Source organism: Pogona vitticeps, chromosome 4, assembly GCF_051106095.1.
Source record: "Pogona vitticeps strain Pit_001003342236 chromosome 4, PviZW2.1, whole genome shotgun sequence".
Classification (NCBI taxonomy): Eukaryota; Metazoa; Chordata; class Lepidosauria; order Squamata; family Agamidae; genus Pogona; species Pogona vitticeps.
The window spans coordinates 161,841,552-161,985,730 of NC_135786.1; the positions used below are offsets into that span (position 1 = coordinate 161,841,552).

The 144,179-nt window shown below is 41.4% G+C and overlaps 2 protein-coding genes across 2 annotated transcripts; one reads left to right on the forward strand and one right to left on the reverse strand.

The window, feature by feature from the left end:
• The first annotated feature begins 15,898 nt into the window (after positions 1-15,898).
• On the forward strand, positions 15,899-27,184 carry SMIM13 (small integral membrane protein 13). Its single transcript, XM_020797120.3, has 2 exons — positions 15,899-18,788; positions 25,712-27,184. Exons 1-2 carry the CDS (start codon positions 18,713-18,715, stop codon positions 25,903-25,905), a joined length of 270 nt encoding a protein of 89 aa, XP_020652779.1. The 5' UTR covers positions 15,899-18,712; the 3' UTR covers positions 25,906-27,184.
• A 22,066-nt stretch (positions 27,185-49,250) lies between these two features.
• NEDD9 (neural precursor cell expressed, developmentally down-regulated 9) lies at positions 49,251-115,252 on the reverse strand. The gene is made up of 7 exons (XM_020797125.3): positions 115,037-115,252; positions 85,717-86,163; positions 58,747-58,848; positions 55,258-55,359; positions 52,645-53,874; positions 51,244-51,333; positions 49,251-50,314 (listed from the first exon to the last, which is right to left on the reverse strand). The coding sequence occupies exons 1-7, from the start codon at positions 115,046-115,048 to the stop codon at positions 49,805-49,807; spliced, it is 2,493 nt and encodes an 830-aa protein (XP_020652784.3). The 5' UTR covers positions 115,049-115,252; the 3' UTR covers positions 49,251-49,804.
• Between the last annotated feature and the right edge of the window lie 28,927 nt (positions 115,253-144,179).

A 144,179-nucleotide genomic window follows, 5' to 3' on the forward strand; every position in this document is an offset into this window, starting at 1 on the left:
CAACTAATTATTCACTACTGGTGGTCTTTAAGCTCATTATTAATTGCAATTATAGCTCTGGGATAAAAACTATTGAGAAAACGTGTGGTCCGAGTCTTAATTGTTCTGTATCTTCTGCCAGATGGTAACAGTTCAAAAAAGTTATAAGCAGGATGGGAAGAGTCTCTCAGGATGCTATGTGATTTCCTTAGACAGCGGGATGTGAAGATGTCATCCAGGGTTGGTAGCTGGAGCCCGATGATATTCTGGGCAATTTTAATGGTTCTCTGTAGAGCTTTTTTGTCCGCTACAGAGCTACTCCCAAACCATGCCAGAATGCCATAGGTTAGGACACTCTCAATGGTGCTACGATAGTATGACAGAAGCAAATGCTGAGATAAATTTAACTTGCCGAGCATTCTCAGGAAATACAGCCTCTTTTGTGCCTTCTTCATTAGCATGTTGGCATTTATAGTCCATGAGAGGTCCTCTGAGATGTAAGTACCCAGAAATTTAAAACTACCAACTCTCTCCACTTCCTCACCGTTTATGTACAGTGGTAAATGTACATATCTCTTCCTCCTAAAATCAATTATGAGTTCTTTAGTTTTTTTGATGTTAAGTGTGAGATGATTTTCTTTACACCAAAGTATCAACCTTTGTACTTCCTTTCTATAAGCAGACTCATTGTTCTTATTTATGAGCCCCACCACTGTCGTATCATCCGCAAATTTAATAATTGCATTGGTGTTATACAGTGGGGTGCAATCATATGTGTACAGGGAATAGAGGAAGGGACTTAGCACGCAGCCCTGGGGAGCTCCTGTACTTAGTACCAGGGTAGAAGAATGGTGAGATCCCATCCTTACTGACTGTGGCCTATCTGTCAGAAAATCCTTTATCCACATGCAGATCTCCTGAGGTAATCCCAGGTTGATCATTTTAAAAAACAACCTATTTGGTAGAATGGTATTAAAAGCAGAGCTATAATCCACAAACAACAGCCTCGCATAAGTTCCCTGATGTTCTAAGTGGCTCAATACAGTATGGAGTACAATGGACACAGCATCATCAGTAGATCTATTTTTCCTGTATGCAAATTGCCATGGGTCCAAAGAAGGTGGAAGACTAGCCTTAATGTAATTGTTGACATTAATCTTAACACTCTCATCCTCCACATTTTTGTCCAATCCTCTATTTTAATATCTGTTTTTAAATCGTTTTCCCAAATTAATTTTAAACCTTCTATTCCCCATTCTTTTTCCTCTTGTTCCAAAATTATATTATATATTTTACTTACTATTCCTTTCAAAGTTGTATCTTGCATATCTTCATGTGATGACAGAAATTGTTCGTACTTAGTAAGTTCTCTACATTTACCATTAGTTTTCAACCAATCCTTTGTCCAGGTGTCTAACTGAATAAGATTATACCATGATAGTTTATTAGATTGCAGTTTAGACATAATCAACTCCTTCGATCTCATGTTACCCATCCAGTCCTTCAATCTTGCAACCCTTTTATTCTTAAATAATTCTACTAAATCCTTTAAATTTGTAGGAAAGTTTTCTGTCTCAGTCACTAGTTTTAATGGTGAAGTTAAGGGACAAAACTTCTCTTTATATTTATTCCAAATATTTAACAGGTTTCTTAAAAAGGGGTTTTTAATCTGATTTATTGAACTTCTCTTTAGTATATTAAACAAGTATCCTTCAGCATTTCCATTTATTTCTGAAGATTCCATCTCCCACCAAATTAATTTTTCTTTATTAAATATAATATCTCCAATAACTCTTAATTGATTTGCTATATAATAATTTTTAACATTGGGCATACCTAAACCTCCTTTTTTTTGAGCCTTATACCAATATCTTTTATTTATTCTAGATTTTTTGCCTTGATTACAAAATCCATTAATTAATCCCTGCCAATATTTAAAATCCTCTTCTTCTAATCGTATTGGGAGCATCCTAAATAAAAAAGTGATCTTCGGTAATATTTTCATCTTAATTAAAGCGATTCTCCCAAACCATGATAGTTTCAATTTGGCGTACTCTTGCAATTTATCTTTAATTTCATTTTTTAATTTATTAAAATTTTTCTCTTTTAATTTTTGAGTTGTTCTAATTATGTTTATACCTAAATATTTGATAAGATTACACATTTTAATGCTATATTTATTCACAAACATGTCTTGCTCCTGTATATTATAGTTAAACATCATCATTTGTGATTTTTGCCAATTAATCCTTAAACCTGTTATTTCCCCAAATTTTTCTAAATGGTTTTTAATGTTTTCCATACTCTCTAATGGATTTTTAATAGTCAGTAAGGAATCATCAGCAAACAAATTAATTTTAATCATTTCATTTTTACCTGTTCCTTTAATTAATTTATCATTTCTTATTGCGTTAGCTAATAATTCTATAATCATGCAAAACAATATTGGTGAAAGTGGGCAGCCTTGTCTAGTACCTCGGCCTAGAAAGATCTTTTCCGTTATACCATCATTAACTATTATTTCTGAAGTATTATCTAAGTATAATTGATCTATAACACCTCTAAACTTTTTACCAAATCCCCAACCTCTTATAAGAAGTTTTAGTGTTGACCATTCAACACAATCAAAGGCTTTAAATATATCCAATGATAAAATCATTGCTTTTATTTTTTCTTTTTCTATTTCATGTATAATATTTAAAACTCGTCTAGTTAAATTGTCCATTTGTCTACCCTTAATGAAACCACATTGGTCTTCTTTAATATAATTTGCTATAAATCTATTTAATCTATTTGCCAATATAGCGGTAAAAATCTTAGCATCTTGGTTTATTAAAGATATAGGTCTATAGGATCCCGGATCTGTTTGATCCTTATTGGGTTTTAGAATGAGAATCGTTAATGAATGCTTCCATGAAGCTGGTATTGTCTCTCCTTCCATTATCTTATTATAAATCATTTTTAACTTAGGTATTAAAATGGTGCTAAAGTGTTTATAATATTCTGAACCCAATCCGTCAGGACCTGGTGTTTTACCATTTTTTAATTTATTTATGACTTCAGCAATCTCTTGCTCCTTGATCTCTTCTTCTAATATTCTTTTATCATTTTCTGATAATTTAGTTTTTAAATTATCGTTTATATATTTTTCTATACATTCTTTCTTTATGTTATTTCCTTTGTATAGTTTCTGAAAAAATTCATGAAAAATCTTCAATTTTTCTTTCATTATATTACAATTTTTACCTGTTTGATCTTTAATTATCCCTATTGAATTTTTTGCTCTTTTATTTTTACACATTTTAGCTAACAATTTTGAGTTTTTGTTATTAAATTCAAAAAAATGTCTCTTTAAATACATCAAATCTCTTTGAACTTTCTCTATTTCTATATTATCTAATTCCTTTCTCTTAGCCTGAATTTCTATTAATATTCTTCTATCTCTTTCTGTAAAAAATCTATTTTCTAAGTTTTTCAAATCTTCTTCTATTTTTTTCACATGTCCCTCCTTAATTTTTTTTAATTTACACGATTCTCTTATCGTTATTCCTCTTGTGATTGCTTTCATTGTGTCCCACAACAGGCCTGGCTTAGCACCTCCTGTTTCATTTATTGTCCATAATTCTAGCCATTCCTTCTTTATCTTTTCTATTATTTCTGGATGCTGCAGAATATTGTTATCAATTCTCCATCTTTTGGAGTCTTTATAATCTTTCTTTATTTCAATCTCTATTAACATCAATGCATGATCTGTTATTTTAATAGGGTTTATTTCAGTATCAACAATCTTAGAAATTAAATCCTGAGATGTAAATATATAATCTATTCTAGAGTAAGTATTGTGCACAACTGAAAAATAAGTATATCTTTTTTCATCACCTTTCATTTCTCTCCAAATATCCTTCAAATGGTTATTTTTTATCTTTTTACTTAATATTGTGTTTCTATGATAAATATCATTCCGACTGTATGCAGTTTTGTCTTTTATCTTATCCATAACCATATTGAAATCTCCTGCCATAATAACATAACCTTTCTTTACCTTTTCCATTTCTTTAAAAACCAAATCATAAAATTCACCTTGTTTATTATTAGGTGTGTACATATTTACCAAAGTATATTCTTCCAACCCCATTTTACCTTGCATTATTATAAATCTACCATTACAATCTTTTACTACCTTTTCTACTTTAAATTCGCAGTTTTTGAAAATTATAATTGCTACACCCCTAGATTTAGAAGTTCCAAAATTTTTTTCATAAATGTCGATATTGTTCATCTTTAACTCATTGACTCCTTTTTCTGATTGATGAGTCTCTTGTAGAAAGACGATATCCAGCTTGTTTTTCCTCAACAATGCTTCTATTCTTCTTCTTTTCACTGTTGATCCGAGGCCTTTAACGTTTAAAGTTGCAAGTCTTATTTTTCTACCCATATGTGTTCAAAAGTTTTCTTTCCAATAGGTCCCGTGTGTAACCTTACCTCCCACCAACAACATAAAACAGACAAAACAACACCCCATAATTGATTTTCACCAATTTTGTGAACATATACATTCGTATCCTCTCCACCATGGTCCCATGCCATGACCACTGGCATGAGCAAAAGGTGGGGGGGAGACGCCACCATCGTCCGGCGGAACCATGACCGGAGCCTTGCCTCTGATCTTTTCATTTAACTTTTGCATTTCTACTTAATGTTTAATACTACAATAGTAACAAGATAAAAATAAGAATAAGAATACCCTTCTCCTTCCCCCCTTCCCCTTACTGGAATCCTTTAAAGAGTTTATATTTAGTTTTTAGTAATTTTAATTTTGTTACCCCTTTTACTATCTAAATTTAGTGTGTTTAGAATAATTAGAACAAGAGTAAAATAAATAAATGGTATTATTCTATAAAGCTATTTTAAAAACAACAAAAAAGAACCTCAAAAATTAGAAGAGGGGAAAGAGGGGAGGAGAGAAACATATATGTGTATATATATATGCATACACATACATATATATAAGAAAGATTTTATTAGGAGAAAGATAAAGGAAAAAAAATAAAAGATATAAAAAATAAGATAGAATAATAAAAAAATATAAGAAAAAACTGGTCCATCTTCTTCCTTCTGGTTCAGCCTTCTAGTTCTTTGCTTGTGGTTGGAATTAACTCCTGACTTTCTCCTTCATAAATGTTCCAATCTTTCAGCAGTTGTAAACCTTGCTCGCAGGAGTGGATTTTAAACAAAATCTTGTCTTTCCAGATTTTCAAAAAAATTGGGTAGCCCCAATGATATCTGATGTTATTTTTCCTCAGAATTGCTGTAACCGGCTGCATAGATCCTCGCCATTTCGTAGTCTCTTTACAAAAATCCTGGAAAATCTGAATTTTTCTGTCCCTATAAACCAGCTGGTCTTGTTTTTGTCTGATTGCTTTTAAAAATTGTTCTTTCTTTGTATGATTCACAAACTTCACAACCAGTTTTCTTTTCATTTCGGTACCCACTAAATACAGTTTGCTGGATTTTTGAACTAACAGCACAGATCTATCTATGTTAAAAGGAATCTTGGCTTCCAAAACTTTTGCATAATGGTCTACAGGGTGAACTTTACATTATCTTTACTATGAAACTTTACAAAGGAACTTCCTTGGGTGGACTGCAGTCTTGAAAGAAAATGTATTACATTAAATAATGTTGCGTTTTTTAAAAAGTGAAAGTTAACAAGGTTACTTAATTTGTTTTCATCATAAAAAAGCATTGCCTTTGCATGTCTGTTAGGGGGAATGTTTCTTACCTTGATCTCTCACTAAAATTGTGCACACTAGCAAACACACACACACACACACACACACACACACACACACACAAAATAGGCAGGGTTTCTCTTTTTGAAGATTGTTGTCATGGTGAAAGAGGTGCCTGCCAGTCATCAGTTCTTTAAGGTTGAAGTGGCATAGGAACTCTGAATGATATAGTTGCATAAATCATTGTCTGCACTGCACATGTTGTAATGTTAAGGTTGTGGGTCCTCTGGAATGGAGGTCCCACCAATTCTTCCAGACAAGTTTCCATCTGCTTCTTCCACTAAAGATTACATATATGGTTCAGAAAGGCAGCTCTTCTCTTGTAGAGCATGATCTGCATCCATGTCATTCTGTAGAGGAGCAACACCAACAGATCACCTTTACTTACTGCAAAGCAAAGTTTTCATCAGCCCTTGCCATCTTTTCTTTCCCTCTCCCACCTATCTAGGCACAGCTTGGAATGGCCACCAGTCACTCTTCATATCAGCTGTGCAGGCATGGATACTGTAGGTGGCCCTACAATGACCCTCACTTTGTTGCCATCTGTGCCACTAGTTTCCTCCCCCAGAATCCCCATTGGCCATACTGGCTGGGGGATTTGTGGTCCAAACCAGGGTGAAGAGGAGCTTGAATTCATGATAGCTCAGTGGAACTTTCCAGGATGGGGACATATCCCACCTATATGTCGCCATCCTCCCACCAACTTATTATCCTCCTTCTCCTCACAGTGCACTTTGCCCACTTCCTTCATTTCATCTCCTTTTTCTTCTGCTTCTTGTCCCACTTACATGACATGGTGGCTACACCAATTTGTAGCACCAAAAAAGATATATGTTTTTTTTCCAAAGTAGGAGGATGATTTGTAGTCCAAAGCTGTAGTTTGAAAGCGAAATGTTTCCCAAGCTTTGTTTTCATCTGGGAGGACTCAAACTTATATTTTATTGCTGAGGTAATCAAAGGGATTTCTGCAGAACTTGAAAAGGTTGTCAAGAAAGCTCCAACCAGCACAAGCAGAGTTGCTGGGCGCTCTGAGAAGGTGGATGTTCCTAGCTCTCTCCCTCCCTGTGTACAAGCTATTATTAGCCTCACACATTCTTTGTTGAATGTTGCTAAACCTCTGCTGCCATTTAGTGGCCTCCCCTGTTATTGCACTGTCTTATTCATAACCACAAGGAGATGAACCAAAATGGCCTACGAGTACATAATATTGGATTTAACAAGGTTAGTTGAATGTGACTGAGATTCTTCCACCATGTTTCATGCATGCTTCAAAGAATGTACTTAGCTCTCCCATTGCCACGTGAGATATTGTCTCTAATTCTTGACAGGAACACATTACCTTGATCAAGGTTGGACTAAGACATTTTTCGTGCCTGACGCAATGAACAAAATGGCACCCATTTCCATTCCACATGTAAAAGCTGACTGTATTGATTGCTTCAACAATGATGAGGAAACAATGTTCAGTCCACTTGGATGAAGCAGACTAACTTGGGGAGTGTGGCACAGGGCTCATGGCACACAGCTTCTTCCTCTGGCAACATGTTGCTGTCTCCCAGCATCTAACACATGAGGTCACTGCATCACTCTTCCTAAGAGTAAATTTGGTCCTGACCTTGACAGACAAGCTCAATCACAACTCTCAGAGTCTGAGTAGATAGTTGTCATCTTTTCCATCGACTCAATAAGGAGTATACTTACTTCTGCTGTATATCACTGCTGTTTTCCTCTTAATGTTGTTCATGGGATTTAGTAATACAAGAAACACTTGTGTTGTACTGACTTACCAAAAATTGACATCTATTGTAAGATTTGACAGGTTTTATTTCAAAGCCTGTAGAGGCACTAAGAGGACCAGGAACTTGAGAGGCTGGCTGGTACATACAGACGTCTCATGCTTAACATTAAAAATAAAAAAATAAATACAGTAACCCTTTTTTAAAACATCGCAGGGACACTATCTTTGTGGCATTTACTGCATTCTTTAAAATGTTAAGTACATTTATTCATTCTGTTTAGTGGCCAGAGTTATTCCAGTCTGTGACTTCTTTTTTGTAATATTTTGGATGTCATTCATGCAGTTTGGTGCAGTCAGGTTTCCTTCTTGATTTTCAGTATTCCAGCCTGGTACAGCCAAGAGTAAACTTCATCTAACAGGCACCAACAGCTGGAATACCTATTTGGGAATTCTCCAGCCTTCCTGGAAATAGGATATTCATGTTTGTATGCCGAGGGATACAAATACAAATATTGGCACCACAGGTGCCAGTGGAAACTGAACCCTACCCCCCCAGCCCCTCCTGGTCCACTTACCGCTCTCTGTGGGGTGCACACGGCTGTGGTCAGTCACATAGTGCCAATTGTGGAAGTAGCCCGGCTGGCATTTCCCCACCTCTCCACACAGCTGACCATTCTGGCAAGGAGGTGGGATGAAGAGTCTCTCCACTCTGCTACTGAGTGGTTGGCTGTGTGGAGAGGTGGGAAAGCACCAGCCAGGCTACTTCTGTGATTGGCACTATGCGACTGACCACAGCCTTGCATGCCACACAGAGAGTGATAAGTGGACTTATGGGTTCTGAGGGAAGAGATCACTTTCCGCTGGTACCTGTGCTGCCAATATTTGTATTTGTATCCCTTGGGATATGAATATGAAAACGAATATCCCATATCTATTTGCCATGTTAACTGGCAAAGTCTGGAAAATGCAGTCCAGAAAGTACCCAAAGCTTGCAACATTAGGTCAGGTGGTGTCAAGTATGTGTGGCGGCAACTAGGTGAGGAGTACAAAGACAAGTGTGTCGTGCCTACAGCCAAGCATGGTGGTGGAAATGTCATGGTCTGGGGATGCAGGAATGCTGCCAGCACTGGGGAGCTACAGTTCATTGAGGGAACCATGAATCCCAGCATGTACTGCGATATACTGAAGACTGGGCCGCAGGGCAGTATTCCAACATAACGACCTCAAACACACCTCCAAAACGACAACTGCCTTGCTAAAGAAGCTGAGGGTGAAGGTGATGGACTGGCCAAGCATGTGTCCAGACCTAAACCCTATCAAGCATCTGTGGGGCATCCTGAAATGGAAGGTGGAGGTGTGCAAGGTCTCTAACATCCACTAGCTCTGTGATGTCATCACAGAGGAGTGGAAGAGGACTCCAGTGGCAACCTGTGAAGCTATGGTGAACTCTATGCCCAAGAGGGTTAAGGCAGTGCTGGAAAATAATGGTGGCCACACAAAATATTGACACTTTGTGCCCAATTTGGACACCAGGGAGGGAAAATGGCTACTTGGGCCCAATTTGGACATTGTCACTTAGGGTTGTACTCACTTTTGTTGCCAGAGGTTTAGACATTAATGGCTGTGTGTTGCATTATTTTGAGGGGACAGCACATTTACACTGTTATACAAGCTACATACTCACTGCTTTACATTGTAGCAAAGTGTATTTCTTCAGTGTTGTCACATGAACAGTTATACTAAAATATTTATGAAATGTGAGGGGGTTTACTTACTTCTGTGATATACTGTACATCTGTAACATCTTCCCTGATGACACTAATCTTGAAGGTTCATGTACAGTGGTGCCCCGCATGACGACGATAATCCGTTCCAGGAAGATCGCTGTACAGCGAAATCGTTGTCATGCGGAAAAAAATCCCCATTGGAATGCATTGAAAACCGTTTAATGCGTTTCAATGGGGAAATACCTAGTCGTCCAGCGAAGATCTATTTATTTTATTTATTTATTTATTTTATTTGTACCCCACCTATCTGGACCAATCAGCTGTTTAAAATCCCTGTCTTGCGAAGTTTCTGTCCGGAAAACACCCATTTTGCGAAGGGAAGCCAGTCATTTTGCGGAGTCAGATAAATCCAAACGGTCCACAAAGCAAGGACCTAATCATCGTAAAGTGGATTTCCCCCATAGGAACCATCATTTTGCAATCGCTATAGCGATCGCAAAGAAGTCATCATACTGTGGTTTTGTCGTACTGTGGGGTCGACGTATTGCGAGGCACCACTGTACTATTTGTTGGGATTTGAATTTTGTGTCCATGAGTGCTGTCAGGACTGGGCCTGCTTTTACTCTTTGACATGGTCTTATAACATGCCTATTAGCTCCACTGTGGTATTATAGAGTATCATTTAAAAAAAAGGATTCTGAAGGAAGTTCTGTAACAAGTGTGGGCCTGCAGTATCTTTGATTTTATTCCCATGCCTCCACCAAAAATGCAGCCATGCTACTTCACTATCATGTCAAAAATGGACAGGTGCCAGCTTACAAATACCAATTGACATGAATTTTTATTCCCTCAAGCCACAGAAATGGAAGCCTGGGGTCAGAGATCAAATTAGGTCAAAACCTGAAGCTCTGTTATATACTAAACAAACACAGGGCACTGAGGCTAAGGATGTAGACAATTATTAATCGGAGACAAAGTCAATGTTGTCCTTAGCTAACCCTGCTATGAATTCACAGCCAAAACAATGAGGTATGTGTAATCACCCACTAATCAGCATAAAGCTGTTAATGGAACATGAACCTGCCTACCCTGTCTGGATTAAGAGCTGCTTTCCTGTTGACTTCTCTACAGATTGCTCTTTCATAATTAACACTACAGTATATTCATCTGTGCCTGCTGTGACCAAATTGAGCAACCTGCAGCCCTTCTGAACTGACCCAACAGCAACTCCCATCAGCCCTTGTGCACATAGCCAGTAGTGAAAGATATTGGGAGCTATGGTGCAACAAAATGTAGAGGGTCACAAATTGCCCATCCTGGCACTACTAGGTGCCTCACAGCTGTTATGTGTCATCGGGTTACCTCCAACTTCTGGCAACTCTATGAATGCGACCTCTAAAATGTCATCTCATTAACAGCCCTGCTCAACTCTTGCAAACTCAAGGCTGTGGTTTCCTTTATAGAGTCAATTTATCTCTTGTTCATTCTTCTTCTTTTCCTGCTGCCTTCAACTTTTCCAAGCATTACTGACTTTTCCAGTGAGTCTTGTGTATCTCAGCTACCTGTTGGACTTCACTGTCTTATTCACAGCAATACAGTTCCTGAGAGAAAAAGTTCCTTGGAATTCAGTCAGATACTCCCAAGGAAACCGATACAGGATTGTAGATCTGTCCTTCTATCTTTTAAAATGTGTTTTTTAAATTTTTTTAACAGGGCTTTGTTTTATGGCTTTTAATAATTAATATGTTTAATTGTTTCTGATTGTGCATTTAAAAAAATATTTGTGATTTGGAGGAGTGCTTTGACTGTATTTGATCAAATAGGATTGTCACATTCCCGTCTATCCCTTGATTGTTCCACCAATCAAAGGGCACAAACTACGTGTCATGTCGCTGCTGCCAGCTGATTACATCAACATTGTTTATTATAAATCACAGAGGTCCATTTTAAAAAGAACCAAATAGAAGTTGTTTATTATTACAGGTGATGAAGGTACAATTGTTGTCGTTAACTCTTAACAAAACATCCTTCTTCATCCACTAACTCCCTCTCTCCACTCCAAACTCCAAATTCACCAATCCTCTAATCTCCCAATCTCCAATTTAATTCTCTCCTCCCCATGCAGACTCCTATATCTCGTGACTCCGCCTCTCCAGCACTCTCATTGGTCTATGCTGATAGCACATTAATATTCATGACCTAGACGGACACCACAAGGATCAACTCATCAAATATTTATTTCTAAGATGCAACAAGATTCTTTTTTTATGTCTGTTACCATAGGCAAATGACGAGCAACAAAGCCTGTTTCTTCCCTAAACCCTGCACCGTTCACTTCTCCAAAACCATTAAGGTGATGAGGGCGCTTCCGTTTTTTTTTCAGTCCATTGGCCCATTTTTGCCTAATGTGGCAAGAACCCAACAGGCCACAGGCCACCCATTTCAGGAAGCTCTCTTAATTTGTCAGGGGTGAGGTAGTGGATAACATAGCAATCTAGGACTCAGAAGACCTGGGTTCTCATCTCTGCTCAGCCATGGAAACTCAGTGAAGTGGATGGCAAAAATAAATCATTCCTTGGACACCTCACAGACCTTAAAAAAATCTCTAGTGGAGCTGCCATTAATAGGAAGTGATTTGACAGCACAATATACCCTATTCTAAGTTAGACTATTTCTCTGTGTTCTAGGGCTTGGAAAAGTTCCTTTCCTTAATTTTTTTTTAAAGTCTTTTTTAGTTGGCTAAGTTGGCTTGGAGTTTCTGAAAGCTGTGCCCCAAAAGAGCAACTTCTCTAAGCTCTGCATGTAGCTTAGTAATATCTACTCTGACTGGCAGCCACTCTCAGGGTCTCTGCCAAAGGGTGTTTCTGGCCATCTGCTACCTGATGCTTTTAACCAGGGCATGAATCTGAGAACTGCTGCATGTGAAGCATCTAGTCCAGTGGCGGCAAACATTTTGGGCTCGAGTGCCCAAATGGGGGGGGGGGAATTAAACAAACCAGTGGGTGGTGTGCCGCAGTGGCTGTGGCGTCTCGGAGGTCCCTTGAGACCCCTCTCTGGATCCGCCACCAGTGCCAGCTGCTCCAGATCCTGGCTCACCGCCTGTTGAAGTGCCTGCACCGTGGCTGCAGCCGCCCCTGCAGATTTGGCTGCGCGTGGGGAGTAGCAATCCGGCAACTTACGGCTCGTGTGCCCGCAGGCAGGGCTCTGTGCGCCAGCTGTGGCACACGTGCCATAGGTTCACCATTGCTGCTCTAGTCCATCATCAAAGAATTCAAATCCTGGGAGAAAAGGAAGAGATTTCTACAACTAAAAAGGATAGATTTATGTGATTCCCAATGGACAGTTCCAACAGAGTGCAACCCATTGGTCATTTTTACAGTATAGTGGTGTAGGGCCTTTTAAGATCTGGTATAGTTCTGTAGTTTGGAGTGGCTAGATGCAGAACAAGAAGTTCGGAGTTCAGATCTCCACTGTGCCTCCTGAAAGAAAGGCCAGCCAAGATCACCCCAGAGCACATTTGTCCTACCAGCTGTTTAGCCAAGTAAGCTGCACAGTCACACAGTGTTACCAGAAAGAGAGGCTGATAAACCACTTCTGAGTAGTTTATACCTAGAAAACCCTGCGAAGGTTGACATAAGTTGGAATCAACTTGATGGCACATGATGAATTAGGACCTATAGGCTATAGGAAGAAAACTGAAGTTTAGCAGCTGAAGTTTATCAAAGCACAAATCTGAAGTATTGAGAAAATTATTATTTTTTATTTGTTTGGAAGCTGCCTAGAGTGATCACAATGACCAGATAGCCGGGGTATGTATGTATGTATGTATGTATGTATGTATGTATGTATGTATGTATGTATGTATGTATGTATGTATGTATGTATGTATGTATGTATGTATAAATAAATAAATAAATAAATAAATAAATAAATAAATAAATAAATAAATAAATAAATAAATAAATAAGGCATCTATCAGGATTTTTTTTCCTTTTCACATTACTAGCCTTACCTATGTAGGATTGTAAGCTCTGTAATGAACTGAGTGCTTTTTGCCCTTTTAAAACAAAACAAATGGTAGCAGTTCACACATTGCTATTTCTAGAGGCAGAGGAATATCAAATTGATAATGAATAGTATGTATAGAAGCACTTCCTTTTGTCTGTCCTGAACCTACTGCAAGCTAATTTAACTGGGTGCTCTTGAGTGATAGCGTTATTTCCATGCCAAAAAATAGGAAGACCAAATATGGGATGAATTGACTCCCTAAAGCAGTGGTCCCCAACCTTTTTGGCACCACGGACCTGTTTAGGATGCATGTGGGAGGGGGTGCATCCGTATGTGTGTGCATGAGCGGTTGTGTCACATGGGGTGAGTGCATGGGGGGCGGGGGAGCATCTGTGTATGCAGGGGGCAGGGGATCTGTCTCTGTGGCCCAGTCCTGCCAAGGCCATGGCCCAGAACCGGGCCATAGACCAGAGGTTAGGGACCCCTGCCCTAAAGGAAGCCACAAGCTTGAGTTTGCAAGAGCTAAGTGGAGTGGTTGAAGACAGGACATTTTGGAGATTGCTCTTTCATGGGGTCATCACAAGTCAGGGGTAACCTGATGGCCCATAACAAAAACAGGCTGCACACCAAGATTTTGTGGATAGTTCAAACAATTCTGTCCCAGAGTCACATGGCAGTTGTTCATGTCAAGCAAGTTTCCTGAGGTGAGTTCAGAGGTATTTTAAGAAACACATCAATACAATGCTGTCAAGTCACTTTCAGCTTGTGGCAACCCACTGAATTAATGACCGTTAGATAATCCTATCATTATCAGCCCATCCCAGATCCCACTAATGAAAGGTCAAGGTTTCCTAAATTGAGTCAATTGATTTCATGCTACATCTATGTCTTTTTCTACTGTTTCCCCCTTTTTGTGTCCAAAGTACAATAACCTGAGTTTAGTCATTTTAGCTTCTAGTGAAGAATCAGGTTTGAATTGTTCTAAACTCACTTATTTGACCTTTTTGACAGTCCAAGGTCGAAAGTCTTCCTCCAAAACCACATTTTAAACAAACTGATGTTTTCTTATCAACTTTCTTTACCGTCCAACTTTCACATTAAAACATAGAACTAAGAAAAATCATAGTTGGGACGGGCGGATGTTTTAAAAGTAAAACATTGCCACCAGATCAGCAGTGGTACTCCCAATCCCACCAGTGGCAATCCAGAGGACATGTTTCACTCTTAAAGCCTCCTCCCTCCACTACAAGGCTGTCAAGGTTTCCCCAAGGCAAAAGGGAACATCAGAATCTAAAAAGGGTGGTAGGAAGCTTTTTATTAGTATAAATTGAACATTTCTGGCACTTACTCCTTTGTACCCGGTGCAAAGAATTTTGCCCAGTGTATTTGATTTCTGTATGAGCCATCTGGTGTCATCCACATGTATAACCCATCTGTTATGTTGGCTGAAGCACATTTTTGCAATAAACAAACTGCTGGCATAGCGGAATTCATTTGAGTCACTCTTCCGCTTCATTTCTGGCTCCTTGGCCATATTCTTCAGCCAGTTTAGTTCTGCTTCATTTCCTACTTCTGCATTCCATCACCCATTTATTATCCACACATCCCAGTTAACACATCCCTAAAAGGAAAGATAAGTGATGAACTAATTAAAGTTATGTTAATAGGCTTTCCATGACATCTGGTTGGCCTGGCCAGATCGATTTTGTGAGGCTTTGCATTATTATAGTCCCTAATGCTACATTCTTATGCTACATTTTGCCTCACTAGTATAGTGACCATTTCTTCTACAGTAATACAGTGGTGCCTCAACTTACAAACTTAATTGGTTCCAGAACTCTGGTCATAAAATGGTTGTAAGTCAAAGCTCTGTTTCCCATAGGAATGCATTGAAATACAATTAATCCGTTCTGGCTGAAGAAAAAAAATCACCAGAATGAATGAATGAATGAATGAATGAATGAATGAATGAATGAATGAATGAATGAATGAATGAATGACCCATCAGAAATGCGATTAATCCCTTCTGGCCGAAGAGGGGAAAAAAAAAGAAAAGCAAACCCCCCAAGACCCATCGGAAATGGGGGGAAAACCAAAAAGCAACCAAACCCCCCAAGACTCATCAGAAATGGGGGGAAAACCCAAAAAGCAAGCAAACACTCCAAGACTCATCAGAAATTGGGGGGAACAAAAAGCAACCAAACCCCCAAGACCCATCACAGCACAGAAACATAACCCCCCCAGCCCAAAACCACACTGCAAAAACCCAACCAGAACAGTTTTTAAAAATCAGAAAGCAGCACCTTACCTTACCAGGCAGTCCGAAGCCTCCTCCGATTGCACTCACTCTAACCATTGGGGCAAAAGAGCTACAAAGAAGCAGCCTCTTCGCCTATGAACAGTTAGCAATTTGAATTCCCCACCTTTTCCCCCTGCCTTTTTCTGTTCGTAACTGGAGGCTCCGGCTGCAAGTCGAAGCAAATTTTTTGCTGCTGGAGCTGGTCGTAACTTGAAATGGTCATAATTCAGAGGTTTGTAAGTCGAGGCACCACTGTACCTTGGTTTACGAACACCTTGGTTAATGTAATTTTCGGTCTACAAACAGAAATCCATTGAAAATAATGCCTCAGTTTACGATTTTTTTCCCGCAGTACAAGGCAAGTCTCCCCAGGATGCATTGTGCCTGGAGGTTTATAGCGCTGCCCCCATTCCTATGGCAAACCATGTTTTGCTACAATTTTTTGCATTATGTAATGTCCTGGAGAATGCATTAAATTCATAAACCAAGGTACGCCTGTAAACGTGTTGTTTCTGGAGCAAAACATTTTGCAACTGTCTGACTAACATTAACATATTTCAGTTCATTTTACTCTCTCCCACGAAACACTACAATGTTTAAACATTCTGTTTCTTGTTTTATAGTTTCAAGCTACTCTTGATCCTTATGTTTTACATTTCAAGTTCTCATTATATGTGATGTGCAGCACTGGCCCTTTCTTCTGACTCTTTTGTATTTCAGCAACTAGACATCCTTTTGGCTTTAGTCCAGTTGCTTCATTAGTGAAAGTGCTATTCACACTTATTCTTTGTTCTTCCCAAGCAACTGAGTGCCTTTTGACTTGGAAGTCTAATCTTCCAGCACTATCTCTCATTTCACGTCATGTTGTCTAATCATAGTACTTTGAGAGACAAAATATCCAGAAGTGTTTTATTATTCCTCTTTTGCACAGTACTAACAAGAATCAGTTTAAGTGTCAATGCTGCTATCTATGAAAGATCACCCACCAGTGTCATCACCCACTGCCACTGCTGCCCGGAAGCTGCCCTTCAAGCATTTCTCCACTCCTTTCATCACTGGAACTATCAATTCCTTTTTGCTGACATGACTAATTCCTGAGGACAGATGCATCTGATTAGTCTAGTGCTTCAGTTTTGACCATTCTACTCCAAGTGTCCCTGCTATTCCACACAGTATTGTTTTCAGCTTCCTGAAACATTCAACCAGCCCCCTCTGAGCACATTAATATGTGTGTCAAAGGGGTTAAAATATGTAATACTTTTTTAAAAAAAAACCACAACTTTTATCCATATCCAGGATATAAAAGCTAATTTATTTTCAGGTGCTTTGGATTTCTGTAAAATTCTTTTGTCCAAGAATGGGCCACCTTGAGGTCGCAGACCCCGTGTTTCCCCACTTTTTTCAAGTCTCTGACAAAATAATCAATAGATACAACTGGCAATATCCAAAAACCTGTATTAAAAAACATTCCTCTCTCCCTGGTCTGTTGCTTCACCTGAAGGTGTATGTATGTATGTATGTATGTATGTATGTATGTATGTATGTATGTATGTATGTATGTATGTATGTATGTATGTATGTATGTATGTATATTCAACAAAAGGGTTTGAAAGAGAGATCCTAAGGTGAAACAGCTGAAAAAGAGTCATCAAAACTTTCATCTCTTATCTCCTGGGATATGAACTCCCTTATCGCGGTAGATATGTTAAGCCAGCTCATCAGGGGAAGGCTCTGTTTGTTGATGGCCGTTAAATGTTTGTACTTGAATTTCAATTCCTCTGATCTCGCTGATTGCAACACCTTTTCTCCCCTCCTCACCCTTTCCAAACGGGTATAATCTGCCAATTGAGGCAACACGACGTGCGTCTAATAGAGGTGGGAGGAGGGAGAAGCAGAAAAATCTCCTTTTCCAATCCCTTCCCGTAAACTCGCCGAGGGCAAGAGGGAGGCAACAACCCCGAGGAAAGTATTACCGAAGCGTGTCCCTTTACATTTTACTCCTGGACCACATGAATGTATTCATTTTCTATTTAAGTTTTTTTTTTCCCCTCCTTAAAATTTAAGGCGGCCAAAGAATTCGCTCTTTGTCTTTCAGACGTAATTGATTCTGCCCGAAAAGTTTTTTTTACATTATTAAATCCTTTTTCATTAAAAATTGAGTTTTCCAGTACACAACCTATGAGAAAGGGAGAGAAATGTTTTGAAAAAGGAAACATCCGCACACTACAAATGTAAAAAAAAAAAAAAATACACCCCAAGAGTCATTTATTTAAACGTCTCCGGAAGCTGTTGCACTGATTTAGACCTGGCAACTTTCCACCTTCTGCTTCATCTTGCACCTAGCGTGGGCCGGGCCGAGGGCGGGCCCTCATTCGCTGAGCTTGATGGGAATTGAAGTTTTAATGGAGCCCATTCCAAGTGGTTGCCGGGCGAATCGCCTCAAATCAAACTACATTTCCCATGGGTTCGTTCGCTGTTGCTAGGGTGGAAAGGAAGATCACCCATGTCCGGGTGATGGAAGACGAAGCGCTTTCCTTCCCGGGCTGCTCTTCCCTCCTTGCCAGGCGCCCAGCTCTTTCTGCGGCGGCCGTCTTGTGAGGGAAGGGAAACAAAATGTCTGTGCCTCGAGGGGAACGGGTGTCTGGTCCTTCTCCCCGCCCCTCACAAGGAGTGATGGAGGTGGTTAGGCTCGGAACCGGCAGCAAATAATGCGGAGCTTCTTTCTTGGCTAGCCTCAGCCGCAGGCTTCTCGTCTTCCAGATTTCCGCATCCATCCGCTTCGCCTTTGCTTTTTCACGCTGGAAAAACCCTTTCCGGTTATTTTAGCTTCGGCTGCAGCCCCTCTCCTATCCGCTTGCGTTCAATTTTAGCTCTTGCTGTTTCTGGCTTCGCCCTGTTCCCTTGGAACTCCCTGCCTCTTGATTGGCGGTGGGAAGACCTTGGACGGGAAGAATCGCCATCCAGACCGTAAGCGCGCGCCTTTGCTTTCCCAGCCGAGCAGCTTGCCTGCTGCTGCTACTCTTGAGTTTTTCGCTCGCCCTTTCACTGGCCACTCGCCCCCTCGGAGCAAAGTCGAGATGTGGCTCTTGCCTTCCTCCTCCTCCTCCTCCTCGCGGTTGATGAGCCGGAACTGTGGAGACCAGAGCAGCCCCAGGTCATAACTGCGAAAATGTGGCAAAGCATTGGCCTGACATTGTTGGTCATTGTGGCCACCTTGGCTTGTGTCCTGCTGTTCATGCTATGTGGTAAGTATACCCTTCTTCGAGGGCTGGAGATGGGTCATTTACCTTTCATTTTTGTCACTGTTTAGATTTTTGTATTATTTTCTTTAATAATAAGTTAAGTTTTTTTCTGTATTTTATTATGGAAAATTTAAAAGCAGCCACACTCACACAATTTTAGTTTTATCAATCATAATTATTTTATTATTTGTTACAGTAATATTGTGCCTTTCCAGTTTTATGCATGTTCCTTTTCCCAGTTTTTATCCTCGCCACAACCCTGTGGTTAGGTGGAAAGAGTGATTGACTTAAGATCTGCCTATGAGCTCATGGACAAATGGAGATTTGAACCCAGGCGTTTTCTGACCTAACTCAGAACCTTACCCATGACACCACCATGAGTGTTTTTGTATGTAGGCAGTTGAGTTCGATATCTGGCTATGAAGCCAGAGGTAGGGAGTTTGGTTCCCCCTTGTCCATCCCCAAAGAGCCAGCCTGTGTGGCTTTGGCCAAGCTGCACAGTCCCCGGATGCCCTCGAAAGAAGGGAATGGTAAACCACTTCTGAGTATTCTCTACCTAGAAAACCCTGAAAAGGATCACCATAAGTTACAATTGACTTGGTGGACATCACCACTAGTACCACCACTACCACTTCTTTTGACTGCAGAGCTTTGATTTCAAATAGCAAAAAAAATATATGATGGCTAGCATTATTAGACAATTATCTATTATTTTATATGCATCACTATTCCTATTATGCTATTGCATTATGAAATGTTCTTACGAGAGATTCATAGATGGACAAATGTTACACCTTGCATTTTAATGAGGGCTGGAATCAGGAGGGGAGGATGCCCAGGGATGGGTTTTGTGTGACAAGGGAGATACAAGCTCAGCCTCCTCCTTTTTGCTCCTTTAAAGATGGGAAGTTGACTGAAATGCAGCTGCCTCTCAAGTGACCAGGAGGGGGCAGCAGTGCAAGATTAAGATGGTTAGTCTAACTCTGGTGTGCTCTTTTGCAAGCCTTTCCTAGTCTGGCCCCCTTGGATTAGTAAGGTTTACACAGTTTTCTTAATGGCTTTTGCTTCCTGGAGAGGTTCAAAATTACATTTGATAAGCACACCTAAGGTATTCTAAGGGAATGGCAGTTTTGACTGTACTGACACTAGGATGTAAAGAAAGAAAAACATGGGTAGGAGGAGAGAATATAAGATATGGCCAGAGTTGTTTATCTGGTTTTCTTTTTCGATGACCGAAGCTGATCAGAAGGTTTTGTTACAGTGTGGGAGGTATGTCAACTGTAGTCTCCTCCAGCATCCAAGCAGCAGGCTGGAGATCTCAAAGAACAGTTGGAAGGAATTTCTTTTCTAAGTTTCCATCTGTATATATTCTTGACTATTCTGGGGCTGCACAGTCAAATTCTGTTGAATACCATCTCTCAATACCAGGGTGAGTATTTAAGACTGAGAGGCCTGAATACTGTCTGGGCATGACAACATTGTGTTAGTGCCTGAATGTGACAGAATCATCTTCCCTTTTCTTCCTGCAGCTTTCCCTGCCCACCCACTGCTCAGGCAGCTTTTTCTTGCCCTCCAAAGAGCATCATTGCCAAACAATGGAGTCACTCTATATATTTTGTCCTGCTGTTTCTCAGCAAACGGGTTTTGCAAATGTCTGAAGAGCTGGAGAAACCTATTTAGCTTGGATGCTGTAGTGGGAGGTGTTGGGTGCATCTCTGGGCTGCAACTCTGTGCCTGAGGGCATGCTTTGGTGCCAGGAGGTTCCTTGGCATTTCCAGCTAAATGGAGCATGTTGTGAGTAGTGAGAGACCAGTGATCATGCCAGACCAGAAGAGAAATAATAGATACTAGTGGGCTAGATTAACAACCAGGTTGACCTGGAGGAGAATGGTTTCCTATGTTCCTTTCACAAGTGATGATAACTTCTATCAGAGAATCTTCGCCACTGAGAAAAGGTGCAGAGTTTGGAACAATAACCTTTTTGGAGAGGAAGAAAAACCTTTGGAGCTGTAAAGATGTTTCTTAAAAATAATTGTATGAGTAAGTAGCATCTCTGCTTGGGATAAGGATCCTTTGTACTTCCATATATCTTGGACTTCCATCAGCTCCCATCCAACATGGTCAGCGGCAAGGAATTGTCAACTGTTACTCAACCTATAAATTAACTGAAAATGTATGTGTTGTGCTTATTGTTAACATAACATGTTACCCTTTTGTTCTTAAATTATATTTGAATAAAGTGTTTTATTGATTTACTATAGTTTTATTAGTTTGAGCAGTTTGTTTTGTTTTGTTTGTTAACTGTATTTTCTGTAAAATGCTCTTAAATTAATAATATATCAATAGTTATGGTGATTATTGTCCAAAATACCTGCTCCCTCAATAGGTCATCAAACAAGATGACCAATGCCGTTTCCATACCATGGCGCAGCCTGAAGCCCAACTGGAATGGATCCAGGGCACTGGTTTCATCCCGAAGAGCCTGCAACTGATCGGCCACCATCCTCTCAACTACCTGGCTAAGGAAAGAAACATTGGCGACAGGCCTATAATTACCAATACCGAGCCAAGCTCGGTTTCTTCCTAATGGGCCTAATGAGTGTCTCCTGGAGAGACTCCTTAATTATTGCCGTAGCCCATTCAGATGTTATAGGCCTGGCTGCTTTGATTACCCAGGCCGGGCAAGCGTTAGGGGAGGAGGTGGTGGCGCGACAGCAATCAAGCACTCTGTCCACCATGTCTGACGTCACAGGCTGAAAGTGATTAAATCCCACCGGGCAAGACGGAGTGCTGGATGTTTCTGGTTCATCCACTGTTTTTCAAATAGGGAGTAAGATCCTGGCGGATGGCCTCCACTTTTGATTTTTAAAAAGCTGCAAATTGGTCAGGTGAAATGTTAGTGGGAGGCCAGTCGCTATGACCAACTCCAGATAGATCGTGAACTATACGGAAGCGTTCTGCTTTGGAAGCTTTGCTTATCCAGGTAGTGAAGTAAGATTGATTAGCAACTTTCACCTTAGATTGGTAAAGGTTAGTTGCAGTCATGACAGCGATCTGGTTATTTTCCATTGGGTTCCACCTCCATATGCGCTCTAGCCTTCTCGTATTTCGCTTCATTGATTGGTTGAACCAGGGCGAAGGGCGATCTCTGCGCTGGAGAGGGTGTTTAGGTGTGATTGTCTCAACAGCCCTGGTGGCAGCAGCAAGCCAGCTAGCCACCAGAGCTTCAGCAGTTCAGCTCTAGGCTACTAAAAGAAGGAAAGCAGCCCCAAGGATATTCCTTTTTAAAACACACTGTGGAGGAAACGTAATCTTCTGCGTCTTTCCAACTCTTTCAAATACAAAAACAGGGCCTTGGGGGTGAAAGGAGTGTAGTTCTTCTAGCACAAAGCCTAGGGGGTGATTTATGAGGCCATCTCATCATTCAGTAATTCTGTTGGAGTAAGACTTCAGTAACCAGCTAAGTGGAGCAGCTCTCATCAGAGCACCTTAGAACAGGCTGACATCAGAAGAGTGCTTTTGTCATAAGGAACCGAGGAAGCTGCCTAGTTCTGAAATGAGCCCTTAGTTCCTCTTGCCCAGGACTGTCAATGGTGCTCCAGACTTTCAGACCAGATTCTTAACTAGCCCTACCTGGAGATCCCTGGTGGCCTAGCAGTTGAAATGTACTCGACGTGCACTTCTAGTAGGATCATTTCTCCCACTACACACTTGAGGCAGCAGATTTGGGGATGGGGGAGCTCCACAATGTTGTGTGGTATGTATGATTTTATCTTCCAGCAGAGGGTATTAACCTGGGAGGTCAAGAGAGACCCGTGGGAGGCTGATGTTGCTGCTGCTACCCAGCCTCTGCTGCCTGAGACTGTTGTCTCCTTCTGCTTAATGTTAGGATTGGCCCTGCAATCTGTTAGAAAGTTGTCTGTCCAGCCTGGAGAGGATAGAAGTCTGTATTTTCATCTGGACAATGGGAAAAAATGATTACTGATTGATTGTACTTATATTTCACTCATCTAGTGGCAAGCCATTACTTTGGGGAAAAGAAAGGGCTTCCCTCTTTTGCAAATGCAGACCCTGGTGGTCTCTTTAAGAATAAGCTAAACTTTTCCAAATTATTTGCTTTTGGGAACTTAATACAAGGTTGAAGTTCAAAAGAATAACTACTGTTGTACTCATTTTCCTTGCATCGCAGCTAGAACCAAGATGGATGATCCAAGCTGCTCATCCTTAAATGCTGGGAAGAGGTGTTTGGAAGTCTTCCTTTGCCAAAAGCTTCTTTTACAGGAAAGCACTGCTTGAGCCCCTGAAGGCATTTGGCAGCTGCAGTGCAACACACCTGTTCCTTTTAAAGAAGCACATTTTTATGTGTGCATATGTGTTTTAACACTGTTGCTTTTGCTACTGAAAATGTACTAGGGCTTAACTTGTACAGCGGTTTTGTATTCAGGTAAGAGATGTCTGTCACCCAATTGCAATATTCCATGTTTTGGTGCCTCATTAAAACTAAAGGATTATAAAAATACAAAAATTAATGCATGTATTTGGCTATGGAAGCACCTGAGCTCCATTAATAATTAGCCTTCGGGGTGCACTTATTCTTATCCTGTTTGTTTTCTAGCAAGGCTGTCCTTTTTGGTGAATGGCATTTAACTGGCTTTTAATTCATATTTTAATTGACTTTTGCTTATACAGTATGCTTTGCACAGTTGGTTGTGGTGCAGTTTCCCTCTAAATAAACCCCACAAATTAGCATCTTCACTAACAATTATTTAGGGATGGAAGCATGTCTCTGTTTCTTTTATAAAATATCCAATCTTTTAGATCTCAAAGGTAGCTTCCAGGTTAAAGTCACAAATGTACAAGATCCATAATGTAAATAGATAAATACATCATTTGGCATTAAGACAGCAGCAGCAGCAGAGAGCATAAAGTCCACTGGACCTGTTCGTCTTCCATAGCTGAAATTTAAAAAAATGGAAAAGCAGGGTCAAATTGTTCACAAAATCTCAAGAGAGAAAGATAACTGAATGTTTCTTATGAGGGAATTCCACCATCTGAGTGCCACCACTGAGAAGACTTACCCTTATGTTCATGTTAGGCGTACTTCCAAATGTTGCAGAGTATGGATCAGGGCCTTGCATATAGAATGTAGGGGGACTGATTCATGTAATACAGGTAAACTAAATGGGAAAAACCACTTTTTAAAGGCCAGGATTGAGGAATACGTGGTACTCTGGATGTTGGACCACACTGACACTCCAAAAGCTTTGTCTTTTACAGGGAGTTGTTGAATAAGGTTATCAAAGGAGCATAATTTTCCTACTGTCTAATGCAATAGCAAGGAATGCATGGCCCTCCTGATGTTATTAGATTGAACCACCCATCAGCACTAGCCAGTAAAGCCAATGGTGAAGAATCAAGGGAACTGCAGTCTAAAAACAGCTGGAGTGCCACACATTCTTTGTCTTTGCTACAAGGTAAAACACCTGATTTAAAAGGCATAATACTGTTGTATCTATTGGGTTTACCCATTTAACTTGTAATGGTATAACAAGCAGAGGTTCTGGTATTCTAAGAAGACAAATGTATGTGGAAATGTATGGATTGCTATTAGCTTGACAAATGGAGGAGTATACGCCATTTTCCCCCCAACCATTTTTCTATTAAAGGTTTATCTTTACATTTTCATTAACAAACATAAGCCATCCTGGCAGCCACTAGTATTTCTTTCTAATGAGTGGATATGGTATAAAATAAAGAACACGAACAAGAGGGCCCATAGGAACGGTGAACGTGTTGTAGCCAGGGCTGATGCACATTGTAGCAGGTGGGCTACAATCTGCATCAGCCCTGGGCAGAATACAGTGGTGCTTCGCTTGACAATGTTAATTCGTTCCAACAAAATCGCTGAAGAGCGAAAACATTGTCAAGCGAAATTTTAAAAAACCCATTGAAACGCATTGAAAACCGGTTCAATGCATTCCAATGGGCTGAATACCTGCCCGTTCAGCAAAGATCCTCCATACGGCAGCCATTTTCGGTGCCTGTATAGCGAGGAATCCGTCCTAGAAAACAGCGGGGGGCCATTTTGAAAGCCGGCGGGCATTTTGAAACCCGATCGTTGTAAAGCGAAAAATCGGTTCCCGAAACAGGGAACTGATCAACGTGAAGCAAAAAACCCCAATCTAAACATCGTTTTGTGATCGCTTTTGCAATCTCAAAAACTTCAACGTTAAGCGGATTCATCGTTAAACGGGGTAATCGTCCAGCGGGGTACAACTGTAGTCAGTACTGTTGGACACTGGGTATTGCAGCCCAGCATGAACTGCTGGATAGCTCAGTGGCTTAGATCTCTGGCTGCAGAGTCAGAGGTTGGGAGTTCAATTCCCCACTGTACCTTTTTGACAGGGGCTGAATGATCCATAGGGTCCCTTCCAGCTCTTCAGTTCCATGATAGTGATGATTGTCTGGAGATCAGCAGTTGCCCAACTCTTTTATATATGTAAGGCCTGGACAGTTATTTCTCAGTACATATGGGCTCTGTAACCTGTGTGACAACTATGGAAAACAAACCATCCCTGTTGTGGGCACAGTATCAATTGTTTATGATTTATTCCTATACATATCGTATTTCATTTCAGATCCCTTTATGCTGTCATTTGTATACAATTCTCTCTCAGTTATAAACTATAACCTCCAGAACTGAAGAAGAAAGAGCAAACTTCTGCAAGATTTTTGTCATTTTTAGTGATAATATTTTACACCTGTAATATATATGCACATTTTGTACAATACGTTTTAGGAAATAGATCAATTCTTTAATATTCTGTGGACCAGCTGGAAATGTTGATTCATGGTCTGTGTATCTTTGTCACTGTAAGTTACCAGACTAATGCTCACAAAGTAATTCTTTCTGGCATCTTTTCTAGGTTGGTATGTGGTGTGGCAGCTCTTCTTATCCAAGTTCAAGTTCTTACGAGAGCTTATAGGAGATACAGGATCTCAACAGGGAGATAATGAAGTCACTGAGCCAGAGGCTGAACAGGATGCATCACCCACTCCTCAAAGGAGTAGACAGAAAGCAGCCCGGCAGCGAAGGGCACCTGTTGAAGATGCAACTTAAGGCAGGATGATGAGATCATTCTCAAGTGACTAACACAGCACAGCTGTGATTATAACAACTGGTTCTACTGATATGCTGAATGAGGAAAACCTTCAGAAGATGTTGAGACAATATTTGGAAAATGGCACCAGGAAAAGGAAGATGTGCAGAAAAAAATAGCTGCTACAATTTTCTGAGCAGAGTTAGCAGGAAATAAAGTTTCCCTTTCTGTTCCTCCACAGTTAGGTCTAGCTGTTGTACCATTGTGAATGGAGCCACATATATCATTGTCTATATCTTCCACTTGGTTCTTTAAGCCTTATCATGGGTGCAGTGATGTTCTATTTTGGGGAACAGTCCATAAGGTCCCACTTCTCCATGTGATAAAATCAACATTAGGTTATGTGAAAGTTGAATCATCAATTAGGTAATGAAACCTAGGATTTTGCTTTCAGTGCATAATCATTTCAGGTGCATGTATAGTTTTTTTAAAGAACCTAAACATTTTGCAAGACTTTTATGTGTGATTTATCAGATCCATTCAGTTTTCTTTAATAGAGAGGATATAAGCATCTGTTACAAACCATTATCCCATGTCATATTTGAAAGAACCAACTAACTGGATTTCAAATGAATATTTTTTTTCCTTTTCTTGTCTACGTTCTTTGCACCAAAAATAATTGAAAACTTGTTACAGAACTCTTGACACACCTCTTGGTGTACCTTTTAAAACGCAGTCTCATCAGATTGCTAAATGTCACACTTGGGACCTTGAATTTGGTGTTCCTAGTTTGTGCATTTAATAAGTTCTACTTTGCCTTCTGTTGAGCAGCAACCTCTGCTTGAATTATGAATAAAACACTACTGAAAGTAGCATAATAGTAGCAATGGGAACTGTTATGGGAGTTATTACTACTGATAATGAACTGCCGACATTTCCTTGAACTCTTGTCTGTATTTTGTTGAACTGTTGACTTCATTCTGGTTCTAATCCATACCATGCAGTAGTGTTCTTCAAGGACTACACAAAGTGTCATAATGTTTTATACCAGCTAAAAGCTGCTCACCGTCCTGCTAACTACACCTGTAGAATACCTAACGCAAACCAACTTTGAATGACCTTCAAAATCTGCTATTTGGATGAAGAGCCTTTTATTTGTTTTTTGTTCAGTTACCACTTTATGTGTATCTTGTGAGGATTTTAAGATGCAATATTCACAAACTTGTACAAGACTTATATCTTTTATCCATCCATTTCCCTGAAGCTTTAATATATGAATACATGTGACAATTTGCCATATTTTTTCTGAGTTTTTTGTTTGTTTTGTTTTAATTAACATGTGCTTGATCGTGCGGTAAATATGTAGTCTTGCTTTCTGTATTATGAAACAAGTGTGGGATTCTACATTTGGAAAATCATAATAATTTGCAAAGTGGACCTTGATTTTGCAATCTAAAGATGTCGCCAATGAAAACCCCTGTGCATTGAAAACATTTATGCTATAGGCTTTTTGCCAAGTGGATGTGATGGAAGGAAATCCTTGGAACCAGATGATTCCCACCATGTTCAATTCACTCTCTCCTCTCCCCATCAAGAAAGTTAGCTTTATAGAATTAATGTAATTACAGGTCAATATCAGTTATTTTTTCAAAGCACTTCAAATGGTTTTAAAGGTTCTATCTTTAAAGGTTTCTTCATTTCTGACTACCATGATTTGTCTTCTTTATAGATATGCTGGCAAAGCTTTACTTAGGGAAGAAATTATATATATTTTATTAACAATAAGGAGGGGCTTTGAAGAACTGTGTGCTGCAGCCATTCAAATGTCCAAACTAAGTATGAACATTTGGAAAGCCTATTTGTGAAAAGTTTCTATTGATTCTCTGTCTCTTCTGAACAAACTAATGGATAATCCACAAATCAGTTTCAGGAGCTGAGTCAGGGAAAAATATGAAATTGCAGCAGTGCAGAACTACATTAACCTAACATTAACTAACATTCAGAGAGGGAAAGCACCCTGACTTGAGAGTACTTTAAGGATGACAAGGGAAACTCAAGGTATGACCTCAGGACTATAGAAATTTTCTTCATCACAGTATTCAGTAATGTGGATAGAAGACTCTGGTTAAGTTTATTTTCTCACAGCCTTTCTTGAATAGATTGGTTTCTTTTTTTTATCCATATAATTGCTTCTTGAGCAGAAAACCAGGAACTTGTTTGTTCTTGCGATAGTGGCAGAAGGGAAGAGCTAACACTTAAGCACTAGCAATGCTGCTGTTGTAATTTCGGTTCTGATGACCAATAACAGGGCACTAAAGTAGCTGTGTTTGTACACTGTGCGATTTGCCCAGTACTAGATGATCTCTGTGTTATGTGGCACCCAACTGGCTACTGATCAAGATCTGCCTGGTCCAACTTGTGCCCCCTCCTCCTTCCTCAAAATTATTGGCCACTGTGAAAGGTTTGGTGAAACAACATGCAAGTCTCCATGCATCAAATACACGAACTTGTTCTTCCAAAATGGATGGGCATGGTGTGGTCTGTGGACTACATGCAGCTCTGGTGCAAAACTCCAGGAGCTGTGGTTTGAAGCCATATCTCTCCCAATCCCTGTGACCCAGCCCCCAACCCTAAAATGGATGGTTGTGCATTCCTTGTTTTGCCCCCGTCCCCTTTGTTTGACATTTTTGGGCTATGATGCAGCCCATAGTGAGTCCTGGGAGTGGAAAAGTGGCCCAGGGACATACACACCCAGTACCCCACCCCTGACCACCATGCTCAAATATCTCAATGGAGGGAGAGAAAGGGAGAGGGTAGAGCTTTAAAAGATGGAGTCTGGGCTGGAGGTATTGGTGATAGTGGCCATTTAGTTTTCCTGGTGCCAAACCTAACAAGGTGATATACTGACATAGATGCAGGCAGCTTCTCTCTTTAACACAGTGTAGCAGCTCACCAAAACATTCCTGTTTATGATGCCACAGTATAACTTGAAAAGTCAAACTAACAACATAATTTGCCCACTGAATGTGAGAGGTGAACCAGAGCTGTTTTTTAACTGCAAGACTACTTGGATCAGTTATCTGGGGTCGAAAAATGAGTAAGGCTTGTAGTAGCAACCTTAATTAGAATAGTTAGAATCTATATACGGTAGTTTAGTTAAAATCAAAGATAGGTAGTATTTCTGCTGATGTTCCACAGATGTTTGCATTTCTGAATCTTAAAATAAGTTACACCTTAAAATTGTACTTTATAGTACAGGAGATTCAATGTATTCCTGTATATGTTGACTCAGAAGCTCCACTATGAATTCATTGGTGCTTACTCTTGGGTATCTGCATAGGATTGCAGCTTTAGGCCAATACTATGACCGATTCTGACATGGAAAGTTGTATTCCATGTTGGAAATGATGGGCTGGTGTAGGGATTTGCTTGTCAGTTGCAGCACGGTCACCATGTCCTTCACCTTGAATATCATTTGAAAGATACTAAGCAGGCAATACAAATGCTGATCTGTCCGCTGGTTATGGATTTTTTTTCATAGAGGTTTTGCCATTTTTTGAAATGACTCTTGGCCCTTGGTTTTTACACCTGATGTACTTTTCCTTTGGACCTTTTTTTTAACTACCTAAAATATTTAAGCTATGCTTCTCCAAATTCTAAACTATGGATTTTTATATCTAGCTAGACAGTTGACGTTTTTATTTTTCTTGTGTTTGTGTGCTGTTGCAGCCATTTTCATGACTATAGGATTGCATCGTTTTACCTGATGGGTATAGCCAGTTGAAAAAACGTTGATGATTTTGCAGGCATCTGTTTTCTGTAAGATAAATGAGAGGAAAAACCGCAGAGAATCCAAAAACAACAGCATAATCTGTCTGAAAATCAGAAGGTCAATAATATTGAACACTGGGAGTAGAATCAGGACTCTTGATATTTTTGTAGATTTTTCTTTTTCTTTAAAGACTATATTTTTATATCCATCTTGCACAATGCTGCTCTCTTTCTGTTACAGTATAGCCAGTGGAAGTTATTTTGCAGAAATATTAAGTGGTTGCGCAGATAAATGGCACTTTGCATGGAATTTGTTCATGCACTATGTAATAATAGAAACTGCAATCTTGTAGATGCTGGTGGACTGCTGTTCCCATCCTCCTGCAGCTCTTTCCATCCTTGACCATGCTGGCTGAGGATGAGGGAAACTGTAGTTGTGGAAAAACAGGATGGCCAAAGTTTTCCCAGCACTGAGTTTTCCCTGTGCCAATTTATTTACTTATTAAGTTTAGAGCAGGCAACAAAAGCATCCCACAAAAATGGGGAAAGTTGTTGGTATAAAGATACTCAAAGTCTCTCTTCCTGCTCCCCTATACATACAAACATTTGACTTTTAAAAAGTCTGAGTTCAAAGCTGACTTATCTTGACCAGGTGTACAAGATGGAGTTAAGCTCATTTGTGTAAACTTACTGCAGAGATTATATCATTACAGTTATTTTGATGGGTTTTGAAATGCTGCAGAAGAAGGAGAAGGGGAGAGAAAATAAACACTAGCAAACAACTCTTGAATACTTGGAGAATTACATCCAATCAATAAAGCATTACACGTTATTTTGACTTCTGTCCTTCATAGTCTCTGTGAGTGCACATGAATGGGTTAAACTGCACCTGCGCAGGACTCTTCAGAATATTCTAGAGCTTAAGTAACTGAGGAATAGAACATTTCCCCGTGATGTGCATGCCCCGTCCGCCCGTGGTACCTCAGTTCCTTTTTGCCGCTGCTGCAGTCAGACTCCTTCACAAAGCTTGTTTCAATTCATTTAAATTTTCTGGTTTTGATCTCAGCCTGTTTTCTTGACTACGTATTTTCTTACCTGGAGTATTTTGACTTGAACTTACCTGATTCTCGAGTCTTGTATTTTGGATTGGCTGCTGTTATTGGGTCTGGTTTTTGGCTTTTGGACGTTTGTGATTTGGGTTATGGAATTGGACTTGATACTTGGATCTTTGTCTTCTCGGCTTGACTCCTCGGTTTTTGATCCTGGACTGCTATTGTTAACGTTTTCGGTGAGTCTTTTTCTTTTTTCACTTTCCCCCACCTTTCCCTGTTCCTGCCAAATTTTATGGCCTCTTCAGGCCTGTTCAAATGCTGTACATTGTGTGCTAACAAGATTCCTTTCACGGACAGCCACGGCTGTTGTTTATTCTGTTTGGGGGAAGACAGCAGCCCAACTCTTTTCAAGAGTGCAAAAATTTAACCAAGGCTGCCCTGAAGCTCCACTTACAGTGACTCCGCTCGTATCTTTGGGAGAAGTCGTTAACAATGTCGAGCTCGACAACCATGGAACCTACCATGACTCCTGCTCCTGCCACTCCTCGTCCCAATCCCACTGCCTTGCCAGCGCCTGCTACCCCTTCTTCGAGAGCTTCTTTGATGGTGTCCAAGTTGAAGAAGTCTTCAACATCGAGGACAGCATCAACATCGAATTTGCCGTCTTTTAAAGATCCCAAGGAAAAGAAGGGGGTAGTTAAACATAAAAAGGCTAAACAGCCTTCTAAGTCTGTTCAACTTAAGGAATTCCCTCCAGTTCGAGTGACTCTGCCTTCACCAATACTCGAGGAATCTTCGAGGAGCTTCATGATCCTGAATTGCTTTCTGAAGGGGATGGCTTTGTACCACAGCCACAGACACTTTGTACCGAAGCCACAGGCTTCGGTATCAATCCTGAGCCTGTCTCTGAGTCATGGCCATTCTGAGGCTGATGTAATCTCCAGCCCGGCCTCGGCCCGTTCGAGCCCTACATCAGTCGGGTGGGCAACAGTGATTGAGCTGTCGAACTCGGAGGTATCACCACAACAATCCTCTCCACATAAGCATCTGGCAAAATGTTGGCATGTTTCTCCAGGCCGACAACTCCCTTAGCATTGGGAGGTGGCCATCTTCTGTGGCCATCTCAGTGGCATGCTTTCACTGACTATGAAGAGCCACTTTATTTGGAAATTGATTGGCGTGGCCGTCGATGTTGGTACCATGGGAACTATCTTGATCCCTTTTACAACACCAATGATTATGTCAGGCCCAAAAGGGTACAATATGTCTATGCTTCCCCGTCTGGGTCATCTCCATCGCCTTCACCACCTCGAAATTGGCATTGAGCTTATCTCCAACTCAACCTTATGTCCTTGACGCCCGTTAATAAGCACCATTTACCACAGCAGGATCCGCAATCATCACGTCCTGTGAAGTGTTCTCAGGCTGCATCGATACCATCACCCTCGGTATCCCATCCAAAAGCATCTCATGTTCAGTGATCTCACCCGGCTGCATCTTCTAGAACTGCTTATCGACCTGGCACGAAGAACTCTGCACCAATTTTCCAAATCCCAGCCTCCATATCAAGATCTCATCCTTGTTCATCTTCACCACCTCTGTCTCTTAATAGAGGATCCAGAGCTGCTTCGGTCTCATCAGTCTCTGAGCAGGACCCACCTTTGGAGACTTCTAGGGAATCCCCCTCAAATTTACCTACACCGGATTTGGATGTTGCTGATATCCATCCCCCATCTCCCTCTGAAGACTTTACGTCATATTCTCAGTTAATTCTATGCATGGCCAAATCATTGGAATTTGATATAGAGCAACCTCCTCCTCCCAAGCAGAACCTTGTTTTTGATGATATAAACCAAGATACCCCCCCTTTGAATTTGGCTTTTATTCCAGCTATGTTGGACATCATTAAAGAATCATGGAATCAACCATCTACATCTCTTCAGATCTCTAGGCATGTTGAAAACCATTACAGGACACATGGCAACCACACGACCTTTCTCAATAAGCATCCTGCACCGAATTCCATTATAGTGCAGTCCAATCAATTGAGGGTGGGAAATCATTCTCAGGTCACCCCTACCAATAGGGAGGGCTACAAACTAGATGTACTGGTCTGTAACCTATACTTTCTGGCTTCATTTGTAATGAGAGTTTCTAACTACCAGGCAGCTATGAACGTCTATCAGAGGCAATTATGGAACAAGGTTCTGCGAGTTCTTCAAGCTGCTCCTGAAGAAACTAGGACCGCTGCTCTCAGCGCTCACCTGGAAACAGCGACACTGGCTAAACAACAGCGTTTGGCATCACGTCATACAGTAGATGCAGCATCCAAGGCCATGACATCTGCCATTGCTCTCAGGAGACATGCTTGGCTGTGTTCAGCAGGCATCAATGACGACGCTAGGTCCCGTATTGAAGAGTTTCCATTTGATGGTGTCAGACTATTAAACGAGAAAACGGATAAGGTGATGGACAATTTACATAAGATGCGGAAGACAGCTCGCTCTTATTATGTCCAGCAACCCAGATACCAACATTATCAGTGGCGCAGACCTTTCACCTCACAACAATCTTATCAACAACCTTATCTTCAAGCCTATCCCCTGTACAAACTTCTGCTCAAGAAAGATTGAATCCTCCTCCATCTTCCTCTGCTAGCACCTCTTTCCAAGCACAGGCTTCTGGTCAGCGTCAACAAACTTTTCGTCACCCTGCCAAGGATAAGTAATATCTTTGACAGTCTTCTGCTGAACCCATCTATTGATCTATCCCACCTTCCCAGCTAGCCCCTTTCTTCAACAAGTGGTCTGTTATCACCAAAGATTCTTGAGTGCTCACCATCATACATTTTGGTTACCTGTTAGAGTTTTCAGATCTTCCTCCTGTTGGTCGCCTCATGATCACGGCTTACTCACCTGCTCTAGAAAAAGAAGTCTCTGTTCTTCTCCAGAAGCATGCTATTCAACGTGTTTCTTCTCAAGAAGCACTGGACGGCTTCTATTCCCAATATTTTATGGTTACAGAAAAGGATGGTGGACTGTGACCAATCTTAAATCTCAGGCTTCTCAATACTTACCTTCGTCTAAGGCATTTCTGAATGGTCTTAGAGTCTATCATTCCGCTTATTTCTCCAGGCGATTGATTTGTGGTGATAGGACTTTCATATTTCCAACCACGAGCGTCATTGCGAATATCTCCGCTTCGTCTTCATGGAGTCAGTGTAGCAGTTCTGCACCCTTCCATTCGGGCTTGCCACTGCCCCAAGGATCTTCACAAAGTGTCTAGCTCCAGTAGCAGTCTACCTGCATCTGAACAATATCATGGTCTTTCCATATATAGACTGGTTGATCGTTGCTAGCTCTTACGCCAAGGCACAAGAGAACACAAGTTTTACTATACGAACTATGGCAGGCCTAGGCCTTCAGGTGAACTTTGTGAAGTCCCATCTTCAGCCATCTCAGATCATGGACTACATTGGTGTGGTTCTGGACTCCAACAGAGCCAGGGTCTTCCTCCCTTTTGAGAGGATTTACAAATTGAGTCAGGCTATTTGTCTGTTCCGCCCATACACTAGGGTTTCTGCTCATCACACACAACATATTTTAGGCCTTATGACTTATGCTCTTCCTCATGCTCGGTTGAAGATGCGCTCTCTGCAGGTGTGGTACCTGTCTCAATTCAGTCCTGCCAAACGTCTACGTGTGACTTCAGAGTAACTATGTCAATTAACTTCCGTGCCACATCTTCTAATTGGTCAACCCTTCAGGCCCCTTCAACTGACAGATCACGACAGATGCCAGCACAACAGGTTGGGGCACACATTGCGGCATTCACAAGATCCACGGCCTGTGGTCCAGCTCAGAGAAGCTGCTACATATCAATCTTCTAGAAATGTTGGCAGTAATCAAGGCTCTTCGTGCTTTCTATCCTCTAGTGGTCGGTCGCAGAGTGCAAGTGGCTACAGACAACATGACCACTCTGTATTATACAAACAAGCAGGGAGACACTAACACATCCATTCTGTACTTAGCGATCCACCTGTGGGAGAGGTACTGTGATCATTACATATTTACGATCGCTATCCATGTGTTGACAGAGGACAACGATGTGGCCAATCGCCTGAGCCACTTGACCACTCAAACTCACGAATGGGTTCTCGACAATTGTGTTTGCCCATATCTGCACCAGGTGGGGCATACCGGCCATTGACATCTTTGCGACTCAGATCAATGCAAAGTGCAAAATGTTTTGCTCTCTACCAGGGAGAGGTAACGGTTCTTTGGGCGATGCCTTCATGGTGACATGGGGTGCTGCCCTTCTCTATCTTGTTACAGAGGTAACAAATGCTATGCCAGGAGACCCTTTGAACACAGATAGGTCCCTCCCTCAGCATTACAGCTGTAAATCTGTAATCACCAGTCACCTCATTACCAAGGCAGAGAATACCTAGAGGGCTTCTGGGGATGACTGTAATGCTTGTACATATATATATGTGTGAAATTATTACATTTAATTGTTAGATTCATATGGCTTTCCTTCATTACCTTCAAGATAGCATACATGGCTCCCCTTCCTGCTTTATCCTTGCAACAACCCTGTGAAGTTAATTCAGACTTAGAGGGCATGATTGGCTCAGGGTTGTCTGGTAAGTTTTACGGCCAAATCGGGATTTGAACGCAGGTCTCCCAAGGCCCAGTGGAATATTCTAGCCACTATACTACACTGGTGTTTCTAGATCTCTGCTGCTGCAGTAGAGCCAGGAGCCACACTGCACTGGCTTACCTCAACCCCCTTGGTATAACACAATCCACCCCATTGAGATCTAGGTTTTGCATTCATAAGACTGTCTGAATTTGAGTTTTTGCATGTTTTATTTATATATTTATGGGAGGAGGGAGGGGAACTGGTGCATGATTTGGATATTTCCCTTATTCCAGGACTGGGGCAAAAGGCAGAAAACACAACTCTAAGAGGAAGGGCTTTAAGTGAAAAGGGGTGTGACGATGACAAACAGAGAAAGACTATCTTTGCCTAAGGAATAGCACTACCCAATACTGATAATGCATGTTGCTTCTGAAGAGCTGGAAACAGTCCATATGATTCTTCCTGAACCAAAGGAATATAGGTGGATTGACCCACATTGATTGACACCTAGAGAGCCATAAGGGGGAAAGAATCCCTATGCATTTGTCTATATATGAACATGCATGTCTGCAACATGACTCTTGAAACAAATGGATTAGACAGGAGAACAATGCTTAATACAGAAAGGGAGAATGAGCGAGCACAACGTTTTTTTCCCCAACACTACCTTAAAATACGGTTTCAGGGCCAAAGAGGAGGATGTACTAAATCAATGAAACTGTTATTTGACAGAATGCTTCTTTCAAAATTGGGACAAACACAAATTTTAAATGAACCCAAATATTTTCCCATTGTAGAAGGATTTCTCTATTTTAAAGACTTCAGTAATAAGGGGCTAAGGGGCAATTTTGTAAATAAAGCAAAGTTCATAGAGATGATTCTGCTCAGCTAAAATAAACATTCTGAGGGAAGAAATGTGATTAGATTTATTTTTTGGCCACTTCTGTTCATACAATCAAGCTAAGAAAATGTCTTCAATTAAGAAAAAAAATTATATGATTGAGGATTCACCACAAGATGGCATGTTTCATCCAGGTTTGTGACCAATACCAGTTCTGAAGTGCCAACCCCTTTTTTTCTATCCCCAAATACTTCTATTAGATTTCCTCAGTGCATTGAAAAACAAAATGAGTGAATTCTATGCTGGTAATAAGTATCACATCTTGATTGTGCTGATAGGATAACAATATACAGGGACCCAGAACATGAGGTAATTTGAAAGGCCTTCAGTTACTTAGGACATCAGTGAGGCAACAGTCTAGCTTCTGTGACTAATAAATGTGTTTCTCTGATGTAGCTCAAGCTGTTTCCCCCTCAGCTGTTTCTTCATTTATAAGGACCACAGTCAAGGATGAATCAAGATTTTCAAAACAGGACATTCTCAAGCTATTTTTATGTTTACTTCTCTTCCTAGACACCACATAGAAGCTTAGGCTGACATGAACCCACACTCTTGAAGTGGTGCAGTCTTTCTGTGAGCAAGATGGAGATTGAATATATTGTGCGGGTGCCAGCTTAACATTTTCGTTAGGGCCATGATGACAGGGTTTGTTTTTCTTTTGCTGCTGGATTGTCTGTATTGCTCTAATTTTCTGCCCCTGCCTTGTTTCCATGGCTGGTCTCCTATGCCATTAAAACAAGTCTAACCTAAGGCACTTTGCTACCTAACGCAATATTTATCCCAGAAGAGTGTCCTCTTATTTTGCAGACACCAACTAGACTTCAAATTCAGTCTGCCACACTGGTGAAGTGACTTTGATCACAGCAGTCATATTTTGGATGCTAGGGTAGATAATATTGTATATACAGCTCTGCTCTCCAACCCATAGCATCTGCTGCGTGAGGCAAGTAAGTCATACTAGCTACTTGTTGGGCTTTCTTGTGACAGAGACTCACTACATAAGAATTGGTGTTGAGGTGGAGACAACACCTCCATTCCATAATTCATGGGCAGGCAACACGTAGCCCTCCAGCAGATGTTGGACTAAACCCCTATCAGTCCTATCCTGCATAATCAATGGTCAGGAATGCTAGATGTAGTTCAGCAGTATCTCATGGGCCATACATTATCTACCGCCACCATTTGTAGAATTCTTTTCATGGGACTTCAACCCACTTTGGTTCTTCTTCACAAATATTAGATGAGGGTGTGTGGAAGCAAAATCAATTTACATTTTAATAATTTTGTTACAGTTTGCAAACTAGTTTAGTTATTTAATTGTTTACCATATTTCTTCCATAACTGGGACTCAAAGCACTTTACAAAATAGTTTTTTTTAAAAGAGTTTAAAATACAATTGAATTACAAATGTTAAAATAGGGTTAAATTCATTACATTATTAAGGTTAAAATTAACATACTTTCAAATATTTAATTAAACAGTGCAAGTTTACTTTTAAAAAGGGAACCAGCACATTATGTAAAACCTTACAGTTTGAGGCCCTTAATTTCTGAAAGCCTGCCTGAATAAAAAGGTTTTGCCCACCACTGAAAAGAGAGCAGGGGGGAGCAGACCTGGCCCTTGTTGGCAAGGAGATCCAGAACATGGGCACAGCTAATAGGACCTTAAGTCTTTACAGCAGGGCCCTAAATCAGGAGGGGAAAAATGGGTACTGTTTCTTTGGTTGCTGCATTTTAGAACTGCAAAACCACTAAAGGTGCTTGGCAGAAAGGAAATATATAAATGTGTTAAATATAAATATAAGCCAGAAACATATTCTGAGAAAAATATGCATAGTTGGGATGCACTGTTACAAAGGGTGGATCTTTACTTCCTGCTGTAAATGAGTGAGCTGCCTGCCTTTGCTTCCAAGCAGAATCCATCAGAGACAGAGCAATTGCCATAGCTATGCCCTATAGGTTTGGTCCATAGTGAAGTTTTGTGAGTTACTACTAGTTACCACTATGTATGTAGACAAGCTTCTTAGATCCTTGGTTATGACTTCCTGTTGGGGAACTGTAGTAGCAGCCATGCAGCCAATTAATACTAGGAATCCACAATACCATCCATTACTGCATGCAGTTCACCCACTTGGAAAAGAAGTATCAAAGAAAGTTTTACAGAGAAAAGAACCATTGTGCTGAAGTGGGAAAATGTGTTGCAAATGGTAACCTAAATAAATATTATTTTTAGCAGTGTCTCAGCTCTGGGGTATATGAAGTGGTTTACATTGTAATAAAACTGGTCTGTCTCTAATGATGACTTAGGTGGAGAAACGTCTAGAAGAGGATGTTTAAACTCCTCTAAAACGAGGGTAGGCCTCACTGTTTTTCTTGGGTTTGCCTGCAAGCGCTGTCCAGTAATGATCTCATTATCCTAGCCAAATGCTGCTAGCTAGCTATACCCAGATGTGACTGTAGGTAAACTGAGTATGTCTCTCATAAGATCCTTATGTAACTGAAGAGGGGGGAAATGAGGAAATCTAAGTGGAAAGGCCAGTACTTGGCTTTACAGTCGTATGCAGTGGAATCAAGTATCGGCTTCACTACTGCAACAGAGTCTTTGGAGGACAAAAGCTGCCGGCAGGTCTGAGACATGCTCTTGTCCTAGTGGCTGCAGTTGTTCTGGAAACAGCTGCATGTCCATTCACCTTCAGCTGGAAGGAAATACTTCCTAATTATTTCATGGAGAAGCTTCTCTCTTCCCCCTTCCTCTTATGCACCTTCATGAGGATGTAAAGCTTGTTAAATTTACTTCATTACACTACAACTCCCAGAATCCCCAGAATCAGCAAGGAGTTGTGTGCCTTTAATCCAGGAACCCTGAAAAACAAAGCAAAACTCTGCACTGGAATGCAGCCGGGTAGTCTAGATTTAATACGAGCGGAATGACCAGCTGCAGCCCTACAGAAATGTTTTGAAAACCTGACCAACTATTTTACATCACATATCTATTACAGGAAAAGTCAGAAAACAAACCACTTGAGCATGGAACTATTATTGACCTAGCATAAACTGTTGTTAGAAGGTGCCCCAGAGTTAATATCTCTGACCAGCCATTTGCACTGCTATAAAATCTAGTGCTTCAAGCTATCAGTCATGTCACATGCTGGGCAGTTGCAAAGTACAAGCACATACAGGAGTTGCTATTCTCCATCTCAGATGAGGCTTGTATGCCTCCCCGCCTCCCATCAGTTTTCCCATAAGCGGTGGGAAAAGCAGCACCTGTTTGAGAGTTCCTAATAGCATGGATGCCGTTGTCTACCTGTTGATGAAAAATGATCTGACTCCTAGCAGATACTGAAGTAACTTGTTTACTGCGTGTTTTTGCAGCATTGAGAGGGTAAGCAGAGTTGCCACAGCTGGCAGACCAGTCATCTCTTGCAGTCCACACCTGAATCAGGAGATGAGGTGGCGACAACACCCCCTGCCTACCTACTAAGGCCCCTTTGTATCTGATAGAATGCAAAGGTCCACCTTTGAAACTGTCCCCATTGAATCGAAATGAGTACTATAAGGACTCGTAATGAGACAAAGCGAAACACATGATGTTTCTTTTAAAACTAGAAAATAAATTTGTGGACAGTGCAGGAGGATAGAAGTCTGTTCTCAGGCCACAGCTACACACCTGAAAAAAAATAAAAGGTGCAACACAAAGTGACTTTTGTCACTTCAAACGATGTAAGAACTACGGCTCTTTAAAACTGCGTCAAATGTACATTATTTTAAAGTGCAGTAGATCTTCCTCTACAGTCAGTCAGCCAGAGTGAGAGACCTCTTCCTTCTCTGCAAGACTTGCTTGTCTGGTGGGCAGTTGGACAGCAGTGGCCAGGGCTCTGGGTGGCAGGGGTGGAGATGGCACCAGGGACACACACACACACACACACACACACACACACACAGAGAGAGAGAGAGAGTGAGTGAGAGAGAGAGAGAGAGAGACCACTGCTGCCAACATGCTCCTTAGTGGTGGCAGCTGTTGCTACTCTCCAGCCTCTGGCCAAACAAGCAAAGGAGGAAGGGCAGCAGTGTCTACCAGCTTGACAGGCATTAGATATTGAGTTGCTGTATCTGATCCCCCAGGCAAGACAAAGCTGCTGGTGGTCAATGCTGGGAAGCTTCCTGGTCACCGTCCAGCCAATGCTGTCCTTGCCATGCGGGGGGGGGGGGTAGCCATTGGCTCAATTTTTGTCATACTAGAACGGGACATGTGTTTGGAGCTCCTGCTTGCAGGTAATCCACAGTTAAAAGCTTACTTCTGGTTATCTGCAAACGTGTAGTTCCTGCTTCAGTAACAAGTTTGCTTTTCCATGTCTGCAGTCTTGCTTTTCTAAAATGGAGTAGCAGGAAGTGATCTCAAAGAACGAAGGAGGGAAGAAGTTTGAGAGTACCTATCTGCATATAGACCTTGAAAAGACAAGAGGGGAAAGCATTTGGATCAGCCGAGCACCTCGTGATCATTAGCACAAATCACTACATTCCAACTTTCTCTCTTCTTCAAAATGCTGTGGTGAGCATTTTAGGTGTGCCTCAGAACAGCCTGAGGAAAATTGCAGTGGATGAAAGGAATGGGGACTGTGTGCAGGAGGAGTTTTCAAATGCCTCAGCTCCTATTTCAGTAGTGCAGTCCTATGCACGTCCAGCCCCCATATCCAGAAAGTTAGGGTGGGGATGGCCTGAATATAAGAGTTCTGGTGGTGTAGCTGAATGAAGAACTGGTGAGGTGTGATACTTGCAAATACATTGTGCCCAGTGGACACAGTGGGCTGCATGCCCTCTAGCCGGAAATAAATATAAGAACAGAGAGTGCAAGACCAATCTGGTCAAGAAATAGAAAATGGCTCAAGAGAGAGAAAGGAGAAGAGTGTGTGAGAGTGCTAATCTACCTGTAGATCTAGAAAAGGCAAGAGGGAAAAACATACGGGCTACCTGTCTATTCCCCCAGTTCAGATCACTTGTGGCATACATTGGTTCTCTGTTCCAGGAAGAGGAATATTTAGTGTGTGACTTGGTCTCCACCCCTAACCTCCCTCACTGATCTGTGGTTGTAAGTTTGCTCTAAAAGTCTAGAGAGAATTTAGTTTCCCTATACTGTAAAAATATAGGCACGTGTAACCCAATGGGCATGAATGGTCTTCCAGAGGGTGGTCTCCAAAAAAAGCTTTCACGATCTAAGTTTCACGACTGAGCACTACTACTGCAGCCAAGTACAGTAGGAACCGGAGCCTGTGTGTAGCTCAGGCAGCCTGTTTGTTTTCTTAAAGGCTGTCCTTTTACCTTTAAAAAGCCAGTACAAAGTGAAGTGCGTAGGTTATTTTTAATTCCCATTTGAAGTCACATTAATTACAGCTATTGATGGCCAGCTCAAATCTGTCTAAAAGATAAAAGCCCTAGCATAGACTGCTCTTAGGAATGTTATCATCCTTTGACAAGAAACAAAGTTTCACGGGATGAAAAGACAGTGAAAATCCATCTCTCTCTTTCATGTCCCTATCTGCTCATCCTCTTGGGTTTTTCCATTTCCACATAGCTGGAGGCAGAGATTTCAGCTCTGACTCGGAAAAGAGCCCAGAATAGATTACCCAGAACCCACAAGCTGCAAGAAAATCATTCCTAGCCCATCTTTGCAGAGTACTGAATACGGGGGTGGGGATGGGAGGGTGCTGTTGAACTTTTCCATCGCTTGTTCTGTCAGCTATTAATGTTCCTCTTTTAATGCCACACAGTTACAAGATCAAAGAGAGAGGTTGAACTGAGTATTTATTGGATTTACCTTCTGGGCTTTATTTATTTGTTTGTTTTAACCATTTCTGACGAGTAATTACCTGGAATGCTAGTAAGTCAGGAACTGAGTCCAACAGAAATGATAGTGCACCCTGCCACACCCTGGAAAATACGCTACGTTCATGGTACTACAAATGCTTATGAATTAGACACCCGGGTCCATTAATCCCGGAAATTTTACACTAAGGTAGAGCAACCTGTGCCCCTTCAGATGGATTTCGACACTCATTGTTCCCAATCACTGTGGCCATTCTCCAGTTCTCCGTCTTTGGCCCTGAAATCTGCTGACTTTGGAAACCTGATCTGGTTGGGATTCTGACAGACACGGCTCAAAGACATGACTAAAGGAAGTTAAGAATAGGCAGAAGACTCTTTTGCAGTGCAAATGCCCTCTGCTGCTGAAGCCCCTCCTGCTGACTGGTCTCAGAGATCCACAGGAAGAACTGTTTAGCTGGCAAAAATCTGCCGGTGGAAGAGCCAAAAAAGGGGAACAGAGAAGGAACAGTGTGGGGAGAAAGCCAAGTTAAGCCAGATCCAAAACTTCTCCAGCCCATGGGCACAAGCCCTCATATTAGCACAAATTAAGCCAGTGTAAGGCTATTCTTAAGCAATTTCTGACATCCCATGGCTAAGAGAGGTTTGAATTCAGCACAGCTTCATCTCACAAGGTGACAGCTCCACTGAACCTTGATTATCTTGGTTAGTTAGAACTGTGCTCTAAGGCAGTGGTCCCCAACCTTGGGCCTCCAGATGTTCTTGGACTTCAACTCCCAGAAATCCTGGCCAGCAGAAGTGGTGATGAAGGCTTCTGGGAGTTGTAGTCCAAGAAGATCTGGAGGCCCAAGGTTGAGGACCACTGCTCTAAGGCATTAGGCACAAAGCAGCAACAGATCATGTGACAAAGAATCATGGGTTAGTCACAAATTCCTGATGCAAGGGTCATTAAAACAAGAGTGAAGAAATGAAGAAATTTAGTCTCATCAGATGTTTTGAACGAGAACACTCACTGACACTGGCCCTCATGATTGACATTGCTGGTTGATGTTTCTAAAAGGTGAAGCCCCAATTATTTGAAATGCCAAAGTTCCCCATTTGTGGTTTAAAGGATGTGTGAGAGCTGCACTGATCATAGAGACCGAAACAAGACTAAAAAGAAAGATGGAAATACTCTGTGTTTAGAGTGTGGTTAAATATGAAGCTGACTCATAATGTAGTTTTGCTATATAACAGGGCTGTGGAATCCCTTGGCCCTCCAGATTACAACTCATTCAGTCCTTTAGGAACCTTGTGGCGTAGTGGTTAAACTGCAGTATTGCAGTCAATACTCTGCTCATAACGCGAGTTCCATCCTGATGGGCTCAGGTAGCTGAATCAAGACTAAGTCAGCTTTCCATCCTTCTGAGGTCAGTAAAATGTGTATCCAACTCACCGGTTGGTGTGTGTGTGTGTGTGTGTTTACCTTGCATAATTACACTGCAAGCCTCCCAGAGAGAGTTTTAAGTGCTATGGTGCAGTATATATGCAGTATATCACCTGGTGACCTTTATCAGAATGCAAAAATGTTGGACAGCTTCTGGTCTTTCAGCAGCTTAGGAATAAGAGAAAAATTAAATGGAGTATTGGCCAACTGCTTCCTAGCAGTACTGGTTTGAAAAAAAAAAGAGCTATCTTGTATTTTAACTGAATCAAGGAAGTTCTCGTGTATTTCACGACTTATAGTGCATGATTGGATACAGAATAGGTTAAAGCATTAGATGGCTTGGACTGTCCTCAAGGAAATTCAATTCAGGTCACTCTTTCTTCAACTTCTTTAGCTTCACCAGGCATCCACCAAATTTCTATGCTGGTATTTTCAACCATAAGTCCCAGAGACATGTTTTTATTTAGAAGCAGGAGAAGAGGAAGGACAAAAGAATTCTCAAGTTGATGAATTCTGTAGCCAGTTCCAAATCTGATGCTTGCATCATGTGAGCCGAGAGTGGACTCAGAGCTAAATATAATCAAATACATGAACGTACACTGAAATGTCCGTGGCTTAGCTTAACCAGATGCATGTTCCAAGGATCTTTCCCTCTTATGTTTTCTGTATAACATCGAAAGCAGATACACACACCACCACCACCACCTACAATGATGAGATTAAATGGCCCAGTTGACTTTGGCAAAGGAAAGCACAATACAACTTACAATGTTTTGTAGGCAACTGATTTTCATGTACGGGAACACTTGCTTCTACGTTGACAAAAAGGGGGAACAGAATAACAGTAGTGAACACAATGATGTTTATTTTTAAATGTTCTTTGTGTTCTTTGCATTCCTCGTGATTTTTGAAATTGTACTCTACATGACAAGGGTTGGTTGGTTGGTTTTGGTGGCTCGATAATTCAGTGAGTTAGGCAGAGCCAGAGGTGGGGAGTTCAATTCCCCACTGTGCATCCAAGAATAGAGACAGCCTGTGTGGCCTTGGGAAAGCTGCACAATCCCAGAACACCCCCAGAAGAATGGAATGGTAAACCCCTTCTGACTACTCTCTACCTGGAAAACCCTGGAAAGGGTCACCACAAGTCAGAATTGACTTGGCAGCAGACAGTTGTTCTCATTATTAATTTATTTAGCTAGATATGAAAATGGAGAAATTAACAATGAATAGGGCTTCCCTATATGGGAAAAAATGGGAAAAAAAGTCTTTACGCATCAGTAGAGTTGAGTCTACTTTTTCTAGCTATGGGATATTTGTGCGTGCGATGCAGTAAACCATAATATAATAATCTTGAAACTGCTGTTCTGGAAGGGTCCCTATTAGAGATGGGGGTTACTGTATTTGTATATGAATAATATCCCCACACAGGTGGCAATAACAAGGTCCAGCCCCATGGGGCCGGACGGTCCACTCGCTGACCTGTCACTGCTGCTGATGCCGCGATCCTTCCAATAACTCCGGAGCTCACGATCGTCTCGCCACTCATGGGAGGAGGTGGGACGACAATCCTGCCTGCCAGGTCGAAGAGTGGCTTGCCGATCACGAGCTCCAGAGTCATTGGAAGGATTGTGGCACCCACCGCAGCAGCGGATCGGTGAGTGGACCATCCGGCCCCATGGGGCTGTACCCTTGTTATTGCGACCTGTGCGGGGATATTTGTATACGAATATGAATACCCTTATCTCTAGTCCTGATGGATCGTCAAGTCCAGCCACCGTCAGGAAAGCACAAGTGAGGAATTGAATTCCCAGTCTCTGGCTTCACCACTGAGCTACTGAGTTATCTAGCAGTTCATAAGAGTGTCTCTGAACTGTCACAGATTATCAGTAGAGCGTCCCACTAGAAACAAGGGCTGATGGTGGAAGCAAGTTCACATGCCAAGGGCATGTAGCCTTTCATGATGGTGGTGGTGGGGGAGAAGCTCCAGGGGCAGACTTGTGCATGAACAGATGCTTCTCACTCTGTCCTGTGAACTCAGAAGCGTTCACAGGTGCAGTGATATATTCCTGCACATGAAGAACTTTCCTCCCTTAGAAAAGGACTGAAGGACATTCAGTTATACGAGTTTGCAGAGGCCCTTCAACTGCAGCTGCATGCGGCAACCAGGACACCTTCACTCTGAAACTGAAAAGTAGTTTAATGCTTAAAATCCCCAATTTCAATGGGCCCCATTTTGTAAGTAGGAGCTACTTCATTAGATCACACGGTTACTGAAGATGTACATTACAAAGGTAAAACATGGCACAGAACATTCTTTAAATTAACCTTCATCTAAAAGCATAACAATGCCTCACACTGATTTTTTTGTTATTTTTGCAAATTTTTTTAGTAGCAATGGGAAGTGAGCCATCTCTCTTTTGCTGAGCAGTGTGAAATTTGTCTGCCAGATGCAAATTTAGGTCTTGGGAGCTATTCTTAGGAAACTTAAACTCACTCAGCATTCATGTGAGATCATGATAATGTGAAAGCAACATCAATAACCATGGAAAATAGGCCAGGTTATTCTTCTGTCCAAATGTGCTTTTCCTATCATTTTGAAAATGCTGTTCAGTTACTGTTTTATCTTTTCTGATCATGAAAACTGTAATGTGATAGACCACTAATCTCTTTGTTATGTCAGGTTGCATGTGCATACCTGGAAGAAAATTCTTTGAACTCAGTGGGCTTAATTCCAAATAGACCCGCACATGGCCCAAGCTATTTAACATAAGTTAGCATGTATGGACAAAGACTACAAAAATACAAGTCATGTAAGCAAGTGGAGAAAACCAGATAATATTTAAGTTGACGAAATATTACCGTATTGGAGGCAACATTCTGTTTGCAACAACCTGACGGTCAAGCTGGTAAAATGCAAGCATTGCAGATACACAGGAGAGCTTAGCCCAAATGATCACATAGCAGCTATTCAGTTAGCATTCAAAAGTGGTTTACCATTCCCTTCTTCTGGGGTGCCCTGAGACTGTGAAGTTTGCCCAAGACCACACAAGTTGGCTGTACTCACAGGAGGCACAGTGGGGAATCAAACTCCCAAATTCTTGCTCTGCAGCCAAATACCACCATGGCTATATTATATGGCAACAGTTACTGGAAGAGAAGAACTGTATTCCAAACAAGAGATGGATGCTTATAGCACCACTTTATTATTGTCAGAGAGGCTGTGGGCCATTTGACAAGGAGAAGGCTTGAAAAATAATTGCATGCTCAAATCAAATGCAAACATTTAGGAGGGACAGTGCTCTTCCAGATAGAGCATTACTCTCCAAAATATACCTGATCAATCACTGATATCAATATTTTCCCCACCTCCCTATGGCATAAAGCTTGTCTCTGTCATTTTGCTACTTTTTTGTTGTCCCCGCTTGACGTCAGGGCTGTTTGTTCATTTCAGTTTGTTCTGGGCTTGTTGGGTGCTAGAGAGAGACTGCTTTTTCACATCTTGTAAGGCCACCCACCCTTCCTTCCTTCCTTCCTTCCTTCCTTCCTTCCTTCCTTCCTTCCTTCCTTCCTTCCTTCCTTCCTTCCTTCCTTCCTTCCCCACCTCTGTCTTAAGCGCAAGCAGCCATGTCACCCCCTACCCCTTGGCACTTCTCACTGGTCACACATCTTGAGCAGAGTGCTGGCAGGAAGAATGTGCTGACCCACATGAAGCCTGGTGAAGAAAAAACCCACTCCTGCTGCTGCTCCCACCACTGCTTGGCGATGCCAGGGATCACACCTGTTCTTGGCTGCTCTACTCTACAGTGTGAGCTGGGAACAGCAGCAGCAGCTGCCTGGTCAGAAAGTCTCTGTGTGTGCCCTAGGTCATGGATGGAACCACATGGTCTCCAGATGATGTTGGATTGCAAATCCGATCACCCACCATTGGATATATTGATGTGCAATTCAACCACCTGTTGAGGGCCACACATGCCTTACCCCGTTCCTTGTATTTATAAGGGAGGGAGTAGGCAATAGTCAGGCTGGTGATGTGCTATTCAGTCCAAGCTACTTTGCTGGAAGTCATATTCCTGGATCTCAGAAAGGTGTTTATGCCAAGATAACCCTCTTTTACTATTCAAAAATCATAATATTACTACTCAAAGGTACCATTTCTCTTGCAAAGAGAACTGCAAAGCTGAAATTCATTGTGCAAGGATTTTTGTTTAGGGACAGCCTGGGAAATTTCGTAACAGTTTTTGATGAAATAGGCAGTCACATTTCTCAAACCCCCCCTTCACGTCTATAATGGAGCTCAAGGTTACACAGCTGAAATGCTTGTCACTATGCGTCACATATGCTAACACTCTGAGCAGGTATTCCAAAGCCACAGAAGCTTATTTATGATTTAGCACCTACGAGTTAAATCTGACCTTAGTTCTCCACAGAATGATCCTACTGAAATGAGCAAAAGCAAAGTATGCTGCTTATACACAGGTTGTAAGCAGAGGTTTGACTGCGGTAGTACAGTTTAACCACTGTGCCATGAGATGCAGGATTGTAAGTCACAAAAACATCTAGCTAGGACTAACACTGAATTTAACCGGTATCTGTTCACAAATGCGGATTAGACAACAATAAAATATGCTTTTGGGAATGTGTCCCATTTTGGGGAACTACAGAATTACTCTTCAGCGGAGCTGGAACAAGAGAGGAAGTCTTGTTTCTCAAGTCACTTTGTTTTCCATAGAACTTATTTAGTTGTATCCTATAGTGCAATTCTGAGCTGGCTATGTGAATTTAGGATTAGGCACAAGCCACTTCTACTGGGAGGACTCTCTTCTATCAATCTTTGACATCTGCCAATGGTGGGGTTTGTTGGCCAAACTTCTGTGCCAGCTAACATCTGCAGGCATAAGAACTTTAAAAAGAGGTGAAGAAGGAACAGATCCAGATACACCCACCCAACACAGCCAGAACAGCAGCACGAAGTTGGCTCAAGGCAACCATGTTGTTGTTTAGTCGTTAGTTGTGTCCGACTCTTCGTGACCCCATGGACCAGAGCATGCCAGGCCCTCCTATCTTCCACTGCCTCCCTGAGTTGGGTCAAATTCATGTTGGTAGCTTCGATGACACTGTCTAACCATCTCGTCCTCTGTCGTCCCCTTCTCCTCTTGCTTTCACACTTTCCCAACATCAGCGTCTTTTCCAGGGAGTCTTCTCTTCTCACGAGATGGCTAAAGTATTGGAGCCTCAGCTTCAGGATCTGTCCTTCCAGTGAGCACTCAGGGTTGATTTCCTTAAGAATGGATAGGTTTATTCTTTTTGCAGTCCAGGGGACTCTCAAGAGCCTCCTCCAGCACCACAATTCAAAGGCATCAATATTTCAGTGGTCAGCCTTCTTTATGGTCCAGCTCTCGCTTCTATACATCACTACAGGAAAAAACATAGCTTTGACTATGCAGACTTTTGTCGGCAAGGTGATGTCTCTGCTTTTTAAGATGCAACCATAGTCTTAAATATGGCTGGGAGAGGTTTGGATTCAGCATAGTTTCAGCTACACTAGTGTCAACTCAGCTGGGCTTTGTCTGTCTTGGCCTGTTAGGATTGCATTGCACCACTAGCTCGTAGTTTCTTGTGATAAATCCCAGCCATGTTACTCAGCATGTCTAGAATATATGATAAAAGGCTGCTGTTCTGTGCATCCCTGCTTCTGAAGTGATGTCTGTGGAAATAAATGTGTTCTGCTTCCAAATAAATGTGCAGGATTTCACCATTAAGGAGGGTACAATTTATTTAGTAGCAACCTATGGCAAGTAGGATTTGTTTTGGGAAGGCAATTGGGACTAAGACAATAATATTTTCTTTTGGAATTGCCGCAGCCTTTACAACGTTATCTGTATGACATAATTATGCTAAAATAAAATACAATATATATTACAGCCCTTGAAAGGTAAAAGTAGTATCTTGTTAATGAATATCCTGAAAAATCCAGGCCACATATACACTAAAAAAAAAAAAACCTGTTGGATGATTTTGTTAAGGTGCTTACTTAATGGACTTTATAAAATGCTGCAATATATACATATAGGCAGAGTATCATTTTATATTTATATATGTAATACTTAAATGGGTGAAGAAAGAGATCACTGAAACCCTTTAATCGTTTCTAATCCATAAAATGAATTTAAAATATTCAATATAAAACATCTAGGAGGGAAAAATAAATGACCAAGTTTAGGCTTTTTTTTTTCAAAGTAATATAGAAAACATTTCCAGTTCTTTTCTTTAAGCATTATTCTTGCTTGGCTTGGGTCCATTTTTTACATCTCAATAAGACGCCATTTGTACCAGAGAGTGTTTAAACAACTGTGCGTAATGGGAAAGTTCTGTCACCCGATCCACCATGTCCTGTAAGGAGGCTGTGCTGGGATAATTCAAAGCAGCCATCTTGGTTGACATGACAATGTTTTTCAGCAGTTCACAAAGGTGGTTGCTGGAGTTCATGATGCTGTTGCGTATTTCCTGAGTTGCCAACTGACGAGTCAGGGTGTCCCCAATAAATACCAGTTTATGTGCACTCAAGATGACAAATTTGCTATGAGCAACAAAGATCCTTGGGGGCTGAGCAGCACTAATGCAGTTGAAGAAAGCATCAATGGCATTCAAGAGGGAAATGAAGTTAGCCTCACACTGGTCTGAATAAAACAAAAGCAGTTGTCTTTCTTGAGATGACACCAGGCTGCTCACAGGATGAAGGTTCTGAGGCGGCTTCCATTTTGAGATATCATTTTCCACTGGCTTTGTGATTTCTTGTTCCAGCCACTGGAACTGATTCAGCTGAAAGGCAAGTAGCAGAATCAATGCCATGTTTGACTAACTGTGTGTGACTCAGAATCACCTCAATTAAAAGCAAACTTCAGTGGTTGAGTACAGACAGGATTGGGGCCCAAAATGGGATCACAGAGAAACATTGGAGGTTAACCGGTATATTTGTATGGATCCCTTTTTCATGTTTAAAATGTTGTGCATTGCGCATTTTAGGTTCTAAGCCTGCCTGTAAGAAATACGTTTGTTATCTGTATACGGGTATTCTAATTCGTTAAAAAACAACTACACTGTTTTTCAAAAGAATCTCAAAATGGACAGCCTCCTGTTTACAGAAACCAGATGAAAAGGAGGATGGGGTTCTTGTAACTAAAAGTCGCTTAGAAGAGGAAATTTTACTAGGTACAGCTTTTAATGCAAGCTACATCTGTTAAAAATTTCTCTTCCAGATGTTACAACTACAGTAACCCTGTCCCTCTTTTCATCTCATTACTTTAAATCAGTGCAATAGGCCAGGGATGAGTGGGCATGCTTGGTGGCTTCTATCAAGCACTGAATGCTGAGTGTCATTTGTAAAACAGAATAGAAAAACAAGAGTTTAACTGGTTCACATGAGTCTCTGCCACCTTATGATATTCTGGACCTGGTCACTGATGGCTGATCAAATTCCTGAACAGGAACATTTCCTGTTGTGGATAAGGATATATGGAACATTATGTCATAAGCCCTGGTCATTCTAACTGCAATTTGTAGGCCTCTTAACAATCCAATACTCCACCCCTAAAATTAGTCACGGTAATAGTGATGTGATATGCGAATGATAGCTAACTCCTAGTTCTTCAAAAAGATGGTCCCATTAATTCTCCTTGGAATGCCACTTTTGGATTTTTCACCTCCTGTGTTCTCCTGCCATCTTTGGTGTTGCTTTGAGAAACATTTACCTGATGGTGCTCCAGTTGCATCTTGTTCTGCTTGATTATATTTTCTTTCTCTAGTAGCTCCTTCTGTTGCTTTTCAAACTCCTCTTTTCCCTGTTTGGGCAGCATTGCAAGAAGCAAGAAAGTCACGTTACTCAAAAATGTCTCATGAGGTAACAGGCCACTAATCAACTTGGCTACTTATTACACAGCAGGTATTTCATTATGTTCCCACTCTTGGTTTTATTAGCAGTAAGGAGAAACTATGAGTACACTAGGGGCTCAAGACTGAAAATGGTGCAAATAAATGGAAGTGAAGAGAATGAGATCTTTTTGTCACCAATAAACAAAGCAGGAACTTGAGTGGGGGGCGGAGGTCTGCTCTGCTATCATATGGCTGAAGGGTTCTCTGTGGGTTTTTTTTTAATCTCACTGAACAGAATAGCAGGAGAGGGAAGACAGCCTGTTCCTGCTGGGTCATATGCTGGAGAACTGCAATCCAGGTGACAGGCGACGGTGTGGGATTTCCACTTATCTCCTGAAAAGGCCATGCGCAGACAGCCAGTCTGGTATACTGGGCAGAGTAATGAACTTGGGACAGTCCAGTTCTAGTTCAGGGAGAGTTTAAGCCTGCTACTTGCTGTAAGTCTGATCTAGTTCACAGAATTATTGTTGTGATAACAACGCGAGAGAAAAGAGAGCCATAAATGTCCCCTTCAGTTCACTGAGCAAAGCATAGGACATAACTATACAGTAATCAATAATAGTTTTTTTTTTAAAAAAATCTAGGTCGGGAAGGATTAGAAGGGGGCAAGGATATATATATTGGATGTGTTCTATCCCTCCCATTTTCATACTGATGGTCCTTGCCCCCTTCTAATCCTTCCCAACCTAGATTTTTTTTAAAAAAAACCTATTTTATATATACAGGTGTGAATGGTACAGTCAGACCTTGCAAAGGCATAATAAATGAAGCCAGGACCACCCCGAGAAATGATTTGGAAGCAGACTCAGACCTGAGATGACAGAAGGTTAGCACCACACAGCATGGGAATAATTCAGGACGTTTACTTATACAAGCGGTGGCAGTAATGGCTGCCAGACTGGATGGGTTTAAAGGGCAACAAGACAGATTAATGGAAGATGGATCAATTAATGGCTGCTGCATCCACAGTCTGGGAAGCTTCTTTAGTTGGACTGCAACCTCAGGACCCCATAGCCATTGATGCTGGGAAGATTCTGGGAATTGTAGTCCAACTGAACCACCTTTCCAAGCTCTCCTGACGTCTTTTTCAGACAAATGGAATGGAATGCCTGTCACTTGATGACCAACAGCAGACGAGAACGTCAAGCCCTGCTTCTAAGCCTCCCAGTGACATCTGGTTGGCCACAGTTGGGAACAGGCTGGTCCCGGGCAAAACTCACCTGCAGGTGCACATAATCATAATCATCCATCCAGCTCTTTTCTGAGCCATTGCTGCTGTTGTACTGGTAGTGCTGGTCCTTAGAAAGAAGCAAAGAGGCCCCATGGTCCAGGCTTTTGTCTCCAGTGTGTGTCATCAGAGCCTGTGGATTGTCGTACACATAATCCACTGCAGACCCCACGCTCTCTGGTGCAGTCTTTACACAGGAACTGCTAGGTCCTTGTTTGAAAAGCACCTCGGCATTGATGCTGATGCTAGTGGTTAGTTGCTTTGCATCATCTGGGATTGTCCTTGCCACCATCACAAATCGGTCCAAGTCATCGCATTTGTTCTGGGGCTTGTTGACAGCCAGAATATTCAAGGACCAGCTGCACTGACTGAGGTCGTGGCTAGTCTGGGTTAAGATCTGGTGAGAGTCTTCTAGCCTCTGCAGCTCCCTCCTCATCTTATTATAGAGGGCGAGCTCAGGGAGGAAGGAAGCATTGGCTGTTGCCCCTTTAGCGAAATGAAGATAGTCGGCCAGCGACTGCTCTACCTTGTCAATGGCAGCGTGGATCTTATTGATATGCTTCTCCATGTAATCATAAGAGCGCCAGTCAGGTGTAACAAAGGCCATCACACTGGAGACGGTGGTCTCCACTGTGTTCTGGTGCCAGTAAAGTCTCTCTATGGCTGTGTCAGGATCCAGCGCTAATCTTTTGTCCTGAGAAGGAGTGGATGAAAAAGAAGATTCCTTAGATGTTGTGGAAGAGGTGGACATGTTGCTCCTTGTGCTGCCTGTACTGGAAAAAGACAACCTGTTCATCCCATCCGTCACATCCTGCAGTCTTTTTGCATCTTGGGTGACTTGTGGGGGCACGTCATATACACCTTCTTTTCCTTCAGGATTTAGACTTTCACCAAACCCCAAGTGCTGTCCAGGGAACAGGACTCCTCGAGGGGTGTCGTAGACATCCATCTGGGGAGCAATCTGATGATGCCCCACAAGTGGGGTTTGATGGCTCACTGGGACGTCGTACAGGCTTTGCTGGGGTGGTGTCAGATCTGAAGAGGCAGAGGGGTTACAAACACATTTATGTCCAGGTTCTTTTGCAGATGCTTTGGCCACGGGTGGAGGGACATCATAGACCCCTTCTGGTCTCGCCTCATGCTTCATGCAAGCAGCCGAGTCTGGCAAGCGTTCTCGGGAATCAGCATCATCTCTGCATGCTGAAGGCGGAATGGCGTAGATCTGGAATATACAATGCAAAGCCATGAGCCATAGAAAACCCTCCTCACAAAACGAGATCAGGGTGGGCTGTAGCTCAAACCCAATTGCCTAGTGAAGACATAAAGACAGAAGAGGATTGCTGGAGCAGTTTAGAGACCCATCTAGGTCACTACACTATTAACTCCATGACCAGCCTGTTGTCCATGGGGAGCCCACAAGCTGTAAATAAGTGCAAAGAACCCTCTTGTTTGTGCCTCCCAAGAATGACATACAGAGGGAGACTCTCTCAAGAGCTAGGAATTATTTGAATTGAATCTTTTTTTAAAAAAAAATCCCCAGCTAAGTTTGGTCAACATGTGGGCTCAACTGCAGGAAATACACATTTTAAGTTTTTGTATATATCCACGCCGCCCCCCCCCACACACACACACCAGAAGAAGGGAGTGGTAACTTCTGAGTATTCTCTATGGGAGAAAAAAAAATGAAAAATACTGCCAAAAGTCAGAATTGATTTGATGGCACATGTTTATTATCGTATATCCATGAAAACCCTTGCACCACCAGGAAAATGTTTCAGAATGGCTTAGTTACCCATGAAGCCTCCAAAACCAGGAAAAGTAAAATATTCAGTGTCAACGTTCTACTGTCAACAGACCATAGAGACACTAACATGGCAACTGTGTTCTATGTCACAATAGTGTGGTTTGTTTAAACCTGTCCAGTTGCAATTCATGAGCCCATCTCTGCTAACAAATCACGGTGTGTTGATGAGCCACAAATCACAATCAGAGTCCTTAGTTTTTTATTATCATAATTTATTTATAAACTGTGAGTTATAATGACTTCTGAATCTGCAACCATGGCTTATCTCTCCCTTGTTTTTCCAGCTGCCCACCTTGGAATAGAGACAAAAAAATGGGGGGGGGGGGGGAGAAGGCAAGCTAGGGGTTATTTGTCTGTTGTGCAATTTGTGCCTTGAACAACAAATCACAGTACAAATCAGAGTTTATTGTAACACAGTCAGTGACTGTAACGTTCTTCTGAGTTTTGCTCCTGAAGTTTGAGTCTCAAGAGCAACCATAGCACGATAAGAGTGTGAACTCCAGTAAACTTGTCTTAGGTGAAGCTGACAGGTACTATCAACCAACTGCATGTGTGTCATTTTTTAACTCTAATTACAAGAATACATCTTACATAAAACTAGTAATTATGCTCCAAAGTTTATCACTTAAAAAAAAAAGACCAGCTATAAGCTTGAGGGGAATGTTTAAAGAAGTAGACTTCAAAGCATGGTCTTTCTCCTATCTTCTTTTTTCAATGCAAAGTGTATTATTTGTTTAAACATGCCTTCAATCCAGCATGAAATTACATGCTTACTTTAAAGAGGAATGGCAATATGCTTACCCCTTTTCCAGGAGGAACATCATAAACCCCTTGAGATTTCACATCACCCATTTGAGCTGCTTGTGCAGGACCTTTGAAGGATGCAGGGGGAACATCGTAGATCTAAACATTAGACACAACAGAGGCATTGTAATCACCACCATTTATTTAGCCCATCCTGGCTAAGGCTTCCTGGACTACCTATGAGCCCCCCCCCACCTGCCATTACCCTTTGCTTAGCAACTGGCATTTCTGCTACAAACAGGATGAGGTTTGGGGTTTTGCTTTCTCCTATTTAGTGTTTTAAGCACACACACAGATGTAACACAGAAAAGATAGTTGCTAAGCAGGAAGTGCAGGGCCAGATCTTCTTTAATTCCTAGAAAATGATTCTATATTCTTGAGCAACAAGCCTCATGTGGATATAAAAGAGGAATAGGGAACTGTTCCTCCTCCAGATGTTTCCAACTGCAAGAAACTTTAGTAAGTATTATGGGACTTGAAGCCTGAAGCACCTGGATGGGCAAAGGTTCCCCACTCCTGATAAGCAGTTCTGGGTGTGCAGTTCAGAAATTGATTGAAACAATTACTGTTTGGGAGCACAGCTCTAAGAATCTTCCAGCCAGCATAACCCTGCTGATGGAGGGTTTCTCAGAGGTGTCGTCTAAATCAGTATCTCTCATCCCTCTGGCCCATTTGTATTATCAGCCGAATCAAGCAGCAACACTATTTTTAGGGTGTACAACTACAAATGTGGGGGTGTATCAGTTTGGATGACAAACACAAAAATGTCCAATACTGCAAATATTGGAGAAAATGAGCCAAGAACTCTGTTGTCTGGAATGCTGATTTATGTGTACAATTTGGGTGGTGGGTGGGGGTGGGCATGAGGGTAGAAGCCATGTACACTCTTCATCTTCACGTTATAGTGGTATAATCCAAGAAAGACATGAAAAGTCTCCTGGATTGTGCCTGATTGTATAAACTGGTACTGCTGCATTGTCCCATCTAGCCCAGTATGGTCTCCTCTTGCCCAACATCAGTTCTCAAAGAGCCTAAACAAAAATCTTTCAAGAGTTATTTAACCAGAAATTTCAAGATCTGTCAAATCTTGCTCCTTTGAAGGAAAAAGAGTAAACACATACAAGGCCGGTCCTTAAGGGTATTATTTAAGATTCTTAATCACACACAATCAATGTGATTAAAAGAATGAAATCAAAGACGTGCCACATATTTGAATGTATCCACTCTATTTGTACATATATTTATAGTTACATATTTATTTACATTAAAAATATACTTCCAGTCCAGACTGGGGTCCACCCCAATTTACTGTTGAAAATTCCCTGCCCTCCCAGTCAGCTGTTTCCCCCGCCCCCAAGTGCTGCCCATTGCAAAATAGCAACCTTTAGCAGGACCAGTTTATGGGCTTTTTTTTTTTTTTTTAAAAAAGCAGGAATAGTATTTCATGTTACGTAGTCCTCACTGAGCCAGAAAAAGAAAATCAGGAGTACGGTGTAGTGGTTCAGGAATATACTAGAGTCCTTTTGGTGATCTGGGTTCTAGTCATCACTGAAGCCCACCCTGACCTACCTCACAAGGTTGCTGTGAAGATAAGGTCATTGCTGGAAAAATAGGGGGGGCACCCTTAAGTTCTATGGCAGAAAACTTGGGGGACTATAAATATATCTCACTCTCTTCAGTAACTTCTGCTAAGAATCCATTTAGGTTATCTGAAATTGCCCTATTCCATTTCAATGGTTCTTTCATAGTTTTAATGTCAAACAGTCCAACTGCCTCTTTGACTATTTTTTTTTTTGCTTCTAATGTGGTTAACAAAAATATCTCAGAAGGAAATAAGTAAAAGTTCCATTTGCTTACTAATGGATTACTTAGATCTTCTGTATCCTTTGTACTTTCAAGTGAAAATTTCCCCCTCCTCTTTTTTTTCTTCTCTCAGTGCAGTTGTAACGCTGATCTCTTGGACGCCCTCAGAACAGTTCTAGGAGAAATGGAGTCGGGATGCAAAGCCTTGGAAATCCTCTGAGGGCCAGTTCACACATTAAACAGCAGTAAACGTCTCAGTGGGGATCAGGGCTGCAGCCAATGAGGGCTCCCCTGTGAGGAGACTTCTACAAGTGTGTGTGCATCCACGGACAAAAACAAATGTGTCACATTCTTTCACATTTTACACCCAAGCATATCAAAAAGTCTCTATACCTATTTTTCATTCTCCAAAATAAGAACTGAAACTATGCTGGGACAAGTGCCATACGAAGAGGCTGCCTGTTAACAGTAATATAATATGTTAATTACTCTGGCTGAATGTGATCAGGAGAATAAAAATATACCCTTGTGCACTTAAAAGTGTGGAATTTATCTGTTGACTGGCTCTATACTACATCAGCTGCAAAAATGAGTAAGACCATGTTTTGGCTTTTTGGTGGAATTTTTTGGACTACAGCTCCCAGAATCCCCTAGCCAACTCAGCTATTATGACCACCGGCTATGGTGGCTTGGAAATTCTGGGAGCTCTAGTACATCTGGGCAGACTCATATCCTTCTTAACATAAAATCTGTTAAGATTTTAAGCACATTTACTGTCTTTCTGATCCAACCCACTCCCTTCCCTTGTCACAAGGATAAAATTAGAGTAGGATATATTGTACCCCATCCGTGCACATGGCCTGGGAGAGTTCACAAAAGAAACCTAAACAAAGGCACCCTTGACACAAGGGTCTTGATCTGAAGGCTCTGGTGGTGGTGATTTATCACAGAGCAATGGCCTCCCACCACTTCTCCTCCCCTCTGAAGTATGAATGCAGCAGCTGATGGTAATTGATGCCTAATCCCTAACAATTTTCATGAGGTGTGAATTAACTCTCCCGCCCCAATGTAGCCCTCACTCTGTTCCACTCCTGTCAGCAGATATGTGCTCCATTTCCAGTCCCCAGGAAAGTTTGCTCTTTTTCGTTTTCCCTGCTATCTGTCTGCTTTGCTGGGGAGGGGCAAAATGGAGATGGGTTGTTATCCAAGCAGGGGAAGTGCCTTACTCCAAAGGCTTCCTGGTCTACTTATGAGCCACCTCGGGTCCAAAGCTGCCAACCACTAACTGAGGTCAGCTATTTGTACTGTCAAAAGGCAACTGTTCACCTACAAGATGGGTGGAGGGAATATTTCACCTAAGAAATCATTTCTTTCAAAGCTAGGAGGATGGGGCTCCACAAAAAAGAAAGTTTATGGCCTTGAGGTCTTCCATGCGATCAGATGAAAAGAAGTGTATCTTACAAAATGCATACAGGTTGTCTGTCTTTCAGCTTCTCCATATGTAGTATATTTGTAAAACTCTCGGACCATCTAGGAGGTGGCAAAAGCCATCTTGGCCAAGAGGAACAACATGTTTTGGATTTGGAAGGAAGGAACACGATCTACTTTTAGGAAACAGATAAAATGTCAAGACCTTGGCTGCAGATTAGTTTCACTACCGCTGACAGTTTTATTTATACCTACCCCTTGAAGAGGACGAACTGGTGGGATGTCATACGTATCCTTCTGGTATTTCGTAGGGAACTCATAAACGTAACCTTGTCCTGACCTGACTGGAGTTACAACCTAAGGGTTAAAAGACAAAGACAGGAAAACATAAATACTGAAGCACTTAGCCAGCCTTAGACGGAGCCTGGGGAGGTTCTCTGTGTGAGCATCAATTTCCCCATTGATGGATTTTAACTCTGACAGTTTTGTGGTAAAAATCCCAATCGTAAAGTTTTTAGTAGTAAGAATATAATGACCCACTGTTTTTTGTTTGTTTTTTGCATTAAATTCCTGTTTCTATTACTTACCTCTCAATGTTCAGTTTATATGCACACATGGAAACTCCTTTGCAAATCTAATTGATGCAACATACCTCACACCCTCACAGACCTTCTCTATCCATTTCTGAGACTGGAGAATGGAATTAAACTCAGAACCAGAAGTTAGAAAGGAGGGTTTCTAATGACAGCTTAACTTCATACATTTGATGTTTTTTTTTTTTTAGTTGAGGGCATGGGGGGTCATGTTAATCTGTAGAAACGAAAGCAACAAAGAATCGTCTCAGAGTAGACCCACTGAATGAATGGGCCTTGTTACGACAACACTAGAGATGGGGGTATTCATATTCATATTCAAATACCCCCGCACTGGTGTATAAAATGAGGGTCCAGCCCCCTACGGCTGGGCCATCCACTCATCTTCCGCTGTTGCTGTGGCCTCTGCGCTCCCTTCCTATCACTCTGGAGCTCACGGTCTGCGAGTCACTCCTGGCAGGAGGAAGAGCCTCGCTGCCAGGTCAAAGAGTGGCTCGCAGACCGCAAGCTCCGGAGCGATAGGAAGGGAGCGCAGAGGCCGCAGCAACAGCAGAAGGTAAGTGGATGGTTCAGCCCCAGGGGACTGGACCCTTGTTATGTCCACCTGTGTGGGGGGATTCGTATATGAATCCCCCTGCACAGTTGAATACCCCTACATAAGTCAACACTTATATTAGTATCACTGGTTTAATAGGTCTGTTCTAGTAGGAACTGTCCTATGGATTTAGCCCTAATGAGTTTTATTTAGGATGAGCTTTTTATCTGATAAAATGGGACGCCATGGACAAAAGCATGTGCCAGTTAAAACATGGCAGTCTTTAAGGTGCCACAAGAGTCTGGGTGCGATCACACCAGGAAACACATTGTAATTTGGATAGCTCGTGGAGCCGTCTGGTGTGATCTATTTCCCAGTGATCACATGATCCACAGAAAAAGCGTTCCAGCCTGACTCCAATCTGTCCCTATGCTGGACTTTTTTTTGGTCCGGTTGTTGGGCTTCTACTTTTAGGGCCCAAACTGAAGTGATTCCCCAGCAAATGGAAAGGTCATTTTAAGGGAAGTCACTCCCGTTAAAGAGGCCCTTGTAGCATATATCTTTGCAGTTGTCTGACTGCACCCTTTGTTGATTTCACACATTTCATGTTTTAGATTTTGCACCTAAAATGCAAAGGGTAAAGATGTGGAAAGCAAGGTGAGACAAGACAAATATGTGCTTAGAAATGTTGCCATATAAGGACACTCATCAAGAACCATGATTGGTTTTGGCTTTCTATGAAAATGACATTAATGGAAATCTAACAGTGGTGTTTCTGGTGAGTGAATTCCATTCTGCCCTGCTCTGGGGTTAATCACAGCCAACAGGCTTACACTGAGCTGAGGAGACAAGGTGGACTCAGAGGCAGAACAAGTTAGAATTTTTTAGGATTACTGGATACTAGGAGGAAACCTAAATCATTGATTCTAAACCTGAACCTCTAGGCCAAACTAAATTAGGTACGAGCCATAGAATCAGCAATTGTATAAACGGCTTTTTAAATAGCAACTAATTGGTGTGGTGGACCTGATCTAGATCAGGACCCTGCAAGGGGTGGGTGAGTAGAGGAGTTACAACATTCCCCCTCCCATTGGCTATGGTACCAATACACAGTCCTTTTCCACATCTGTTCCCCTCCCCAAGTAAATAGCAGCCATGGGCCCTTAATTGGATCAGGACCACAGTGAAGTGGTGGTGCACAGTTAAAGTTTCCCTGTCTCTCCTCATTCCAAGGTCTCAATCCAGACTGGGCTCACCCTGAGGGCGATTCACTTTAAAATATCAATTCAAATAATAGTTGACTGTTTGAATGGGGTCACATCTCAGTTTGGCCTTCAGGTCATCCTGTAGCAATACTACTTCTGTGTAATGTGCATTCGTATTGTGAAGGAGGGAGAAAACCTCTCTTAGTTGTGATATTTTGTAATGAACTGCCACCGGTCTGGATTAAGAAAAAAGTTTTATACTGTATCTGGAATTAACATCTGCATGGCAAAGTATTAATTCAATTACTCTTTTTTTAAAAAAAAAATAACATCTATAAACAGAGCTTATGGAGGAAATTGACAGAATCAAGGTAAAGAATCCACAGATGCCAAAGAATTGGCCACTAAGAAAAATGTGTGGCTCAGTTTAATAGAAAAAAAAAATTAGGACAGAAATTAGGAGAGAAGGTTCCAACAAGAAAACGAAGGTTCAGCACATGCTATCCTTCCAGGGAAAGCTACATAAAACTGATTCACAAGCAGTGCTGCCTTAGCATACATACAGTGGGCAAATGAGCACCCATTTTTCCTAAACACAGTAAAATGTAACAGGGTAACTTTGCTGGTTCTGAGAGCCTCAATTCCTTCCTCCTGGGACAACTGTAGGTGGCACAGTCCTGCCAGTGCCACAGAACTCCAAAAGGCAAAGGAAGGACTCAGCAAAAACCCCTATGCACTGCTTTTTAAAATACCACTGGGAAATTTAGGGAACAAAAGAGGCTTTTATAGGGGGAACCATAATTCCTAGAGTACAGTCCTCCTTGCCTTTGTTTTAAAATGTGTATGTGTGTACAGTATAGAGCCTCTTTGGACTAAAAAATGTGTGTGTGTGTGTGTGTGTGTGTGTGTGTGTGTGTGTGTGTGTGTGTGTCTATATGTGAGCCAAAGGCCGTATGTTGCTCACCTCCACCTAACACCAAAACTTCTGTTGTTGTGATGCTCACACACGTGTAGATTTTACCACTATGATGACACTCAGCCAACATGACTGTTGGCTGGGGTGACTGAAGACAAGGCCCAACACACTTTTAAGGCCACCTGTTTGGATAAAACAGCCCTCTAGCCAAAACCAGAGTAAAATATATATACAGCTTGCAAAGTGAAAAATCCAGCATGTCAGACTAGCCCAATCAGTGTAGTTGAACAGTGCCAAAGTTGGAAGGGCCTTTACAGACGTGTATACTCAAAACATGCATGGATTATTCCATATGCTCTGAGAGTATACCTGGCAATAGAACAGGTTTAAGAAAAAAGAATTTGAGGCAGAAGAGGCTAGTGTGCCCTAAAATGGTGTGAGGTGGTGCTCACCTTCCTAATTCCCTGACCTGTCCATAGTGAACGGTCTGGAAATGGCTCCCAAGGGTTGCAGGAAGACTTCCAGCCATCTGTTGCTCCAAGATGGTGGTAATGTCAGGGATGGACCCTGGAACATTTGTATACAAAGCATGTGCTAATCTCTGGTTGCATGAGCCCACGCCTGTCATCAAACTTCTAAATAAGAAACAGCAAGGCAGACTGCCCCTTTCAGGAGCAGAGCTTGTACTACTTTTCAAGATCCCTTGGAATCCCCCAGCTAGCATATAGAAGAAAACAAACTTCTCCAAGCTTAGCTCAGGTACTATCTTGTGCCTTTGTATATTCCACCTTTGTATATGCAAACTGCCCTAGCAAAGGTGACCTTCTACACACACAGAAGGCACTAAATTAAATGTAACAATTTTTCCAGCCTCCTTTCCCCTCCCTCCTGAACACACAAATGGCTTTGGAAAACATTGTTTTTCCAAAGACTGACAAATGTGCAACAAATCTATTTCAGATCTCTCAATGGCAAGTTTATTATTAGCCTGACCTACTAATTCTGAATACTAAGCATACTGCTTGTTGCAGAAAGAAAGAAAGAAAGAAAGAAAGAAAGAAAGAAAGAAAGAAAGAAAGAAAGAAAGAAAGAAAGAAAGAAAGAAAGAAAAAGAAAGAAAGAAAGAAAGAAAGAAAGAAAGAAAGAAAGAAAGAAAGAAAGAAAGAAAGAAAGAAAGAAAGAAAGAAAAAGAAAGAAAGAAAGAAAGAAAGAAAGAAAGAAAGAAAGAGGTCACATTCCACTACTAATCCCCAGAGACTCTTCAGTTACTGTAATTCTGTTTTACACAAATAACAAGTCCTTATGGCATTACAAACAATCCTTTAGGAGAACAGATATCAAAAATTAGAAGCAAAAGTCTCTTCCTCAGGCTACCTTAAATTTTAATCCTTACTTTAAACATAAAAATGTTGGTGTCAAGCTGCATATACAAAGTATGTGGAAAAACGCATAATCATGGCAATGCTGAAATGTTTCTTGTCTGGAACTAGGCCAAAGGTACCAGCAATCATATACATACTGTGCACATCTATTTGGAGATTTTCGCCTTCGCACTAGTTATTTTTATATAGGGAAGGATGAATCTGGCAGTTGTTCTTTCTCAACACTCATTTGAAATAAATTCTTTCCACCAAATCTGTGGACTCATATGTCAATTCTGGAACATTCTCATAAAAAAACCAAAGTGAATGAAATTCTCATTATCTGTTGCAGCGAAATTCAAGTGGCGCAGCTATCCTCAAAAAGGACTGTGTTGAACTTGCTTGTTGTGTAGATGTTAAAAGATGAAGAATCTATTAGAGAAAAGGGGCAGCAAACCTCATTCAGTACCACAAACTACAGGTCAGATCACACATTACAGCAAAGGTCTGTTGCCTGCTCTTGCAGCATGATCCCTCCAGATAGGCAAGCCTCTCAAGACTACGTGCCTGAGACATCAGATACACAAAGAGAGTCTTGCAATTTCATAACTGACCAATTAAAAAACAGTATCAATGGCTAATTTTCCAAATGCAAGCTTCTGTTCATTTAAAAAAAAGACTTTCCCTCTTAAGGATGCATTGCTTTTAGATACACAACCCAGGGGGTGTCTCATCCAGTGAAGGTCTTGGTTGTGCACTCAAATCCCCCCTGCTTCCCCTCACAATTTTTTTTTAAAAATCTCAAGTCCTTTGCAAGGGAGTTACAAAGGAACTTCTGATATTCTGGCTAGTTCTTATAAACAAATCAGATCAAACTATGTTCTTATCCATCACTGTTTCTGTACTGTAATCCAGTAGGTGTATATAGACTACACTTCTGGTTACATAGATGGCACTTTCCCCTCTTTCCCAGGTCAAAGCTTAGAAGAGTTCCTTCTTAGACTCCAAATCAAAGAATCCTCCTACCCATCATAGTCATTGGCCATATTGCCTGGGAGGATTTGGAGAGCCCCCCAAAACCATTCCGTACCCCAAATCTCTGGCTAGGTGAAATGCTTGTGTAACCTGACTGCCATTTCACAGCCATTTCTGATGGCCAGCCATTCCTGTGCGCTTTTTCCTCTGAAGACAGCTCTGGCTGCTCAAAGTCAGCCGCATGAATGCCTTGTGCTTAAAGTCTGCCCATAGTACGCACAGCTGTAATCATGGGTGCACTCAGACAAGGCTTTTAATCAAGCCATTACCTTGTCTTATAGGGTAATGACACTCGCAAATAGGCATTTCCAAAAGTATGCTGTCCATGGGCAGCCCTACATAAACTCCCATTTCCCCTATTGCTGGTCATGCTTCCTCAAAGCATACTAGGTCCAGCCCACATGGAGAGCCTTACTCTCTTCCTGTCCATTAACACTGCATCCACATCATTCTTGCACAGGGCATATGTCCAATGGTGTCAGGTTTACCTACCACTGGTACAAAGGAGGACTAGCTCAAATGAAATCTGAGTTATCAGAAGCAGGAGAAACAAAGCTTCTTGTCTGCTAGTTCTCAGAAAAGCCACATCCCCCTCTCTTACAAGTCACAATGAGCACAGAGAACGGTGGCTGCATCTGTGGCTCTCGTGAGCAAGCAGTGAGTTTGCTCTCTTCTGTATAATCTTCCACGGGACGTCATGGAAACCTACGACGATAGCGGAGAGGAAGGCAAATCTGCTGAGCCAGCATTAGTTCTCTGACTTGGGAAAGGGGTTGAGGTGTCTTACACTGACCCTAGAATCCTAGGCTTAAAAAAAAAGAGTGGGAGGGGGGGAAGAGAAATATATCTTGGATGTTCAGTGCAAATGAGCCACCTGGATGTTTTGGATTTCAGCTCTCAGAACTCCTAACTGGCAAAGTGGTCAGGAGCTGTGGGAGCTATATAGTCCAAAACATCTATAGGGCCAAAAGCTCACGGTTTGAATGAGAGCAGTGGATATACTGTATGGCTTATGTGGCTTCCCACAGGCAGCATCTTAAAGTGCACAGATATTAACGTTAAGATTATAGTTGGATTTAGGATTAGGGTTAGTTAAAAAAAAAAAAAAAACTACAGGTGAAGCTGTAGGTTTCCATGACATCCCACAGAAGATTATACAGAAGAGAGCAAACTCACTGCTTGCTCACGAGAGCCACAGATGCAGCCACAGTTCTCTGTGCTCATTGTTGTGCAGCTAAACTAGCTCTTTACACCCGAGAACTCAGCTTTCCTTTGTAGAGAATTCATCTGTCTGCTTGATAACACTTGGGAGTCCCGGGTTCAGGGCACTGCGACAAATCTAACAGGGCAACCAAATGAAATTTGACAGGAACTGTTTTCTAAATCCATAGCTTCTTCCAGCACAAAGCTCATAGGGACTGGTACAAATGACTTCTCTTCAGGGGACAAAGCTCCTTCCTAATCCTGGAGTTTTTTGGGTTTTTTTAGAAATCAACTTGTCTTCCCACCATATTGTACTACATCATATTTTAGAAATCATTTATTTAAATTATCCCATATCACTCTAAATGAGGTTACAAAAGAGAGAGACATTTTGCTCTGAGGCTCTCAGCAAGGCAAAGGTAAAGGTAAAGGTTCCCCTTGATAATTTTTTTTTGTCCAGTCGTGTTCAACTCTAGGGGGACGGTGCTCATCCCCGTTTCCAAGCCATAGAGCCAGGGTTTTTTGTCCAAAGACAATCTTTCCGTGGTCACATGGCCAGTGCGACTTAGACACGGAACGCTGTTACCTTCCCACCAAGGTGGTCCCTATTGTTCTACTCGCATTTGCATGCTTTTGAACCGCTAGGTTGGCGGGACAAGTGACGGGAGCTCACTCCATCGTGTGGATTCGATCTTACAGCTGAAGATCTACAGATCTTACAGCACACAGGCTTCTGCGGTTTAACCCGCAGTGCCACCACGTCCCCAAGGCAAGTGACATTTAAATTCAAAATCCATCAGGACAAAACCTGTGTATCTAGAGAAATCTTACAGTGCCCATCCTCTCCCCGTTGCTGAAAACTGTTTCTTAGGAAGAACAAGCATCTGACATAACTTGTTTTATGTCCCATATACACAATTTCTTCTATGTGTTGGGTGGGAGAGTCATGCAAGTGTACTTTGAAACCATATGTTCCCATTGCTATTCGATGGAGCTGCAACATTACTGCCTGCATTTGGGAGGCAGTATCAGATCTCTGAATCAGCTAAGAGCTTGATGCCATTACCACCCCATTTAAACTGGGTTTAGCATGTTTAGGACAATTTAGAGTAATTACATGAGATATGTGCAATTAATTTGGCAGCGGATTGTGTTATTTTGAGCAGCACCAAGATTTTTTTATTCCTCCTCCAAAGGGTTGTTTATTTTAGCGCAGATGTGGAATCAACTCATTGATTCACATATGTGAATGCCTCTGTCCCTGACGTTTTTTAAAAATTCCTGCTCATACAGCACTATACCATATAGCAATAATTTTAAAATAAAAAATTAAAAACATTATGGTCTGCTTGTTGAAGCTGGGCTTTTTGGTGTGGGCTTCAGTTGTGCTCCCCGTGTCGCTCCGATCAGCTGATGGGTGGAGCACCACACCAAGCAACTGATTGGGTGACCTTGCTGCTGCCTGAAGCTTGCTTCTGCCCAGCACCCAGCTGGGGGATTCAGCGCCAAGACTTCTCATGGCTTCCTGGTGACAAGGAAATGCAAATAGGGATTCAAATACCATGTGTCTGTCACGTGGTTTTGAATCAAATTCAGTTAGAACACTGCATATTGCAACGTAATTGCAATATGCAGTGAAATGTAACCAAGCCCTAAATTTGCTTCTAACATTTCAGAATCCAAAGAGCTGTGCTTTCTGCTTATTGCAGTTCAGGCTCCCTCAGGCTTCCAGATCAAGCTTCCAGCTTCAGCTACGTAGTTAGAGTTAGAGAATTCAGTCTTGATCCCTAGATTTGAATCCAGGCCACAGTGAGGTTGTGATCCTATGCATACATCCCAGATGAAAATCTCATTGACCAAATCCTATTAGTTGTTTAACATGAATGATGTTACTTCTGGATGCAAACCGTCCCAGATTAAGAAATCACTATAGACAGTACCTATTGCTCACTGTTTATACTTAGTTCCATAATGCATCATGAAACAGATAATATCTATACTGATTTCTTAACTTGAAGCAAATCATTTCCAAAAGTTACACTGTTTGCATAACACTGCCCTAAAAGCACTATAGGATTTTAGTCATTTCTAAACAGCCACATGTAGGGGTTTCATAGTAAGGCACTTCAGGATCTCACCTACAATCAAGACAATATGGTTGTGGTTATGTCATCCTGGCAAGTTTTACATAACAACATCATATATAAGAACATTTTCTATTCAGCATTCAAATCTAATCTCTTATTTGGAGATTAACCAGGGCAGAGTCATCCTTTACTGGAGTAGAGTGAGCTGCTAACTCATGACATATCGCTCTAGTAATTCCATTATCTGTTATTTATTCCTTTGTTTGCTCAAAACATCTATACCATCCCTCATCACTGAATCCAGGACAGGGTATTAAATCAAGCTAAGTATAAACATAACAGCAAATCAACTGCATAAAGCAAAACAGTTAAGGCAGACCACATTCTCAAAGGAAGCTAAACAATGTTGAAAGACTTGCTGGAAGATCTTGTGTGGGTAAGGGCAACTGTGCCAAAGTTGTGCCTCCCTCTTTGGCACCTGGACAATACTGGTAAGGGAAAGATCCACATCACTCATGTAATCCCATGCTTCCTTCCTCCTAGACACTGCCAGGACTGCGTGGGTTCCAGCCACATGGAAGCAGCTACAGTAACCCATGAACTGGGCTAGAGTTTGAGCTGGATTTTCAGAACCGCTACAAACATCTTGAATTATTATTTTGGATGCGGTGGCAAGGCTGGATGGGACCTTTGCATATATTCTCTTCTTGTTCTGGTTTAATCATTATTTTGTCTTGCTTTCAAAATTAGACGGGCTATACACTGTAATTTAAAAAAAAAATTAAAATGCATATTTTGTATTATCGTGGCAGTTACAAGAATCCAAAGGCAAAAAACAATGCTCGGGGGGGGGGGAATCTTCTAATTCACCCTTCCTTTGCCCTCCCTTCTCCTGACATTCTGGTATGCAGGAATTTGCTTCCTGAGAAATGTCAATGAACTGCAGGCTGTCATTTTCCCTTCTCTCCTTCTTTTAAAAGAATGCCTGTGGTCATCTGGTTTTTAAAAACCTGATGTTACAAACCAGAAATTTTTACTTGTTTACGCATTAACAGAACCAGATGGCGTACCCACAATCTCTCTCTCTCTCTCACACACACACACACACACGGGGGGGGGGGGAGAGAACATTTTCCTAACTGGCAAAAAACAGTGAACATCTCATGTGATGTAGAAAATGGGCAGAGATAAAAAGAATTCGCTCTGCTGAAATAAAGAACATATATAGCAGTTTGCAATATAAAGGAGTGCGTAATAATTTAAAAACAAAGTTGAACGTCTCTCAGAATTCTTAGGCTTGCAAGAGCAGTGACCTCGGCCTTTTCTATGCCAACTCTGTGTTCTTTTACCCAGAAGAAAATGCTGAGTGTGCATGCACTCTGTCCAGCTCTGTGGTTCATTAAATCCCTTTTCCTTACACAAAGCGGGAAATCCCTCCTATTCGTGACCTAACACAGAAACAGAACGCTTAAAGAGGTATGGCGGCCTTACTGAAGATTCGTCTTGCTGGAAGCATGCTTCGCTAGGTCCAGCATTCTTTCAATGATAGCCAACATAGCTTACTTTAGCTGGAGATGTTTTAAGAAAGTGCGGGCCCCATTATTATTTCGAGTACATTCTTGGTTCTGTTGTTGTTTTTCAATGGGTTTCCAATGGAAATTCCATCAATGGAACAGAGTTGAGTTTGATACAAGGTATTTAAAGAGTGTGAAGGATAAAAGATCCAAAGCTTAATGTTAATTAGGAAGCAGTCATTGCTGTTCTTTATTAATGCACGCATTATATCAATGCATTGCACTAATTTATGCACAGAACTGTCATGGGCATGGAAGATGTATCCTGCTCTGAAGACAATATTGCTTTGAAGATGTCTTTCACTTAGAAAAAATTGGATATACAAGATTGTTTAGTAGATTACATTGTAAAGACACACACAGAAGTAACACTACAGTTGAAAATCTCTTCCCTGTGTTTCTACTGGGCAGGCTGACTGGATGAATCCACACACTTGGGCTGTAGTAAAACATGGCCAATAAGGCATTCTACGCACCCTCAAGCTTAACTTTCAAAGGTCGAAGTCCAATTCATGAAGCTGGATACAGCCCGATCCAGCTTACCCATGTATTAACACAATCATATGCTGCTTAGATTGACGGGCCATGATTCCCACAACTAACCCCATTAGTGAACATCTGAGCTGAATATGGCTTCAAATCTGACCTCCTCTTGCAGTATATCATAGTGGTTACTGAACCTGAATGGCTATCTGTTTGCCTAGTTCTGCTAAAAACTGTTTAACAGTCACTTGAACTTGTTTATTCAGGGAAAAGAGAATCTTTAAAACAGTCCTTCCTTCCCTACGTACTTAAAAAAAAACAATTTTTTTAGAGCTATCTAAAGATCAGAAGGAGATCATGACTTAACAAGAGGGGTCAGATTAGAGAATAAACAAAGGTGACCTCTATCAAGAGCAAGAAAGGCAGTAGGTTAAATATTTTCTGAGGATGGCTCCTCCTCTTCTATTTCAAGCACTTGACCAAACTCAGGGCCTTATTGAACAGTGGCTTCTGAAGATAATCTGAGCAGCGCAGAGCTGGATGTGCTCACAAAAAGAAAATAAGGAAAATGGATTGTTCTTAATAGACCAGTGGTCCTCAACCTTGGGCTTCCAGATGTTCTTGGACTTCAATTCCCAGAATTCCTGGCCAGCAGAGGTGGTGGTGAAGGCTTCTGGGAGTTGTAGTCCAAGAACATCTAGAGGCCCAAGGTTGGAGACCACTGTAATAGAGAACCCAGAGTCCTCCCCAGTTTTTCCAGAACACTATCACATGGAAACACATAACAAGGAGCTGATGATGAAACCTAGTTTTGGAATCCATGTTTCCTAAATGTGTGGGCAATGGAGGTGGTTTAGAAATTAGACTTGATGCAACTTGTTTAGCGAAATGATTGTTTTGCTCCTGGTAATTACATCACAAATTGATTGCCCTGCTTTTTAAGAGTCAACAAACATTCAACAGCCCAAGACATATCAAAGAGCTGTAAGTTGGTTCTTCTGACAAGTGGAGGGATTTTCAAGTAGGTAACAGTCTATCGAGACCAAGACCTTGTCTGTCTGTCTGTATTTGACGTTTATATTGCCCATCTGGCTGCCAAGGCCACTCTGGGAGGTTTACAACCCTAAAGCTTGAAATTTCTCTTTCAAGCCGAGAAACAGCAGAAAGACACCACTAAGGTGATTTATGTACAGTGGGGTCTTGACTTAAGAACGGCTCGAGTTAAGAACATTTTGACTTAAGAACCACTCTCATAGGAAAATATTGACTTGACTTACATAGATTTGAGTTAAGAACTGAAAAAAAAACCATGTGGGAGGCAGGGAAAGTGCAAAATTTGAACTTTCAATTAACTGTTGGCCAGTGAAAAGGGTGCCTGTCTGCTTCCTCACTCCTCCCAGCGTTTAGAGAGTGGATTGCGAGACAGTCTTCAGACTGCCTGGTACTGCCTGGACTGTATTTTCCCTGCCTTCCCTGAACCTTTCTTGACCTAAGGAAAAAAGAAACAAAATATCCCCCTCTAGTGGTGGAAGGCAGAATAGCAGCTTCCCATTAGTTTCTATGGACGGAAAAGAGCAGATACGGATTAAATGGTTTTCAATGCATTCCTATGGGAAATGCAGATTTGACCTGAGAACTTTTTGACTTGAGAACCGCCTTCCAATACGGATTAAGTTCTCAAGTCAAGACCCCACTGTAATGGTTTCAAAAGAGGTAGTCATCTTAGTCTATGTTAGCCTATCAGGCCAAAAACAAAAGAAAAAAAATAAAGAAGACAAAAAAGGTCTGAGGAAGTGGACTTGTTTATGAAAGCTCACATTAAAATACGTATAGCAATTAGACCTTAAGGTGCCACAATTTTTGGTCATCTTTTTTTCTTTTGTTTCTGCATACTGGTCTTTTCTTACACCTACCAGCCTGTTTTGCAGACTTCTCAAACATGGTGTTGGACTATGATGCCTAGTCCTCATGGTTGATGGATGTGTTAACTCTGGATTATGGGAACTGTAGTCCAACACATCTGAAACAGCCCATGTTGGGGACAGCTATTTTATTTCCTGTGCTTGGATGATGTCTTGCTTTTTAGAGACACAATCTTTGATAAGGTGATTTCTGAAAAGATAAACTTGTAGAGATATTCCACCCACCTTATGCTGCTTGCCAAGATGCTGCTGGTGATTTATGTGTGCGCAAATTACGTAATTTGGCAAGACACATTGTTGCTAACTAATGAAGCACTGATTGTATTACAAGGCAGGGAGGTGATGGGCAACCCCACTTAACAACTACACATACCTCCTGTTCTCCAACATTGTGTGACCTCCTCACGTAATACAATTTTTCAAGTACACATCTAAGGATTTTTCTTAACAAACACATATATATGTGGGGAATATCTTACTTTTTATCCCAGAGAGCCCATTATTATTGTACAAATTACAGAATTACTAAACAGGAACATTTGGTCTCGCTTAATATATTTCAGGCTGAATTAACTTGTTTCAAAGGAATGTAATGACACTGGAAGAAACAATGTTCTAATTCTTATTTTTAAAGAAACAGCTGACAAACATCACTTGATTAGGTAAGCCACAGCAATTACATTTGAGAAAGACAACATTCCACTTTAGTTTGGTCCTTGTGTTAACTGTTAACAAGCAGTTGCTTTAACCAGTCCCAACCAGCCTTCTATACAGCTTCTGACATCAACAGACACTGGCAAATAAACAATACCTTCTCTTATCTCCATCCATTCTTTGAATCAACATGCTAACAAAATATCTGCACGCTTATGAATTTCCTCTCTGTTCGTCTTCCCTGCTAGTATGTAAGTAAGGCAACTTTCCATAACAATAACAATCAAATATTTTAAATAAGAATGAAATATAAGTGTGATGCACAGGGAAATGAAAACGTTTTATGTTCACTTTTAATTGTTTAAAACCAAGTTGAGGAAAATTTCTTTTCTGGACTACAGTTCCCAGAATCCTCCATGGCTATGTTGGTCAGAGGATTCTGACAGTTGCAGTCCAACCGCCACCGCCCCCAAAAAAACCAAAACCTTTTCCCAACTCTAATAGCAATTCTGTGCTTTGAAAAGAGTAACATGCATACTTATAGGAGAACCAGAATATCATGCATACTCCTTTGTAAATGGGAGGGGCTGCAGCTGAGGTACAGAATTCATGCTTTGCAAGGATATGGCCCCCATGAAATTGCCAATTAAAAAGGTCTTGATACCTTGTCTCTGAGTCCAGAGGCTACAAGGGCCATTGAGCGTCCAACCTCTTCCAGTGAAACCAGAAGAGAACATGATAATGCTTCATTAAAAAAAATCAAGAACCCTTCCAATATTTTTGCTAAAGCAAGGTTCAGAGGAGAATTGTATCCCTTGGAGGGGTGGCTCCTCTGTTTTTTGTGGAATTTCTTTTTTTTCCAAACTGGGTAAAGAAAATGGCTCTGAAGGGCACAAAAAGGCCTTGAGGGGTAAATACCACTTGATTCCCACTCCTGAAATAGACTGTGGCAAACTAATATACTGGTGACCTAATTCATTGCAAAACAGTTTCATCTGAGAAGCAATATTCCCCTACTTAAATCTCCCAAGGGAGAACCCCCACCCGCACAGAAAAGGAAAGGCTGTTACTTTCCATATAGTATCATTGAGTTTCAGCCACAATTCATTGCATCACAGAACTGTAGTGTTGGAAAGAAGCCCAAGGATCACCTAATTCAGATGACTGATTGCGTTCTTAAAATCCATTACAAAGACTTATTGTTCTGGGGGACACAGGAAAGCATCCTGGCTCCATTCTCCCAGCCCTTACCCTGCAAAGTCAGCCAGCACTCATCCCTCACTGTGCTGCTCCAGGGACTCTCCTCCTTTTGGGGCTTCCCCCTTCTGTAAACCATGGGGTTTCCCCAAATCTCCCGATATTTCCCTTCTTGTGCATGGTGGTGCTGTTTCGGCCAACCGCACAAATGTATTGCCTGAGCATCAGAAGGGAGAAGAAGTGATACGACTGTACATCAGCAATATGTTCTAGACTTTGTTTTTTTCAGTCCTTACGTACAACAGGCCACCCTTAGGGCACATCTGTCTTAGTAATTTATAAGTATTTTGAAGCAGCTTTACAGTATATTGAAACTTATCTCAAGGAGTGGCTGAGCAATACAAATTATCAGGTTCCCCAAATCAACAACATCTAATAACAACAACAACTGCAGTATGTTGGAACACAAATTCACAGCATAGCTGAACCCACCCTGAGTCTTGTCCAGCTTTGCCATGTACGGAAAATGTGATGTGATCAGCTAACAAAATTTAGAGGAAGCACTACATGGGATTTTCCTTAGCCCTTGATGGCACTTGTCACCCCAATCTGAAACAATTTCTGGAAACTACATTTTAATTTCACTTTTGCCATAAACCAGTGTACAGTACAATAAATTATATGTAGGTGGAGCAAGAAAGAGTTCCCCAGACGTGGGAGTCCATTCAACAGCCCACAAGAGGGATTTTTATCTCCTCCTTCTGGGAAAAGTGACTCGGTGAGACAGCACAGGGTTACAACACATTTCCAAGGCAGAAAAGACGATAACAAGCTGGTTGATTTATGTTTGGGTAACTGCTTATTGACTGAAATGTCATGGCTACAGTAGAGTCCATTGTTTACCATATTAAGCACTATTTGTCTTCAAAAACTGCATCATAACCAGGAGGAAGGGAGCATCTTTGGCCTGTAGCTCTATTCAGTCCCACAGAGGGTTTAGATCTAGATCACAGAGAATGTTTTTCGCCTGATTAATGGGGAAAGAAATCCTCATTATTTCTGATCAGTCACCCCTGCTCCCCCCCTTTCAGCTGGCACTTCAAGCTATTGCTTCAAACTGGCTTGGCTCCTGGGAGCATCACTTGAGAGCCCACCACTCCTGTTCTCCTTCTCCTCTGCCGAGACAGAAACTACAAACTTGATGCTGTGAGGAGAGAGTGACCATGCCCCTGGAGGGAGGAAGGCACTAAAGCCAGCCCTCAACCTCAAATGGCCCCCTGTTCTCTTTCATAGAAGCATGCAGCAAAGATACTTCTAGAGATGTAAAGGAAGTGGTTGCAAAGAAAAATGTAATATTGTAGCATTTTCCAAACTGCTGCAGGAGGGAAAGAATGTGCTAGCTGTAGTGTGTTTTCAGCACATGTGTTCAAGACACATTTCTTGACCCAGACCCCCCACCCGACGCTTGTTCTGCCACAACTTGTAAATTGTTGAACAGCACATGGCATAATGATGGGTGCATAGTTTTCAATTTTTAAACTGCTTCACGATAGCTTTTCTCCAGATATCGTAAATAATTGAAAAATCTGAAAAATAAATTCAGTGGTGCTCACTTTCTCAAGGGAGTGTCCGTAAGACTGCGGTACAAATTCCTGATTTTCTTAATCTATCTTCACAATGTGTGGGTTTGCATGTACATATGTACTGTATGTACAGTATATGTACATTTATATGTATGTACACATTTCTGTCTGTCTCTGTCTCTCTCTATGCATGTCTACTTACATGCATGACCACACACCAATCACCTTCTATTCATGTGTGTGATTAAATAAACTAACAGAAGCTTAGAAGCTTTTATTTTCCTTTAAAATGAATTTCTGCATCATGAAGATCAAAAGAGATACAATGCTCAGTTGACAGCAATGAATATACTCCTTCATTGTCATAGAAACACTTAAAAAACCTTTGGACTTTGAATCATCTTCGTGCAGATTATTGGTCACATCAGGTGAATAATTTCTTATTATTGCATATTCATGGATGAAGGACTTTTCAATTAGTGGTTTTCCGAAAAAGCCTGAAAGATGATAAATAACCACAGAGAAAAATAAAAATGGCTCAAGAGATACATGATTGTTTCTCAGCCCTTATACACAGCAGGTAACAAACGAGGACATCTATCATACTCTGTTTCCATGAAAATAAGACCTAACCTGATAATAACCTCTGGTATGATTTTTCAGGATGCTCGTAATATAAGCCCTGCCCCAAAAATAAGCTGCAGTTAAGTGAAACCCCCACCCTCCACATTGCGCAACAACCAGAAGATGACAGAACTGTATTTGAATAAATGTAAATTGTTGTACATGAAAAAATAAATAAAACATCCCCTGAAAATAAGCCCTAATTCGTTTTTGGAGCAAAAATTAAGACTCTGTCTTATTTTCAGGGAAACACGGTAGTTGAACTAGGACTGTGAATGCAACATTTCTCTTACACTGTAAGGGTCAAATGACAACTACAGTATGTTTATAGACAAACACCATTATTATTGTTGTTGTTGTTGTTTGTTTGTTTATTTATTTTATTTATATGCCGCCCATCTGGCAGCCAGGGCCACTCTGGGCAGTTTACAGTAGATAAAACAACAGAGTAACAAAATAATATACATACAAAAAATAATAATGCAATTGGGGCATAAATTAAATATCATAAAGTGCAGTAAACCAAATACAATATGATAAATTACAGTTAAAAGGATAAAATATTAAAGACAAGAAGCATGGCGGTGTGATGGAGGATATTTTAGCAAACACTGTTGTATCATACAGCTGTTTGTTCAGAGAAGGCCTGCTTAAATAGCCAGGTTTTTAACAGCTTCCTAAATGTGCCCAGTGAAGGGGCGAGGCGGACTTCAGGCGGAAGAGAGTTCCATAGTTGTGGAGCTACCGCCGAGAAGGCCCGATTAATTTTTTCATTCAAAGTATAGTTCACTTAAAGGGTAAAGTATCTGTTTATTCTAGCAAAAAGTTTTCCTCCCCTCCCCATGCTGCAAATCAAATTGCTTTTGTTTTGTGATTATTCATCAGGATAGCAAACATAGGTTTTATCAGAAAACTTGACCGCTCAAATTCAAAATGTTGAAAGAAGGTGCTGTTGGAAGAAAAATGTGCTCCCAGCTTCTAACTGAGAAGTTGGGGTCTCATCTATTTTGACCTTCAGTTGGCAGCGTGCTGTAGTCATAAGGTGATGGCTTGGCTACATGAACAAGCTAGCCCTAATGCAACAGTAAAATTTCAGATCACTTCTTGCACAATGCTTTCCATCTGAAACAATTTACTTATCTACATTTCAGCCGTTAAATGATCATCAATGATCCCTGTTTGCCACTCTCAGAAATATACGACCTTACAGAGTCAGGACCAACAGTGTGGTTGACTAATCATAGTGGCAAAAGATGAAGAAATCAAGAGTGATATCAGAGCACCGTGGCCAGACAACTCTTGGCCTAGCTTACCACACAGGGTTGTTATGAAGATAAAATGGATGTTAGGAATATGTATCCCATCTTGAGCTCTTGAGAGGAAAGGCAATATGTAAATTTAATAAATAAGCAGGACAGTTAATAGCGACTGTAACTGGACATGTATTTTTATTCAGCATTGGTTCCTGGTTCTTCACTATTGAAATGTTCAATACAGTCATAATAGATAGTTATTTATTTTAAGCTGGCTGGATAGTTCAGTGAGTTAAGTACAGTGGTGCCTCGCTTGACAAGGAAAACTGGTTCCGTTCAAATCCTCATCAAGCAAAATGAAAAAGCCCACTGAAATGCATTCCAATGGGCGAAATACTTCAGCATTCAAGGAAAATCCTCCATAGGGCGGCCATTTTCCAGTGCCTGTAATGCAAGGAATCCATCCTAAAGCACAGCCGGGAGCCATTTTGCACAGTGGGCGGCCATTATGAAACCCGACGATCAGCTGTTTTTGATCATTGTTAAGTGAAAAATCGGTTCCCGAAGCAGGGAACCGATCAACGTTAAGCAAAAAATACACATTCAGTCATCGTTCAGTGATCGCAATAGCGATCGCAAAAAAACTAATCATCAAGCGATTTCCTCGTCTAACGAGGTAATCGTCAAGCGAGGCACCACTGTACGTATCTGACTATGGAGATGGGAGTTTTGTTCCCCACTGTGCCTCCTGCAAGTAGAGCCAGCCTGTGTGGCTTTGGGCTAGCTGCACAATCCCAGAGTGCCCCCAGAAGAAGGGAATCGTAAGCAACTTCCGAGTATTCTCTACCTGGAAAACCCTGAAAAGGGTCACCATAAGTGAGAATTAACTTGACGGTACACAGTCTCCCTCACAGACACGTATTAATTTTGTTTCTATTATTTCTTACCATCTATTAAAATTACATTGTTAGGTTGATCTAGAAAATGCAAGGAACTATATATATCTTCATTGAAGAGTGATTCTGTCTTATTTTATCTGCAGGGTGTCTTCTGAGAAGGGGGAGGGGATGGCAATAAACTTTTCTACAGAGCATTTTCCAGATCCGAATGAGCGTGTACCATCTGTTAAAAGATGTTTGAGAAAACTCTGAGGTACAAAACTGAAAGAGAAGACTTTTCTTACTACAGCACTGCAAATTTTGTGACATCTGCACAGTCAGAATCAAACTGTATATGTAGTTGTTCAGATCTGTTACTCTAAAATAATCCTGAGAAGCCATGTGGGGAAAGCACAGGGCAAGAGACTGGGGTTCTCTATAATCTACAAGAGTAAAATGAGAACTGGTTTTAAAAGGAAAACAAAGAAAATAAATTGTCCTGAAAATGGAAAAAAAAACATTTCATCACCAAATTTCAAGATACAGCAGATGTTTTTCTCCCTTTCATGTTACCCTGTCTTGAACATAAAGAATCAACAAAGCCCAGCAGTTTTTGCCATAACGGAAGGCCTCTGGCTTTTAAAGAACATGTGAAGACGGGGCAGAAAAACAATAATAGGCCCGGAAGAATATTTCTGGAACAAATCTTGTTGGCTATTGTTATTTTCCTTCCCCAACAGGACCGTGATGGCAGCTTAATTGGAAGGAAAGTCATGGGAGGGAACACCAGCGACCTGGTGAACAGACTCATTACTGTAAGGCTTGGGCAGCCCTGGGTGAGAGACAGGGAGGGAGAAGCAGATTGTTTCTGGCTTTTTAACTGTTTTGAAGCAATGGACATTTCATGGAAAAGGGCACTGTGAACTATTCGCTCCATCGTTTCTTTTTTGTAAAAAAAATATTTATATGATCTTTTGAGTCAGGACACATTATCATGTTTTTTTCAGACGGTTGCATGGCACTTTGAGTACCAGGTGGGACGGTGTTTTTTGGGTTTTTTTTTTTTTTTTTTTTGCAAATACTGTAAACTTTAATGATGAAGCCACAAGTTGTCGTTCTTTTAACCAGGGCTTAATTATGAGGCACAGCTAAGGCTCAGAACTGGTTTCCAAGGCTAGGACTCAGCCCCAGACATGCAACATAAGCATTTGGGTCTGCCTGAAGATTACTACTCCTCCCTGCTGAAGAGTTACAGCCAGGGCTAGTCTTTCATTCAAGATAAAAAGAGCAGGCAAGGCAGACAAGCGCTCAAGACTGGTAGACCTGCTTGATCCACAAGGCACCTTCTTAAAAAAAGGCCTTGCTCTTTACGGCTTGCACTGTTTTCAGGTTGTGAATAAACATGCATGTAACTTAACTGCTCCACCCAACTACCAAGCAGCTGTAAGAATCATTCTCCCTTTCGACCTATTAGAATCAGGGGAACATTAAGGAGTAACAGTGGGAAACCATCAGAAAGTCAGCAAAGCTACCTTAGACCACATGCTAGGTTAGACCATCATTGACTAACACCAGACTATATCACATTAGTCTAGATGGGCGGGATACACATCTAATAAACAAACAAACAAACAAACAAACAAACAAACAAACAAACAAACAAACAAACAAACAAACAAACAAACAAACAGAGATCCAAACACAGGGCAGTCCACTGATAGCCTCAGGTACAGCTTTTGCTCTACAAACCACCACCCCCCAACATAAAACTCACTTCCAGGGATGGTCACAAAATAAAGGATTATTCAAGACTGCCATCATTTATTTCTGCCTGGTTGAGATATCTTCTTGCCAGAGAGCTTAGCATATAGAAGAAACTGATGCAGCAGAAATGGTCTTTGCACTCCCTGGTCATTACCTCACTCTAATCACCTGCCTTGCGATGCCTCCCAGCGATACCTGCTGCGCTGGCACAGTTTTACGATCCTAGGCGCTTATTTAATGGAAAGGGTGAGGTAGCAAAACACCCTACTTGCAAAGACGGGAATGAGCTGCTTTGCCAACAGTGTGATGCATGCACTTGCGCATGCGCACGCAGGCACACACACAGACACAGGCACGTGCCTGTAAGCACTTTTTCAAAAGTCTCTTTGAACAAATAGTTTCCACCCCGTGCTGATATCTGCTGTTTATGAGGAGCGACACCTTGTAAGCAATGATTAACCTGAAGAAAGCTTTCCAGCGGTTGTTTCTGAAACAGTTTTAAATTAGGTTTCAAAATCACTTTGAAAAACCGTTTTAAAGTTTTAAACCAGTGGAAATGTTGTTGCAGGAGACAGGATCAGAAAAAGGAGTGAAGGGAAACATGTATTAGGGAGCAAATGTTAAATGACCTGAGGCCACCGCACTGTGAACTACCATATTTTTCCGTATATAAGATGCTACTTTTTCCTAAAATCATTACACTAAACATTGAGGGGCATCTTTTACATGGAAGGAAGCTGAGATAACTGAGGAGAGAACAAACCGGCACATATCTTGCCTCTGTAAACAGGCTTCCTTCAGTCATGAGGCTTAACTTCCTACAGTCATGAGCCTTATGGAACTGATGTCAGCTAATGCCAAACAAACCAGTTGGAACACACCTCCTTGAGGTGGAGCCTGTAGGCTCAGATGCAACAGGGACTCCTAATTTCCAACCATTCTGAGCCCAGAGGCTGAACCCTCATAGGATTTCCAAAGTTTTGGGGTTAGAAAAGTGGGGGGTGGGTGGGTGTCATAAATGGAAAAATACAGTATGTATCTCATTCCCAACCGGAGCAGCAGGGAGGGAAGGCTCACTGTCCTCGGTTTAATGAGTTTCTAAGAATACTGAGATGGTGAGAGTAGCCTTATTCTCTCTGTCCACAGGTAAGATCATCAGTTTTGAATGCTTCTCTGTGTAAAAATGAATTCATGCAAGTTTTTTCATAGTCACACTGTGTAGACAGATGTTCTAGCCCATTTCCTTACTTGTTGTGTGAATTTTCTTATCTGCATAGTGCTTTTCACACAGAGAATCATTCTGAATTTATCTCCCTAAATGAAGCTTCACCCTATCATCTCAGAATCTGACACTTCTTCCCAACAAAATCCATCTGTGCAGGAAGACGTGGCTGAAATATAAGAGTGTTTGGTAACAATCATCCCTTGTTACCTTGGCACTCTTTCTTCTCCAACAAGTGTCTCCCATTGCTGTCCTTAACATTATCAAAAATGCATAGTAGTGGACGCATCTCCCTCTCCCTCAGATAGATAGATATCTGCCTATCTTCCATTTATATGTCCTTCCATTACTTTGCAAAGCAATTGTACTTGTATTTGTGCTTTGTACTTGTATGATGTCGTAAAGAATCACATACATTAAAAGCACTCTATAAATGTAACATATACTAGCCAGGATCTGAAGAGGCTGCTCTTGTGATAACACTGCTTCTTTCACTGGCACCAGAAAGAGGATGACCCCCAACTTCAGCTCCCCCACACATGGTGCACCCTCAAAACCTACACCAAATTGCTAGGCAACCCTCCAGAGCAGATGTTCAGGTAGTGTTGAGGGCTGCAGGGAGGAACGGAGGGAGAAGAAGCCCTCTCCATTCATGCAAACACTCAGCTATTAGTGCTATACTGAAAACATAAAATGGACCTGTGACTTTTTCATAGGGCAACACCACTTATGATAAGTAGTGCATGTTCCTAGGCATAAAATGTAACACATCCCTGTCTAGCACAAACGAGCCACCCTTCTAGTTGTTGTGGGTTTTTCGGGGTCTCTGGTGGTGTTCTGAAGTTTGTTCTTCCTAACGTTTCACCAGTCTCTGTGGCCGGCATCTTCAGAGGAGAGCACTCTGTGCTCTGGTGTAGTTGGCTTGGGAGTGCAGTATTTATGGCTGTGAGATAGGTTTTTGTCTTTTTCTGTAGATGGGTGATTAGTGTGTCTTGTTGTTGGTGTATCACTACACACAAAAGACCAGCTAATGACACCCATCAACCACAGTGACAGATAGTCTCTTCTCCTTAGCACAACAATACACCCACAATAAATTATTTTTGTAACTATTTAAAAAGAACATCAACAGAGCAAGACAACAAAGGATTAACAACTGTCCACTTGTGTCACAGGCTGGGAGAGCTACAGGCACGGGAAAACCCTGTTGGAAAGCAGACGTCAGCCCTTTGCCGGGCTGCAGCAGCAACCTTTTAAACGTTTTGACCCCCTGCTATTAATAAGGCTCTTTGAGATCATGCTAGATGGAATATTTTTAACTCCTGGGTCTTGCCAAGACATACAGAGAACCCTTGCAAGCATAGCCTGTATTAGGCAACTCGGTTCACTTAATCTGCTGGGGACAGGTGTTGTCAGTTGAAGGAAAGATATTCATCATTTTAGACATCAAGGCAAGAAACCCTGAGCTCAACTGTTCACAATGCCCGGCCCCTTTAAATACTTAAAGATTGTTTTACTGATCTCTAGAGGATGGGGATTTAAGATGAGAGACTGCCTTGTTTAGATGAGGAGGGGAGGCAGAGCAGATTTTTAAAAATCTTTTTTTAATTGGGTATGATATATTTAATGAAACTTTCAAGGATTTGTTGATAGATATACAACTGTACAATCCCCTGTGGTGTTTTTTTTTGTGTGTGTGTGGCAGAAAAACCTCACTTCATTTGAGATGGGTTTAACTTGCTTTGTTGTTTGGGGAAATGTCCCTAACTGCACCAGAGACACAGCAGGCATTTACAGGAACTCATATAGCCCTTGATAGATGTTAGATTCAGCCCTTGAGGCAGAATCCAGAGTCCACTATGGATTCTGCCTCAAAGAGGCTTGTGGGCTGAAGAAAGAACAAGAAGCAACTCCTTGTCATCCTTTCAACCTAGAACACCTTCCTTGCATATGTATGTGACTCCACCCTTCTCTTTGCATTAGGTCGAGACCCCAGTCCTCCGCAGCCCTAGTCAGTCATGCTGTTAGCATGTAAAAGCCCCCACACCAAAGCCACCATGCCAGCCTGCCTCTCTCTATCATGGCTTTCAACAGAGAAATGCAGCACCATGAAGAGGGAAGGTTTTGGCTTGTACAGAGATAGAGGCTAGTTGAATTAGAGAAGGCTCCTCCTCTTCAGACTATTGTACTTCTTTGATTAAAGATAGGACACAAGGAGCACAGCCAGGACACTCCTCTAGTTTCATGTGGGCTCCGCATGCTTTAAGCACACATGAATAGAGTTCATATTTACTCATCCAGAATCTGAGATCCTCAGCAGGGTGTCTTATCTATTGCAGAGTTTTAAATTCCTCTAGCTATGCAGCAGAAGTGCAGGGATTCACAGAGCATAATAGCTTCAAGTTCCTGAGATTAGTCCAATCCCATTTCTCATCAACTGGCACTTACAGTACAGTCACAATAACTCACCCTGAGACATTAGCGGTAGAAAAAAAAGATTTCATTTACTTATAGTGAAACAGATTTGTAAGAAAACTAACAAACACGACTGCTTTGAACAAAAGGCCTCAACAGACTTAACTGACTACTTCCAAAAGACAACAGAGGGGGAGAAGTGGGTCGCTCTCTGAATTAGAGGCATGGAAGGAACTATTGGTTAGTGCTGCTGGTTATTGATAGTCACACCAGACCAGAAAGGTCCCTCCCAGCTGCACCTACTAGAGGCAGCATGCGAGGTTATAAAACTCCAACACTATCACATTGAAAGGATGCATGTGAGACAGGACTTGTTTAGTTTACAGCTTGCATAGCCATGCTGGCTTGGGGATTCTGGGAGGTGTAGGTAAAAAAGTAACTTTTGAAAACTCTGGTTTATCTCCTCTTTCTCAGTGACCTGAGTAGTCTTAAAAAAACACCAAAACAAAACAACCTCCCTCATTGTACGGGTAGCTCCAGCCACTTATCCAACTGCTCAGCCCTAAATTCCTTTTAGAAAAGCCCACAATCTGGCAGTGACTGTGAAATTATATCTCTCATATGAGCAAACAGGGCTGGCTCCACCATTAGGCAGAATGAGGCAACAGCCTCAAGCATAGATTTGCCATTAAAAGGGGGTAAATTGTTATTCATTTATTTTATTATTGATGCATTTTAACTGCCACAGAGAGGAAGAGGTCCTTGTGTAATATTTCGTGTGTCAAAATAACTTGGAAGGCCTTAGGGTCCATGCAACCTGATTTGAGTGGGTGAAGGGCACCATTTTCTGTTTGACCCAAAACAGCAAAATATGTTGGGCCATCCCTGTAGTGACAACATATTGCTTTGGTGCCTTACCTAACACTTGTTTCAGAAGACTATAAAAGATGTGACAGACCAAATTACTGAGCTGGTGCCCTGGACGTGGCCCAATGTGTTATCAATTACTTTTGTAATTTGTTATAACAAATGTTATTTTAGTAACATTTCTGTTATCATCTCATCAGCTCACATAAGGTCACTAGTGTGATGCTCTTTTTCTTCCAAAGAAGGGGAATTAAAAAAATTTAGATCCCCTCCCCATTAAAGCAAGCTTGTAAAAAAAACACCCAGCAGCCAACTATGGTATGTTAAAAATCACCTCCTGGTGACTCCGTAGTAAAGCTTTATAAATTTTTGGACTACACAGGTATCTACAGACAGGTGGGCTAGCAGCAATTTTTGATAGCTTCCTTAGAGTAATAACATAAAGAAATGAATTTATTGCTTGTTATCGGTCCTTGTAAAATCTGCTCATTGCTACAGGAAAAGAAACAAACCAACTTAGTGGTCAGAATGCCAGGAAAAGAGTTCCTAAAGAGCCCAAATGGAAAATATGGGTTCTCAAAGCTCATGGCTGGTTTGAGAACGGCTGTGAATCAAGGACAAGTTGGAAGGATTTGCAGACTTAGTTCAGAAAGGAAAGATTCAGAATTCCTGCCAACATCAACTGCAGTGAAAGATTAAACCATGGCACCTTCCAGACATGCACTTCCTGGTTGAGTATCCCTGTCTGCTGTACGTCACTGGGACACATTTATAGGGCTAAGTAACAAGCTCTAAATATTCCAGGGGATTTACTGATTGCCCTGCCTTCCAGCTGCTCCATATCAGATGAAATGCAAAGGACTTTTACAAAAGTGCCCTTCCTCTAACATTTAAGAGCTGATTGCTTTGACTCATGCAATGAACATGATGAACAAGTAACACTGGGGAGAAATGCCAAGTGTCACTTTATTTGCTCTAGGTTTTATATTTAAATCAGGATTATCTTGTCTTCCTGTTCTTCCTGCTAGTGCATGACTATCCTATTTTGCATCATTTTAAAAGCAGACCCAGAAGGTGTCTTTCTATAAAGCTGCCATGTATATATTTTAATATTACTACATGAAAATTGGCTAACAAATGATGGGACAGTAAAGATCTAAAATTATTACAGAAGTCACGTTCAGTGCCACATTTTGTGGCCTCTGTGCTCAAAGTTCTAACCCAGAGGTGGACGGAGGGTAACAGATCTCTGAATCATTTGCAGCATATCAGCAAGGATTTCTGCGTCCCTTGTCTTTAATAAAAGCAGGAACACACTGAGCCCCATTCTAGGTTATACTGCTCAAATTAGGAAAACCAGATAGAAAGATAGAAATACTGCAAGCTCCATCTACAAATCAGATCCCCACAGCCTGAAGCCTGCCCATCTCTGATTTTGGCTACTGTCCCTGCATAGCCTTCCAGGACCTATTGAAGCTTGTAGTCCCACTGCTAACTAGATGTTGAATCAACTCATTGCAATTGTGGCCATTACTACTACTAGACACAGTGAGGCAGCTGCAGGAAGCAGGAAATACTAGTGGCCGGGAAAGGATAGCAAACCGAGAGCCATTTCATTTATTATTGTTGTATTTTTACCAGCAGGAATAGGAAAAGGAGCTTCTGGTCGTTACTGGCTATAGTAATCTGTGTAGTGTTGTTCAAAAGAAAGAAAGAAAAGTTAGTTCTTCCATCTGTTCTTCCATGAATAAGAGCTAAGATCTCATTCATTCCTTGTTAGTTAAAAAGTCTGCAGATTTTAGCTCCCTTCCCCATCGGCTCGGAAACAGATGCTTCAAAATCATTTGTGCTCACCTTGTTGCTCACAGGAGATCCATCCATTCCACTAAAGCTTCTCTGTCCTGATGGAGGCACCTGGTAGACATCATGCCGATGGAGACCATGGCCAGTGGGTACTTGATAGATTCCCTGATTGCCATAAGAAGGTGGCACCTGGTAGACCGGATCCCTAGGAGAACCATGCACATTTGGCCCTGGGGAGACCTTGTGCTGGTTAAAGGGTCGAGGTACAGATCCTGGGGTTGGAGCATCTTGGTTGGGGGGACTCTCCTGTACGGGGCCGATCAGAAGCTTCACCCGGTTGCCAGGGACAATGCCTTGCCGACCATGCAAGGAGCAAAGCCACCATCCTTCCAGTCCTTCTGTGTTCTGTTCAATCACTGTCAAAATGTCACCTTTGCGGAAGGCCAACTCTTCTGCACATTCAGGGACATTGTCATAGAGGGCTCGTGCCATAAGATTCTGTAAGACAAAACAGAGAGTGGGGGGGAGTTACATACAATATCAAGTCTGGGGTGCAACCGAGTTCTTTAAAGAAGAGCAACTTGTACACACACATGGCATCAAACTGAAGACCTCAGATACCACTATGTTTAAAGAAAAAATCAAAATGGCACCTCACCCCAACCCAGAGCACACCTCTTTGGATCGCTTCTGACTTTCACAGAGAGAGGCAGACAGAGAGATTGAGACTGAGGGGCAGATAGAGAAGGGATGCAGGGAAATCAAACCCTCTCTGGGCTCCTAAAGCAGCCACTTTCTATAGAAAAAGAAAGTATCAGTATTCTTAGACAGGGGAGAAATCCAGACAACAAGAATTCAGGATTCTGGTTATAAAATACATGTCAAACACTGAGAAATCCCTGAGATATCCAATCAACAGCTTGTTCAGCTATACTTTTAAAGCTACAACTCCCACACAGCCTGAATCTTTCCTCATTTACATCTAAGATAAATGCCTGGCAAAATGCACCTCCCATGAACTTCTGGGACCCTAAGTTCTTTGCACTAATGAAGATACCGGTACAAGTCTGATGAAGTGGACATTGTGCTCCACAAAAGCTAGCAATTGCATGATTACTTCAGCGGTCTGTAAAGATATCACCAGCTCCCACATTTCTACTGAGAAAAATGTTGCTGTCTCCTTGCCATTGTCCTCCATCACATATACTGGCCTACATCTTTAAAAAAGATCTGTCCAAGTTGGGGAGAAAAAACCTGTGTTTTTCATCTCATCATATTTATCGAAAACGATAAATTATCATTGCTAAATTATAATTTCATTCTTACACATAGACCAAAAAATCTTGGGAAGCACACCTTTTGGTGAAATTTTCCTGCATAAGAAAATTATAATTATGTAAGTAATAATTTTATTATAAGAATTTTTTCTCACATAATAAAAATTATGTTTGCTACCCTTATTTTGCACAGAAATCTAGTCTTTCACTTTGAAAAAAGGTCTAGTATTTGCACATGGCAAACGGTGTTAAATTGTACTAAAGAGTTAGAAAAGTTGGATCCAAAATAAGGCCCATTTAAAAGTCCAGCATTCTCTTCCTATAGAGTGCCCACACAGTTGCCTCTGGGAAGCTCACAAGCAAGACGTAAGAATTTTCCTGCTTATGCTCTCCAGCCTAGTAGTATTGAGAGGCATACTGACAATGACAATTCACTTCTATTTTAACCTTAGTGTAATTCCTTGAAAATAGTAATTATAAAACACCTACTCCAGTGAGTTTTTGCAAACATAAGCAAGGTTATGTTTGCCAAGAAGACCTAATAGTGCAAAACCTTCAAACACTACTTTATTTCAAATGTGTGACAGTAATGGCTCTTATTTTTCAAGATTTTAATTATATACAAAATTATCCTCTTTTCTGTAGCAACATGACATTTTAACGACAATTTTCTAGTAGCTGAAGCACTTAACCCAAAGTTTTGGGTCCAAAGAATTATATCTCAACTTTTAATTTATTTCCTGGGGTTTTTAATACTGATATTATGCTCATACATGACTGTATCCTACCCAGAAATCTGTTGAGACAGGGTGGCCTAAAAATATTTTAACAAGCAAACAAAACATCTGTAAAGTTTAGAGGTCTAGAATTCTGGTTAAAGACTGCACAAATGGAGACTACAAAATTTAGTTTCTTCAGAAACTTGTATTTCAGTGGAATTGAGTAAAAGCAAGTTTCTAGCCCTTGTGGGTGTAGAAAACATGATCAACACATGCAAGGTGCCATCCATTAAGGCTATGAGTGGGTTCCCAAAGGTCACGCCCAGTGGGATTTTCATAGCTCTTGATCATGCTCTTTCTCTTCCCCTGTTGCTATAAATTTGCCCCTGTCCATATATGGGCTCCCACTTTGAAAAATATCCATCCAAATAACTGCAAAAACACAATTTGAATGTTGGTATCAACTTAAAACCCTAAAAATATGGTAGATTATGATAGTGATTCTGAAAGTAAAACTGGAGAGAAGGCAATGAGGGATAAAACCCTGAACGCTTGAAGCCAATAGCAAAGCCGTCCCTAGAATTTTCAAAGTGCCTTCCAAAATTTCTTATTCAAAAACAAATGCACCATTTAGATTGCTTCCTTATTATTAATCAGGTTCACAAGTTACAAGCTATGATGTCATTTTTTGAAATCTGGCTTGTTGCAATGCTTCACCCCACTCTGCCTATAAGTCATGGTTTGTTAACTACCCAGAATCTGAACCTACAGTTTGTTGTCTGATTACAAACTAGCTTGATCAAATGAGGCAAACCTATAAGGCAAAGAGCAGCACAACTATGTATACCCAAATGATCAGAGTCACAAAAACACAAGGGCCTAACTTTTGCATCCTTAAGAGCAGGGCCTGGAGAATCTTCGGATTTCCAGGTGTTTGTCCCACAACTGTAACTTCCACAGATCCTTAACTTTGGCCATGTTGGGTAGAGCTGAAAGAGGAGCTACAAGCCAAAACATTGGGAAGGCCAATGGTTCCAGATCCCTCGCTCTCCACTTTGTCATACAACAGAAACCTAACTTATATGCCTCTCTAAAAATATGCCACCTCTGTTTGCAGACAAAACACACCTCCAACTCTCTCTCTCTCTTCTGTATACATGGCTGTCTGGAAGATTCAGTACCAAGGTTGTCTGCCAAACTAGGCATTCATAGGAAAGCAGACAAGCTGTATAGGCTGTCATTCTTGGAAGCCTTTCATAAGGCCCCAAACACTTCATTTCTTGGCTCAGCCGGTAAGAGCAAAGCAGACTGGCAGCTATTCGTCTGTCTACTCCTGTACTTCTGAAGAAGGGAGACAGCTACAGACAAATTGCAAACTGTCCAAGTTCACAGGGAAAGGTACTGTATCTGAGGAAATTTAAAGACACACACACAAAAGATACAGCAGATATACAATCTTACATGCTAATTAAGTTGAGGTTTAGTGGCTTCAGTGAATTTTTTCAACGCCTCATATGTTATTTCAAATGAGTATTGCGTTGATAACCTTTTTTTTTTAAGCTAGCATCCTGTACCCTCTTGCCGGGGGGGGGGGAACCCATTAAATTCAATGTGCCTTATTGCTAAGTAGGCAACATATGGCATTGCCCCTATGGAGTGAAACTCTCTTAGCAGATATGAAACTCCATCTCTTTTTCTCCCCCCTCCCCACCATGCAAATCAGGTTGACAACTATTTCGTTTACTTCAGTTCCTAAATGATTTTATTCTCGCTCATCGAAAGTAAGTTATTTCTAAAGTAATTTTCAGTGAACCTTTCAAAGGGAAAGACTAAACAGGACATACAAAACAGCTCAGCTTCTTAGCAACCTGAGACAGGGCTTATTAGAAATGATGTCAGCTAATCTCTGAAACCTGCCCACTGTTTATTTTCATTCTGAGATGACAGAATAGCAGCACCCCATTCCCCACGGGAAGGTCCCAAAGCATATCATAAAGGAGATAACAAATTCAGGTATGAGGGACTATGCAAATCGGCCTCAGCTCTGAAGAAATACAGCTATGTATTCATAGGTGTATACACATACACATGCCCTCTCCTTCTGTTGACACTGTGTGATTTATTTTAATTAAGAATAAGACTGTGGTGTAAAAAGGTCATTTGAAGGTAAAATTACACTAATTTGATGGAATGAGAGACAGCGTTAAAGAGGGTACAGAACTGATTGAATGTATTTTAGGCAAGCCTCGAGCTAATTAAAGGAACTTTAGCTGATCAATCATGTGTAAGTGGCTACAGTGAAATAAATTTGCATATTGTTAAAATATGAACACAGGTGTCTTTTTTGATAAATCTTCTGAAGATTTTGCTTTCACTGTTGCTGGAACATTTGATGCCAGAAACAACAGAACAATTTAAAGATTAACCCCCACCGGTCAACAACACCCCCCCCCATCAATGAAGGCAATTAGTTTTCTGATACTGTAGCATCTATTTGCTCCTGTACAAGACTTAAATTCACAACCAAAACATGAACCCAGAGCTTGGAAATAATTAGTAACATTTTCCCCAATAGGCATAAGGTTGAGATTGTCACTTTAATAAGGGGCATCACTTCCCTTCTACAGCATAACTGCAACTTCTTTGTTACTGTTATAGTTATAGAGATATAACCTTACTAAATGATGGAGGAGGAATAGCACATTGTTCATGTACTGCTTAGTGCTGTGCTCTATATTCTGTTGTGGATGTTGAGGCAACAACCACGTGGACAAAAGGAGCACGTATTTCTTACCACGAGGCAACAGTTTGTATGGTTCAGGTTTTTTTCATTAAAAAAGAAGTACAGTGGTGCCCTGCTTAACACTTACCCCACTTGACGACGAATCCGCTTCATGATGAAGTTTTTGCGATCACTTTTGCGATCGCAAAACAATGTTTGAATGGGTTTTTTTCGCTTTGCAATGATCAGTTCCCTGCTTCGGGAACCGATTTTTCCCATTACGACGATCAAAAACAGCTGATCGTAGGGTTTCAAAATGGCCACCGGGTGTACAAAATGGCTCCCAGATGTGTTTAGGAAGGCTTTTTTGCAAGACAGGGAGCAGAAAATGGCCGCCCTATGGAGGATCTTCACTGGACGGTGAGTTATTCAGCCCACTGGAACGCATTGAACGGGTTTTCAATCTATTTCAATGGGATTTTTTATTTCGCTTAACAAGGATATTGCTTAACAGCGATTTTGCTAGAACAGATTGTCCTCGTCAAGAGAGGTACCACTGTACCTATAAAGGAACTATCTTAGTTACTTTTGGGATAGGAGAAGGGGAAAGTTACAATTTAATTACGGATTGCTCCTTCCCGCAAGCTGGATACTCAGTTTACTGACCTCAGAAGGATGGAAGGCTGAGTCAACCTCGAGGTAGCTACCTGAGCCCATCGGGACTGAACTCAGGTCATGAGCAGAGTCTCGACTGCAGTACTGTAGTTTAACCACTGTGCCAGGAGATTCCTCCATCAAGTCAATACCAACTGATGATGACCCTTTCCCAGGTTTCCTAGGTACAAAATACTCAAAAACTGATTATCATCCACTTCTTCGGGGGGGGGGCGCCATGGGATAGTGAGGCCTTTGAGACTTTTGAAAATAACTTTGCAAGCTCTGTATAAATCTGGTCTTAGTTGCAAAACAAATCCTTAGCCATCGTTTTCACTTGTCCTGTAATTTTCTAAACGAATATCTTCCTGCATTTCAGAGTTCTCTTTATTGCTCCTTGGCCAGAAGGGGGTAAAGCACACATGATTCTGCAGCCTAAGTTTTATGGAGAAGTTGCAACAGCCAATTAAGTACCACATCTACTTACCTCTGACTTCACCCAACCTAATGTTCCCAGTCCCTGTTTATAGGGCAGAAGGAAGACATTTAGTTTGAGTAGTCAAGCAGAACCATTCAGATTTCCAGCATTTAATTGGAACAACTGCATTCAATCCAGCAGGCTAAAAATTAGTGTGACAACATGTCAGCAGTAACTCTGGATGCCAGGAACTCAAAATATGAAAGCTAATAAAAAAGAATCCTTCCTCTGACTAAAAAGCACCAGAATTTGGCTGGAAATCTAAAATGGGCTCTAACCTTGTGGCCTAGTTTACTGGGGTGAGGGTGGGGGATAGCAGGTTCAGAAATATTTTTCTTATGAATGTTAATGCAGCTTAGTATTATACTCAGAAATATGCCACTATTTCTAAAAACATTCATTTCAGAATAGTCCCCATTCATACATTTTCTCAGTTATTGCTTGCTCATCTCCTGTTTTCTTTCTGTGCAAAGCAAATGCCCACTCTTCGATCTTTCTGCACCATTTTTTGAAACAGGGGTTGCTATAAACTCCAAGCCAAATTCTGTGCTAATCTCACTTCGATTAAGAAAATCGTCATCCGGGAGAAAGATAAAATGAAGTGGGCACTCAGCCATAAAGGTGGTACAAGAAGGATAATCTTCTGAATGATTTTGGTTTGACTTTAAAAAAACAAAAAACAAAATCAGGACAAAGAGATGAAAGAAAGTGGGGAGGGATATGAACAGAACATTTAAAAATATTAAAAGGAAAGAGGCTAGCAAGAACCGGGTGGGAACACTGGGAGTATCCATCCTGCCTAACAATGTAAACAGGGAGAATGACGTAGATCGCAAGACAGTGGTAGCGGCTGTCAGCCTTGAAACAAACACAGTGCGGAGGATAACAAATGTGCCAGGAGATTAAGCACAATGGTTTTTTTAAAAAAAAAACATGAACTGCATGGTCTTCTACAAAACGGCCACAAAATTAGCGCTCCCCAGACTACACTAATTAATAAGAAAATAGCTCAACAGGACCTTCTCCTCTAGAATCTCTTGCCAAGCCAGGGCAGGAAATAAAATCCTAAGCACGTAGGCTTGAACATATTGAGCCATATACCAGAATGATTAACCTCAACCCCCCCCCCATCCCACTTAACTGCCACCCACACACATTGAGAGTTTATTATTATAGTTTCCTTGGTAGCTATCACCTTCTCTGAATGAAGGCCAAGTAGCTGCTCCTTTCTAATCATTATGAGCTGTTTCAAACTATCAAAGAGGTCACCCTTTCTGTCACGAATATTTAGACAGTAAGAGGGAAAGAGGAGGGGAAACTTAAACAGAAAGAATGATGTAAATGTCTTAAACAAGTAACTGTAATTTGCCAAGTCCTTTTTTTTAAAGCAAGCAGAAATGATAATCTGTCTTTCATATTGTTTATGTATGTCTTTCTGTGTACTTTGCTTTTGCTCCAGATAAGTGAAGAGGCAGGAATGGTGAATGACTGGTGGCATTGTGAATTGTATGACACAAGTCGGTTCAAGAACTGATATATTTTATTCATTTTCATCCACCCTGGCTTTCTTCCAATTTCCTGAAAGGGGTGTACACAACTCCCCCCTCCTCTTTTCCTTTGGATAATACTCTGAAGCAGGACAGGCTGAGAGGGAAGGACTGGCATAGTGAACATCCTGTGAATTTTAGGGACTGATGGGCAAGTCTCACTGTTGCTTACTGGCGAGCAAACAAATCTTTTATTGGTTTTAAACATCCCCCACCATCTCCCAAGCCTTCAATAGACAAAAGAACCTATTGTTCACTGGAAGGACATTTTTAGAGGTTAGTAACTTGTGTGGATGTTGTTTCCTACACAGAGACAAAGAGGTGAACATGTGATGTGCCCCAAAAGGACTACTAATATCAAGGTATACAGCAGGGTTAGGGTACAAACATTTTTCTTCCACTTCCCACATTCCTCACTCCCAGGATAAAGTGTCTACAAACATTGTGGCAAATTTTAAATTTGAATCCATGAATGCGAAGCCCCGGAGAAATAACCCCATGTTCCATAAAAGGTCCTACTTGTCTGGTCTTGTTCTTATATAGTAGAAGAGTAGGGCTACAATGCTGTGAGTTGGGGGAGCCCAATGCTGCCTTCCCGATGTTTTGGGATCACAACTGCCAGCATTACCTCAACACCGGGTATGATGGGGTAGGGCTTGTGGGAGTTTAAGGCAGAAACATCTGGAAGGTTACAACTGTTTACCCTTGTTTTAAGCAAGTAAGCAATATAATAATGAGAAGCACAACAATTCCTACAGTGGGATCAAGCCTTCATATCTGACTCCATCTGTATTTGTAGGCTAGTAATACAATGCAGGAAGCCACAGCCTTCAAGATGTTACCAGGTGCTCAACTGGAAGTCAAGTACTTACAAAGTGGATCTCACAAACGTTTTGTGAAGATCAGAGGCTCTGGTTTTTCTGCAGAACACATGAGAGGTGTTTTTCATTCAAATAATAAAACACATGAAGGCTTCCAAGATGTTGGCAGGAACCATGAAACGGCGCCAGGTCCCAAATACTCTGCTACTTCATTCTTATGCATTTCCCGGGCAGGCAGTACCAGTCACTGCCAAGTTGTCTGAAGGCAACACAGAGCGGAAAGATTTTGGCTCACACAAGAGAAAAGCAAGTATTTTCAGTTCACAGTTTTACTGCAGCTATTTCAAAGTTTGCTTTGGATTGCCTCTGTTTCACTGAATGTTATCGAGTGCATGAAGATCTTAATATGTTATGGTCAACAAAAACTTAGAAAGCATTAAGCATCATGTGCATGTGTGTTTAAATAATTAAGGTTTTTGCTTTCAGGAGAGAGTTCAATCACTTGCACTTTCTATTTCGGCACAATGACCCAAATTCATCTCCAGGATGACTCAAACAATGCCAGTCTCATTTTAAAGGTGTGGCAGGAACACATCCAAGAAGATGATGAGATTTTATATGTTCCACTCTCCCGTTCAAGACTCTGAGGCAGTCCGGAAGTAATTCAGACTTCAGGACTAATTTAATCAAAGTGAGCTAACTGGCTATTACTGTAACTGGCAAACTTCAGAGTAATAGAACCACCTTCTCTTTGTTTAAAAAAAATATTTTAAATATTCCTTTTTAAAAATTCTTAATTTTTTTTTTAAAAAAGAACATGGAAAACAACAACAACAAAAATAGCACCAGGAATGTAGTCTGGTCTACTGTAATACCTTCACACCACTGCAATCTGTATCAGATTAGAATATCACACCAAAGATTGATACGAGAAGCTCATGGAAAATAAGTCTCATCATTCTCATTAACATAATAAATAAAAGGAAATCAGTATTGAAAAAAATCATCCTGGGAATGTGGTAGCTTAAGTAATCTGATCTGATGAGTTAATTTTTTTCCATTAGGGCAATAGGCCATATTTTGCTTCTCCATGCATGTAAAAATAAATTAGAAGTTTCCTCCAGTTTGTGGCAATTTACAAATGCACTGCCATACAGGGGGAAAAACAATCAAGTGTTTATGAATTAACTATTCATCATTGTCTGAAAATAGGGACAGACAAACTGATTCTTTTTGATCCATGATTAATTCTGTTTCCGTTAAGAAAATGGATTAGAACAGCTGGGCTGGAGGGCATGTCCACCACATATGAAAGTACATACCAATATTACTACATTTCCTTCTTTGTTTACTCCCATGGACCAATCCTGCATGTCCTAGAGCAGCCATTCTCAATCAGGAGGCCGTATGGGCCCCGGGGGGTCATAGACATTTGAAGAGGGGCACAGACTGGAAACAATTCTTCACACACCACCTTATAAAGTTTGTTATGCAACTTATACAATCCTGATTTGGCCTATATTTCTTTCATATTGTGTTTGTAACCGTGACATTAAAAAAAAAACCACAAATCCGGTTGAAAGTTTTTGAAGAGAAGGAATTAGCTGAAGCTCTTAAGCTAGAAATACCCCTTCTGTCTGTGAAAGAAAAACCACTGGCCACATGTAGGGGGATTTTGAACCACTCAAACAGAAACACATGAGAAAGAAATGCCAGTTCAACTTCACAAAAAGCAAAAAGTGTGCTGCTTATATACTGCCCCATAGCGCTTCAAGCACTCTCTGGGCGGTTTACAATTTAATTATGCAGGCTACACATTGCCCCCCCAGCGAGCTGGGTACTCATTTTACCTACCTCGGAAGGATAGAAGGCTGAGTCAACCTTGAGCCGGCTACCTGGGATTTGAACCCCAGGTCGTGAGCACAGTTTTAGCTGCAGTACAGCGTTTTAACCACTGCGCCACGAGAGGTGAGAGAGGGGAATTAAAGCATAACTTAGCCTCTGAAGAAGATATGGTGGAAAACAGGTAGTGTCTGCCTGGTTCTAACTTTACTTGGTCTTCCCACTTACTTCCCTTTCTTGTTTCACATCCACATAGACACACCAGGTCCAAGAGCACCTCCTGAAATATCTCTGTGAGTAAGGGATTCATGGGGAATTGCCTCACTTTGCCTTTCTCAAAGCTGGTTCATGAAGTGTTATTGTCACTAAAAAATCCAACCTCATGAGCCAACATGTGGCAAAGAAGGGTCATTTTCCCCCCTTAATACTTCTCCCCGAATTTCCAGATAAGCATAGATCTAGGCAATACTGGTTAGGGAATTCTAGCAGCCATGGTCAAATCCTGGGCAAATCATCACTGTGATCCTCCATTCTCCTAGTGCATGCCTAACAATGATACTGATCATGTCAACACAACTCCCTGAAAAGCAAGAGCTATGCTATGACAGTTCACACTGGCTGTGTTCACATGCACTATTAAGCACAACTTCATGTTATGTGCCAGAAGAGTAAGATACCAATGCAGTACCAGGCTCAAGTGCTCCCACCTCTACGTAGAAGAGGATAACACCAGCACTTAGTTTAGTTGCCCAGTTTCTGGCATATTTGTGTGAACCACACATCCATCACAGAAAATAAACCGATATTTGTTAAACAAGCTAGAATTTGTAGTTAGCTTCTTTATTCACTAATGAGAGCTTACATTTAACCATGATTCCTGGTTTGTGTGTAAGAGTGAAGCTGAATGCTGGTTTTTTCTTTCTCCTGCTCACAAAAGAAGAGAAAGGAAAAGGACAGTAGCCTAAGGCACACAACACTTCAGTCAGTGTTATGTGTGAATGTAGTTTCTCATACAGAGCTAAGTCCACACGGACACATCTTGCAGCAGCCACTATTCTGCAAAGAGCATGGGCAAATTTCTCCTTTAAGTGTGTATGAATAGTCAGGATTTACAAGCAACCCATTCACCAAGGAACATGGTTCTGAAGAATGCCCATTAATTAATAGCACATTGTAAGTGGTGTTAGCCTGGGTAGAGGTTGGAATTTTGCCTTGCTTGTTTTCGTATAAGATTGTTATTCATTTAAAATGCCTATGGGGGAAAGAATTTTAAACTCAAAACAGATTTCAAGGCAGACTACTTTTGTTTTGTTTTGTTTTCTCACACTGTTGCCTAAAACCCAGACAGAACATTATACCCTGACCAACATGTGCTACACTAACCACACCCATGCCTGAATGTACACATATTAAGAGATCTCAGACATCTGTGAAAAATATATTATGGTGTGAGTGAAACTGCCATAAGATTATCAGTACTATGATATTATATTCAGCTCCTTACTTTTTTTCATATTCTGCTTGGACTTGGACAGGCTAATGTATCAATGGGAAGGTGTATATAGGATACCTCTATGGCAGAGGTTGGACAATGCATGGTCCTCCAGATGCTTTTGAAGATACAGTTCCCATCAGCCCTAGCCAACATAATCAATGACGAGAGGGCTAACTGAAACTAAGAAACTAAGAAGTTATCAAGGTAAAGACACTCTGCTGCTCATGCACCTTCCAACGGAGGGCATTAAGAGACATTATGGACAGCCCAAGGCTTACAGCTGAATGCACATTAATGTTGTAGAGATACAATTTAGGGTAACTTTTGTGTTTGCAGAATCAAACTTCAAAGGGATCCTGCACCTAGGTTCTAAGGACTAATCACAGAATGAAGCAAGGTAAATTTTCAAATTATGAACAGTGACAGAATTTCCTGTTATGCATTTAGTGTTGCAGATTTGAATTTTGGCTAAAAATCTCCTAGCCGTGCAGCCAAAGTGCAGGGACTTACAAAGCAGAATTAGCTTCGAGTCTCCCCAGAGTAGTTACCCCTTTTTATCTCATCAACTGGCATTTACAGTCTCAATAATTCACTCTAAAACATTGGTAAGAGAAAGAAATGAAAAAGGTTTAATTTACTCATAGCTGAACAGATCAAGACAGCATTCTGTACAAAAATGACTGCTTACAGGAAGAGACCTCAAGAAAATCACTTGCAAACTACATTCTCATTCTAACTGCCATAACAACGTAACTAACTGCACAACTGCCAGCAGCTAAAAAAAGAGGGGGGAAAACAGTTTTTGCGACTCTCTTCAAAATCAGAGTCAGGGGAGGAACATTTGGTTCCTGCCTGATTGACTGACAGTCACCCCCACCCAGAAAGGACCTATTGAAGACAGCATGCAAGGCTGAAATAACTCCACCATTTAGATGCTTTCAGCAAAGAATCTGCACTTCTGCAGAGGCATTATCTTTTGTTTCTGTTTCTGCCCTCTATAAAAGCATACCGATTTGCACTCCAGTGACATCTGCTAGGTCATCTGCTACCCATCCCTGCACGATGGACATGGGAAACTGAGAAGACCTTCCAAGAACTGATTCTACATGCACTTGTTATCCAGCAGGAACAAGACCTCAAAAAGTCCAGGCCCTGCATGATCTGGGTATATATGCACATTAGTAAAATGCTGGGAAGAAGGCGTTACAACAGGCAGAGAGAGGTAGTAACCAAGCTGTCTGATCCCCTTTCCAGAATTCCATGGGGTTTTCCAGTGGAAAAACAGCCATGCTGCAGTGATGTGTCCTTACAAATTCTCATAAAGAGGTAAACCTCACCCTCTGCCTCCCAGCTCACAATAATCAAGGTTCTGGAAACTCTACAGATATATAGACATTTGCCCACATATAAATTTCCTCTCCGCATTCCTTTCCCAAATTTAAGAACAAAACCAAAAGGCAAGGGAGCAGAGGACAGGGAACCAGGCAAACCGACTATGATCTCACTGTGATTTAAAGGCTGCCACACCAAAAAGCAGAAGCATGTGGTGAGGAAAACCTAAATTCATTCCCTTAGGCAATCCCTGTTGAAGCAAGACTGGGCGTTGGTGCTAACAGGGCAACACCCAACCAACACGACAATGCACAGAAGAGAGTGAAATAAACAATAAAACACACTGCTTTTAAACTCACCGCACCCATAACGTATCGGAAGAACTCACTAGAATATAGGTGAAGAAAAGCTTAAGAAGTATCTTCAGATAATATCGGTGTATCTGAAGAACCATGCCATCCACAGAGTTCATCATCTGAGGCCTTGATCTGAAGTTTTGGGAGCTACTGGGAACATAGCCTTCTTTGTGGTGGCATTTCAATTCACGAATAACCTCTCTTGGAAACATTATTTTTTGGACCTCAACTCACGGAGCTACAACAACTCAGAAAATCCCAGAACTCAACAGCTTGGAAAAGTAAACACTGGAAGCTGCACGTATTTCCAAAATGTAACACTTTGCCAATTCTGTACTTTCTCCAGAGATGCTATTTTAACACATACTTCTTTTTCTTTTTCTTTGCTATTCCATCTTGGTAATCCTCTCTTTAAATTAATTGTTTTAAATTGAAACTGTAGTTGTAATTTTTATGATTTTATATATTTTTATACTGTTTTGTTTTATTTTGTAAGCCGCCCCGAGTAGACATGGTCTAGAGGGGCGGGGTAAAAATCAAATAAATAAATAAATAAATAAATACCTCATAGGGACCACATTAATTTTATGCCTTTGGCAAGTGACAGCATGATGCTGAGGTGGCTATTTGTTGTCTGGCTGTTAACTGTTTCATGTGTGCTTTTAGTTTGTTTAATGTACATGAATTTTATCTGACTGTATTTTAAGATGGATTGTGAGCAATTTTGCCATAGAAAGACAGAGTGTAACCATTTTAAAGCATGTTTGTATTTGCTATGGGTGTAGGAACTGTGGTCAACCTACAAGCTGCCATACGTAGTACGTTCCTTTGAAGGTCAGGACCACTGGCCTGCAAAAGGAACAGACGGAGTGTAATCAGCCTTTAGAGCAAACGTCAGCCTAGTTTTCAAGAACTGAGATATTGTTTATCTGAGGTAGAATGGAGACAGCCCAATTGTTTGAAATGTACCTCAGTGTGACAGAGGGTAGCACATAACATGGGCCTGAACTTTAGTATGTAAACATTTTTCCAGCACTGTGATCATCCATGCTGGATAAGGCGCTTACGTAGCTGATAGCAAACACGGAAGAGAGTGTTCTCATCCCTCTGTAAACTAACCTCGTTTAATAGGGCCAGTCTACGTGGAAGAAGCCAGTAAGTAATTATGTAATTTCAATGTGCAACTCATGTATTTATTGGTCACATCTCCATCCACTGTTTCTTAATGACATCAATATGGCACACAGGAGTCCTCTCTCCCTCCACCGTTTTTCCAACAAAAATCATGTAAGCAAGGTCTGTTGAGAAGGAGACAGACTGGCCCTGAAGAATATGGCTCAGCAGGGACTTGGAACTCAGATACAGTGGGGTCTTGACTTGAGAACTTAATCCGTATTGGAAGGCGGTTCTCAAGTCAAAAAGTTCTCAGGTCAAATCTGCATTTCCCATAGAAATGCATTGAAAACCATTTGATCCGTATCTGCTCTTTTCTGTCCATAGAAACTAATGGGAAGCTGCTATTCTGCCTTCGACCACTAGAGGGGGATATTTTGTTTCTTTTTTTCTTAGGTCAAGAAAGGTTCAGGGAAGGCAGGGAAAATACAGTCCAGGCAGTACCAGGCAGTCTGAAGACTGTCTCCCAATCCACTCTCTAAACGCTGGGAGGAGTGAGGAAGCAGACAGGCACCCTTTTCACTGGCCAACAGTTAACTGAAAGTTCACATTTTGCACTTTCCCTGCCTCCCACGTGGGTTTTTTTCAGTTCTTAACTCAAATCTAAGTATGTAAGTCAAGTCAATATTTTCCTAATGTTCTTAACTCGAGCCGTTCTTAAGTCAAGACCCCACTGTATCTTAAATCCCAGCCGAACACTCGAACCACTAAATCTATAGTGGGCACAAAATCTCTTTGCCATCAGGTCATTGCTATTTTGAAAAACAGAGCTATATGAAAGCTGCCAGACCATCAAATGATTTCCACATTCTTTTTTTTTTTTTTTAAACATTCTTCAAGAAAATTAATGGAGAAACAACCAAGGCACAAAACTCACTCTTTGCTATTACAAACAGCAAAGTCAGAATAAGCAGTCCACTTGAACCTAAGGATTAAGCGCTGCTCCCATCACTTCTTCACAGCTTTATAATTTATTCATTTTTCAGTGAGCTCAGTTCCCCTCCTGCGGAAGCAATGTTTTATTCCCACGATTTTTAAGCATTTTTCAAAAGCTATTGTCTCTGCATGAGTCATAAGCTTCCCCCCCCATGACCCACCCACTGCTGAAATTTCAACTTCCTAGTCAATGGGACACATTTTAAGAATAGGTCTTTTAATACCCTGACTACATTCATGTACACTAAGTCCATTCTTAGCCCCCCTCTTCTTTTGGAGCATACTAATCCAGCCTGGTTGATTCAATGAATGAAGGAAAGAATGAATGGGTGTAAAACACAAACTTCAAACAACAGGAATTGGCCTCTCTTGCCCAAGGAACTAAGAAGTTAAGCCATTTCCATCATCCTACACAAACTGCATGCCCTATTCAAATTTGCAGCAACCCTGTTCATCTCATTTGTAAGTTATATAGTCAGATTTAAAACTGGGAAAGATTCAACCTTTGCAAAAGAGGAGAATTACCACTGCTGTTCAGAAGTGAAGAACAAAAAGGTTGTTTTGTTTTGGGGTTTTAATGTACAGCCTAAAGTACAAAGCATCCTCTTCAGGTACAAACAGCCACAAGTTAATGGCTTAGTGTATATAAACTTGGCTTTTATAACCAGCAGCACTGATTTTCTATGAGAAGCATCCTGTTCTCATTCACTCTTGTTGGTAAATCATATCCAGTGTGATAAAGAATGCCTCTCCATACAACATAGACTAAATCAAGATAAAATGGATTTATTTTGTTGTATAGTGCATGCATACTGTATGTTGTGTGGACAATGCAGATATTTAGATTGAATGATTGTTTGTTTGTATCTCACCTGGTTGGAGATACAGTGTCGTCATTGTTAAATTTTTGGGCAGGTCAGACAAAATTCACTCTTTCTCCTTCTACTCCCTGCTTTCTTTCTTTCTTTCTTAATTAATGGATAGATGGATTGGATTCCATCCTGTTTTTCCTTGTCACCTCAAGACAACATCCAGGGCTTTCAACCCATTCTACCTTAGCTTCACAACAGCTCTGTAAGTTGAGTTAAGCTTGGAAGGACTGGCTGGCCCAAGTTTACCTAGTCAGCTTTGTACGAGGGGGTGGTGATACGTATTGAGCCTTTCCCAGAAAAAAATTTAGCTAAGAAGCTATAAATTGCAGTGTGTATTGCCCAATTTGTCTGTATTCAATGGTACAAAAGTCAACTACCTATGATTTTAACTTATCTTTCATGTTCAGGTCCAAAGTGAACATGGCAGCACCTCCAATGTGGAAGAGCACAGGACTATAATCAAGTTCCTGTTTCTCCAAGGGAAAGGTGCAAAGCAGATCCATGATGAAATGACACAAACTATGGGTGACAGTAGCCCTTCATAAACAATGAGTTGTCAATTTTAAAACTGGCCATTTCGGTGCTGAAAGTGAGAAACCCAGTGGAAGGTCTGTTTCTGTCTCTGTGCCTGCAAATGTGAAAAATATCCATGACATGATCATGGAGGACCGCCGAATATCAGCCAAAAGTATTGCTATATATCTGAGAATATCACGTGAGGGAGTTGGTGCCATTATCCACAACGACTTGGAAATGAGAAAGTTGGCAGCAAACTGGATCCCCAAACTTTTGACAACCTAAAAAAGAGGAAACGTGTGGCTGTTTTGCAACATTTTGCAAGAAATGAGTCAGATTTCCTGGGGAAATTGGTAACTGGTGATGAGACATGGATATACTGTTATGATCCTGAGACAAAGGAACAGTCTAAGGAATGGAGGCACAGTGGTTCCCCCAGGCCAAAGAAGTTCCGAGTGCAAAGGTCGCTGCAGAAGCAAACGGCAACAGTTTTTTGGGATAAGAAGGGTGTTCTGCTGGTGGATTGCCTCCAACAAGGTTTAACCATCAATGCAAAATATTACTGTGCTTTATTGATGACGTTGAGGCAAAACATCAAGGAAAAATGTCAAGGAAAGCTCTCCAAAGGTGTCATCCTGTTGCATAACACCTTGTCACACATGGCAGATGAAACAATGGCAAAACTGACCTCCTTAGGCTTTCAAGTGATACCCCATCCACTCTATTCTCCCGACCTGGCTCCTTCTGAGTATTATCTGTTCCCCAAACTCAAAAAAACACCTAAAGGGACAACAATCTGGGAGTGTTCTGGAGGCAACTAATGCTGCAAATGAGTGGTTACACTAGCAGTGGAAAGAATTTTATTTGCAGGGAGTTAAGAAGCTGCAGGACAGATGTCACAAGTGCATTGACTTCCTCAGGGAATATGTAGAATATTGTGGCAGTTACAGCTTCCCAGCTCAATTTTTTCTGGGAAAGGCTCAATATTTATCAGCACCCCCTCGTAGCTCAGCAGAGACATGAAGGTGGATCTCCCAAGTCCCAGTTCAACCAATACATCATACCAGGAAATCTGCAAAATACGAAGTTTTTAGTGCAATCCTCCTACTGTTTTTGTTTTGCTAATGCTGCTGATGATGATCATGGGTATTTTTCCTATCATGCAGGAGTGAAAAAAATCTGCAGTTTTTCAGTCATTTTTGCCTCTCTTTTTCAGCAAGCATAACAATATTTATCAATATTCATTACATTCTTAGTAAGAGATAATGGAAGACATAAATCCAGAACACTTGAAAGGTTTCTTCCTCCAATCTGTGGCTTCAATACAACCACCATCTCCCTCCCTAATCCTCTTAGTTTGCTTTCCATCTGCCTGCTCAAGAACTCTGGGGAACGTGAAGTCTTGCACACTATTTTGTGACATTTGGCTTTAATTACCTTAAATGTATACTGTATAGAGTATTATTATGCTGTTGTTGATTATTAAGGTTCTCCTGATCTCATTTGCCACACTTTGTACCTTGACAGTCAGCAAGTAACGTTAGGAATGCTGAGAATAAACACAGTTCTGGGATTTTGGTCAGCAAAGTACATGCCATTCTTTTTCCCTTTTAGATTAGTTAATGCTTCAGCTCATTCATTGCCTTGGTTACAGACAGCTTTTCACAAGCGGTCATGGTTAGAAAATACAGTAATTCTTCCTAGTGATACTGTTTTATTGGTCTTGGCATGCAAACATTATATTTAAAGACTCTGCTGCTGTCCAAGCGGCAGGGGTTACAAACCAATTTGCTTAGGTACCTTCTTCCTTCGTTACAAAAATCATCTAAAAATAGATCATCAATATCTCACACATACTTGCTATAGCAGCAAGACATTGTGCCTCATGTCTCACATGAACTACCCACCACCTCCTTACTAAGTTTTGCTTCTGATTCTTCATGATCTCACAGAGCTTTCTTGCTGAAGAATTCCCAGTACTTTAAGGCCCATCTACTGTACATACAAAGTCCATTTGCACAGGACTGTGAAAGAATGTGCAATGGACAGTGACTCCACATGTGCATTAAGACTGCAATCCTGGGAGGGCATCCTGAGGCTACAGGGTTTTTAATTTCACCTTTTGACAGAACCATGAGAGAGAGTATGGCTGTGTAAGAAAAAGGTGTGATTCCTGTTTCAGAACTCATGAGCCTGGAAAAAGAGCCATCGCTCAACCATGACAGCAATGGATCAGGGAACAGAATAGGAAAAGCAGTGGATCATGGCCCTAGGACATTGAAGTGCTTACAGGGAAGTACAGTAATTCTTCATGCAGTATATATTTAAAGGTCAATGTTCATCACCACAAGTTATAGTGATGCTGCCAGTGTGAACAGATTTAAGATGGGATTGGGTGAATTCACAGGGAATAAAGCTCTCAAGGGATACTAGTCACAAGGGAGATATACCATATCAGAACGTTCAAATCTCTGTATATCAATGGCTAAGGAGCACACACACACACACCTAGCTTTTTAATGCACAGGGACTACACACAGATGGGAATGGGCAGAGATAGGTCCCCATGATTTAAAACAATCTCAGGGTGCTTTTACACTAATGAAATAAATCAAGTGATGGATTGGGGTTTTGGAATTCAGATTAAAGTCACAGGATAGTCACATGGTTTTTGTGTTGGTCTGTGCATCCTCTTGTGGAAACTTCTAATCTGCTTTGAAGCTGTATTGTATATTGGTTGAGGGGACTACATAGGCTTTTAGTATTTGTTGTATCTGAGGCTTTGTCTTGCACACACACACCCTTGCACTGGCTGCCTCACATAGCCACTAGCCACTGCTGCTTTGGTATTATTTTTACTTATTTTTTCTAAGTATTCTTGCAATTTGGTACAGCACTAGAAGAGAACAACAGGCAAAAAATTAAAAATGGAGGTTTCCTAGCAGCCTGACACAAGAACGCGGAGACAGACAGACTCACATAGAGACAGAATTAATTAATTAATTAAAAATTAATATCCCGCCTATCTGGTCAGTTATGACCACTCTAGGAGTGAAGAAGGAGACGGAGATATAATCAGCCTGAAACATTAGGTTTTGCAAAAGAGGGAGACATGTGCATTTATACACACACAGACATACAGAGGGTTGGAGAAGGAGAGGGAGCAGAGGAGGCACATCAGTGAGTGGCAAACCCCACAGATACAATTTACAGTGACAGTTACTGTAAATTACAGTCAATTTATTTTTAACCACTTTGGCATCCATGAATGCCTCTCATTCACGTATGCCAATGTGATTACAAATAAATTGATTTGACATCTGAGTTAAAATAAACGACTCTCTGGCAGAAGAGTAAAATATCTTGCCTCCAATCAAAATATCACAATTCTCTGTCAAAATAATCAGTGCTTCCATGTGTACTGTGTAGTCACTTTAAAAATCAATTTAAAATGTGCTAAATCTGATTCAAATACAGATTTTTTTAAAAAAGTGTAACTGCACTCTCACACAAAAATCAAACTTTCTCCTCCAGTACTACTCACCTAAGAACTGTCTCTCTTCTGAGGAAACTGAAGCAGCATAGCAGTTTCCTGAAAGTTCAGTTGGTGTCCTACGACCTGCCAATTCTCTTTGGCCTGATCCACCAGGGCTATGTTTATGTTTCACCAAATTTCTCATTAATGTCTGCACTTAAAAGAGATCTCAGGAATTCCTCCTTTAAGAGAGAATTCCGGGGGTAGCTGGCACTCTGAGGTGGGTGTTCTGGGCCAGATGGGACAAAAACACAGACCTGCTCTTGAATATCATCAAAGAAAAGGTATAATCATCTTCCTGAATCTCCTGAACATGTTGCTGAAGCACAAACCTTTGCCTCTTTTTTCCCCCTTTCCTTGGAATTTCAAACACTAGGATAGCAAATGGTGCTGAAGATCTTAGCAGTTTTTATATACAAAACTCAGAGAGGCTTGAAGGCTCCCCAACCCCACCTTGACTGAAAGTGGTTCAAAAGAGAGAAATGAAGAACCTCTGCTGAAAAAGAGTACCCTGCATTTCATTAAGATCTTCATTGTAAAACCATTCATTGCAACGTTGGCTGTGTTTATCAGTGTATTCTCTTCTGTGCCCTCAAGGCCCTTTTAAAAAAACTAAACAACGTGCAATTACTACTTGTTATCAGCAGTATCATTTCAATAATGAGACTTCATGTCTCTAATATTTGATTAACTGGAATTTGTTATAATGAGATGAAACACACACCCCATAAATTGCTGTGCCCTACAGCAACTCTGAATGCAAGTTTGGCTTGCCTTATGTAGGGACCTTACACTTCAGGCTCTGCGGAGCTGCCACAATCTCTTTGAAGCCAAAAAGGCGTCCTCAAGAGTTTAGCAAACCCATTGTTTTTAGACTACAATTCCCAGAATACTCCAGCCCTGGTCACACTGTATGCAGCATTTTCTTTGTTGTGCAAAAAGTAGCTTTCCCAAGCTCTGGTTATTTTACAGTGCCATCCTTCCAGAAGAAACATGATCCCACTGGGAAAGTGATCTTATGGTCAGTTTGTTTGAACTAGCTGTGGTCATGGACTGCAGGAGACACACCCCAAACTAGCCCTCAAAGCATGCTTTCTCATCCTGTTTGCCATTTGTATAAATGTATGGGTAGGCTCTTCTCACAGCAGCTTTTCTGGCTGACATTCCTTCCCTCTGGCCAGACACGTCCCATTGCTCCTCAACTGAGATGACTGTCGCTGGATCTTGAGATGCACAGCTTAGAGAAGGGGGTGGCCTGCAGCCTGCTGATGCCTTGTACTACAGCTCCACTAAATCCCCCACCGTTAGCTGCACTGATGAGTTACTAAATGGGAGCTGCAGTTGAACACAATCTGGAGGGCCAGGCTCTTTCTCCCTAGCAGTGGATTAGAACCATTTTCCAAGCCACAATTTTCTGTCTTGGAAAGGATCCCACAAGCATCTGCTATAAGAAAAACTGCAGAGTTGGCAAAAGCTTTATATGCCAGTGTCTATACATGCCGGGCTCTGACCGTAGAGAACATAGGTAACAGCTTGTAAGAACACATTAATATAAATTTTCCCCTATACTTTGACCAGTGGTTTCCAGCCTTGGGTCCCCAAACATTCTTGGACTACAGCTCCCAGAAATCCTGGGAAGCACAGCTAATGGTGAAAGTTTCTGGGAATTTTAGTCCAAGATCATCTGGGGACCCAAGGTTGGGAACCACTGCTTTTGATCATAGCTTGGAAAAATGACTGCGGCTTGGAAAAGTCCCCCTTCCATATGCAGTAAAAAAAAATGCTTCAAGCTTTGTATCTGTCATGAAACAGACCCTAGCTCACAATAAACCGATGCCACAATATATGTGTTCATCTCCAAGGTTCTTGGCTATTGATCTTGCAGGAACTGATTGAAAATCTTTCTTTTGCTAGTTATTTTCATAAGAGTGATTTCTGCAAATACTCTCAAATGAAGCTTAAAGATGGTAAGTAGTTCCCCAAACTGTAATTATTAACCTGGAAGTCAGAAAGAGCAGAGATTTCCAGTACTGGTGTTCAGCAGTGTGACTAATGAAGACTCCCTTCTAGCCCCCAATTGTTGCTATGCTTTACATTTGTGTTGGAGATCCTCACAGACTGCAAACATTGATTGATTGATTGATTGATTGATTGATTGATTGATTGATTGGATTTATATCCCGCCCATCTGGTCTGGTCGAAACATAGCAATGCTTGGGAAAATTATGTTTCGGACTACAGCTCCCAGAATCCCCAGACAACTTGGCCACTAACAGAGAAAGCAAGAGACCCACAGTCACTCTGGTGGCTCTATATTTTCTGCCCACCACCACCTATCTGCGTGTGCATGCGAATGCATGCAAACGTATGTGCAATAGTGTGTCCGGTGTCCCTCTTGCAAACACAGTCAATGAGTAAGGGGTACACAATAGAGCACATCTCCTTCTGGTACCTTCCATTCACTTGCCAGGCAACTGTTACCTATTTATAATTTGCAGAATACAGTATAAAGCTCTCCTAAACAGCCTGTGCAATGTATGTCTGTGTTTCCCAGTTCCAAATGAAAAAATGTCCAGAAATGTGACCTTGCAGGACAGTATCTTGATCCATAGTGACCGACTGAGCTTCATACTTAAGCAAGCCTTTGTTTTCTTATGGGTTAACGAGTATTTTATTTATGAAAGTGAGTGATGATTTTGTTGAACAAACAGAATAAATTCACCGAAGGTAAACATGAACCATGTTTCAGGTTGATAGGCTGGATTATTTTTAATAAAGATGGGGTTGCCCTGTTGTTGTTTAATTTCTTTTTCCAATTCATTCACATACACAAAACCATTCAACAAATGACAATAATTTTGTTGCCGAACTTTAACTATGCATAAACCAAAGGATGAACCGCCAAATCAAATTATTTGTTTCCATAACAGAAAGACGTTCACAAATGGCAAAAGCTGTGATTTGACAGCACTATCCTTGCTAAGAAGGATCTTAGACTACATTAGACTACATCAACACAGATAAATTGTTATCATTACAAACAATTTTTAGAGTGGTGTCACTGAAGTCCACAGAATTACTCCAGAGCAAATTACTTGTGGGTTTCAGCCATGGGTAAATAGTTTAAACAAATATTTCAGACTTCCTAGGAAGTGTAAACACACTAGTCTGACAGAAAGATTTTATGGTAGCCCAAAGTCTTCTGTATTTTATGGTCTTTCTTCCTTTTCCTTTGTCTGGCCGGTTCCATTTAGAATTACATCATGGGCTTCAGAACCAAAATTGCAAATTTTAAATAAATATGGAGAAAGTGCATTAGGGAGCATGCACGGCTTTTGCTGACTGAAATAATTTGTTCCCTTTACCGTCATTTGAACAGGGAGACTACCCATGAAACAGGATAATCTCTTTTAGCCATACAGGAAAGAGAAAGATAACCACAAATGTCAAGGTGTTTAATAGCCACAAAAGGATTGTTTTCTGACAAAGCATATTTCATACCCAGCTAAGCCAATCACAAAATACCCACTGATTTTAATAGTTCCAGAACTGAAGGAAGTACTGCACTTGCACTTCAGTACAAAACATATACTGTTTCCAAGGACATGGATTCCTCAGGCAACTGTCATGTCTCTGTCGTTTCCACATTGTTAAAACCACGGGACAGATCAACAACAAACTAACAAATGTGACTGCTTTCAACAACAGACTTCAACAGACTGACAGCTTCCAACAGATAGAAAAGAAGGAAAAATCTCTGAGCAGAGAGGTGGAGCTCTCTCTGATATTTAGAGGCAGGAAGGAATAATTGGTTAGCGCCAGATAGACTGACAGTCACTGAAGCCCAGAAAGGTCCCTCCCAGACATACCTTCTTCAGGCAGCATGCGAGGTTGTAAAAAGTCCTACACAACCTGACCAAGAGCATTTGCTGCTGGAAGACATGACAAATCTGCCTTGCCTCTAGAAGCTGCTCTAGAAGCAGAAAGGAACAGAAAATACTCAGTACACAATGAAGAGGGCTGTCACAACAGGCTCAGATCTAAGCATCCTTTTTTTATTCCTCCATTCTCCCTGCATATGCTGATCTCATATCACCTAAGCTTAAACAACAGGGCAGAAGTGAGGAATCATATGAATTACAACTGAACAACATCGAGGCGGCCACTCATTGTCCAGCCTTGATCTAGCCTCTGCCAAGATCTCTCCCCCATCCCTTTCCAAATTAACATTGATAACATTGTGAATGGCTCTGTCCTTTTGAATAATATTCAATGCTGGTCAAGACTAGCTCCAGGGAGCTACCATATTTTTCCATGTATAAGATGCTACCTTTCCCTAAAATCATTACACTGAAAATTGAGAGGCGTCTTATACATGGAAGTAAGCTGAGGAGAGAACAAAATGGCCCATACCTTGCCTCTGTAAACAGGCTTCCTTGAATGACGAGGCTTAGCTTCCTATAGTCAGGAGACTTAGCTTCCTCCAGTCAAGAGCCTTATGGAACTGACGCCAGCTGATGCTGAACAAACCAACTGCAACAGTGCTCAGATGCAACATGGACTCCTAATGTCCGAATATTCTGAGCCCAGAGGTTGAATACTCAAAGCTAAGTTTTCTTAATGTTTAGGTTAGAAGGGGGGGCAACGTATAAATGGGGCATCTTGTAAACAGAAAAATGTATGTACCATCTATTAAATGTATTTGTATGACCATGGAGTCTGGCAGGTTTACTTGGTTATGTTCAGAGTGTCTAGATCTAAATGCCTATTCAGTTCCCTAGATTATAGGCATGACTGCAAATTTGAACGGTGGCTAGATCCAGCTGCATGCCTTGCACTGTTTGAACTTTTCAGCTTGGGAAAAAGCTGAATGTAAACAGGACCTAGGGAAAGTATCAGCAGTCAGCTCTATTAGGGTGCTGGGGCCGTGGCAGCTGCCCAATAATGCCAAGCACGGACACTCAAGGTTGCTTCAAGGTATTTTCCTGCTGATGCAAAGGGCAAGATGGTGCCCCCTTGCACTCCATGTATAGAAGTGGACTGGACTGGCAGCTGAAATTTTACTTCAACACCCATGGTAGGATGCTGCTCCTCACAACACCTGAGGAGAGCAAGTCAGTTAAGGAGATGCAGGATATTTGTGTGGCAAAAACCGCCAATCATACAGCATTTTACTTCCAGTGGCTGCTTCACCCTGGCTTTATGGTGGCAGTGGCCTTCCAGTACAAGGCTAAGTAAAGGAGCTGAAAGCAGTGGTGGCCTCTGAAGGCATGTTACTTGAGATAAAAAGGTAAAGGTTCCCCTTGACAATTTTTTGTCCAGTCGTGTTCGACTCTAGGGGGCGGCGCTCATCCCCGTTTCCAAGCCATAGAGCCAGCGTTTTGTCCAAAGACAATCTTCCGTGGTCACATGGCCAGTGCGACTTAGACACGGAACGCTGTTACCTTCCCACCGAAGTGGTCCCTATTTATCTACTTGCATTTGCATGCTTTCGAACCGCTAGGTTGGCGGGAACTGGGACAAGCGACGGGAGCTCACTCCGTCACGTGGATTCGATCTTACGACTGCTTGGTCTTCTGACCCTGCAGCACAGGCTTCTGCGGTTTAGCCCGCAGCGCCACCACGTTACTTGAGATGTCTGTATACAAAAGCAAGGAGTCTGAAATCTATTTCAGGAAATGAATCGGTGTAAAAGTTCTCTGAGCCAGGGGCTGGCTGACATGTGGCCTTCCAGATGCTCTTAACTGCAATTCTTATCATCCTAGCCAGTACAGGTAATGTTGAGGAGCTGTGGGAATGTGATTCTATTGGATGTCCATGACAACTTGGCTAGGGCCACATGTTGCCTATCCCAGCTCTAAACCAGCGGACATTGTCTTCCAAGGCCTTCTCACACATGCACCTAACCTTAGATTTGTTCATGATTATCGATTACTGAATCTACATTTCCTCTGCTTGTAAGGTTCTGAAACCTTTGACAAGACCTATAATATAATACTGCAATTAAGAATTGTCTGTTTAAGCATAAATAATCATTTTCTTGATGATGGAGCCAGAGGTTGGGTGTTCAGTTCTCCACTGTGCCTCCTCAACAGTGGCTGGACTTGATAATCCATAGGGATTATTCCAACCCTGCAGTGGTGATTAAGATTTGTTTATTTTTAAATTTTCTTTTCACATTACCAGATGCTGTAAAAAATAGGCTGATGCTAAACTACACATTGTACAAACATACAATAAAAAGATACCTGGCCAAATATAATTTGCAATACTACAAAGTATTATGAATATGTTAGTCAAAGACTTATTTCAAAAACTCTTTTGAATTCATCTTGACCTTGACAGGTTTCCTTTCCTTCAACAGAATAAACTTTCCTTTCCCCCCTTTGACTCCAACAAAGCAAGACATATTTGCTAATCTGATGCCCCAGGGATTTTTCTGTACTCTGAACACACACAGAAATGCACTCACATTTTCAATCAGCCCATAATGACAGACTGCAAAAGGGTCTATCGTGAAGGTGCTGAAGCAGAGTTCCTGGAAACGAATATATTCTTAATTCAATCTCTCTTCTAGTTAAACCAAACAGCTGTGTAGAGATGCAGGAAAGAAAATACAGCGCTGAGTGATAACAAATACTGTATACATTCAGCATTTTTTTTGCTAAATGTAGTATATTAACACCACAATTTTAGATGTATTCACTCATTAAATTTTACTGAGTTCAGTCTCATTACTCCTGCTAAGCATATACAAGATCCCACCCTAACTGTGATTCAGTGCATCTTGATTAATAAATTAATCTACTGAATTCAAAGGGACTTTCCTGGGGGAAAGCCCCAGAGACCTCAACAGAACTGGAGTAGATACGGGTAGGATTGCAATGTTTTATAATACTGTATAGTACAACAATCATAACTATGTGCTGTTGAGCCTATTCTGATTTATTCTGCCAATTGTGAATATAATTTCCAGGGTTCTCGAAATAGAGCACACACAGAAGTGAGTTACCATTCCCTTCTTCTGGGGGCATCCTGAGACCGTACAGGTTGTCCAAGGCTACACAGGCTGGCTCTTTTGGGAGGAACAGTGGGAATCGAACCCCCAACCTCTAGCTCCATAGCCAGATGCCTAACCCACACGTCATGTTTTACTTAACTAGCATAAAATCTAGAATTAAGCCCTATTAGAGAGGGAGTTAATAACAAAGCAAAGCATGAGATCACTCTGAAGAGGACAGGTTTCTGGCTACCCTTTTTTGCATACGTTAATTTTATCTCCAGGTTGTTGTTGGCTCTTCAGCTGAACATACGACCCTAAGAAGAGCCCTGGTGGATTGGATCACAGTCCAGCATTCTTGTTGTGGGAGGCCGCACAAGCCAGACACAGTGCAACCCCCCCCCAACCCCTACCTGAGTTCCCTAGCAATTAAATATGGAGACACACTATCCCACTGGCAGTGGAGGGAATATATTATACCCATCATAACTAACTCTGTGGTTTTAATAGGTAACCTATCTCTGTTTATTACCTTTGTGACCCACTCTCGCTCCAAGGAGTTCAGGGCGGAATTATACAGGGTTTTTCTTCTTCTCACCAACCCTCAAGCCATGCAAAGCAGCTAACTGGATTAGAAAGAGATAGTGACTAACCTACAAGTCACCCTGTGCATCTCATACCTAAGCAGGAGGACCTGGAGCTCAGTGTTCCTCCTGCCCTTCCCTCTTGCACTGCAAACACCGCAACACGGTTGGGCTTTCAGAACTGGTCCTATACAGAAGAACCAACAGATTCCCTCCACCTTAACACACCAGTGTTTTTGGCATCCTCTGTACAGATGTGCATACAACATAGGGGCAAAAAGTCCTAGTTTCATCCAAGTGAGCAGCTAAAGGTCCTCTCCAGCAGTCAAGACCCTGAACTTCTCAAACCAGACTTCTGAAGGACTTCTGCCGTCCCAAATGCCCCGGGACGGCAGTGAAAGCTAGTTTGTTCTTAGCTACATCCCTTTCAGAGCAGAGGGGAAGATTCGTATTGTCTGAATGCAAGTGTCTCTTGCACAGGTTCCCGAAGCAGGGAACCGATCGTCGTCAAGCGGATTTTCCCCATACAAACATTGTTTTGCGATCGCTATAACGATCGCAAAATACTCATCATCAAGCGATTTCGTCGTCTAAAGAGGTAATCGTCAAGCGGAGCACCACTGTAATTTTTACATTCAAAGGTAAACGTTCACTGATTTTAAAAAAAGGCTTCTTTTGCTCCACCGCAGGGGCACCCCGTTCAAAAGGAGGTTTGACAAACGGGTCATAAAAGGTAAACAACGTGTTTACTTGGGGGGGGGGGGAGATCAACTTAGACGAAGCACATACACCCCCCGAAGAGGTTTACTAGATTTAGGATTGCCGCTCAGGTGAGCGAGCAGGCATAGGATTGCACTGCGCGGCACTGCCTTCGTCGCCACTGCGCGATCCCGCCTCCGATCGCGCGAGCTTTCAGCCTGAAGAGCCAGCCACCTTACTCAGGACTAATCGATCGGAAGCGACGCGACAAGTGGCTGGAGGAAGGCAAGCCTCCACGGCCGGGGAGGTTGCGGGAGGGTGCAAGAGCCCTGCTTGGCAGCTGCAGGGCGCCGCTCGCTTTTGGGGAGGGGAGGGGGGGAGAGGGTGGGTGCGTGGGTGTGCAAGCAAAGCGCCCCCGGACTCCCAACAACAACGCCCCCTCACACACAGGCTCTCAGGTTGCAAGCGCGGACTGAAAAAAAAACTTCTCTTTTAAAGTGCGGCGGCTCTCGATCCTGTCTACGCTTCGGAGCAAACGAGAATAAGCCGGAGATCAGGAACGCAAAACTCTGCCGCTCCGAATTCAAACTGGATCTAGTTTCTGGAGGGTTGAACGAGTGGACTCCCACCATCCCACTCTCTCTCCCCCCCCCAGTTCCTTACAAGGTGACAGTAACCGGGGGGGGACACCTTTGCAAACGGTGGGCGGGCAAGCCCCTTCTTTGCCCGCTGGCTGCGCGCGCGCTTTCGGCCCCTGCCTAGGGAGCCCCGCATTCATCTTCTCCGTCGTCAGAACCCACAGGTCTCTCCTACCGTGTACTTCATCCTCGCCGGCGTGCTCAGGGGTCCACGCACCCGCTCTTCTTCCTCGTGGCGAGAACAGCCTGTTTACATGGAGACCTTCTCCTCCGCTTCGCCTGCCTCCCAAATAGCGAAAACGAAAAACCGCCTCCGGAGTCGAGCTCGCCGGGCGCTCTCGGCCAAGCGGGGGAACTTCGGCGCTGCTCGGGTCCCGCCGACTCACTCTCTGAGTTCATTGTTTTGCTTGCGGCGGGCAAACCGCGGCTGCATTTGCATAGCTCCCAGCGATTGGCTGGAGAGCGCGACGCAGAAGAAGGGAGGGGGGAGGAGGAGGAGGAGGAGGGAAGACCTTCTTGTCAGCCCCCCCCACCTTCTCCGTTTAGACCGGGGGGGCTCAGTCGCAGCTCCTTTTGCTACGGAAGAAAGTAGAGAGGGAGGAGGGGGCTGGAAGACTTTGAGGGACCTTTTTTTTTGGGTAGGCATCCTTCAGTCTCGAGAGACTATGGTAACGGGATCCAAAACTGAGCTAAAGCAAGGCTTTTTTCCTGCTTTAGCATCCGATTCCTGAATTAGCCTCTCTCACTTTCCCGTCTTTTGCCCGGAGTGGACTTTCAGAACTAAGCAACGTCTGTCTGTCTGTTTGCCCCTTTTCCTGCTACTTGCTCAGGTCAGAATCTTTGTAAAAGTTTCAATGTGGGGTCGTCTGAATATCAGATTGATTTGCTGCCCACCCCCTTTTTTAGCCTTAAGTTCTGGGGAAAAAAATATCAAATACTAAAATTTCCATTTAGAGCACAAAATTGCTCTTTACAATTGCAACTCAGTTAAGTATCTAAGAGGCAGTGGCCAGAGCCACAATGGTTATTTACACCAGCAGAAGTGCAATGGTGTAAAGAAAATGGCTGCTTGTTAACAAGTGTCCGGTTATACCCTTCGTCCTGCACAAGTCACTTCAACTGGTGGTACCTGAGAAAGAATGTAAGAGGCAACTGGTTAACTAGCAGCAGTTCATTGCTACAGTTTGCACCTCTGCATAGATTCTAGCCAGCCAGTTATACAAGGCAGACTTAAAGACCATTGGATTGCACCTTGGGAGATTCAGGTCTGAGTCCCGACAGAGCCATGGAACTCAATGGCTGGGTAAGCATGGAGCAGCCACTTTACGTCAGGTAGCCTGACCTACCTTGCATGTTGTTGTTTTGATTAAGAAGCCAGAAAGAGAGCTGTGTATGTTATCTTGAACTCAATGAGGGATAGGTAGGATATTAACATAGTCGAGAAATATGTTGCGCATGGACTAATGTAAAACATAAATGATCAGATTCCTGCAGAGGAATCAAATATACAGTATATGGTTCAAATAAATCTGCCACAAACTCATTGCTTGGATTCAGATATGCCTAGGTGGAAACCATCACCAATAAATGGGGATAAATAGATCGGCTTATTTAACAGGGTCATTTATATAGGCAATGCCTCTCGACCCTCTAATAGTTGAAGTCTTTTGTTTCTGAGAAAAATGGGGGAATATCATAGTGACCTAGAACTGTTTTGCACTGCAGCTCCCATGGATTTAAAATTTCTGATTATGCGCAAAATCCTGAAATAGCCCATGAACTCCTCCACTGAGGCCACAGATGACAAGATTCCTGCTTTCCAGGCCCATGAACCCATGGACTTTGCCTCTGACTATTGAAATCCAGGACCACAGTGAACAACTCCCATTGTCCCTGGTAACCATTCCTCCATTCCACTTGCTCTTGGAGACATCCTGGCTTCATGATCCTCAGATTTTCTGGTGCTGAAGAAAAGTTCCCTTTCAGTCCCTTCACTATGGCAAGTGCTGCTGGCCAGAGAGAGGGAGCCTGGCTATTGCCACCAGCCCTCATTCCCCAGTGCAATTCTGTCACTGAAATATGAAGACTTTGATAAGAAACAGGTTAACAAGTTGCTCCCACGGTGTCAAAATTAATTTGGTTTGGAGTGCCTTGTTGCCAGCAGGGTGGAGTTAGTCCCTGGTAGTAACCAAATTCAATGCCCTGCAAGACTGTTTGGATAAGCATTTAAAAGAAGAGGTTTATTTGGCTCTCTAACTCCCTGATAGCTTTTCCATTAATCTTTGTGAGCAATAAATGTGGCACATTAAGGCTATGCAAAGATTACCAGGCCCTACACATTGGTACTCACTGCCTGGATTGCCCAACTGCTAAAAAAATGACTTTGAAGGACCATAGTGTAAACAAAGTTGGACTTGCAGGCTGCTTATAACCTGATCTGCAGCCAAGAAAAGATTGAGTGGAAAACAGCATTCCAGACAAGGTACAGCCCCCATTATCATGCATTTTTCCAATACCCCCGCTGGGGTCCTGCGTTTCATGAAAAATCTGTTTCGAGACTACCCCCAGTCACTGCATTACCATCTGTCTCAATGATTTCCTTATCTGTTTCCCTGATTGTCCAATGATTTTGGATTTGCCATGCTGGTCTCCCTTGACAGACCACTGCATCCTGTCTGGACAGGATGACTGCTCCCCAGCTCAATAGCAATCAGCAAACAGAGAACAGGGCAGCTGGGGCTAATGCCCAAAACACTGGAAGGATGATACAGTATATTGAGGCAGGTTAATAATCTAACACAGAGCAACCTATGCCATGTTTTCTAGGTGACCCTGTGGAAGAGTCAAGTGCAGAACAGGATCTCCCACAGAGAGTCTAAGGGCAACTTCTTCTGAGGGTTTTTGGAGTACATCTCAGTGGTCCATCTGGAGAAATTTTGGTCAGTCCTATAGGTAGGAGAACAAGTACCAGTCTGATAGGAAAATACCTTTTGATCAACATTCTAGAAACCTGGTGCCAGCTAGAGGAAACAAGATCGATATAGTTGGGCAAGTAGTGCGAACTGGTGTAAGTAGGCAGCGCTGCCTGTGATTTACAGCAACCCAAGGGGAAGAATAGCTGAGCAAAGATCTGATGAAGAGTTGGAATGGGAGTTAGTAGACTTAGGTTCTAGTCGCTGCTCAACCAGGAAAATCACTAGGTAAACCTGGGGGTACTCAGGCCATTCCTAGGTAAATTGATGTTGAGGAAACCACTGGGTGTGCTGGTCATCATAAGGAAAGTCCAGCAGCACTTACAACTAATGCAATTTTTATTACAGAACTCTTTACAAAGGCGTCACTGAAACTTCTCTTAGTCCCTCTGTACCCTATGGTCCAGTCCCTTAGTCACTCCTGGGTGGTCCCACTTCACTCCCAGTGATCGCAAGTCTCAAGCACAAACAGAAAAGAAACAGCTCATAGTGGGATCTCTCCTTCTTTCAAGTCCTGGGCCACTTGGTAGAGTCTCTCATGTTGTCTCTGAGCTCTTCACTTTGTCAGTTGGGTTGGAGTTGGCGTGACCCTTTGAGCTGGGGGTCTCCCCATGTTCTGCTGGCAGGACGGCCCAGAGACCCCTGGTAAATCCATATCCTTCAGACATGAACCAAAGGGCTTGACCCCTGCTGCCTTGGGGAACGCTACGTTCTGTGGAGAAGGCTCACCAGAGAGAGATGATCTGGCAAAAATAGGCATAGAGTGGTGGACTTACCCACCCTAGGGTGTCAGTCCACTCCTTGGCTCCACTCTCCTTTTTTTCTGCCTCTGTTGAACTCTCCACCTCTGTCCTTCCCACTGTCTCTCTATTTCTTTTTCTGTCTTCCTTGCAGGCTCCCGTTGCCCTCCAGTTGCTTCCTCTTTTTATAGTCCCTGCCGGACAGAAAGCTGCTTGATTGGGAATTCCCGCCCCCTTTTCATCCTCCCCCCCTCTTCCCGTATCCTTCAGTGCAATGACTGGGAAAAAATGTCACTCCTCCCAGGTAATGGCCTGGGGAAGGAAGCCATTCATAGTCTTCAGTTGAGCTTTGGCTGCCCCCCCTTCCCCCCCCCCCAGGGAAGACACCAAGGTCAACCTCAGCTGTGGGCTAGTGCTGACAGATTTACCAGTCTCAGAGGTTTGTTGTAAGCATAAAATGGGAAGCGGAAGAAAAGTAGGGCACCAATATAACAATGGAATAACTAATTAACTAAAACAAACAAACCAAAATAGTGTCCACTCTTATTCTGTCTACAAAATCTAACCACACTGGTAGGTTTTTTCTTCAACAGAATTGATAGGGCAGCATATAGATGGAAGAGGCAAGCAAGCCTGGTGGTGGTGGCAATGGCAGGCAGATGCTTCCCCTGTCTAACACCTTGCTGCCACCTCACAGCATCCACTGTTTAAGGTGGCAAGCTCACTCTCCCTAATGGTAGGGCCTGCCATTCTTTTGTTCTCAAAATGCAAGCAAGCAGATTAAGTAAGGAAGTAAGCAAGTGCCAATATGATATCCATTCTCTGCATTGAAGATTTTTAGCTACTTACAGTATGTAGTTTCGTTTTAAAGCACAGGAAACTGCAGAGATAGATGTCTTTTAGCATACCACAGAATTTTAATTTCATGAAAGTAATTTCTCCTATGGGGAACAGAATCAAGGGGGACTTTTAAAAAGAAGAAGAAATGATTAATAATAAATGAGTCCTTTTTTATATTAAAATTGAGGAACAAAGGTAACTCTTCTGCAAGTTTTCCTGATTAATGGCCTGGCCGCCCTAACCATCCACTTTATATTCTAGATCCCTCATTGCTAGTTTTCCTAATGAGAGGGTCTCATAACACTTCAGCCATTGTTTTCATGATCAAAAAGGCAAAGATCCATTTTTCATGGGAACAAACTTCTTATTTATGTGTTCATTAGATGCTGGTTTAAAATGACCCAGATTGCCTTTTTTCCCCCTCTTCTGTCTTTTTCTTCTTCTTTTTAAATGATGGGCAAATCAGAAAAGCCACCACGGTTCATTTGGGGGCATGACAGAAATGAATCAAATGTGAAATGCTGTTTCTATACTTTATAACTGGGCCTCTTTATTAGGTTGAGATGATTCCTGGCCAGACATTCACTATCTTGACTGGGAGGAACTCCAGGCAGACAAAATGATTTGGACTAAAAAAAAAAAAATCTCCAGTCTGAGTCTCAAAGCATTCCGCTGGTGAGAGCTCAACGTTTGTTTCTTTTATTCTGACCAACTTGGACCTGCCCCAGTATTTCTGAGGCACAGATGGACTCGGATGGCTTCCAGCAGTCTAAAAAATGAACAGTAGGCTGTATTCTGTTACCCGATTACTGTAGAAGGATCCCATTTCAGAGCAGATATGACTGGATCGCCAATAGCTCTCGAGAGGGAAATCTGAAATGTATTTATTCTATCTCTTTATTCATGAAAACATTTCTGTTTCACTTTTCGACACAAACAATAGCCTCTAAGGCAGTTTACCGATGCAATACACAAACAAATGCAAAACCTAGTGTAAGACTTAACAGAATTATGACAGAGCATTAGAACCAAAAAAAAAGAGCACAATAAAACATTCAATTTAAAAACCATTAAAAAGCATGTGGAAGAGAACTGAGCTTCCTGCCAGTCTAAATGTCAGCTCAAATGGGCTAGCTGGCACATCCATTACTAGGATCCATAAATAGGGTGCTGCCACGGAAAGGCCAACCCTAAAACCAAGAATTTTGTACTTATTACAAAGTTAAATTTAATTTTGTTGTTTTCAATCCAGTGCTTGAGCTTCTTGAGATCTATTTGAATTTTGTTTCTCTCTTCCAGGGTATTAGCTATTCCACTCACTTTTATATCATCTGCAAATCTGATAAGCATTCCCTGTATCTTCTCATCCAAGTCATTAATAAAAATGTTGAAAATCACTAGGCCCAGGATCAAGGCTTGTGTTACCCCACTTGTTACTTCCTCCCAGTTGGAGAAGAAGCAATTGACAAGCACTCTCTAAGTATGATTCTGCAGCCAACTGTTTCCCAACCTGCTTATCAGAATATCATGGGGCATTGTCAAAAGCTTTGCTGAAGTCAAGATACAATACATCTAGAGTGGTGCTACTACACAGACAGTGTCATCATTTAATTTAGTCACTCAGTAGCACTAGATTTAGTTGTATCTTGGAGAGTTATTTCTATTGGTCTCTCTTGTGGAAGAGAAACACTAGAGTTCTCTTTTAGATTCCTGACTGGTTCATCTTTTAAGCTTTCTAAAACAGTGGTCTTTTCATCTATGGTCACTAGACCTTGCTCTGGGAGCACATAGACACAGGGGAAGTTGGAGTGGTCTGGTTTGTGCTTGAAAGGTTATTTTAGTACAGTCTATTTTATCTCTCTTTATCTCTTTACACATAGGGACGTGGTGGTGGTGCGGGCTAAACCGCAGAAGCCTGTGCTGCAGGGTTAGAAGATCAAGCAGTCGTAAGATCGAATCCACGCGACGGAGTGAACATCCGTTGCTTGTCCCAGCTCCCGCCAACCTAGCGGTTCGAAAGCATGCAAATGCAAGTACAGTAGATAAATAGGGACCACCTCGGTGGGAAGGTAACAGTGTTCCGTGTCTAAGTCGCACTGGCCATGTGACCATGGAAAATTGTCTTCGGACAAATGCTGGCTCTATGGCTTGGAAACGGGGATGAGCACCGCCCCCTAGAGTTGAACACGACTGGACAAAAATTGTCAAGGGGAACCTTTACCTTTATTTTATCTCTCAGTTGAGTGATCCTTCCAATTTGTTTCCCTTTCAGTTAATGACACTCCCCTTCCCACCTCCTTCCCCTCCTTTTCCTTCAGCTGTCATTCAGCAAATGAAATCCCTCTTTTTTTGTTGTTATATAGAAGGAGAAAAAGATTGATAAAAGTCCCATCCCAGTGACTCACTTTGTGAATCAGCTACAGCAAAAGTTGCTGGAGAAAGCCTGGAGGATGTACAACACAAACTAAAACTTACCATGATGCAAAAACAAGGCACTGTGATTTCAATGTAGAAGAGCAAGTGGTGACCCTAGGCTCCAAATAATGTGGGAAGGTCCATTTGTGGAGAAGAAGAAACTAAGTGCTCTGAATTACTTAACTGAAAGATCTGGAAGTTGACAAGTCAAAAGTTTATCATGCCAATAGTTTACAACCATATGTAACCAGAGATGAGGTGATTTCTGCATGTATTACTTGAAAATAAAGGAAAAGAGTAACAAATGATGATGATCCTGCTATGGAATCATTCTAATGTGTGAATTATGATTTGCAGAAATACTGTTCAAATTTATAATATTGTAAATATACTTAAGTATATGTCAAGGTTATTTTTCTATAGAAAGGTTTTTGAAAAATGTAGTAATCTGAAGCTTTAAATGTTAACTAGAGTCATAATGGATTGCATTGTCTTGAATAGGTTTTCATGTGTTAGAACCATGGCAGATTTATGTGGGTAACATAGAGAAACAGCATAGCATCTACCTTGCATGGTACAAGGTGTAATTTTTAAAAAATGTATTTTCCTATTGATGCAGCACTATTTTAGATGACTGAGATACACTGTAGTGTTTTCTCAATCATCTAGAATAGTGCTGTATCAATAGGAAAATACTGTACATTAAAAATTAAAATGGTTGTATAGATTAAAATAAAGGAGAGGGATACTCCATCATTCTTTCACTGCCACCATCAAATACATCACAGGGTTGGCACATTAGATCCACAGTTCAGTTTTGATACAGAATAACCATCCACACAGGCTACAAAATGAGCTAATTAGGAGCACTCTGAACCACACACACACACAAAAACTGTAGCCCTACCACTGGGCAAAAAAGGAGCAGGATAGCTCTAAAAAGGGATGGAATGAATCACTTTAAGTCAAACGTGTGGATGCTGTAAACCAAAGAACACCAAAAGCTATCCAAATAGCAAGCTTTTCTTCTAGCGTGGATGTGCCCTGAATTAGGTTTTTTTAGGCTTTAAAGAAGCAGTGGGCAACAAGTGTTCCCATGGGAGGAAACTGTACAGTGGTATGTCACCACAGTTCACACACACAATATGCACCACCACAACACAGTGCATCGTTGTAAAATGTACTCATACATCTCAAGTTGCTTAAATAGGCCTCTGTGAGCATACTGTGGGTCACTGTGGCAAATGAGCTCTCCACCACTGTCTCCACCAAAAGATCAGTGCTTGCTTGCTATCCTAATTGTTTTCCAGAATGAGGGTCTACAACTTTATCCTAATTGCTTACAACTTTATCCTAATTTCAAACAAAAATATGTTTTCCTTACTATACTGAGCAAAGAATAACCATGCATATTGGTGATGCTTTATAAATAATAATGGATGATGATGATTTTGTTCTGATGCTTCTTTTTCCCCTGCCCCCCTAAATGTTTTGAAGCTTCTCTGCATCTCTGAGCTCTGTTTAGTCATAGTCGTCTTTCATTGCTTTATTTCATTGTTTTCTAAAGATCCCAAATGATTTTGTACTGTGTCTCAGGTTAGGAACCAGCAGTGTACCTCCACTGTGCACCACGGATTCTGGCAGAACCTCAGTAGCATCTACAGTATGTACCTCAGAAATCCAGTCAGCCCCAGAGGGGCTGGGAAACTCTCTAGAGCAGGGTTTGGAATGAAGAGCAGAGGTGAGAGGAAGATGGGGGGGGCAAGTCACAATTCCAGCAACTTTGCAAATAGAAGTACGTCAGTGGATACAGAAGGACACAACTGGATTGTAGCCTCTGTAAGGCACATAGATTTACTGTTAAGGGAAATGGTGTGTGTGTGTGTTTGTGTGTGTGAGGATATTGGATAGCACAACCATTTTGTTAATATAAGTATCTTGATGTCAACATATTGTTGGATAGACAGATTTTTTAAGTATGTATTTTGCAACAAACATACCTCATCTGAGCAATAAATATCATGTTTTAAACTTGGACGCCCTCGCTATTTAAAGGCAATAAGGCAAACCCCACTACTTTAAAATAATCACTCTACTCCTGAGGTTTTCTTTGAAACTATATTTTGTTTTCCTCTGGAATAATAGACTCCAGCTTAATGCAATCGTTTTTTACATGGCCCACTCCGTGCTTGCATTTCTCAAGACTTGAAAAATGCCAGAAACTGGATACAGTTTGAAAGGGACATTAGAGAACGTGAAATTCCAATCCTTACACATTAATGACAAAGTAAAACAAACTCCATAAAAGACATATTTGTGGTTAATACAACTACTTAACGTTTTTCTTTTTTAACGAGCTTGTAGATGTTAATGGTTTTACAGGATGATATTATGTTACAGGTCCCTTTTGGAAAATTTAAGTCTCTCCAATTTAGCTGTTCGGTAAAACTGTATACAGAAAAGGCTGGGCAAAATGATGTGCTAGAATTGTATACCCAGACCTGTTTGCAGGAGGTGTGGAGGAGAGCTAAAGGAGACCTCTTAACGACTTTGCAGGTCAGTGAAGTGGAATGGGCTCTAATATTCAGGGAAATTTTCTAGTTTTTGTTTGTTTGTTTGTTTGTTTGCCCTGTGATCTACTGTGCATATTCTTGGCAACTCAATTGAACACAAGAGTTGCTTACTTTTGAGTAAATAGGCACCAACCAAGTAGTTAAATGCTGTCATCTAGGGCAAAAGCTTGCCAAAACAGCTTACAAAAGATAATTAAAACCATAAAGCATTTTTAAAATAAAAGGAGGTGGAGAACAATTCAAGGACAAAAGCTAAAAACTGCAGCAGTTTAAAACACAACCTGCAACATTTTTAATAGAATGCAGCTGTTACAGATGTTTTTTAACTTTGTAGAAAAACAAAGATGAGATCATATTTGTATTTTGCTGATAAGATGTATTAACCAGAACTCAGAAAAGTTACTTTTTTATTGCAGTTCCCAGAAATATCCCAGTCAGTGTGCCCAGCAGCCATGCTAGCAAGAGGCTTTGGGGAGTTATAATGCTGGAGTTGTAAATTAGCTTTTACAAATCTGGCAGTCCAAAGATTATGGATGAGCCAGTTCACATCTAATTAATGTTACAGCCATGCACTTAGCATATCTTTGTTAGTTGGTTGACTCAATGTATATGTGAAACTGCAAGAAAACTTTGATGTGACCTTAGGTCTATTTGATGTGATACTGATTTAATATATTTGGTTCAGAACTAGGACAGCAGAAAGCTGGGTGTTACTCTACCCTTCCTTTATTTGGTTGTGTCTGCAAAGCACTGCACTTCTACTGAGATCCTTACATCTCAGTCATATACATCTATTCAGAGGAAGCTCCCATAGAGTACAATGGGCCCGACATTCATGAAACTGTAGAAGATTGCACTCGTTGCCTTGTTGTTCCAAGGTTATATGTCACATGCAAGCATGGTTTACAAACTTTATGCATAATCTTCAGCTTAGTTAAAGCTGAACCAAAACAACGTGTAGCTTTTATAAACAATTCCATATTATTGAAAGACATTTACTTTCCTATTAAGCAATTACTGTATTTGGAATTCCTCACAAAATTGCCTGCTAATTCATTTAAACTGCCTTGAATTCTATCATTCTCAGATGCCCTCGGGAATGACATGAAAGAAAACGGTTGTGTGTTTGGTCATATTTACGATGTGTATTCATTTATTATCTTTATACCTCATCTTTCCACTACAAAATAGCACTCAATTTCAATGCTTCACGGAAGAAGAAAAACAAGTAAAGCCATAAAAACCATTATAATTCAAAAATGGGTTGAGAAAAGGAAGAGAAGCTAGAGATCGTACTACACATATATGTTGGCTACTATAGCATACCAAAGAATTTTAGAAGAGAATCACTCTGGGCTATATAGACTACTCCAAAGCCTTTGACTGCGCAATTCAAGGAAAATATGGATTGTTCCAAACAAAGGCATCTTTTGCCACCCACACTGCATACTCATACACAAGGCTATTAACTTGAAGTTGAACCAAAGCATCTTGCCTGAAAAGCCATAAGAACCATCCAGGACCAGCACCAGCCACCTTTTCGGAAACGTTTGTACAATTCAATCATATGGGCCAACTTGTATCTTCCAATGAAACACAAGTCAGTGTGTGTGTCACCAGTTCCTTAGAAAACCATCATTTTCCACTGGGAAGTCTGCTCCTATGGGCACAGTTGTAATAGAGATGAGAGAAAGGTAGATAGGAGATCTTCTAGTACAGTGGTCCCCAACCGTGGGCCTCCAGATGTTATTGGACTACAGCTCCCAGAAGCCTTCACCACCACCTCTGCTGGCCAGGATTTCTGGGAGTTGAAGTCCAAGAACATCTGGAGGCCCAAGGTTGGAGACCACTGCTCCCCTGTTTGTTTTCCCTAACACCCAGGTTCACCTTTGGGCACTGTTACCACCCAATTTCGGTCCTGGCAACAGCACGACTTTTTCTTTTCTTCCTTTTTATGCTGCCATCAGAGGATATTCTCTTCACTGTACCAAATATGAATAATGGATCAGTGCTGTCAAATATAACAATGTTTTCTCGAAGGCTTTCACAGCCAGGATCTGATGGTTGTTGTGAGTTTTTTCGGTTCTTTGGCGGTGTTGTGAAGGTTGTTCTTCCTGACGTTTTGCCAGTCTGTCGGGAAGAACAACCTTCAGAACACGGCCAAAGAACCCGAAAAACCCACAACAACCATAACAATGTTTATTTACAGGTTAATAGGTAAATTACATAAGGAAAATCATGGATGGTCTTTTATTATTCATTCATTAAACATGCTTTGTGCTTTAGATATGTTTACTTATATAGATTCACTTTAATCACGGTGTTACTATATTCAAACAGTTTATTTTATTTCTTATTACTTGTAACTGCTTCAGTTCTCAAATACACCAACTTCCAAATCCTTGTCTTACTCCTAACTTGTCTATCTGAAAGCTTTCAATCCCTCTATATATCTCTGTCTCTTCTTCTAACTCTCTAACTGCCCCAAATGTCCCAAACTGTCTTTTTTTCTCCTCTAGTTCTATTGGTTCCACCCCTCCTGTCCTGTCATAGGCTCCCACACCAGAGCTCTAACCTGACGGACAGGTGTGATGTGTGAGCTGCCCATCGCAATCATTGAGGATTTCTTTAACCAAAAGAGCAACAAAATTTTATTTCTCCCACACTACCTAAAATTATATTATTAAAAAGGAGAACATTTGGGGGATAATGAGGAGTTGGTTTTAGTGTGGTTTGTCTGCAGATTCCACTCAAATCAAATTCTCAAACTCAAAATTCTTCAATTCTAGGTATATGTTGTTTATAGGGACGTGGTGGCGCTGCGGGCTAAACCGCAGAAGCCTGTGCTGCAGGGTCAGAAGACCAAGCAGTCGTAAGATCGAATCCACGTGATGGAGTGAGCTTCTGTTGCTTGTCCCAGCTCCCACCAACCTAGCGGTTCAAAAGCATGCAAATGCAAGTAGATAAATAGGTACCACCTCGGTGGGAAGGTAACGGCATTCCGTGTCTAAGTCGCACTGGCCATGTGACCACAGAAGATTGTCTTTGGCCAAAAACACTGGCTCTATGGCTTGGAAACGGGGATGAGCACCACCCCCTAGAGTCGAACACGACTGGACAAAAATTGTCAAGGGGAACCTTTATCTTTTACCTTTATATGTTGTTTATATTTGTTAATTGTATGGGCCTCTGGTTGGTCAAAAAGGTGTAATAGACCCAGCAAGTGTGCCTATTCGTAGGTTATCACCTATGGATTTCAGCCAATAGGAACCCCATCACACACACAAACACACACACACACACACACACACACACACACACAGAGAGAGAGAGAGAGAGAGAGAGAGAGAGAGAGAGACCTGGGTTCTCACTCTGACACTATTAAGAAAGGTCAATCCTGATCCCTTGATCCCTCAGATTACAAAGTGCTGGGCCAGGGTTGCACCACAGTCTTGGCCACTCAGATGACTTTGAGCCACAGATCTTGAACTGGAACTTCCAGGATTTGTAGCCTTGGAGCCTCTACCACCAGAAGGAATTATTCACCCTCCACACCCTACTCATCCCTGTATTATTCCCTCTAGGAAAGGCAGGGAATACTGTAGCTTGAAAAGAAGAAAGTGCCAAAATCCTTTAAAAGGCACCTCTAACAGCATTATCTATTATTCAAGGAAGAGGTGAAGCCTGGAGGCAAAAGACCAGTCCTGAGGAGATAAAAGGCATTAGTTCAGTCCTCGCGAACAGAACATACAGTCTGTTTTACAGTTGTAGCATTTGATAACCATTTTAACTGTCAGGGCTACATTCTAAATAATTCTGGGACTTAGAAAAGTATTTAGAATTTGAAAAGTAGAATTCTCTGCTAGAAATCTCTAGGAGGGGTGCACTAGACCGCTCAACTACAGAATTCTATGTCCCTACCACAACCACCAGGATTTTGTGAGATGGAGCTATGACAGTTAAACAGGGCATCAAACGGAAGTAATTGGGTAGTATAGATCCTAGTCACTCAGTTGGAGTTTTAGCTACTAGCTACTCTGGTGGCCTGGGGCTTTTGCCAACATCCACATCACAACATGTACAGTAGTTATTTTTCCTAGGCATATTCAGCTATTTTATAAAAAAGGAGAATCAGTGCTCCCATTTCCAAGTTCCATTTGTCTTCAGGAAGATCCATGGAGATCCTGAAGTGGGGCAGCTTCCACCCTTGCTCACTTCTCTCAAGCAGACAGTTCTACATATGCAAAGAAGTGTGCACATAGAAAATTCAAGAGAATTCTATGAGTGTTTCCTTCTAAGACAACTAGCTATCCTATGGATCAGACAGGAAATGCTATCATCAATGCATTGTTCTTGTACACAATATTGGTGTTTACACATAACCACAATGCATGTGGTTTCTTACTTCAGATGTCCCTCACCCAAGGGCATACAGATTTATATGCCCTTGAGATCATATTACAAGCATCATAGGTGTAGGAATCATGACAATATATTTGCAGAGCATGCCTGTGATATGTGTTTATGTAGAAAAAACCTTTTTAATGTATCATAGAATAACAGGGCCTATAAAGCCACTCAGTCCAAACCCCTGCTTAGTGCAGGAATCCAAATTATAGTAGATCTGACAGATGGTTGTCCAATTTTCTCTTGAATGCCTCCAGTGCTAGAGCACTCACCACCTCCTGAGGGAATTGGTTCCATTGTCGTACTGCTCTAAGAGTTAGGAAGGAGGAGCAAAGCTTTGAAAAGAACCTTTTGGGGGACTACAACAACCAATTTATTTTTAATAATTTTTTTCAAGGCTCATGTGAAATAAAAAGATGGAATCAGGGATTGTCCAGTCCAACTTTGTGTCCAAATAATCAGTTTCCAAGATGCTCACATATCAACTCATGCAGTAGAACTCAGTTGAACAATATCTGCAAACAGGCTCTTCAAAAGTACATATACCAGGGGGATCGGGAGCTTGATTTTTAGAGTTTGGGATGCACAGAACAGGATGAGTACAGCAGGATCCTACATACTACAACTTGTTGAAGAAGCACCATCTCTCCTCCAATCCTCTTTTCCTTAACTCTAAGATACTTGTGGTTCTCTTCTCTGTCTAGTCCACCCAGCCACATGCCAGTGTTTTTAGCAGCACACAAAACAAGAGAAGAATCTAAGCCGTGTGGGGAGGAAAACAGAAGGAATGGAATGCAAAGATGTGGCGCGTTCTAATTTATGGCACGTAAGGACTTTTTTAAAAGATTCTTTTCATTTCTGAAACAAAGCTCATTTGCCATCTTCTTCTATGCTGAGTGCTCATTTCTCTCCCTCCCTGGCTTTTCCCTTCACCAGTTTGGCAGTGGCCACTTTACTACACAGACGCACTTCAGCAATAACACTGAGAATGCCAATCCTCCCACTTCTGCCAAAAGCAAAGACAGAGTGAAGTTTTTGTCTAAAACAAAAGTGGAACACTCTTGCTCACAATGAACACATTCTTGCAAATTCGTGGCATTTCTTTAGGCACTTTTGCAATCTCAAGTACCTTTAATGCAGCCAAAAGTACATTATTTTCTTTGCTCTTTCTTCATCTTCTCTTTCCACAATGTCTGACATAGCTTCCTGATTTCCCCTGGGCCCCACCTAAATAACTTGGGAATCTAAGTTTCCAAAGGACAGAACAATGACATTACTGTGACATGGTCCTCTTGGTGAACAATAAAGGGACGGATTCAATAGTGCATTCATGTTTTATTTGGCTACTTCTTTTCTTTGCGTTTTCTGAAACATCCACAGTTTCAGAATCTGTGAACACTCCACCCCAGTGGGAATGAATGAGAAGCAGGATATTCGTTTATTCATTTGTGATATTCATTAAAAATATTTCAGAGCTTGAAAATTTTGGACAATTCCTCCCCAAATCCCTCAGCTAGCATGGCCAGTAGAAAAGTCACTTTCCCCCACTTTGGTTGCTTTACAAAATAGAGTTTTCTAATCAGCCTGCCAAGCAGCAAACAAAATTAAAATAAGAAATAAAATCAGCAATTAACAATAATGTCCAAATTGAAACATTAAAACATAAAACAAATTCCAGCCCCAACAAAAAAACAACTAATCCTATAGAAGAGACACAATCAGTTTCATAAAGATGAAAAACAATCAATGATCATAACAAAGACTAAGAATTAAATGTGACTATGACTTGAGTCGTTACTCAGAACTCACCCACTTCCTTTTTTTTTCTGGGGGGAAAAGCTTGTTTTTAACAGGGACTTGAACTTGGGACTTGGTATCAAAGACTCAGACTTAAATTTCGGACTGGCACCCAGGGACCCCTGATAAAAAAGGAGGGGACTTAGTAATTGAGTAATATTAAAATGAGTGCCCAATGAACTTTTCTTGAGAGAGGAGTCCACAAATGGGGTGCTCTTGAAGAAAAAGTTTTCTCTCTCATGGCTACCCTCTAGACCTGATATCCTTAACCTTTTTTGGCCCTAAGCACAATATGAAAGAACTATAGGCCGAATCAGTGTTGTATAGGTCATATAACAAACCCTATAAGATGGTATGTGAAGAATTGAGCCTCCCAGAAGACCGTATGGCCCCTGTTGAGAATGGCTGATCTAGATGTCATACTGAGAGGGGTCTTTGCTGATGGAGATACACACAGAAGAAGACAAAACAAAAAGAAAGGAAGACTATTCTGTCAATTGATTTCATTCAATTGTTTTTCAGGGTTATAATCTACTTTTCTAGACCCATCACAGGCTGATAGGTTCCTGAGTAGGGAAGGAAAAATATATAACCTTGCCAGCCCTCAGGGTTTGAACCGTCACATGCTCTCTCTTTCTCTCTCATACCCAAACCCTCTCAGACACATAGAGTGTTTAGAGACAAGTTTTTGTCCCATGCCAGAGACCCTGCCCTGCTGGAATGGAAAGGCAAAGCTGGATCCTCTCCACAGAGCAGAGTCTGAAGCCAGCCATTCAGACACCAGGAAGGGCCACCACAGTTCAGTACTTATGAGTGGTCTCCCACCACTGAAAATAAAAACAAAACTGAATAGTGATAAAACTCAATGAGTTAAACCTCTGGCTGTGAAGCCAGAGGTTGGGAGTTCAGTTCCCTGCTGTGCATCCCAGAAGAGCCACCCTGTGTAGCTGTGGGCAAGCTGCAGTTCCAGGATGCTCCCAGATGAAGGGAATGAATGGTAAATCACTTCTGACTACTCTCTACCTAGAAAGCCCTGAAAAGAGTCATCATGTCAGAAATGACTTGATGACACACATTATTATATGACACCCAGTGTGAAGTAGTAGAGTGATGGAGTAGGACTCAAAAGCCTGTGTTTGAATTCCTCTTCAGCCATAGAAACTGAATGGGGGAGTGGAACAGGTAAAACCACTCCTTAAATACAGTGGTGCCTCACTTAACGATTGCCTTGTTAAACGACGAAACCACTTTACGATGAAGTTTTTGCGATTGCTTTTGCAATAGCAAAACAATGTTCCTATGGGGAAAATTCACTTAACGATGATTGGTTCCCTGCTTCGGGAACCGATTTTTCGCTAAACGATTATTTAGAAATAGCTGATCAGCAGTTCTAAAATGGCCGCCCGCTGTGCAAAATGGCTCCCCGCTGTGTTTTCAGGATGGATTCCCCACTTTACAGGCAGCGAAAATGGCCACCCCTATGGAGGATCTTCGCTGGATGGTGAGTTTTCAGTGCATTTCAACGGGCTTTTTCATTTCGCAAGACGATGTTTTCGTAAGACAGCGATTTTTGTGGAACGAATTAATATCATCTTGCGAGGCACCACTGTATCTCACTTACCTTGAAAGCCATTATAAATCACTATAAATCACTTCCAGCTTGACAGCACATAACAATAGTCGAAGGGAATACTGTTTCTTCTTAGAAAGAATGCCTCCAACACATACCAAAGTGTACTTTATGTAAATTATTTAAGTATGTCTGTGTTTATAAGTCCTTGTTAGTTGGTGGGCCTAGAAAGTCTTAGAACATTCTATTTATGTATTATATTGCACCCAGAAAGTTACTAAATTATTTTTTCCAGAGCAAAATTTGATTAATTCTAAGCACACATATTCAACCAAACATAAACACACACATAAGATACAATAATGTAGCTCGGTGAAAAGTTATGTAAGTTTCTATTTTAAACTCATCTGGTCCCAATTTTCTAAATTTACTGCCTCAGAGCTAATGCCAAAGCACTACATTTGATTTATGGAAATACTTTAGCACATTTTTCCATCATGATATTGTAGAAATGCATTTACAGTTTGCTTTTGTTATTTTTAGGAAAAATATAAACACAAAAAAACAGCAACAAAGAATACTTTATTATGAAATACCAGAAGACGCACAGTTAACAAGGAATCTAGTAAACAATGCAATGTATTTTAAGAGCATTCCACACAGTTTACTAACTTTTTCTGTTGTATTGAACAAGTCTACCCATCTGGTAAATGGTTACTGAAAAATGTCTAGTTTGTGCCAAACTAATTTTTCAAGCACAGGCTACATTTTTGCAGGCAAGTATTTATGCAAGAGCCTTGCTATTATGTACCACTAACATTTCCACACGAGAGAGAGAGAGAGAGAGAGAGAGAGAGAGAGAATATGAGCGTACAGGATAGCAAACGAAGGAACTAAATAAGTATTCTCTGAAGACATAGCAAAAACCAGAATCCCAAACTATTGTGTTCATAAAATGGATGTGGAAGAAAAGTGTCAGCTGGAGCCCAGATTCTATCTTTCCATTCCAGACAACATTTAAGCATTTGTTAAATGACAGCATGAAAAAGTGCCTGGATGAATTCAAGCTTTGGAAAGGAACGGGCAAATGCAAACACAAAGAACTTCCAAACCCCAAAAGAAGATCAGCAGTATTTTTGAACATGGTTGGCATGTGTGGTGACTGTGGACTAATCAGAATACGCTGTTCTGATAAGATTGTGTGTTGTTTCTCTCTGGCTTTTGAAGATATCTCTGGTCAAAGCAGTTTCAGTGTTCTTGAATCTCTTACCAGCATTATTAAGTGGGTATAGCAATAGGTCCAAGGAAAGCATCACCTTCCTAAGCTGAAGAAAGCAAGAACAAGGATTGTCACTCTAGAAATGTCATATTTTAATAATCAGAAAAATGAAATTAAATATAATTTTAAAAAATCAAATACACCATATTGTATGTTCATGAACCTAGTTCTAAAGATTAGATGCTGGGTTATTCCATACTGCCCTTGAAGTTTTGTCTATATGTTTACACCTAGGATAGAATCACATATTTGTACTACAGACCAGGGGCTGTTTAATAGCCATTCTGTCTCCAAAGAATGCCCTGGGAACTATAATCCTATGTGTTGTCCCAGTTATTATTATGCCACCAAGTTACTTCCAATTTACGGTGGTCCTGATCGTTATTTTAAGGTATGTGAGATGTTCAAGAAGTGGTTTACCATTGCTATCCCCAGAGAGCTTCCAAGGGCCAAGTGGAGATTTGAACCCAGGCCTCCTGAATCCTGCTCCAATATTTTATGCAGTACAGTAAGTACAGTGTCTCTCATGTGTTACCTTAATCCAAAAGAGAAAGAGAAGCAGATGTGGAGTCCTACTCCAGCACAGCCTCCTGCTCCAGTTCTAGTCTGCAGAACTCTATCGTTCCCCATAGAGTTTTAAAAATTTCTTTGGACTCTATTGCTCTCATAGTTTCCAGAATCTCTGGTCCCTGGTCATGCTTGCTGTGGAGGCTAGAAACTCACTGACTAACAAGGCTGGTTGCCACTTTGCTAGATGCCTGGCTCTTTCAACCTCAGGGCTGCCATGTTTGCCTCCACACAACAACTTTGGGAGTAAATAGTAAGGGGGTGGGACAAATATTTATAAATTAATTAATGAAGCATACCATTCTGGATAGGGAGCATATAGCCAAATGATGGCTATACTACACTTCTTCCTTCAAAATACAGCATGATTTAAAAGCATGGTCCTGGCTGGATAGCTCTGTAAGCTAGGTATCTGGTCGCAGAGCCAGAGCCTGGGAGTTTGGTTCTCCACGGTGCCTCCTGCGAGTAGAGCCGGCCTGTGTGACCTTGGCCAAGCTGCACTTGGCCAAGAATTCCATCATACAAGTACAAACCCTCTTGTGTGATGACAGATTTTGTCCAAAAGGGTTAAATGATTCTGCTGTCTTTGGTGCAATAACCTATAGTGGATCCCTCTCCTGGAAAAAATGTTTCTCCTAAAATTCCACGGATTAGAAGATTAATTCTCTTGATAGGAAAGTCCTATCCTCTTGATAGGACTGCCTTCATCTATTTTTGATCTAGCAGGCAAAACACACAAGCCCCCACTATAAAATAATTTGTGGTTCATTGCCAAAACCCCTCATCTGTAAATAAGCAACCAAAAAAGGCAGTTAAAAATATAGTATTATATAACAGGTACAACAAAAAATCCTAAATATCTCTTAAATATCGGCACAGTATGTATGCTGTTCCTAATATTGCTGGGTTTTTTTGTAGATCTCATGGTGTGATTTCTGAGATCTGCAACTGCTTATAGTACCGTGTGAAATTTTTTGATATTCTTCCCAAAGCCCCAATGATTATGGGGACCACTGAAGTGTGTTTCTTCCAGAGACAAGATGTTTTGATTGCCAGGTCTCTGTACTTAGTTAGTTTTTCCAATTCCTTATTTTCAACTCTGCCATCCCCTGGAATTACAATGTCAATGATGCCAACATTTCTTCGTTCAATTACTACTATGTCTGGTGTGTTGTGTTCAAGGTGTCTGTCCATTTAGATTTGGAAATCCCACAAGATCTTGAGTTCCTCATTTTCTGACACTTCTTCTTCTTCTTCTTCTTCTTCTTCTTCTTTTTCTTTTTCTTTTTTTTTCTTTTTCTTTTTCTTTTTCTTTTTCTTTTTCTTTTTCTTTTTCTTTTTCTTCTTCTTCTTCTTCTTCTTCTTCTTCTTCTTCTTCTTCTTCTTCTTCTTCTTCTTCTTCTTCTTCTTCTTCTTCAAAACACCAGGCAGAGTCAATCAAAACTATAAAAACATTGACTGGTATTAGAAACAAGTTTTAACGACACACCAAAGTATCTGTTAAATATTAGTGCAGCATGTTATAGGGGCTGTTCCTAATATTGCCCTTTTTTGTAGCTCTGATTGTGTTATTTCTGAGATCCAGAAATCCCTCAAGATCTTGGCTTCCTCATTTTCTGACACCTTCTCTACCTGATGTTCTCACTGGTTTTTAGAGGCTGGCAAGTTATATTTTTTGAATAATGAGCAATGCACTACTTTTTCCACTCTGTCATGTGTAATTTTGTAATCTGTGCAATCTTTGGACATTTGCAGATGAGGTGTGACACAGTTTCATTGTGTTTAATCCATGAGGCATTTTTGTTATGTTGAGCTTTCCCACATTTCTTTCCAAAATTTTAAAGCATCATCTTTACATGGGCCTAATTTCTTTTACTCTGTATTTTCTCCTAGTGATGCATAGAACAACTGTTGGTTATTCTGAATTTGTGTGTTTTCTGTATATTGTTTTAAGTGTCCATCATAGCTTTCAATTTTCTTAGCTGTAACTGTTACCCACTGTTTTAATTCTTCCATAGTTTCAAGGATTGTTTTCCTTTCTAGGTCATATATTTTTCATAGTCTCGCTTTTTTTCATTTTTAAGTTTGGAATCTTTCAAGTGTTTTACATAAGTTGTTAATGTCTTCCCACAATTTGTTTACTTTTCTTTCCAGCCAAATTTTCCATTTTGGACTGCCAGGAGTTTTCTGGGTTTTTTTGGAGCTTGTAACCAAGTTCCATGGTTATTATGGTAGCTGTGCTATACATGAGCTACTTTGTTTCCTTTAGTATGTTGGTTGGGATTTGGTTCCTTTAGTAAATTAGTTGGGATTGTTCTGGACTATATTTGCATCACTCAGTAGAGTGATTTAAGTTGTAAATAACTGGTTAACTTTGTAACTGGTGCAGATTGGGGAGCCATTGTCGTTCTGTGTTCTAGCTAACATGTGTTTCTGTTTTTTACTCAGTGATGTCTGTCATTCTGTCAACTCATAATTTCTAGGTTGTTCCATAAATTATTCCTATACTGATACGTCTTCTTTCACTATTGTGTCTACCTCTACCCTCCATTTGTCTTCCATATTATGGTAATTGTTCTGTGTTGATTTTGCCACCTTTTCTAGTTCTTACAATTTCAGTTCTGAAATTGAATTATTAATTATTATTATTATAAGGGGTTTAGTTTAGATTATACCTGCCTAGCCCAGTGGGTTTTCCTACTTTCTTCAGTTTAAGCTTGAATTTGGCTATGAGAAGCTGATGATCAGAGCCACGATCAGCTCCAGGTCTTGTTTTTGCTGACTTCTCCATCTTTGGCTGCAGAGAACATAATCAATCTGATTTTGGTATTGCCCATCTGGTAATGTCCTTGTGTAGAGTCGTCTCTTGTGTTGTTGGAAAAGAATGTTTGTGATGACCAGCTTGTTCTCTTGACAAAATTCTATTAGCCTTTGCCCTGCTTCGTTCTGAACTCCAAGGCCAAACTTACCTGTTGTTCCTTTTATCTCTTGATTCCCTACTTTAGCATTCCAATCACCTATAATGAGAACAGCATCTTTCTTTAGTGTCAGTTTTAGAAGGTGTTGTAAATCTTCATAGAATTGGTCAATCTCAGTCTCCTCAGAGTTGGTGGTTGGTGCATAAACTTGAATTACTGTGATGTTGAAAGGTCTGCCTTGGATTCGTATTGAAATCATTTTATCATTTTTGAGATTATATCCCATTACAGCTTTTCCCACTCTTTTGTTGACTATGAGGGCTACTCCATTCTTTCCACGGGCTTCTTGCTCACAATAGGAGATATGATAATCATCTGAATTGAATTCGCCCACTCCTGTCCATTTTAGTTCATTGACGCCCAGGATGACAATGTTTTTCTTGTCATCTCCTGTTTGACCACATCCAGCTCACCAAGGGTCATAGATCTTACATTCCATTTTCCTATGCAGTATTCCTCTTTGCAGCATCAGACTTTCCTTTCACTTCCAAGCATGTCCGCAGCTGAGCGTCCTTTCGGCTTTGGCCCAACCACTTCATTAGCTCTGGAGCTACTTGTACTTGTCCTCCGCTCTTCCTCAGTAGCATGTTGGATGCCTTCTGACCTTAAGGGTTCTTCTTGCAGCATCATATCTTTTAGCCTTTTGTTTCTATCCATGGGGTTTTCTTGGCAAAGATACTGGAGTGGCTTGCCAATTCCTACGCCAGGTGGATTGCGTTTAGTCGGAACTCTCCACTATGACCTGTCCGTCTTGGGTGTCCCTGTATGGCATACCCCAGGCATACCCCATAGCTTCTCTGAATTACTCAAGCCCCTTCATCACAACAAGGCAGGAATCCATGAAGGAGTTAGTTTAGTTAGTTCAGTTAAAATATTTTTATCCCACCTTTTTCTTTTAAAAGCAGCCAATGCAGCTTGCATCATTGAAAGACAATATCTGGAGCTGAAAACAATGAGTATACAAGGGTGGATTACATCATTAAAAGACAATATTTAAAGCTAAGAACAATGAGTATGAAGAGGCAGCTTACATCATTAAAAAACAATATTAAAGCTAAAACAATAAGTCTCCAAATATTAAAAAGGAACAAACAAATACCACTCTGAGAGATGGTAAACACAAGTACTGTAGTACTAAAAACACAGTCAGAGCAGTAATGCATAACAATCCATCGAAAAGTCACTCATGTAGCCAATCACTAAGAGAAAGCTTGCCTGAAGAGAAGGGTCTTCCTTGTTAGCCTTTAAGGTGCCACAACTCTTTTATTTTTATTTTTATTTTACATGCTGAGATGGTCTAATATGCCTGCTCTTTGAAACCACACTACAAGGTGAGATGATGGCAACTGGCAACTAGATTCAAAGCCCCTTTAAAGGCATTTAAAAAAATTATGAATGCTATCTCTACTAGTGACTACCGGTTATAAGTGGCTGCCCTTGGCTTAGCATTGGCTAAGCAATACCTTGCATTGTTGGGAATAAACAATGAAGAAAAATCAGTTGCATTCATGTTCTTCTGTAAGCTCTCAGATAATAATAATAATAATAATAATAATAATAATAATAATAATAATAATAATAATAATAATAATAATAATAATAATAATAATAATAATAATAATTTGTCATTGTAAGTATATACTGTACACAGTATACCCATACAACGAAATTCACAGACACCCAGAGACCAGACACATGCACACACATAACATTCCCCAAACACTCCCCACCCACTAAAAGTCCCCACTAAAAATACAAACATCTACACCGCAGGCCAAGTAACACAGTCCAACTAATTATTCACTACTGGTGGTCTCTAAGCTCATTATTAATTGCAATTATAGCTCTGGGATAAAAACTATTGAGAAAACGTGTGGTCCGAGTCTTAATTGTTCTGCTAGATGGTAACAGTTCAAAAAAGTTATAAGCAGGATGGGAATGAATACACAGTGGAAGTGAAGAACAGATTTAAGGACTGGATTTGGTGGACAGAGTGCCTGAAGAACTATGGATGGAGGCCTGCGACATTGTACAGGAGGCCTCGCCACCTTATCTATCTCCTGAGAAATCTATATGTGGGACAGAAAGCAACAGTTAGAACTGGATCTGGAACAACTGATTGGTTCAGAATTGGGAAAGGAGTACAACAAGGCTGTATATTGTCTCCCCGCTGATTTAACTTATATGCAGAATACATCATACAAAATCTGAACTGGATGAATCCCAAACTGGAATTAAGATGGCTGGAAGAAATATCAACAACGTCAGAAATGCAGATGATACTACTCCGATGGCAGAAAGTGAGAAGGAATTAAGGAACCTCTTAATGAGGGTGAAAGAGAGCGCAAAAATGGTCTGAAGCACATAAAAAAAAAACAAGATCATGGCCACTGGTCCCATCACCTCCTGGCAAATAGAAGGGGAAGATATGGAGGCAGTGATAGATTTTACTTTCTTGGGTGCCATAATCACTGCAGATGGTGACAGCAGCCATGAAATTAAAAGACCCCTGCTTCTTGGGAGGAAAGCGATGACAAACCTAGACAGCATCTTAAAAAGCAGAGACATCACCTTGCCGACAAAAGTCCACATTGTCAAAGCTATGGTTTTTCCAGTAGTGATGTATGGAAGTGAGAGCTGGACCGTAAAGAAGGCTGACCAGCGAAGAATTGATGCTTTTGAATTGTGGTGCTGGAGGAGACTCTTCAGAGTCCCGTGGACTGGAAGGACAAACCTATCCATTCAAAGGAAATAAACCCTGAGTGCTCACTGGAAGGACAGATCCTGAAGCTGAGGCTCCAATACTTTGGCCACCTCATGAGAAGAGAAGACTCTCTGGAAAAGCCCCTGATCTTGGGAAAGTGTGAAGGCAAGAGGAGATGGGGACGACAGAGGATGAGATGTTTGGACAGTGTCATTGAAGCTACCAACATGAATTTGACCAAACTCTGGGAGACAGTAGAAGACAGGAGGGTCTGGCGTGCTCTGGTCCATGGGGTCACGAAGAGTAGGACACAACCTAACGACTGAACAACAAGAAACTCAAGAGTAATTGGAGGAGTATATTGCAATGTAGTTAACATTCTCAGCTCTGAAACACACTGTCACTAGGGCACTCTGGGGAACGAGAGAGAGAGATGGAAATTGCGAGTTAGCTCCTTCTTGGTATCTTGAGCTTTTGTGTTGGAGCTGTGCGCAGACCAAGCTCTCTGCCTCTGCTGCGCTAAATCCTGCAAACTGTTGTCTGGACAGCTACAGTAATTCACCCTTGAGAACCCCAGTTTGATAAATTGTGACTACATGTACACAGTTTATCAAACTGGGGTTCTCAAACTGTATTTTCTTAAATAAACTGTGACTACACAGTGGATCAAACCATCTGTTTAGCTGTACAGTGCCCTCCCAGAACCCCCAGTAAGCATGGCTAATATGTTGTTATTTCAGAAGGGAAGTTTTGTGAGAGCAGAGGTCTGTCCTTGTTGTTGTGTATCTAATGCTATAAAGCAGCATGTACAGCAGAATTTGGAAAAGTTACCTTTCTGGGGAAAATAACCTTTCTCTGCTCTGATGTTATATGAAGGCAATGTTTGTATTTCTATGTATTGATCAATGCAAGCCTTGTATGCTCCTAAGAAGTGAGATGCCACATGTAGCTTTAGGACAGGAGAGAGACTATTGGCCTTCCAGATAATTTTCAACTGTGGCTGCCGCAGTCTTATGCAATACTGGCAATAATGAGGGATGATGGGAAGTGGAATCCAAAGTTGAGGGCCGCACAATTCTCATTCAGATTTAGTAAAGGAAATGATCATAACACAATACGGGCAACCTTTCTATAATGTGTTACGCTCAAGGCATCTCTCCCTCTTAATATTACCATCTAGTCACATTCTCCCTGCTTACACCCACCCTCCTTCACTTCCTTAACTTCAGCAAAGACATTTTCCTGTCTTTCCCTCACACACACAAAAAAAGCAACAAAAGGGCAAAAAAAATGGTTCCGTGCAAAGGCACATTTTAGCCCCAGAAGTATCCATTGACCTTTCCTCAGAACTTCTGAAATACACATTCATTTTATGGAAAACAGATCCAGAGTTCAAAGCTAACAATGGGGAAAGCAGATTTCCATCTTCCTTTTCACTGGTGGCTTTTTTTTAATGTTACTATTGTATGGTATATTTTAAAAATGGAGAAAGAAAAGGAAACTGGGAGGAGGGAGTACAAAATAGGATAATAAACATTTTCCCCCTCTATGTCTACAATCATATTGTACTGGGAAAGGAAGTGAATGATGCTATGAAAGCATGACCTTTCTGAGGCTTAAATAAGGTCACACCCTTCATGACTCTTTGTTCAGACTGTCTAGTCTTGATGTTCTCATTTCAAGTAATTTAAAAGGGGCATTGGTCTAGGTTTCTTTAGGGCTGCAAAAGGGAAAAAAATGGTAGTTCAGGAAATGAAATAAGTACCTTTTTGCCAATAAAAGTACTGACTTACCTAGTTCCCTTTGAACTCGCAGTCCCTAGTTCCCATTCTAACACACCAACAACTAAACTATACCGACTCTCAATATTCCAAAACTGAACATAGCATTTTCTTTTTTCTATTTTTATGATCTTTACAAATCCTGTTGGGTAATCTGAGCCACAATCACTGCTCACTGTAATGTCTTTGCTTATATGAGCAACCATAATGGCTCGGATTTAATGGCTTTTCACAGCAGAAGTTTCTAGCTGATTGTGCCCATTGAGTTCTCTGTTCAGAAGACGATGGCCAGGGGGCCATTTTGGACTAGCAAGAGAGCAATATTTTCAGTGGTGAAGTGAGCAAGATTCAAAAGGCCACCTCTGAGTTTATCGAATATTATCTTGCAATGGATTCAGATCAGTTTCCCAGAAAGACAGGTCTGGACTCACCTGGGTCCCGTGTTGTAGCCTGACTAACAGCCCAGCCTCCCACACCATGTGGCAGGCTGCAAGGGAGTCTGGAAGAGTGATGTGCAGGTGACAGGGTCACACAGGCAGCCAGGGATTGGCTGGCACAGCTGGGAGCCGGGCCTGATTTCCCCTCACCCCAGGTAAAAAGGATGCTCCTGGGTGGGTCAGGGTTGTGGTAGGCTTCGGCATATGCCCGTGTGGTTTCTGAGGATCTGCCACCCTGGGTCACTGCCCAGAAGGGTCTTGGAAGTGGGTGGCTATATCAGTGATGGCACTCGGGCCTCTAATGGAACTAGACCCAACTCCAATGCTTAGCCAGGAGAACTGCAGCTGTAATTCAATTACAGTGGACCCTCTACTTACAGAATTAATCCATATTGGAACGGTGGTTGCAGGTCGAAAAGTCTGTAGGTCGAGTCTCCATTGACCTACAATGCATTGAAAACCGATTAATCCCGTAACCAGGCGTTTTTGCTCCATTTTTGTTCCATTTTGGGTTTTTTTCTGGTCTGTAGGTCGATTCTCTGGCTGCAAGTTGAACCTAAATTTTGCGGCCAGAGAAGTCTGTAACTCGAAAAGTCTGTAAATCGAGCCGTCTGTAAGTCAAAGGTCTACTGTAATAACGTTGTGGCCTTTTACTTCCAGTTTGGCATGTGCAGTGTGTTTACTGCTTGGGGTGGGAGACCCAGCCTGCTTAGCCATACTTGGATGTGCCTCAGGATCAAGCCAGGAGTTAGGTTGATGGAGACGGCCATCTCAGATGACAGACTGCTAGGGATAGAGCTGAACTGCCACCAGCCCCTGTTTAGTGCTGCCTGAGCAGGTCTCAGCTGACACCAGCACTTTTCCACAGTGCCAATGGCTTCTCCTCTGGCTATGTGAATAACGTCTGACCCTTGAGGTCCTCAAAATGAGCCATTATGGGGAGTCTCTCCAATGTGCCTTGGCCCTCAGGGGCAGGAACAGTCCATACTGAGAAGTGGTGGCATTTTATAGAGGGGTCAAGCCGTGGTGGTCAGAAGGAGAAAGGGGCTTGCATCTTAAAAAGCAGAGACATCACCTTGCCAACAAAAGTATGCATAGTCAAAGCTATGGTTTTTCCAGTAACGATGTATGGAAGTGAGAGATGGACCATAAAGAAAGCTGACCACCAAGGAATTGATGCTTTTGAATTGTGGTGCTGGAGGAGGCTCTTGAGAGTCCCCTGGACTGCAAGGAAAACAAACCTATCCATTCTAAACGAAATTAACCCTGAGTGCTCACTGGAAGGGCAGAACCTGAAGATGAGGCTCAAATACTTTGGCCATCTCATGAGAAGAGAAGACTCCCTGGAAAAGACCCTGATGTTAAGAAAGTGTGAAGGCAAGAGGAGAAGGGAACAATAGAGGATGAGATGGCTGGACAGTGTCATTGAAGCGACCAACATGAATTTGACCCAACTCTGGAGGCAGTGGGAGACAGGAGGGCCTGGCATGCTCTGGTCCATGGGGTCATGGACACGACTAAACCACTAAACAACAACAAAAACAAACATTTTTAATTTGAAAGCTCAATCCACCTTTTAAATTTGTCATTCTTTCCCCCAGTTTTACTCATAGGAAAGTCCTCCATATATCAGTGCTTTCCTTGGGACATGGGAAAATAAGAGAAGTTTAGTTTCTTTTTCTATTTATAGAGCACAATCCACCCACTCAGTATGGAAATTGCTGCACTACAGTTCCTCCCTTCCCCCAAAGACTAAGCTGTAATTGCACCACACAGCTTCCTGCCATGATAAGAGAACTGAAAATAAATCAGCATCCTCTAGGCAGAAAGTGAGTGAAGTCACGTGGTACTGAACTTGCAAATTTTGCTCTGACGTTAATTTCAACTTGCTATGATAACACAGTATGAAAATTCCTGTCCTCGTGCCTACAATAACTGATGATCAATGTGTTCACAAAGGTTGCGTAGAACAAGGGTGGCCCCCAAATATTTTGCTGCCTGAAATTGTGTTGCCTTACCCTCCCAAGATTAGGTCAAAAGTATCTAAAGCCAGATATTTTGGCACAGGAGGCAGACAATTTCATAAGCACCTGTCTCCTTGCCTGTAAAAATGCAAATAAATTAATAAAACAAACAAAATAAATGACAATTTCCCACCTTTCATAGTGCCAAAAAGAAGTTGTCTTAGGTGAATGCCTCAGGTTGCCCAGTAGTAAGTAGGAATGGGCCAGTCTTTAGCAGGTAAGTTTGTCTTGCTG

Coding starts and splice junctions, on each gene's coding strand:
- SMIM13 (XM_020797120.3), top strand. CDS start 18,713: ATGTGGCAAAGCATTGGCCTGACATTGTTGGTCATTGTGGCCACCTTG. Junction 18,789..25,711: donor CCTGCTGTTCATGCTATGTG/GTAAGTATACCC, acceptor CATCTTTTCTAG/GTTGGTATGTGGTGTGGCAG.
- NEDD9 (XM_020797125.3), bottom strand. Junction 53,875..55,257: donor ATGTTCCTCCTGGAAAAGGG/GTAAGCATATTG, acceptor TGTATATTCCAG/ATCTACGCCATTCCGCCTTC. Junction 51,334..52,644: donor ATGATTATGTGCACCTGCAG/GTGAGTTTTGCC, acceptor CTGCCCAAACAG/GGAAAAGAGGAGTTTGAAAA.